Here is a 144179-nt window from a genome sequence, read left to right on the forward strand (position 1 = left end):
CTCAGTATCAACACAGGGTGGGATTGAGAGCAGCCCTGTGGAGAAGGATTTGGGGGTACTGGTGGGTGAAAAGCTGGGCATGAGACAGCAGCTGTGTGTGCTCACAGCCTGGAAGGACAACTGTATCCTGGGCTGTATGCAAAGCAGCTTTGCCAGCAGGTTGAGAGAGGAAATCCTACCCCTCTGCTCTGCTTTGGTGAGACTTCACCTTTAGTGCTGTGTCCAGTTCTGGGGTCCTCAGCCTAGGAAGACATGGACCTGTTGGAGCAGGTCTAGAGGAGGATGCAAAAGCAGTCAGAGGGCTGGGACCCCTCTGCTGTGAGGAGAGGCTGAGAGAGTTGGGGTCATGCAGCCTGGAGAAAAGCAGGCTCCAGGAAGACCTTATTGCAGCCTTTTATTACTTACAGGACCTGTAAGAAAGATGGGGACAGACTTTTTAGAAGAGCCTGTTGTGACAGGATGAGGGGTGATGGTTTGACTCTAAAATAAGGGAGATTTAAATTAGCTATAAGGAAGACATGTTTTATGCTGAAGGTGGAAAAACACTGGCACAGGTTGCCCAGAGAGGTGGAAGTTGCCCCATCCCTGACAACGCTCAGGTTTGGAGGAGGCTCTGAGCAGTCTGATCTGGTTGAACACATCCTAGCTCACTGCAGAAGGGTTGGACTAGATGACCTTTAAATGTCCCTTCCAATCTAACGCATTCTATGATTTTATGACTGAAAAGCCATATTTATGAGATGGCAAAAGCAAGAGTAAGGGCAATAAAGTGACTTGGGACCCCTGAGACACACCATGAAACACACAGGTAGGCACACGTCATGCCTCGAGTCAGTTGGGTTAGAAAGCAATCCACAGTTGGTAAAGATAACAACAGATCTTTTTGTTTATTTTTTTTTCTTCTTCTTCTTATTATGATTTATTTTTAAAAAATGAAAGTAGAAAAGTTTTGGCTGAAAATACCAACAACAAACAACAACAACAAATTAAAAAAAAAAGAAGTTTCTGTTCTGAAAATTTTGGCAACAGCTACAGCAATTTAAATCATAAAAACAATCATTGTATATATATATAAAAAAAAAACCAACCAAACACATTTAAATTAAATATTTTATGCAAACTCATATCTACACTCAATCAAAATGCATAGTCACACCAAAAAAAAAAAAAAAAAAGGAATGTATTAGCTTAAAAATCTGTGCAGTTGTTTTGGGGCTTTTTTGGGTGATTTTTTTTTTTTTTTAAAGTACTATTTGCAATTATTATTAATACATGTTGAGGACTGAAACCAGAAAAATCAGAGCCACGCTATGAACTAATCATTACCAAGTGCCATAGGGTAAACACTAAGATTAATCATGTCATATAACTGATTTAAAATAAAGCTTCATTTTTAGAAAAGGAAAGAGAACTCGAGCAATACAAGAGCTGAGGGGAGGGATAATGGAAGGAATAAATCAATGTACAGCTTTATTACAAGCGATAATAGGGCTGGAGTTAGAAGAGGCGTCGGGCACTGCGGCTCCAAACGTGAAGCCTTCGCCTTCAAAGGACGTTTGATTAAAAACTTCTCTGCTACATCATCACCTCTTGGTCAAAATGCTTATTCCAGGACCTGTTCCTAGCCTGGTGGGGAGGGCAGCTTCCATTTCAAACCTCCTCTACCCCCCAGTTTGGGACTGCTTCTGCAGGGAGGCCAAGAGGAAGCCGTGGTGGGGAGGGGTCAGGTGTGGATGCTGGCCAGATCCTGCCTTTCCAAGCCCTGGTTTTACCCTCCTTCAGAGCCAGGCCTGTCTGCCCCCCTGCAAACTCCACCCCACATCTCCAGTGGCATCCCTGGGGCCAGCCTGGCAGCATCTTTGGTGTCTGGTCCCCTCTGGAGGTGAAGCCCCTAATTTGTGGTGTGGGGGCAAGGGGACAAGGCAGGTTTAACTCCTGCTAGGGAGGTTAGTCAGGGCAGGGCAGGGCAGCTGCAGCAACACCAGTACTGGGAGATGAGAGCAGCTTACAGACCATGCACTCTTTTACCAAAATCTTCCCTTTTCCCCCATCCCTACTTTTTCCCCTTCCAGGGTTTTTTTTTTTTCCCTGTCAGGACTTCAGACCTGCTGTTTGTGGGATGCTGCCACCCTCTCAACTCCAAAGCAGAGCTGGAGGTACCCCAAAATGAAAGCAGCCTTTCCATCCTGCCAGGAGCACCTCTGCTTTGGAAGAGGGACTTGACCAGAGGGCTTTAGTGTTGGGAAATCCCTTCTCAGCTCCGTTCAGAGCAGGGCATCCGAGGCTTTGCACCAGCGGTGTGCCAACAGCTGAAGTCCTTTACCTATGACACCAAGGAGACTCCATGGCCCTCAAGGTTTGGACTTGGTCACCCTGAGGGGTGGTGAGTGATGTCCCAAGGGAGCGATGCCTCGTAATACTGTGTCTGGTCCTTCCTTGGCCGGTCCAGGCGGCCCCACAGAGGGTTCTAGGACACGCTGTAGTTATTGTAGTAGGTGGCTGTGGCATCGGCGAGGACAGAGATGAGGCTGGTCTCGGAGCTACCAGACACTGGGACATGTCCATTGACCAAGACACCACCATGGTGGTCACTGTGGCTGGGGTTATTGAGATACTGGTCAAACTCATTGCGGTCCATCTCCCCCAGGAGCTCAGCTTGGCTCAGCTGGTCCAAGGTGTCAAAGCTGTGATGGTCAGGTGGTGGGGAAAGCTGGCCCAGGTGGGCATGGAGGTTAGAGGGGTGCAGGGAGGGGAAGGCGGGCGTGTAGTAGCTGGGAGGAGGAGGAAGAGGAAGGGGAGCACAGCTGGAAGCTGGGGGTATCATGCAGCTGGCTGGCTGTGATATAGGGCTGAGAGGGTGGTGGTTGCACTGGAGAGAGCTGCCCGTGTACTCTGGGGAGTAGGTGGCTCCGGTGAGGTGGGAACAGTGATGCTCATCAGGGCAATGCGACGAGAAGAAGCTCTGCTCAGGGTCTATGGCATCCAGCGGAGACATCTCTGGAGGGGTGGGCAGCCCGTAGGGGTAGGTGTCCACACTTGTGCTGCTGCTGCCGCTGCCCAGGGCCTCCCGGTAGCCCCGGACGGATGGCAGCCCCGGGTGAGGGGAGTACTCACCCTGGCCCTCTTTCTCCCCCCCAGCCCGGCTGCAGGTCCGCTTCTCTGGCACAGCATTTTGGTCCCGTGCCAGGCTGCCCAGCAAAAACCCGGGGTCCACCCGCTTGCAGATGCGCTTGACCTGCTTCTTGCGCCGCGGCCGGTACTTGTAGTTGGGGTAATCTTGCATGTGCTTCACCCGCAGCCGCTCGGCCTCCTCCACGTAGGGACGCTTCTGAGAGAGGCTCAGAGCCTTCCAGGACTTGCCTGAAATGGAGAATGAAAATCCCCTTAGCACCTGCGGCAATTGCATCAAGGAGGGGAAAGGGCCCTGCCTCCCAAAGCTTGCAGGCTCACAACCCAAGGGCAAGGTAGGAGCTCTTGAAGTCTGTGCCAACATGTGAAGGCTGCAGCTCGGAAACCCCTCAGGAGGATGAGGGGCCAGCAGGAGGGTGAAGAAGTTGGGGTGAGAAGCTACTGTAGGTCCTATGACTGTCCCTATCCTAAGTCCCCAAATAGGGGAGGTCAGTTCTAGCTGAGCCCCACCACAAACAAATCAGGGCAAATAAGCTCCCCCAGTTCCACAGCCTGATCTTGCAATGCCTCTTTGGGATGGGGAGCCTGGCTGCTTAGCAGGGATGGTCAAGGCCATGCCTGGCTGAGCAGGGAGTCAGGACACAGCGTCCCTGGATGTGCCCCAGCCTGTGCTCTGGGAGTCACACCGAGGTGTATGGAGACCCAGGCACCATGACCTCACTGGTTTTGATATACACAAAACGTTCCCAAGACACCAGACAGAGGGCAGGGGGGTTGCATCCCATGGTGAGGTTACCCCGGGCTGTTGCTCAGGGCAGAGGAAGAAATGAGGATACAAATCAAAAGAGCTCAATGCCTTCCCATTGCCAAAGAGACAGCAGAAATAACACTAATAATCACTGCAAGGCAGCGCAGCAAAGACAAAAACCAAACCACCAAAGAAAACACCACAAACCCGTCCAGGGAAACACAAACTTTGGGTAAGAGGCTGGACAGCAAAGCAGTGTTGCAACTCAGGCAGCTCTTTTTCATGCTGTCTGGGCTGGTTACTTCTGTTTGCCCTCTTGGTTTCACATAAAAAACGAAGACTGGGAGAAGGGGGAAATTGTGGATGGGGAGTGGGAAATAAATGCATGTTCAAAACGGGTTGTGAGCCCTAAAGTGAAACAGCAGAAACACAAACACCGCCCCTAGCCGTGCAATATTGGGATGGGCTAGTGAGTTTGGGGCCAAAGTGAGACAGAAAAAGAGAGGTCAGAATAATTTAGCAGTTCCTTCCTTGCACAGCACCCGGTGATCTCTAGCGCTGGCAGCTTGTGGAGTTTGCACCCCTGCAGGGTTTGCCTCCGAGGGGTGGCAGGTTGTGCACCTGGGTACCTGTCCCCTGGGGTGCATCCCATCAGGCTTTGCACCCTGAGGGGTGGCCAGGTGGCCGCATGCACTGCTCGGGGTTGAATCCCACGGGGCGGTGGGGTAGGGTGCATAGCTGCCTGCTCCCTGCAACATCCTGCTTTGGACCTCACGATGTGGATGTTGCTCCAGGGCGTTGGAGCCGGGCAGGCTTTGCACCCCGAAGTGTGGCCATAAAGGTGCAAGGGTGGCCACCCACTGTCTGCCGGACCTCCCGGACGGGGAGGCCGGGAGGAGGCACTCACCCCAGGGTGTCTGTGCCAGACCTGGGCTGTGCTTGCACCCAAAGGAGGGGCAGAAAGGGTGCATGGGGACCCATCTGCACCCTGAGGGATGGTCGATGGCTGCCCGCCCCGGGGTACGGGATCTGGAATCGGTTTGTGTCCCCGGGGATGGTCGGGTGGGATGAACGGACGTGCACCCCCGAGTCGCCCCCCGCCCCAAACACCGCACCCCCCTCCACTCCTCACCGAGCATCTTGCTGAGCTCCGCGTTGTGCAGGTCGGGGTTCTGTACGGCCAGGCGCTTCCTCTCGTCCTTCGCCCACACCATGAAAGCGTTCATGGGCCGGCGGATGCGGCTCTCGGAGCTTTTCTCCCCCGGTGGACAACGAGGGGGTGGCCTCGGGGGCAGCCCCTCGGCCGTGTCGCCTTCCAGCCGCTCCGGCCAGGGGTAGGTGCCGAGCAGCGCAGCCATGGCCCGGCCCCTCCGCCCCCCCCCCCCCCAGCCCCACTGCGCTGCCCTCGGGGTCCCCGCGTAGTCCCAGCCTCCTGCCCGGCCTCCCCCGTATTTATGAGCTCCTTGAAAAAAAAAAGAACCCTCCTCCAATGACACCGAAGGTACTCGCTGCTCCTCCTTGTTTTGCAAACTCCTGAGCCCCGGCCAGGATGGCGCGGGGAGAAAAACTTCTCCCCACCCTCAACCCGACCCCCACAGTGCTTCCCGACGCCCCCTCCTCCCCTTCTGTTATTACTGTTAGTTCTTCTTTTGCCGACTGAAAGGCTGAAGGGGAGAGAGGGAGGAGCTGGAAATCGCCCTGCTACCCCTTCACAGCCCTTGCTGCTCTTCACCGCGCACTGCAGAGCCCCTAGAAGTTCAAGGCTGGGGGAAACGCGGAGAGAGGAGATGCAGGCACTGAAATCTTTTTGAGTGGCCTGGAAAGAACAGGAAAATGTTCCCAAAAAGAAAGCCCCCATAGGGGTGAAAATGCCCCCTTCCCAGCCTCCTCCCCAGGCTTTCGCGAGTGGCAGTGTGCCTGTTGCAAGGGGAAATCAGGGCACAGGGCCATCAGGCAGGTACCCATTTCCCACCACCCGCTGCTTTAACTTGTGCTTTGCCACCCCATGTGGCTTTTCACCCCAAATGTCCAGGTCCCCTCAAGTGGGAGGGAAATAAGGACACAGCGAACCTGCTAGCAGGTGCTTGTCCAGCCTGGTTGGACTCCTGAGTGAGGGTTGCAGGGCCTTCATGGGGCAAGGAACGGGGCTGGGACACAGCTCAGAGAAGCTGCAGCATGCCCTGTTGGTTCCTACTGCCCATCCTCGGGACACTGGGAGGCTGATCCAATGGGTTTGTGATCCTTTTCTTGCTGCTGCATATTATGGAGCACTTCTCCATCCTGCAAAGCCACTCCAGCCAGGCTGGGATGGAAGCACCACCATCACACAGTGGTATTTCCCATTAACTGCAGCCTGGTGCTCATGGGGGCTGGGAAGTCACCTCTGAGAGGCGTTTTCCCTGCTAGGACAAAGGCTCTTCAAGGAGGTGACAAGAGCAAAAATCCCCAGTCAGACATCTTTGCCCAGCTCATCCTACAACCTGCCCAGAGGAATATATTTAGTTGTTCAATTCCTTTATGATTCTGATCCCCTGACATGGGCTGCAGGGCTGCTGTGGCTTTGCTTTGACTGATTGTGGACTTCCTCTCTGCTCTGCCAGAAAAAAACAGCGGGCCTGGGGGCGAGCTGGGGAGGCTGGCTGCCGCTGCCCCATCTCACCCCAAAAACAGGGGGGAAAAAACCCAGCAGAGATCCCAGGCTGGGGTGTTTGTGCAGGGAGGCAGTGCTTGCCCACGTGCCTGGGTGTTCCTATTGACTCTTGTCAGATTCCAGGTGATGGAGAGAGCGGTATGTAAATCTGAGCTGTGCAGGCTCAGCATCCGCCTGGGGTTCCTGGTCTCTGTGCACAGGGCAGGCTCCCTGCGGTTCTGCTTTCTTGTGGGTAAGGGTGATCTGAGGGGGCCCGAGAGGTGGAAGCTGCCAACTTCACTAAAGCAGCAGGAGTAGCAAACTGCCCTTTTCTGAGCTTTTTCTTTTCTTTTTTTTTTTTTTTTCTCCCGGGGACCAAATTAAAACCCTGCGGAAGCAACAACATTTTCCAAAGGAACTGATTACATCTATTAAGCTATTTACAAGTGGGCTCGATCAGAGCTGTGTTATCTGGGAATACAACAGGAAGGCAACTTCTCTTAAATCTAAAAGGCACAGGAGATTTCCTGATCTGGGGACAGATTTATAAACCCTTTACACACACACACACACAGAGGCACGCAGGCCAGCACAGAGCAACTGCCTTTCATCTGTGTTTTGGAGCTGGGCACAGCCCGTGCCGTCCCAGGCGCTGCACAGCAGGCTCAGGTTCTCTCTCAGAGTCCTGTCTCATGCCTTGAGATGGGGCAGGGAGAGGATGACAGATCCTCTGCTCTGCTCTAAACAGGTCTCCTGGGTGCCTTCTGCAGGTGGGAGTTCATAGATTCATAGAATGGTTTTTGGGTTGGAAGGGACCTTAAAGATCATCCAGTTCCAACCTCCCTGCCATGAACACCTTCCACTAGACCAGATTGCTCAAGGCCTCATCCAGCCTGGCCCTGAACACCTCCAGGGAGGGGGCATCCTGTACAACCTGTTCCAGTGTCTCACCACCCTCACTGTAAAGAACTTGTTTCTAATACCCAATCCCTCCTCCAGCTTTAATCCATTCCCTTTCGTCCTATCACTACAAGCCCTTGTAAAAAAATCCTTTCCCAACTTTCTTTTGCTGCAGAGGTTGGCAGCAAGAGGTTGGGAAGAAAACCCATATTTGTTAAATTTTATTTTTAACTTTTATTTTTTTCATTTCCTTTTAGCAGGGGTTGAAGTGGACTGAAAAAGAAACTGCCTCAAGTTGAAAGTTTTGATTTGGAATATGGTGTTACCCCTGCTCAGTGTTTTTTTTTAACCCCTAGGATGCACAGGGGCTGAATAGCACCATTATGATAAAAAAAATGAATAAAAAGAGATAAAAAATATATTTAAAAAAATATATTTAAAAAAATATAAATATTTCTGGCCCCAGAGGGCACAGAAGTTTGGTAGCAGAATACATCCCTTCAAGGGAAAAGGAACAGATAATTCCACTCTTTTACACAACACCACGTTTCCAAGGTGCAGTTTGCAGGATGGGAGGAAAGGTCTGGGTGAGGATAAAGCAGGACTGTGTCCACCTCCTGCCTAAGATGCCTGGAGGCTCTCAGAGAAACCTCCTGGATTTTCCTGCTCTTCCCTCTGCACCATGGAGAAGACCTGATCTTCTCCAGGTAACACAGAATGCCAGCATGGTGGGGGGTTGGAAGGAACCTCCGGAGATGATCTAGTCCAGCTAAAGGATGGTAAACTCACTGTGGCTTTTCAGATCTCTCACCCTGAGAGGAGTGCTGGGACTCCTATGCTGTTGCAGGGAAAAAAAGAAGTACTGCAAAATATTTCTCATTTGGATTTCTCCCATGCTGGAAGCCAGCACCTTCTCCCATGCTAGAAGTCAGCACCTTCCTAGGCCCTCCCCCCTGCATTTTGAGTGCAAATAATAAAAATAATAACCCTTTGCACACACCCCCCCCCCTCCACCTTTCGTTTAGCACCTGGCATTCTGATTGCATTAGTAAGATGGGTTTCATTCTGCACCCTGCCTAGAATGCTGGTTAAACCTGTCCTGTAGGAAGCTCTGTGTTACATAAAGACAGCCAGGGCCATGTGAAAATGCCACCTTTTTTTAATTGCAACCATATCAGGGTAATTAGCAGCAGTCTGGAAAAGCTCATCTTTACTTTTTCTGCTTACCTTCCTGATTCTGCTACAAGGCTTACCTGTATCTGGGGCATGGGAAGAAGTGGAGCTCTCCTAGGGCTTTGAGAGCAGGGAAATTATGGCTAAAAGCTACAAGCTAAAATAGACTGAGCAGACAAAGGGTGGAAGAAAGCTTTGTTCTCCTCCTCTTCACAGATGGGGAACAGTGGCAGCAACTCCCATGGGTCAAGCAGAAAATCCGTGACTGAACTTTCGCGCCGTAGAGATGAGACCATCCCTGCTCTTTACAAACATCCCTTTTTTGGTGTGGGGCTGACATCTGGCATTTTAAATGGTGGCTGTGTTTTCACCAAGAACCCTCCCCCCCAACCCCCACCTCCCTGTTCAGAGACATTAAAAACGTGTGAGAAAGTGCAAATCCTAAATGAGCTGAATATTCACGTGTTCCTTAATTATTGATGAAACTCTCATCTCCCAAGGGCAGTTTGGGCAGACAGCTGAGGGGTTCCCAGCAGAAAAGCCAGCAGTGGGGCAGCTCCCAGCTGCTTTGCCACTGAGACAGGAGAACCAACCCTGCCCACCACCCATCCTCCCTGGCTCTACCAGGCTTTCCCCAGGGGTTGCCACTGGGACCAATTATTTGCTAGGAGAGAAAGATGGAGCTTTCCCATTATGCAGCCTGCTTCAAAAAATGTAGACCCTCCCCCCCCAAAAAAAAAAACAAACCCCAAACCCCAAATTTTCAGCACACACACTCCTAAATGCTGAATATTTCTGCTCCTACTAGGTTTAAAAGTTAGGAAAAAAAATATATAGGTCCCTTTAGGTAAAAAGGAACTAGAAGAATTTTCTTCTTACACTTAAAAATTTATAAAATTGTATTAAGGAAAAAAAAGACAAAAGCTTTGAGTGACTCAGAATTTAAGTTCTGACTTGCTGAGAAATTGAGCTTTAAGTTGGCTTTGGAACAATATTCCAACTTCTGCCACCACAGAAGTTTATATTTTCACCATGTTCACCCATCCAGCATCACCAGACATTTGCTTATACAAGAAGTTTGCTCATCCCTGCATGGGATAGGTACTGAGCTGTGGTTATAGTCCATGTATTCAGTGAGTTCAGATCACAGAATCAGAGAATGGTGAGGGTTGGAAGGGACCTCTAGAGATCATCTAGTCCAAGCAGGATCACCTACAGCAGGTTGCCCAAGATCATGTGTAAGCGGGTTTGGAATCTCTCCACAGAAGGAGACTCCAAACCTCTCTGGGCAGCCTGATCAGTGCTCTGGCACCCAGACAGGAAAGATGTTTTTCCTTATGTTCAGCTGGAACTTCCTGTGGTCCAATTTGTCCCCATTGCCCCTTGTTCTGTCATTGGGCACCACTGAAAAAAGTCTGACCTCTTGATAGCCACCCTTTAGGTACTGTTAAGCACTGAGAAGATTCCCTCTCTGTCTTCTCCAGGCTAAATATCCCCAGGTCTCTCAGCCTTTCCTTCTCACAGAGATGCTCCAGTCCTCTCAGCATCTTTGTTACCACTACTGGACACTCATCAGTAGTTCCCTGCCCTTTATGTGTCTAGAATTGGACACAATACTCCAGATGTGGCCTCACTAGGGCAGAGCAGAGAGAGAGGAGAACCTGCCTCTCACCCTTGGCCACTAGCACTGTGTGAACGAGATTTAGAATCCTTCATGGTCACAAACCTCCTGCTGCCCTGGAACAAGCTGGAATTAGGTAAAGGACTGCTTTTGCTGCTAGCAATGCCCACACGGTCTGAGCACCAAGGGATGATGTTCTGCAGTGTTTCCAATAGACCTTGTGTGGTTTTCCTCTCCTCTTGGAGCTTCCTTCCTCCCCTTAGTGCTGGCAGATTTGGAGGTTTCGTGACGTAAGTTGTTTCTTTTGAAGGCGGATGATTCAAGAACTTCAGTCTTGTGTATTTAAACAGGAGAAAATTGGTTAATTACATTGGTCAATTCAGCTAATTTTCTTTGCCTGGAGCTGATTATTTGAAAGAAGTGAGCACCAGAAGTGCCTTTTGCTTAAAGGAAAATTGCATTAATTGAACATGATGCTGAACTGTCCCCAGAGGCCTTTCACAGGATCCCAGAATGGTAGGGGTTGGAGATCATCTAGTTCAAGCTTCCTACTCAAGCAGGTTCATCCAGAGCAGTCTGCACAGGATGGAGCCCAGGCGGGTTTTGAATCTCTCCAGAGGAGACTCCACAGCCTCCCTGGGTAGCCTGTTCTAATGCTCTGTCACCCTCACAGTAAGGAAGTTTCTCCTCACGTTCAGATGGAACTTCCTTTGTTCCAGTTTGTGCCTGTTGCCCCTTGTTCTGTTGCTGGGCACCACTGAAAGGAGGCTGGCTCTCCTCTTTACACCCACCCTTTAGATATTTAGATAAGTACTGACAAGGTAAGAAAATACTTAAGCTGCATCTCAGCTAGCATCCAGTGGAGTAAAATTCACACAGATGTAAGGACAGGTGGCCCTGAAATCGTAATGGGTTGTCTTGAAACGTGTATTCAATAGCCTCATGCTTCTATACTTTCAATTAACCCTGCTTTTTACTACTTCAGCTTTACACTGGTTGTACGTAAAGCACTAGAGCTAGCATGTCTTGGAAAGAAACTCAAGGAACTCTGCCTGTTCCACACATTGGGGTTATAAAATCATAGAATCATTTAGGTTGGAAGAGGCCTTTAGTATCATCAAATCCAACTGTTAACTCAGCACTGCCAGGTGACCACTAAACCATGTCCCTCAGCACCACTTCTACACAGCTTTTAAACCTCTCCAGGGATGGTGACTTCATCACTTCCCTGGGCAACCTGCTCCAGGGCTTGATGATGCTTTTGTTGAAGATACTTTTCCTGCTGTCCAGCCTAAACCTCTCCCTGGCACAACTATCCTACAGTCTGTTACTTGTTACACAGTTTGCAGCAGTGCAATCTCCCATCCTTGGCTTGAAGGAAGGCTCTGCAGAGTCAGACACAAGCAAGATCAAACCAGTTGGTGCCCATAAAGCTCATGCACGCTCCGGGCCAGTGCTGGTAACAGCCTGGGTTTTCCATGGCCTCTACTCTGTGGAATACAGCAGGTATTTACAAGCAAGTATTTACAAGCACATAGCACATATATATATATTGCTGCTCACAGCACTGCAATTACAAATCACCTAGCTTGGCTCAGGGAAGCCTTTGCACCAACAGTTAATTTCAAGGCTCAAAGTGAAGAAGGGAAGTAACTCACAAGAAGCCACCATCTCCATAAGGCTCCCCCAATGTGAAGGGCAATGTTTTCTCTGTCACTGTTGACCTAGGATAGGTGGAACTGAAGGCATTACCACTGCCTGTGCTGTGCGTGCGTCGTTCTCGATTTGGAAGTGAAAGCAGAGTGGTGCCTCTCTTTTTGCTAGTTTCTAGGTACAGCATTTTGTGCTGCAAGACGTTGTGCACGATGCCAAGGTCTTTGCTGTTTAAAAATCCTCTTTTCAGAGGAATGAAACCAAGTCATTTCTTTGTCTTACACTCTGCTAATTTCATCAGTCGGGTAATGACGCAATGCCTTTTTTCTTATGCTTTCTAAAAAAGAACCTCCTTGCCAAACCAGAGTTTGGTTAGAACTGGACTCCCAACCCACTAAAAACAGCAACAAAAAAATTTGATTTATTACTTTGAAACATGTTCCTGCTGCTTCAATCATCCATTTCACTAGACAGGGTCTGGTCTGGTAAGGAGAGCTTTTTGTCAAGCAATGCAAAGTTGGCTGACCACTAACAGACACAGAGAGCAGCTTCATGAATTGATTGTTTCAAATGCTAGTCTATTTTTTCCCCCTCCTACAACCCATATTCTGCACATGCAATTTCTCTTTGAGCTTGAATCACATTAAAATCTCCCATTTCCTGGGATACAGTGGAATTCTCACCTCCTCTTGTACAATCTTCTCTTTGTAGCTGACATTTCAATCTGAGGCAGATTTAAATCTTAGCTCTACTGTATTTAACTGTAGTAACACCATCAACTTAGGGGAAAAAAAAAGATTCCTGCTTTTATTTTTTCTATAACTAACACTGGAATAAGGCCAAGAATTAGCACATAGAAACTCAAGGAAGATTAATGCACAGAACAAACAAACAAACCCAGCAGCACTTGGAGAAGGAAATCTTGTTCCTTAACTAGCACCTTTTTAAACTGAAATCCCAGAGAGGCTGTAAAGTTTAGCTGCTTAAAAGTTAAAAATCATTGGGAACAGTCAGGTTTTTGACTTCTAACAACAACAACAACAAAGCAGATTTATGGTGAGCAAGAAATCAGAAGGGCTGCTTTGCAAGGGACCCACAAAACTTAGGATGCTTCAATGCAATATGCAAAATTATTTTGCTGTCTTCATCCACTGAGAAGATTATATTTTTTTTCACCTCAAATACATAGCATGCTCACAACTCTCTAGGAACCTCATCACATTGAGGAGTATTTCATTCAAGGAAGCCAGGAAATAAGCCCAAAATATCACAGAATGGTAGGGCTTGGAAGGCACCTCTGGAAGTCATCTAGTCCAACCCCCCTGATAAAGCAGGGTCACCCAGAGCAGGCTGCACAGGATCACATCCAGGTGAGTTTGGAAGCTCTCCAAAGGAGGCTCCACAGACTCTCTGGGTAGCCTGTTCCAGGGCTCTGCCACCCTCACAAGAAAAATGTTTTTCCTCATGTTTAGATGGAATCTCCTGGGTTTCAGTTTGTGCTCATTGCCCCTTGTCCTGCCACTGGGCAACACTGAAAAGAGTCTGGCCAATATGTGTGTAGCAGTGAAACACAAATGCTACAAGGGTTAAAAACTACTGGCATGGCATCCTGAAAGGCAGGGAAAGGCATCTCATTTTCCCTTACAGTAAGGAAAACTATAGTAATTTTGCTGCAATGAATGAACATGTCCTGAGGGCAAGAAAGGTGCATTGCAAACCAAGTTGTCTTAGAAAGGAAGGCTTCAGCTGCAACTAAAACAGCTGAAGCCCTCCCTGTGGACTGTGTGCTGCAGACTGAAGTTCTTCCACTGGAGAATAAAAGAGCAGCTTAAGGGAATTTTTTCATATTAACATCTGCATCTTGACAATGTTTTTCAAACCATGTAAAGAAACTGAACTGAGCTAAGACAATAAGAATAAAAAAGCACCCATTTTATTCAGCAGAGCTGGCCAAAGGGATGGTTTAGATTTGTGCTGAAGAAACAGCCAGGCCCACAGTCAAACAAACAGCTAATGGATTTAATTCTGGTCAACTACTCTGGATTATGCCAGGATAGTTGGCTGGCTTTCAGGGCTGGGCTGTTCATTTGGTGTGGCCAAAGCAGTATCAGAACTAGACTCCAGGACAGTGAATGCTTCTTCCCATTCCATAGCTTTGCTTCCAAGTTCACTCATCCCTTCTGACAGTGCTTGGCTGAGTGAGATTAAGATGTCAGAATTCACACAGAATGCTGAAGATCTCATACAAACTGCTTACGGTAGTGCTGAGTCCCAGCATTACATATTGCCAGGTTTATAAACAAGCTCTGATTTAGTTATGAATCTAAACTGCAAGTTTTCCATGTGTGAGTGGCAATATTAACTCATCTGACCAGCTGTGCTTTTTAAAATCTCTTTGGTGTCCTAATTTTAGAAAAAAACCTTGCTCTATTCAAAATGTTGTCTTGGATGACAGATACATTAGTGAAGGTACTTGGAATGTTGCCAGGGAACCAAAGATTGAACGGGCACAAAGTAGAACACAAGAAGTTCCACCTGAACAGGAGGGAAAGCTTTCCTGTGAAGGTGCCAGAGCACTGGACCAGGCTGCCCAGAGATGGCGGAGTCTCCTTCTCTGGAGAGATTCCAAATCCACCTAGATGTATTCCTGGGCAAGCTGCTCTAGGTGACATTGCTTTAGCAGAAGGGTTGGACTTGACGATCTCCAGATGTTCCTTCTAAACCCTACAATTCATGTTTCACAACAACCCCATGCAATGCAATGGGCTTGGGCAAGACTTGTTGGACAGCTGCCTGGCAGAAAATGACCCAAGTGTGCTGGTTGACAGCCAGCTGAGTATGAGGCAGCAGTGTGCCCAGATGGCCAAGAAGGCCAATAGCGTCCTGGCCTGTATTTGAAACAGTGCAGGGAGAAGGACTAGGGAGGCGATCGCTCCCCTGTACTGGGCACTGGTGAGGTCACACCTTCAATACAGGGTTTGGCTTTGGGGCCCTCACTACAAGAAGGACACTGAGGTGATGGAGCAGGTCTAGAGAAGAGCAATGAAATTGGTGAAGGGTCTAGAGAACAAGTCTTGTGAGAAACAGCTGAGAGAACTGGGGTTGTTTAGCCTGGAGAACAGAAGGGTCAGTAGAGACCTTCTCATTCTCTACAACTGCCTGAGAGGAGTCTGTACTGAGGCAGGGATTGGTCTCTTCTCCCAAATAGTAAGTGACAGGACGAGAGGAAATGGCCTCAAGTTGTGCCAAGGAAGTTTCAGGTTGGCCCTCAGGAACAATTCTTTTCACAGAATGGGTTGTCAAGCACTGGAAAGCTCTGGCCAGGGTCCCCACCCCTGGAGGGCTTTAAAATAACATGTAGATGTGGTTCTTAGCAGCAGGGTTGGCAATGCTGGGTTAATGATTGGACTCGGTGATCTTAAAGGTCTTTACCAGCCTAAACGACTTCTGAATCTATGATTCTGTAATATGGTTAATACAGGCACAGATCCTTTAGTTGCAAAGTTACAATTGCTTGACAGTAGTTAACAAAAGGCTAGGAAACAAAGGAAGGCATTTTTATTTCATTCTTTAGTTACTCAGGTGCAAACCTGTAATGAGAACCAAGTATTTTGGGAAGAAACATTTATTTTATATGTAAAAGTTAGAGATCAGTGGAAAAATTAGACAGGACTTTGCAAAAAAAATCAGAGAAAAAATACACAGAGCTTTGCAAACCTCCTTATTTCCAGAAGCAGAGCTAGGCTCTCACAAGTAAAAACAGAGGCTTTAATAATAAAGGCAGCAGTAGGGTGACACTTTTTCTTTTTTTTTTTTTACCTGATTGAGAAAAACACAGACTGTACGAAGCAGCAGAAAGTAATTCATTGCCTTTCCCAGTCTCACCCACAGTGGTCAAAACCAGCCCTGATTTTGCTTGCTATTACCTAACTTGGGTGGAGTTGCACCAGGGTGAATCTGAGCTGAAGGCAGCACAGGCTCTGCCATATTAAAACACACTTCTGGCAAAGCCAGTAGGGTGAACTGCCTGCAATACTGGAAGAGTCAAAGCCTAACTCATTTTTATCAAGTCTTGCTTTATAGACATGCAAGCCTTGACCCTACCCTTTTAAAATTGAAGCTCATGTTGGCCTGCCCAATGTTCTTCCTTGAAAGAGGTCGATTTAAACACAGTCTGTGGCTTCAGTTGGAGGTAGAGCAGAATGCTCAAGACTGGATTAATAAGCAAAGTCTGGCTGATGTGTTGATACAGACTTCTCCTGGACCATATTACAGTTAGATCACCTCAGAGTCCCAGCTTGACTCTTAAATGGTTAAATGTGCTTGCACTGCTTCTTTTTCTTTCTCTGTGCTCCTTCCACATACTCATCTGTCTCCTCTTTTTGCCTTTTGTGTTTCTTCTTATGGTGTTTCTTCTGCTTTGCCTCAGAGTCTCTTTCGCTGCGATCCTCCCCATTGGACAATCCTGTATAAATTTCTTCACTGCCCATATTTTCGTCACAACTAACACCTTCCCCTTCCTGCTGCTCTTTATGTTTCCTTTTCTTCTTCCCTGGCTGACATTCATTTAAGGGACCATCCAGTTCTTTTTCATTCAAGCTACCTGTTTTAGCTTGTTTCACTTTTGGCTTCTTGCACTGCTCCGCAGTCTCTGCCTCATCTCTCTTCTGCTTCTTTTTCTTTTTGACTTTAGTTTTCAGTTCTTCTGAAGGCTCCAAAGCTTCGCCAGCTGCTGGGCAGGAATTGTCTACCTCTGTTTCTGTTTCATTCTGGGATCCCTTCAGTTTTTCCATGCGCTTGGCAAAATATTCCTGCACGGTAAGAACGCTCTTCACTGTATTGTAACCGTCTGCAGGCTCAGATACTGAGCGGTTCCTCTTCTCTTCCTGAGACTTGGGCTCGGGAACATCCTCCTGCAGGTGAGCAAAGAGAAGGAGGAATGAGAGCCAGAAATCACTGAATCATAGAATCACACAATGGGTTAGGTTGTAAGGGAACTTTAAAGGTCATCTAGTCCAAAACCCCTGTAGTGAACATGGGTATCTTCAACTAGAGCAGGCTGCTCAGAGCCCTGTCCAACCTGACCTGGAATGTTGTCAGGGATGGGGCAGCCCCCACCTCTCCGGGCAACTTGTGCCAGTGTCTCACCACCTCCACTGTAAGCAATTTCTTCCTTGTATTTAGCCTGCATCTCCTCTCTTTTAATTTCAAACCATCACCCCTTGTCCTGTCACAACAAGCCCTGCTAAAAAGATTGTCCTCATAATAGTGGCTTTAAACAAAATGTCTTTTCCTTTTTTTTTTGCACACCAATAATAATAGTAAAGAACAATACAGTGCTTTGAAAATTAATCATAAAAATATAGGCAGAAGTGAGAGGCTGCCCTTAATAGAATCACAGAATTGTCAGGGTTGGAAAGGACGTCAAGGATCATCTAATTCCAGGCCCCTAGATCAGGTTGCTCAGAGCCCCATCCAGCCTGGCCTTAAAAACTTCCAGGGATGGAGCTTCTACCACCTCCCTGGGCAACCTGTCCCAGTGTCTCACCACCCTCATGATGAAGAATTTCTTCCTAACATCCAATCTGAATCTACCCACTTCTAGTTTTGTTGGAGGCAACACATGTTTAGGTAGAAGTGAGAGGCAGCCCTTAATGCTAGAGGTAACATAGGTTTAGGGAGAAGAAGTGGCAGTATGGAAAGTAGAAGAGGATATCAGAACAGGACAATTCTCTGCTGCTTTGAAGTTCTTACTGTCTACCTGCTCCTGTGCAAAGTTATGCATAATGCTACCACAGTCAGTGTGTTGCACTCACTTTGCAAAGGCACAGGTCTCTAGAAGATATAAAACAACACCAAAAAAATAATACAGCACAATCTATTAGCCTGCAGCATAAAGGGAATCCTGTGCCTGGAATACTTCTAAAGCAAAGTGCAAGAAGTTGGGACACACGGGAGCAATGCAGCCTTGATGCATCTCTTCCATCTTATCTGATCTTTAGAAATGTTTGTTTCATAGCTGGTTCACTGTGTTTGTGTGCTAGATGTTGTTATTTAAACATGCTGCCATTTGATCATATGTTATCAGATGGTAAAAACAACATCACAAGTTAGATCTTACAAGGCTTCTGCATACTCAAAATAAATGGCTGCTGAACTGTGGCTGCAGGTGAGTATCTATAAAGAGTCTAGTAGCTAGAAAGTAAATTAAAACAGAAAACAAAGTATAGCTGTGGAGCTGGGTGCTATGTATGGCATGAAGAGAATTGACTCTGAAAAAGCAACAAATGCAATTATGAAAATACAGAACTTGGCAAATTATCTGTGACTTACAAAATAAACAAGCCCAAAAAGCAGATGAAAGCTGATTTGTTTACATGGATACTGAAGCACTCACAAGTAAGCCTTTGTGACAGATTTTTGCTTGGCAGAAGTCACAAATGCCTTGGAAATGGCCCAGATTTTACGTTTACAGCCCTTGTGTGAACTGCAGGTTACCAGGTACAGTCATCCTTGGTGGGAAAGGCAGAGCAGGTAGGAATTGTGTAGAATCATAGAATCATAGAATGGTCTGGATTGGAAGAGACCTTCAAAGGTTATCTAGTCCAACCCCCTCTGCAGTCAGCAGGGACATCCTCAACTAGATCAGGTTGTCCAGGGAATCAGGTTGCCCAGAGCCCTCTTGAGCCTTCACCTGGAGTATCTCCAAGGATGGGGCCCCAACCACCTCCCCGGGCAACGTCATACTCAACAGTATCCTAAATCCATCAGACTGCATGTATCAAAAGCATTGGAAGTAGAACCCTCACCAACATCTGGCCTACAACACTCTTCTTGAATAGGAACTAAGGAATTAATCCATAGCTTTTCCAGTCAAATGTGGTGAGTCTGACAGAGTTCTTCACTGTATTTCCATTCATTCATGCAGGGATAGCCAAGAGCATCCACTCTACCCATGCATCTTGCATGTAAACTGAAGTGACTATAAAATGCAACCAGACCAGAGCAGTACTATTTCACGCCCACTTTCACTGGCATAAAACAATACACAAGGTGGAAGCCAGTAGCAAACTGGGAGATATAAAACCACTTATCTTCAACACTTTATAGTTATTGCATGATGGTGTAGATAAGTGATCTGGCGGCTCTCTTCAGGGCATCGTTAAACTCGTTAGCTGAAGTGGGGTTTATGAGGAAGGTTTTGCAGCTCTGACTCCTCCTACATCTATAACCTTTACTCACATGAGCAAGAATGCAAAAATTTGTGTCATTAGTGATGCATTACAAGTAGTGGTTTCCTCATACATCTGCTTTCAAGAGAGCTATTCCAGTGGAACCAAAGTAATGCTACACTTGAGATTCCAGTAATGTTTGTGTGGGCACTTATAAAAAAATAGGTACTTTTTTTTTTTTTTTTTCAGGAATACCTTGTATTGTAACTTTTGGGAAGTTTATGAAGTAACTGAAACTATTTGACTTTAGTCTGCAAAGAGATGTTGAACCTGGGGAAAAAAAAAACCCAAACCTTCATGTATCTACACGCATCTATACATATAGGTTACATTTGAAAGGGAAGTCTCAGCAGAAGTTTGACAAGGCAGAACCCACAAAATCAATGGATTGAGCTACGTTTGTAGTCACTCTCTTTTTAATAAGATCTACCCAAGCAAGCAGCAGTAGTGCAGATCAGAAATAGATGCCCTGCTAAAGCAGAGTTAAACAGGTCACTTTCTTTTCCTTCTATCCACAGCAGGATTTTGACACCTTGAATTGCAAAATGACAAACAGTCTCCCAGGTTTTCAGCTGCAGATGCCTGCCAGAACAGAGAACAGTTTCCCTCCCCACCCCAATATGTAAAATGTACTTGTGACCAGAACACCAATTACCCCCTGGCCAACCAGGAAAGGATTTTCTCATTCCCTTGGTGACTCCAAGTCCTGACAACTTAATTACTGTAATTGAAGGCAAATATTACTTGAGCTCTACACATTTCTTTTATAAAATACATTAGGCATAAAGAAAAAAAAAAAGAAAGAAAAGGTTCTTTGGTAAAGTTGAGGAGTTCAGAAGGTATGCATGATCCCAGAAAATAAGAACCTTGCTTAGAAACTCCTTTACTGATAAGAATTTTAATAACCACAGGCCACTGAACACAGAACCAACAGGGCATGGAGACAAGCAACGAGATGCCAACCCTAGAAAATCTTTCAGTTCAGGAAAAGCTTATGTGTAACCATAAATCACCTGGAAGGGCTGTTAAATGCCAGAAGTGTTCCCCCTAGTGTGATGTACCTGTCCTAGTAGCCATGGGAACACCACTGGAACTCTAAACACGGGCTTTCTCTACCCTCTACACAGAAGACTCAGTTTATGCAATTCTTACTCTGCTTGCCCCAACATACGTATATAAAAGTGTCAAAGGAAAACAAGATATACATACTTATATGTGTACTGTGTTGCTGCAACTTCAGAAAAGCAATTTATTACACAAGACATAAAGAAACACTCCTGCTCTAAAGAACTGATGGTGATGTAAAAGGAAAAGAGCAAACCGTGTTGTAACTGGTGGGAGGCCTGAAGACTGGGCTTTGGATGTGTCAAGAGTTAGGGCTGAGTTGGCTGCAGATGCTCTCTATTAACCATTCTCCCTTCCCAAAGGAATGAGGAAAGAAATAAGGGAGAGAGACTTATGGGTTGCAAAAGAAAACTAGAACAGCTTTAATGAAAATCATGACAATAAACCAAAATAAATACAGAGATAAAAACCAATATTCCCCCCAGCCTCTCTGATGGCAGTTATGTCACCATCACCACTGATGCTGTGGGTAGGCACTAGGGAAGTCCCAGACTGGACTCAGCAGAAGATGGGAACCACATTCAGGAACTGGATTCTGGAACTGGGTTCAGGAACACATGGATTGGGATTGAAGGCAGAACAAGGGACAGAGTTCTCCTTGGATGTCAGCCACTGAAGAAGAGGCTTGGCCTTCATGATCCCTCAACTTTATACTGACTGTGATGTACATGGAACAGGATCTGTTGCTGGGCAGTTTAGGATCACCTGTCTTGCCCACTCCTCCTTGCAGGTGTCACCTCTTACTGCACCCCCAATGTGGCACAGAAATTTTAGCATTGACCTTGATCTTCATAGAAGCAAGTATAAGGAAGAACCTTTCTGCACACCATTCCTTGGTAGTAACTCATAACATAAAGTGTTATAATTTCTAGAAGAAGACACTGTCTGTGAAAATATGTTCTTAGCTTCAGAAAATGCTGTCCCTGAGAGAAGGTTGAACTGAGAAGCAGAATCACTGAACAGAATTAGTTCCATTCTAGCTTAAATCACAACAGGAGGAAATATGTTTGTCCACACCACGAAGTTCCAAAACTGCCAACTAGATTGGTCTGAGAAGATGAAGTTAAAAGGAGTTGGGAATGCTGGCCTCCTGGGAATTGGTCCCAAGCAAGGGAAAAAGGACTGCCTTGAAACATGGTGTTAAATGTGGAATGATTAAGAGGAAACAATAGGAAAATTCAAGGAGAGGCTGGGAAGTGCACAGGAAAAGATGAAGGTCAATTACAACCAGAAGTCCCCTGTAAATATCATCTGTTTATATAATTAGTTAAATGTATGGAAAATAATTTGAAGCACATAAAGCACTTGAAGTACCCCTGGTTTTTTTCTTCTTCCTTTCTTCACTCGAGACACATAATGCTTATTTCATTACCAAGCTGTACACTGAACATACAGAGTGAAATCCTGGGGTTGCCTTGCTTACTGCAGGATCAGGATTGCATCTCTAAGGCATCAGACTGTCAGAGCACCTTCAGCCAGAGTTATTTACTGAAGAAAAATATAGGGGATTATAGTCAATTATATAATTTGTATAGTTAAAAAAAAAAAGTCTGGCAACAGTAGAAGCCTAAAATGAAAAGCAGTTAGACACTTCATGATATCACATGAGTTTGAAACCAAAACATCTTTAGACATTTAAGGCCTTAGGTTGAAAAATTAAAATCCAAAATAGAGAATTGCATCTGCATGTTGCTCTGGGAGAAAAAGGGAGATATAACCAACCAGCAAAACCAAAGAGTGACAGTAAGTAAACAACACAAGCAGCTTGGATTAATTCAGTGAGGTTTTCCTGCTCTTCAGGCTGTAGGTGTTTCTTTCTTAGACTCCTACAATAGTTTTGTTATTTGTAAGAGACCTTTAAGGTCCAACTGCTAACTTGGCCCTGTCAAATTACCACTAAACCATGTCCCTCAGCACCACATCTACACACTTTTAAAATCCCTCCAATGATGGTGACTGTGGAGTCAGCAGTGGCTAAAACCACTTCTCCAGGGAGCCTGTTCCAGGGCTTGACAGGCCTTTTGGGAAGAAATTGTTCCTAATGTCCCCTAAACATTCCCTGGTGAACAATCTCCCCATAGTACTTACAGCTTCAAACAGGGGAACCAAAAATGTGCTGTACAGTTTCAGATCTGCCACACATGCCCTACAATTACTTCAGTAATTTCACACACCTTTGCTTCCCCATTTGCAAACGAGGGGGTACTAATTCACAAGCAAGCTCAGATTCACAAAAGGAGAAGTACAGAAGGGGTGAGCAGAAAGGCAGAACAAAACTCAGCTATAATCTCAGTAGATTCTCACTCCAATTACAGAAAACAGGCTGGATGAAGCAAGCAGAGGCTAAACCTCAAGCGTGAGGCAATCGAACAATCATTCATAGCTGTAAAATGCAACCACCACTTTCTGCAGCCTGGCTGAACCACAGTGATTAGCCACTTTCTTGTTGAGAAACCATATCAATACGATTAACACAATCCAGTTCTGTTTCTGCTGCTTCAGATCTTCACTGCGTTGGTATGACTGTCACACAGTGCACAAAACTTGACAGGCAAGAGCTGAGGGCATCCCTGTATCTTTCTAACTCAGGTCTGGCTGTAATGGAGAGAAGCACAGCAGATTAATCATGAAGAGTCACTCTGGAGCTTTGTAGACATTTAGGATGATAGTCTTGCTTTAAGGAGTTGAAAACTTAAGTATGAGCATAAACATTTGGATTGGGATCAAACAGGCAAGAGGGTGAACAAAGACTTGTAGCATGATGAGTTTAAGCAGGATTAAAATAAATACATGCATAAATAAGGCCAGGTACCATCAGTTCTGAAGTTAGTTCTGGCATAAGAACAGGTACCCAGGAGGCTCTAATGTCTTCAATTTGCCTGATTAAGATTGGTATAGTGCAGACAGCACCTTCAGTTCAGTTTTGGGCCCAAGAAGGAAACTCCAAGAAGGAAATGCATTGAGCAGCTGGAGCATGTCCAAAGAAGGACAACAAAGCTTGTGAGGGGTTTAGAGCACAAGTCTTACAAGGAGCAGCTGAGGGAACTGGGGTTGTTCAGCTTGGAAAAAAAAAAGAGGAGGTCAGGAGAGACCTTCTTGCTCTGTAGAACAACCTGAAAGGAAACTTTAGTGAGGTGCCTGTTGGCCTCTTCTCCCAAGCAACAAGCAATAGGACAAGAGGAAATGACCTCAAGTTGTGCCAGGGAAGATTCAGGTTGGTCATGAGGAACAATTTCTTCCCCAGAATGGTTGTCACATCCTGGAATGGGCTGCCCAAGGAAGTGGAGGAGTCACCATCCCCGGAGGGACTTAAAAGATGTGTCGATGTGGTGCTGAGGGACATGGTTTGGTGTTGAACTAGCATTGTTGGGTTAATGGTGTCACTTGATATTCTTAAAGGTCTCTTCCAACCAAAATGGTTCTATGATCTTATGAAGAGCTAAGGATAACAGACTTCCAATGCAGAACAGGCTGATGCAAAGAGAAAGGGGGAGCAATTTACCTGTGCTCATAAGGAAGAGGACAAGCAGCAAGAAGTGTGAAGTACCAACATGAAACTTTGTTAATGGAAGTCTCTCAGCACACATGAGAAGCCTCAACAACTGCTGGGAGCCTCAAGCATTGAAAACAACTCAGACAACAATCAGGGAAGCTGAGGTGGAGTTAATCCTTTCTTGGAATGGAAAATGGAAGATCCGAATTCTAGAAGCATACTCCAGCCTTGCAATGCTTTACAAACTTAAACAGGAATACAATTTAACCTCCTGGTAATAAAAGAGGGTTTAATGGAAGAGATGAAATGCAGGAACACTAAACCTGGTAAGAAATGGTAAAAATTCAGGTCACCTGTGATTTCTTTCTTTTATTAACCTGGTATTCTCATCACCAGGATATCTCACATAACCATAGCAAGGTTTAATTTTCCTGCACTTTATACTGAGTGCCAATATAGCACAGAATCTCCTTATGGGACATAGAGTGAAAATCCTGAATATTTGATACCTGCCTGGGCTGAATGACAGGAAGGCATGTCTTAAAAAGGACAAGTTCCAATTACTATTACAAATGGTTCTGTTTCACACTGTTAAACTAAATTCTGTGCTAGAAGAAAATCAGCTGGAAAATCAGCTACTGTCATGCAATTGGATCTTTACTACACTCAACATGAACTGTCAGTTCTGTCTGTTACCAAGAAAGGATAAGGAGAGGTTAGGAAATAACTAATGGAAAGAGGACAAGAAAAAAACCTTTTAAAAATAATCCAACAGTTTTCTGCACGGAATTATGAAGATCCATTTCTGCTACACTTGCTTCCATCTGCAACCACAAAGTGCAGTCAGACTGCTCCTCTTATAATTAAAAATACCAAGAAACATTGTTGTTTAGAATGATTTTGTTTGTTTGTGACCTCTGGAAAAAGGTTTTAGTCTAGCCTCTGGCCTGGAGCAGGACTACCACCAGCGCTAGGTGAGGTCACCTTTTTGTGGCAGTCATGGAAACTTCCAAGGATGTAGGTTCCCCAACTTTTCTGGATACTTGTTGTGATGTCGCACTATATTCTAGTGAGGAGGTTTTATTATCATCTGCATCTATCTATCTATCTATCTATCTATCTATCTATCTATCTATCTATCTACCTACCTATCTACCTATCTATCTACCTACCTACCTATAATTATTACTACACATATATATATAACAGAGAACCCATTTTATTCTACTGTATAGATCTACAGATGCTTGTTTTTTAAAGTACATTTACATTGTATCTGCTGACTTCATTTTTTTGTTATAGTTTTAAATTGAGTGATGGTGTGTTTCTATTAAAGCTGCACTCAAATCCTCCCAGGCCCTCTTGTAATTCTATTTCATATTTTTGCCAAAAGCTCACCTCTCAGCATGTGGTCAATTTTAGCAGTTTCATTTATTCTTATAGTTCACACACTCCTACTGCTAAAATAGGAAGCCAACATTTCTGCTGGAGGTTGCTGAACTGCTGCAGTGAGTCCAGAAGAGGGCCATGAAGATGATCAGAAGGCTGAACATCTCCCCTATGGGGAGAAGGGAAGCCTCCAGGGAAACCTTATAGTGGCCTTCCAGTACCTGAGGGGAGCCACAAGAAAGCTGGGAAGAGACTTTTTACAAGGGCTTGTTGGGACAGGATGAGAGGGAATGGATTTAAGTTTGAGGAGGGTAGATTTAGACTGAATATTAGAGATTCTTTACAGTGAGGCTGGTGAGATACTGAAAACAGGTTGCCCAGGGAGGTTGTGGATGCTCCCTGCCTGGAGGTATTCAAGGCCAGGTTGGATGAGGCCTGGAGCAACCTGGTCTAGTGCAAAGTGTCCCTGCCCTCAGTGGGTTGGAACTAGATGATCTTGAAGTTCCCTTCCAACCCAAACCATTCTATGATCTCTCTTGCTGAATATAATCTCTAGGTATCCCAATGCCATTTGCTTGCCATATAAACAGTAACTTTTTTACTGCTGTACTGGATCCCAGTCTGTTTCCATCAATGAGACAGGAGCTGTAATAATAAGCTGTAATACTCAGCCAGGTTTTGCCTTCAGCCTGAAAACAACAGTGGGACAGGAAACAACAGGGTTGCAAAAGTGCAACAGATTTACTTTTGGCCAGAAACTTGATTACAATGATAGTCGTGGGGATTCATTCCAGCTGTCATTACCAGATCCTCATCAGTCCTACGATACTAACACTTAAAATACTAACAGTTAAAATGCTAAGACTTACATCACCTGTATTTCTAATGTCAGCTTGGGAACCCTGATACCATGTCACACAGAGCACACTAATTTCCTCCTACTGTTCTTACACTTTCCAGGTAAAAAAGGCACTCATTTATGTTTCAGCAAACCACCCAGCGAGTAAGTCATGAGCAGAAGGCAACCTGTGCAAGGCTAGGGCAGAAAACACACAGGGAGGTAATGCACAAGAAAGGCAGAATCACGGAATGGTAGGGACTGGAAGTGACCTTTGGAATTGTAGTCTAACTGCCCCTGCTAAAGCAGGGTCACCCACAGCAAGTTGACCAGGATCACCTCCTGGCAGGTTTTGAATCTCTTCAGAGACTCCTCAGCCTCCCTGGGCAGCCTATACCAATGCTCTGTCACCCTCACTCAGAAGACTGAAGGCACACAGAGAAAGAGTTAAAAAACCAGCATGCTGCAGAGAAGAAATCCTTTTCATATCTTTAGAGAGACACTTACATATCCTTGTGACATCTCATTTCACTCTAGCAACACTGCTGAAGCCAGCAAAACCTCTTTTCCTTTGTATTTCCTTGCAAATTACATCTGTGGATTAGGCTGAATATAAACAAAACTGAAGGAAGAGATTTCCCCTAGGATCTCTTTATTGGCATGATACAGAGATGCAAACATCGTGACTTCATCTTCCCAGAAGCACCTAAATCAATTCTAACCATTCTGTTCTCACCTTGAATAACAGAGGAAGTATGGTCTGGCAAAACGAGCACAAGACTGGGAAGGTCATGTTTCCCAAGTTCACTTCCCAGCTGGTGGGAAACCCTGGAGAAGGAAGTTATTCCCTCCAGCTCCAGCTCAGGCTGTCAAAGCCTAGAGCGCATCTTACCAACTGTATGGCTTGTACAGGTGTTTGTAAAATACTCTGAGATCCTTCAAAAAGGTATTACAGAAGAGCAACCCACTGTGCAAGCACTGAAATAACCTCACTCAGGGTTCTGCTCACCTGACAGGGCTGTGTGGCTGTGGCAAGTAACAGCAAAGAGACACAGCACAATTTTTGTCTGTTCTGTGATGTACAGAGTCAGATCCTCACTGGGTTTTCAAATGCAGTGTTTTAAAGAAGCAAGCAGGACTATGATCAAATCAGTGCAGACTTTTTGTCCTGTACATATATTCTAAGGGTTAATGCCTTCAAGTGTCCACAACAGTCATGCCAGCAGTGTAGTTATTGCCCTCATGGCAGTAATACTGCAAAGGCATGCTCAGAAGCAACCCAAGTCTTCCTCACATAGTAGTTTACTACTGTCATGCCGTTCCTTGGGCAGGTTTCATTATCCCCTTGGAACAGGCAGCTGTAGTTAATCCTTTCTAAGCAGGATTCAGAGGACCAAAACTTTCCTGGTTCTTGAGTTCAGGATTTCTTCCTGTACACCACAGATAGGGAATCATGGAATTATAAAGAATCACAGAATCCTTTGGGTTGGAAAGGACCTTTAAAGGTCATCTAGTTCAATCCTACTGCACTGAGCAGGGACATCTTCAACCAGATCAGGTTGTTCAGAGCCCTGTCCAACCTGGCCTGGAATGTTTCCAGGGATGGGGCTTTCACCACCTCTCTGGGCAACCTAGGCCACTGTTTCACCACCCTGGTCGTAAAAGATTTCTTCCTTATATCTAGTCTAAATTTCCTTTCTTTTAGTTTAAAACCACTGTCCCTTGTCCTGTCACAACAGGCCCTGCTAAAAAGAGTGTTCCTGTCTGATAGGCCGTCTTTAATAATTGAAAGACTGCAATAAGGTCTCCTTAGAACCTTCTCCAGACTGAAGAATCGCAACTCTCTCAGCCTGTCCTCACAGCAGAGATGTTCCAGCCCTTGGATCATTTTTGTGATCCTCCTCCAAGGAGTTTCTCCTCCTCAAGAGAAACTGAAGAGACTATATGAGAAGCAGCAAGTGGGCTTTGCCAAATGGTGAGTACAAGCAGAAGTATTATCAAGGGTTCTGAAGATTTAAGATGCTGAGAGAAGCCATCGAGAGAAAGGATGCAATAAAGATCCTTGGAAGTACCCAGAAGAGAGAAAGAAGTTCTGGTAGTAATTCTGAGAGCAAGTACAGCCAGCCTCACAGCTTGGCTTCTGGCAGAGGAAACTACATGTACTTTGAAATCTGAAAATAACCCTGTGTAAAACTTCACTTCTACCTCTTTTACAGTAACAAGTGTAGAGAGGTTTATCTGTGTACCGCTACAATGCTCCAGGAGCATTCCAAGCAGAGAATGTAAACAGCCAACCTTCACTCCTTTCCCTTTCCTCTCAGAAAATGCTCCTCAAAAGGAAAATACACACATAAAGCTCTTCTGCAGCTCTGCTCTGTGAGGGTAATATGCTAGAGAGCCAATTTACGTATCAAAATCAAGTCAGGCCTCTGTGCAGGGTACAGACATTTCCTGTTTTTCAGCACAAGCAGCGGCCGAGAAGCTGCTGAGAAATACCTCACGTCATTTTTCAGCCCCTTATTTGTTAAGTGTGCCTTCATCATGACTTGGTTCCTTTTCCCCAGGCAGGTGTGAAGAAGTATTTGCAGCACAGGAAAATGAATCAGAACATTACAATTTAGAGCAGCACGCACCATAAATATTGGCAGAGCCCTCCTGCCTGAAGTGCACACGACTAAAAGACAAATGCAGACAAACAAGACAACAGCAAGAATGAGAACTGGAATCTGAAATACAACTGCACAGAGGTGTGAACATTGTTTTGCCTCTCTCCCGTCTGTAAGGGTCTGAAGAAAAGTTTGTCTGAGGAAAGAGGTTTATTTTTCAAGGAGTTATCACTTGTGCAGTGTACCAACCGATTGTATCCTAGGCTGCATTTGAAGCAGCATGGCCATCAGGTTGAGGGAGGGGATTCTACTGCTCTTCTCCACTCTGGTGAGACCCCACCTGCAGTGCTCTGTCCAGCTTTGGAGCCCTCAACACATAAAAGACATGAATCTGCTAGAGCAGGTCCAGAAGAGGCCACAAAAATGATCAGAGGGCTGGAACACCTCTGCTATGAGAACAGGTGGAGGGAGCTGGGGTTGTTCAGCCTGGAGAAGAGAAGGCTCTCAGGAGACCTTCTTGTGGCCTTTCGGTACTTAAAAGGGGCTTAAAAGAAAGATGGGGACAATTTTTTTCAGAGGGGACTCTTGCAACAGGACAAGAGGTGATGGTTTTAAACTAAAAAGATGGGAGATTTAGGCCAGATATAAGGAAAGGTTTTTCTACTGAGGGTGGAGAAACACTGCCACAAGTTACCAAGAGAGGTGGTAGATGCCTCATCCCTAGAGCCATTCCACCTCAGTTTGGACAGGGCTCTGAGCAACGTGATCAAGTTGAAGATGTCCTTGCTCAGTGCAGGGGGGGATGGACTAAATGACCTTTAAAAGTTCCTTCCAACCCAAACCATTCCATGATTCTATAGTTCATATGGATCTTATTCTTGTTTTCAGGGGTTCACAGGGTACAGCTCTGCAGCTACAACCATGCCTGCTACAATCTCCCTGAAGCCGCCTTTAATAAATGCCTGCATTTTTTCTCCATTGCTGCCTTTACTATTGGTGCTTCCTAGCACAACTCTTCTGACAAGTCAGCTCTTCTGAGCAATTCGAATCAACACTCATCCTCTCCCCTCCACAAATCAACCCAACTCTCCTATGCTATGCTTCACAATGCTCCTCTGTCTCTAAACACAGACGTGTTGAAGAATATTGCCCACGTCCTCCCTTACCCTTTTACTATCTGATATGTGTAACATCCTGCCCTTGTTCTGTCCATCATTTTATTGTAAGCTCTCTGGGGAAGCAATTAGCCCACATGTGAGCACTATATAACATAATTAACAAATAATAACCACCAAGAAATGTAGGCCAAAAAAGCAAAGTTATCAGAGCAGCATTTCTGCAGAGACTTGTATTGTTCTGTACTCACTTGCAACCTTAGCTTCTGAGTTCCTGGAGGCATCTATTATACTCCAAGCAGTGTAAAAGCAAAGGTGAACACTGTGCTTTAAAGAAGACATGAGATGTTCTGACTCTATTTGGATTTACAGGCTTTCCACAGTCATTAAGGTTACAGTAGTAAGTATTTACACAGAACACTGCAGTTAATAAATTGCTGAATTGGAGGTGAAAGGCTTCTAATTTGGTGCTAAGTTAACTTTGGCAGCAAGAACAGCAGAGGAAGGAAAGACAGGATGACTGTAACCATGAGCAAGATGCAACACAATCTTCTTGTGACATCATTGAGTATGGAAAAATTGCTTGAGGCGAGGACAAAAGCTCTGTTCTTGGGTATTCATCCCCACACTCCACCACAGCTAGTAGGGAATGGCAGGAATAGTCGTTGTCCTAACAGGGAAAGCCTAAAAGCTCCCTCTTATTTCAACAGGAAACAAAGTATTTCCCATTCTGGAGGCTTCCTATTGTGGGATGGGTATTGTGGCCTCTTGCAGACTTGCTAGGAACAGAGTAGGCCTGGGTGACCCTTCAATGCTATCTCTTATCCCCTTAATACTGAAAAAGTAAGTCTGGTTGCTAAGGTGCCAAAGCAATTGGCAGAAGGTTTCTAATAAGAGACTGAAAGAGACTTCTAGGAATACTAGGGAGTACTGTGTCCAGCTCTGGAGTCCTCAATACATAAAAGACATAGACCTATTGTAGTGGGTCCAGAGAAGGACACAAAAATGATTAGAGGGCTGGAACACCTCTGCTATGAGGACAGGCTGAGAGAGCAGAGGTTCATCAGCCTGGAGGAGAGAAGGTTCTGGGGAGAACTTATCACAGCCTTTCAGTACTTACAGGGGCCTACAATAAAGATGGGGTCAGATTTTTGAGCAGAACCTGTTGTGACAGAGCAAAAAGTCATAATTTTAAACTAAAAGAGGGGAGATTGAGACCGGATAGAAGTAAGAATTCTATTACACTAAGGATGGTGAAACACTCACCCATGATGCCATAGAGGCAGAAGAAGCCCCATCCATTGAAATATTCAAGTCAGTTTGGATGGGGTTCTGAGCAACCTGATCTAGATGAAGATGTCCTGGCTTAGTGCAGGGAGATTGGACTATATGAATTTTAAAGGTCCCTTCCAACCCAAACCATTGTATGGTTCTATGATTCCCACTTTATGGGGACCTAGGAAGTTAAGGAAGCATAAAAAAAGGATGAGAGAAGGAAAGAAAAGGAGAAAGGATCAGTTTGGAGTGGTTATTGGGATGAAGAACGATGATGGTACTTGGGATGTAGAAAAATGTCATTTGGGATGTACAGAAGAGGAACAACATTCAGGAAAGAAGGAGAAAGTAAAATGATAACATCTACACACTTCTCATCCTCAAGTACATGACCATACTCTGAAACACTGATTTTAGACATAGCAATACCTGATCTCATCTTGTAACACCAAATTAAGGTGGTTCCTACTGAGAACATGACAATGAACAGAGTGTTTCAGCCACAAAGCAGATGGAAAATTTGTCATGTATGGGTAATCTCCGGAAACTGCAAGCGCCAGCACGGCTTGGACATCCTTGGAGCCTGAGCAAGACAAAGCATGCATGCTGTGACCTGTGACAAAGATGCTGGCTTGTCATGGTCAGTTTGTGAAATCTGAACTCTTTGACAGAACTTTGGCTTTATCAAGAACCAAAACAACTATCTATACAAGCATGCCATTTGAGAAGAGAACGGATTAAATCTGGGCATACAGTATCTTCATTATCAAGGCCTGTTTCAACGCTAAAGAAAATCTTAACAATCCAAGTGAAGATGATAGGTCTTATGCTTCACAACTGATAGGCAGCCATACCACAGAATTATGGAATGCTAAGAGTTGGAAGGGACTTCCAGAAATCATAGAGTCCAATCCTCCTGCAAAGCAGTACCACTCAGGGCATGTCAGACAGGAACACATCCAGAAGATCTCTAGAAAAGGAGACTCCACAACCAGTCGGGGCAGCCTGCTCCAGTGTTCCATCACCCCTGCAGTAAAAAAATTCCTCATGTTGAGATGGAATTTCCTGTGATTGAGTTTATGTCTCCTGCCCCTCATCCTATCACTGGGTATCACTGAAGAGCCTTCATTTCACACCCTACTTTGCTGCTTCCTTTCTTCACCTTTTTCTTGGTTTTGGTGTTTTTCTTTTTCTTTTTTTTGAGGTGCTGGGGGAGGGGTGGGGTGTGGTGTGTGTGTGATGGCTGCTTCTACACTTGTGGCCTGGGTGAGTTACAGACACATGAGTCTTTCATTACACTGAGTATTAGCTTTATGGTACAGCATAAAGACTTAGAGGTAATGCATAAAACAACAATGAGAAAATCCCTGTGCCTGTAATTCCAAATAGATTTCCTAGGATTCTATTACTAACTTTTTATGTAATACCCTTAGGGGAGTGAAGTGGCTGTATGGTTGCCCAGTGAACCACACAAAATACAGAACCTGTGCCCCAAGGGCCTTGCAGGTTAAAGCTAGGAGTAGGTACAAAACAATACAAATAGTTGCCAGGTAGGCAAACCCGCAGGCAGCCTGCGTGTTCCAAGCTGGAACGTCTGCTGGCACAGGAGCTTTGCAGAAGTAAAGAGAATAGGATACTTACCACAGCTTAACAGCAAACTGCTCCAGCAATAAACAGCAAAATGAAGAGAAGACTCAAGAGGAAATGTCAGATTAAAGGAAAGACCAATTTGTTCTCAGCGTCTCATTTGTTCCTAATACTCTGCTGTCTACAGGTAAGTGAAGGCAAACAGCTTAAGCCTCAGCTGCTGTCTCCAGTCCCTCAGCTGTCTTGTGGGAAGCTCACTACAAGGAGGATGTTGAGATCCTGAAGTGTGGCCCGTGAAGAGCAATGAAGCTGCAGAAGGATCTAGAGCACAAGCGTTAGAAAGAGCGGACAAGAGACCTGGGGTTGTTTAGCCTGCTGAAAATGAGGCTCAGGGGAGAATTCACTCTCTATATAAATCCCTGGAAGGAGACTTGGAGCATGGTGGTGAACTGTCTCTCCTCCCAAGTAACAAGCAACAGGACAAGAGAGAGTGGCCTTAAGTCGTGCCTCAGGCTGGGCATTAGGAAAAACTTCTTGATGGAACAGGCTGCTCAAGGAAGTGTGGGACTCACCATCCCTGGAGGGGTTTAAAAGATGTGTAGGTGGGGTGCTGAGGGACATGGTTTAATGATGGACTTGGGTTAATGATTCTGATTCTAAGCTGTTCTGTTGAGAGAGAAGTGGTGCTGGCTGGGGTCTCAAATGCTTAGTGGAAGATGTGGAGTAGGCCACCTAGATGGTACAGAATGGTTGGAAGAGACCTCTGGAGATCCTCTACTTCAGCTGCCCTGCTAAAGCAGGGTCACCTAGAGCACAGGATTGTGCCCAGACAGGTTTTGAATCTCTCCACAACTTATCTGGGCAGCCTGTTCCTGTGCTCTGTCAGGAGCACAGGAAAGAACTTTTTTCTCATGTCTTAAGTGTACTGGAGCAGAAAGAAACCAGATGCCAGACAGCACAGAACTTCTTGCTTTGAGTTTTAAAATGGTATGGAGAACAGACAAAAATGACCCTTGTCTAACAGACCTGAGTGGACTAGCATTTAGCAAGAGCCAGAAGCTTTGAAAAACTTTATTTATCCCCAATTAGACTTTAACAATCCACCCTTAAAAGCTGCTTTCTCCTTTTGCTTTACCTCCTTTCAGTCAATCACTCTGCTCCCCTTTCCTCAGGTGAGCCCTCTGCTAATCCCTTCTGCTACCTGCAAAAGTGGGGTGGTCCCTCCATCTTGAGCAGAGCTCCCCCAACAAGTCAGCCTGTCTCAAATCTCAGCAGTGACTCAGCAATGCCAGCTCAGTTTTATTTCTTCATTACCCCACACTTAATGCCATAAGAGCAAGAGGGTGGAGCCACAGAGCTGTTAAAGAAGGCATTTCAAGCACAGAGGAAGGTCACAGATCCTGCAGGATCTCAGCTACACTTTGCACTTAAAAAAGGATAGTTGTAGTTAACTCTATGCAAAGCAAGCTGGCTTCTTGTGGCTTTGCATCTTGTGGCTGGGTGACTCTACCTAATGAAGTGCAGGTTCTGATAGAGGCTGTTCCTGTGGTTACAGCATTCATAACGGTTTTTCTCTCTGTGGATTCTCTGATGTCTAATAACACAGTTGAGCCAACTGGGAAAACAATTGCCTTTAATAGAACCACTTATTTTCACAAACCATAGGGGCTTGATATTTGTGAAGCTATTGTTTGCCTAAGCAATGTGACTGAAATCAGTGAGAGGATGGAATAGATAAACCAAATAATCATATATGCTTAATTGACCTAAAAAACCAGGCTAAAAATAAGGTAGCACTTTAAGTATAGATGTGGTGCTGAGGGTGACTTTACTGGTGACTTGGCAGTGCTGGGTTAACGGCTGGACTTGATCTTAGAGACCTCTTCCAACCTAAACAGTTCTATCATTGAAATGATAGCAGAAGCAATTCAGTGTTGATAAAGTAATGCACTTGGGTGAAAGACAACCTAGCATTAAGTAATATAAAAATTAGGAAGCCAGGATATGTTTCAGCAGTGCATCCAGCCTGCTACTGATAGTCTGTGCATCTCAGTGTGGCATACATTAGTAGCTGGATAACATTAAAAGCAGCATAGTGCACAGATAGAGGTTAAAAGGACAATCCATGGAATATTGATTAAAGAAGTCCAAAGTACCCAGCATTGAAATTCAGAGTGCCAGCACTGCTTACCAGTAAGGGCACATTCATACTACCTTTAAACTGGTTTCTCAGACACATCTCCTTCATGAGAACATAGAATCATAGAATTGATTTGGGTGGAAGAGACCTTTAAGATCACTGAGCCCAACCATTAAACCAATGCTACCAAATCCACCACTGCATATCCCTCAGCACCACACCCACATGTCTTCTAAATCCCTCCAGGGATCCTACCACCACTTTCCTGGGCAGCCTGTTCTATGGCTTAACAACCCTTTTGGGGAACAAATTATTCCTCATTTCCAACCTAGTTTGTGCTAAAAGGTAGGTGTTAATTTAAGATGGAAGTGAGACTCAGTGATAAGTAGAACAATAACGACAGCAGAAACTACCACTGCAGATGATTTAGAGTTACTGGTTGATTCTGTCTAATGCTGACAAGAAGCAGTCACAGAGTCTGTTCCACCACCTCTGTTGCAGAGGAAATCACTTCTGGAAAAGCAGCAATAACATAGAAATGGAAGTGGTGAGGGTAAGGTGAAGATGGCAACCATTAACATGACTATTTTTGCAGCAATCAACACCTCTTGAAGGAAAAAAAACCCAAACCAAATCCCTGCTAAGTCATAGGTGGTAAGAAGCCAACACATCACTGAAGAGGAGGAATTGTTCAATTACTCTTCTGGATATGAGCATTGCAAATGCAAGCACTAACATCCATGTTACAACCTGTTATCAACCACAGAGTGTTGAAGGGATTAAAAGCTAACAGTGCACCACCGTTCCTCTTAAAATCCTCTGTGATGCCAGGGGCTTCCAACCTCTCAGCTTAAATATCCACACAGAGTTGCAACATAAGCCCAACTTTGTTCCTAATGAAAGAGGTGATTCACTTCCTTTCAGGGAGCTATGCTGTAAAATGTTGATTAAAGTGCAAGCTGCCCCCAAAATTTAAAGCAGAGGGAAAAAGAATACAAAGTGAGGTGTAAAAGAAGATGGGAGTCAAGGGGAAAATCAAAGCAGAGCATTCACCCAGCGGTAGGGATTTTTATCAAAGAGATTGGTTCATTAGGCAGAAAATTTGACTGTGCATTAAGACAGTGCAGTGGTGTTTTTTTTGTTACTGAGTTCTTCAGGGCAGGCACCTTTGTCTTTATACTTGTAAAACACCAATTAGTGTCTTGGGCAGACTACAAACAAATCAACATTAAAACAAAGCAGTGAAACAGAACCATTTGTATATCCTGTTATGCCTGGAGTCACCAGGACAGATTCACCTCTATGGAGAGAGATCATACTCTTTTTTTCTCCAACAGACTTGCCTGTGTATGCAGCACATCTCTAGCAGTTAAAAAGCACAAACTTTGAGTTACCTCTCTGCTTTGTTTCAGGAGGAGTTCACCAAAAGAATTCTGGTTACACTTTTTGTGTCTGTGTATTCAGGTTACCTTTAAACCAGTAAAGGTGCAGGAGCAGAGCCTTCTGCAGGCTGCAAAGTGCATCCAGGACTCTGTTGCCCTTTGGCATCACTGATTTCCCTACATAAAACCCATAACACATTCTCTGAATGGGACATTTAAGAGTTTAAAGACTGATGGAACAGTACGGGAGGACTATATAGGATGGAAGAAACCAGATGTGCCTCAGCCCTGTCTATATGGTGGAAAGGGGAAGGATCCCTGTCACATACTATTTTCAGATAATACATAGAATGGTTTGAGCTGGAAGGGACCTTAAAGATCACCTAGATTCAACTAATTGAAGAGCTACCTTCAACTAGACCAGGTTGCTCAAAGCTTCATCCAGCCTTGGCTTGGAACACTTCCAGGCAGAGGGCATCCATAACTTCTATGGGCAGCCTATGCCAGTGCCTCACCACCTTCACAGTGAAGAAATTCTTCCTAATACAATCTACATCTACCCTCTTTCAGTTTGAAACTGTTACCTCTTGTACTATCACTACACTCCATGATAAACAGTTCCTCCCTATCTTTCCTGTAGGCCCCCATTAACTACTGAAAGGCCACAGTAAGACCTCCCTGAAGCCTTCTCTTCTCCAGGCCGAAGAACCCCAACTCTCCCAGCCTGTTCTCACAGCAGAGGCATTCAAACCCTTGGAACATTCTTGTGACCTTCTTTGGACCTGCTCCAATAGTTCCATGTCTCTCCTGTGCTGAGGACCCCACAGCTGGACACTCATTAGAGTGGAGCAGAGAGGCAGAATCTCTTCCCTTGACCTGCTGGCCATGCTGCTTTGGATATCGCTGAGGATATGGATGGCTTCTGGGCTGCAAGCATACATCGTTGGCTCATGTTCAGCTTTTCCTCCACCAGCATCCAAGGTCCTTCTCCTCAAGGTTGCTCTCAGTGCAAGGGGGGTTTGTCTTGGTGAGACTTTGAGAAAGAGTTTGGGAGGGAATTTATTTATGTGGATGAGTACTCACCAGGACCCATGAGGGAAAAGGATGATCAAGTTATATCAGCAAAGGCATACACAGTCACTCAAGACAACTCAGTCCAAAGCCACCACAAACTTTCTTTTCAACCTGCCCTACAAATTATAGCATCTTCCCCTACACCCCCCAACACTTTCTACACCAGAAAAAAAACATTTAATATTGTTTAACTCCCCCAAATATGTTCAGAGGAAAGGCCAGACACAGCAAGAATCTGTTGGGTTAGGATCACGGTTCCAGTTAAGATGCTACACTACAGATTCAGAGTTTGGGCTTTCCCCTGACTCACACTTATGTCTGGTCAAATTGTATTTGCTGTAAGTAGAAAAATAGGAATTTAGACTCAAGTTTGAAAAAACCCTGAAAATACACCAGCCAAATCTTTGTCTGGCATGCCAGAAACTATTAGAACTCCTACCAAGGCTACAAGCAGGAATGCATGAGTTAGAATTTACAATTCCTAGAGCAACATTAATGTCAAAGGTTGAAAGAGCAAAGGGTCTTATCTCCATGTTTTTCTCCCAATGGTAAAGAAATAATAATCTTGAAGAGCAGAGATGCCTTTTTTAAGAGCTGGAAAAGCCTCCCCATGTTTAGTCAAGCACACAACAGGCTATGCATAGCCTATGGAGTTCATGGAATCATTTTGGTTGGAAGAGATCTTTAAGATCATCAAGTCTAACCATTAATCCAGCATTGACAGTTCAGGTAAGAGAGGCACCCATTTATTTGTTTGTTTTAAACACATCTATCAAGAATGATGCAAACAGAGTTGATCCCTCCTAGAGAAAAAGTGATGTGATGAGCCCTTAAGGTCCTTTCCTAAATTTCCCTCCATAAAAAGCAACCTAGTGCATAGAAACACAGAATGCAGGAATTAATAACTGCATCCTGCAAGTGAAAAATGGTTCGAGATCACCTTGCATCTTGTCCTGAGAAGCTCTGATTGACAGCGGCTTGGTAACACAGAAGGGGCAAATTTAGAGAGATCATGAAAGAGTTAAATATTCAAACAGGTAATATCTGAATTTTGAAAGAATTTGGCCACCAGAGCTACTTCCCTGCAACAGTTCCAAGAAGCTGCTGCCAACGTTAACATCAGAAGGCAGATACTGACAGGTTTTTTTTGCCCCGTCAGATGCTGCTATTGACATTCATTGAGACAAGCCAGTACAAACATGCAGGAAAGGACATTTTCTATGGCAACGGCTTCTCAAGTAACTAAGGAATTTACCAACAGTCATGAAATCTGTGGAAGGTGGTGGGGTTAGCTTCCCACATGTCCCGAGGCACGGAAAAGCTGATGCGACTCACAGAACAACAGTTCCTACCACGCTGCAGAAGCCTGTGGAGGTTAAGAGATGAGTGACAGCCTCCCTGAGCTATGCCATGCGCAGCAGCAACCACTGAAAACTTGGTAATGTGCCTTTTCAGACCCTGGCCATGTGAGGTGGAGGACGGGTGACAAATCACAGCTGCAAGTCAGGCTCCTCAGGAGAGGACAGAAAATGTTGCAGAACCAAAACTGGGCTGCATCAAAAGCAGTGTGACCAACAGGATGAGGGATGCGATTCTCCTACTCTGCGCTGCTCTCCTGAGACCTGACCTGGACTACTGCAGCCAGTTCTGGCGTCTTCAGCATAAGAAGGACACAGAACTGTTGGAGCAGGTCCAGAGGAGGGTCCACAAGGATGATCAGAGGGCTGGAGCACCTCCCCGATGGGGAGAGGCTACAAGAGCTGGAGCTGTTCACCCTGGAGAAAAGGCTCAAAGACCACCTTATAGTGGCCTTTCAGTACCTGAAGGAGGTCTACAAGAAAGCTGGGAAGGGACTTTTTACAAGGGATTGCTGTTAATAGGATGAGAGGGAATGGACTGAAGCTTGAGGAGGGCAGATTTAAACTGGATATTTGGAAGAAATTCTTTAGAGTGAGGGTGGTGAGACACTGGAATGTATTTGTCCAGGGAGGTCATGGATGCCCCCTCCTTGGAGGTGCTCAAGGCCTTGAGCAACCTGGGCTAGTGGAAGGTGTCCCTGCCCATGGCAAGGGGGTTGGAATGAGATGATCTTTAAGGTCCCTCTCAACCCAAACCATTCTATGAATCTGTGAACCTCTACTTGATTTTTGCTTTAAACTCAAAAGCAAAAGGCAAGGTTCCTTACATGAGAGTTACTGACCAGGTGTTAAAACTCAAGCAATCAAGAATATCCCCTCTATAGGAAAGCTACAAAATGTTTTATAAGTGTTAGACCTAAACAGGACCAAACCACTGTAAAAAAGGGAATTTTGCAAAGAAATATAAGTAACAAAGGTAGGAATAGCAGAGAGTGGGTTGAATCACCATCCAAATTTCCAGCTGTGCATTTTACACCCTAGTTCATAGCACACCATCTTACCAGTCACAGTGCAACTTTGTGCTAGTGCAGAAGGTAAAACTGATTCAGAGAGAGGAAGCTGATCTAATTTTGCAAAGTCTAGGGGAAGGGTGAGCTGTGCACAAGCAGCAGTATGTTGCCAACCCCTGCTCAGACCAGTTTCCAGTTTCCCTGCCTTGAAGAAAAGGTAATGTGGGTGTAAGCTTGGTGCTGAACTCCCAACTGGAGCTGTCCTGCTTCTCAGAAGACCACCATCAGCATGCTGTAGTTGGACTTGAATCTGAACCTGTCAACATTTAAGCTTACAGTCCATCACTAGTTTGAAGGCAGATGAAAAACCTTAGTCTCAAACAAATTTAATCTGATATGGGATTCACAGCACTTGAAGAAAAGATTTTGCAACTTTCCCCACCAGTTGTGATTTTGCCTTTAAAGCAGAGCAGAAAATAATTTGACTCCTGGAGAGCTGAAAGCCATGTAAGAAAGAAAATGTGTAAGGTTCCAAGAAGATTTTTTTAAAATACCAGAGGTCTGGACAGGTAGCTGACTGTCTGCTACAGATGACAGATTGGTGATCTCTAGGGACACAATTTGCATCTGATTCATGGGGACTGTTAGAGATTGAGAAATCTGAGATTATAAAGAGATTAATCATACAACTCTAGGGATCCCATTCATTCCACTGCTGAAAGGTCCTGAGAGCTGCTTGGTACTATCTGAGCTGCATTTAGGAAGTTATTTGGGGTTTGCTGGGACAGAAACATATCTGATTGGAAGGGAAGAGATAAAGGTTTGCTGGTTTTCCAGTCAAAGCCAGCCTGTACCAAAGTTACGTGACCACAAACTGAGATTAAGGACTGCAGAAAACCTCAAATTCCAGACTAGAGCTGGAAAGCTTTGAGATTTAATGCTCATAATTCATACAGCTCTCACATTTACCAGAAGTGACTGTTAAATAAAACAAAACAAAACAAAACAAAACAAAAAAACAATCAATCTGGAGGAACCATTCTGCATCCTGAAACCAAGGGAAAGGATGAGATCATACCTATTTCTTTAGCCTCAGTGAGGTCTCAAAAGTTAACACATGAAAGAGATGAGGAGACTTGAATTAGCAAGGCATGCCAATGTGACAGCAAAAAAAAAAATCAATGTTTAAATAATAAGGCTACACCTTTAGCTGATGTGGCAACACACAATATTGCTACAACCATTCCTACCAAACTGCACTAGTCCCAGGATCCTTGGGTACCTGAAGATCTGGAGTCACAGTTACCTGAAGGTGGCCTTCAAGGCCACAGGGCACACTATATGAAGTGCTAGGTTGTCAGGCAGGTAGTTGATTTGAGGAGAAATAGTGTGTACTTCCCAAGTCTCTTTCCCACCATGATCTTCTGTGTTGACCTTGGCATTATCATGGAGTTCTTGGGTTGTTCTACCCACAGGGACACCAAGGCCCAGAGAGCAGTGAAGCAGTTTGCCCCAAACTATACAGCAACAATATTTGATGTGGGACTCCTGGTTTTGTTCCTGGATTTCTCTTCCTGGGCTTTGGACACTGAGATTTATTTCTGCATGTGACCAGAAGAAGAGATGAAAGCTTGGAGCTTCTTGTAGCTATCTTAATGGCAAAAATTAGGAATGAAATCTAATTATTAAGTGTCACAGAAATGAGTAGGTCTATTAAATTCATAACTGTGTTTATAGTTACTAACCTAGAGTCACAGCACAGACCCTGGCTAAGATCCTGAAGTCCAGTCACACCTAGGCTTAGGCAATCCTCATGGAAGGTTGTCTTTGCTCCAGTTCACTTTCCCTTTGGCTTAGATCCTTCATTTCTAGGTCACTTAAAGACAATGCATAAAAGAAAGCCTGTGATATTCGTCTCTAAAGGCACTTACTGGCCAAGTAACCCCTTCTGTGAGGACAATTTTGGTTTGACCTTTGTTCCAAATCTGACAGCACAGCGTTGATTTTTATAAAACTCTCTTTAGAAAAAAAGCAGTTAAATCTATTTTATTTTTTTAAAAAAACGTAATTCCCCTTTTACTAGAAGCCTAAACAAGCATTTCAGAGTCACGCTGAATTTATGCCCTTTGGGCTAAAAACCAAACAAACCCACAAAACACTACAATGTCTACAGAGGTGTCTATTGACCCAGCAGTTATCAGAAATGTGTTTTGGCTTTTATTTTTTTTTCTTGCTGGCACAAAACCAGCTTTCTAAACAGCCAGTGACCCACTTTCACCTAGCTGGCCTCTGAAGTTGAGAGAAGATTCATACCCTTTAGACGTTAGAGGCTCTGTTTGAAGTCACTGCTGTCAGGAGATGGTCAGTTTACGTCTCCTGTCCTAGGACAGGAAAAGGATGCACTCTCAGCTCCATGTGCTGCAGTGAGATAAGCACAAAGATTTCTGTCCTATGCCCTTATCAGCTTTTCCTGCTACTCTCCAGAACAGACACCACCAAGACTGGCAGTAAAAATTAAACTTGCTTAAGCAAAAGGACAAAAAAAAAAAAACAAACCCAACACCCAGAAAACCAACAAAAACCCCCCAACAAACCAAACCAAAACAAAAAAGGCTCAAGTATTTCTCATAACTGTAATTTGAAAGGCTAAAGTCTGGGGGAAAAAAATTCATGGTACAATTTTTGGCAGCACTGAAAACAACCTGAAGTTCTTCTGCATCATCACTATAAACTCATCTCCTCTGACACACCTAAGATGGCTTACATTTCAAAACACATCTCACTAGTTAAATATCAGTCTTTACTAGATGAAAGGCAGCAATATTCCCCATGCAAATGAAACCAATCACCTGGTAAAAGGACATGCCTTGCAAATGGAAATATGCTGATGTATTACAACTTTTTCCTTTGCTTTTCAGTGTCTCTGCTGCTCCCTCCTCTTTGTTACTTCTGTCCTTCCGCCTCCGTTTCTCCACGTGCTGAGGACAGAGCCTCCACGGACCTTGGTTTATCTCCTCTCTTTCCCTTGCCTTCCCACACGCGATTTAATTATGGGTGCTTCAGTCTGCACTCTCTAACAGCCTGGTGTAACTTCTAGCTAAAACATTGTCATCCACACATGAGATGGACTCAGCATCACAGCTGCACATTAAGCCAACAAAGAGTTATTGGGCAAGAGCTACAGGGTTCTTTCTAACCTTGTGGAAGATGTGGCTGTGCTTCTCAAATCCTCCTCAAATACTGTTCAGGTGGATAAGCAGCAGTGTCAGGATCATACATCCTATATATGTATGTTATGGTGTTGACATCTACTGACACAATCAGCTTCACCTTCCAGGGATCAGAGTGGAGATTCAGACCAGATATAAGGAAAAAATTGTTTACCCTGAGGGTGGTGAAATGTTGTCACAGACTGCCCAGAGAGGTGGTAGAAGTCCAAAACCTAGAAACATTCCAGGTCAGGTGGGAAAGGGCTCTGAGTAACCTGATGTAGTTGAAGATGCCCTTGTTCACTGCGGGGCAGGTGTGTGTGTGGACTAAATGGCATTGAAAGGTCCCTTCCAACCCAAAGCATTTTATGATTCTATAAAGTTATGACAGCTGACCATCTGTGATTGCCTGTCTGGAGCAACAAAACTCAATCCATTCTTGCCCACAGAAAGGAAACAAAGCAGCATGGTTGTTTTATACATTTAAACCATTTTAGAAAAGACACCACATTTAATTGCAGCAGCTATTACACATCATAGGAGTTAGAGGGTGCCATGGAAACGAGGGGAGAACTTTATTGATGGAAAAGGTATCACTGAAAAGCATTCCACAGGAAAGCCCTTGAGCAGTTCAAGACTACTCAATTCTAGACTCGCCTCTGCTGCTAATTTCTTCTAGGAAAAGGTATTTTGGGTAAAGTTTAAAAGAACAGCCCAATTTCATTTATAAAAGTCCGTAAGATCCTCAAGCATACAAGCTTTCCAGGTGACTTAAAGATCTACCCACATATCAACACAGAAGAACATCTAGAGAGCCAAAATGAACACAAGCCACTGAAGCTATAATCCATGTCTTGGTTCCTTACTATAAGCAGGGCTTAACTGCCAGGTAAATGAAGCAGCCTTCTTTACAAAATTAATGTGCTCCTCATACATTTTATCCTTAAATGTGACTCAGCGTCCTCAAAGTGAAAAAAAGAAAGCAAAAATACATGGAATAGCAGAATTTAATTTATTAATCTTACTGGTATTGAGTAGAGGAAGATGTATGAACACTTCTCTAAGTTACTCTGCCATTTCTCTTTAAGCTCTACTACAACGAAGAGAAATACTTAAATCCCCTGAAATAATATGAAAATATGGACAAGAATGAGGATGAAATAATCCAAGATGAGAACTACTGTGAATCAGATATTCCCTCAAAACCCTTCAAGACCCTAATCATATGAAAGCAACAACCCAGCAGCATGCATAGCACTCTGGATAAACCAGCCCGTGTGTGTATGTGCATGTGGCCGGGTGTGTTTATCCCTAGATATCAGACAGAACAGGAAAGGAAGAGCTGAAACACTTGTCCAGAATATGCTCAAAAAGAAAACACAGCCAGGACAAATTTAGAAGCTTTACTTAGCTGTAATATCAAAGGCAGTGTCGACTGTAAAAGCAACCACCTCTCAAGAATGGCAAAATAAACTTACACAAGCTTCAGGAGGAAAACACTGATCAGAGGCTGGATATTGTTAACTGCTGCTGCTTTGGTTACGTGAGGTCCTTTTTGACATTACTCAGATAGTCTTGTCAAAGAACAACAAAAATGAAAAGCAAAAAAAAAAAAAAATAAAAGAAGAACAGACAACCGCCATTTCAGGGGGAATCTGTTTCGCAAAGCCTGGCTTTGAGCTTGTGTCTGAAGAAACAAAACTTGGAATGAACTTCCTAAAACTTATTTTTTCATTTTTTTTTCCTGTCTCCTTTGAAAAAGCAGTGTAGGGCCTTTTGAAAATTTCAATAGTCTGATTGGCAACCTGTTTCTTGATCAAAGCAAGACTCTGAAACACATCTAAAAAAGATTTTCTGAGAAGAAGAAGAAGAAAAAAAAACCCAAACATTTCATGCTGGATTGAGAAGGAAGTTTCCCTAGCAGAAACTAGGCTGTTTCAAAGTTGTTTGTTGGTTTGTTTTGGCCTTTTTTTTTTTTTTTAAGAGATTTCCATCAAATAAAATGAGCCAAAAGTGACATATTTTAATAACCTCTGGCTTAAAGCCACGTAGTTTACATAGACCTATACCCATTCCCTGGGTATGATACTGGTGTACTGAAATCAGGGTTGGAAACTGTTTGCATTTCTATAAAGCACAGATTAATTTGATTATGTTGCAAAGAAGAGGATTTACCTCAGACTCTGAAAAACATCCAGACCTCTTCTTTTACACTAACCATAACCACAAACTTATGCTCAAAAACAGTGTGTATGAAGATTGGAGTGGAGCATCCACCTACCTCTGCCGAAAAAAAAAAGGAAGGAAAGAAAAAAAGAAAAATTCTGAACTTGCTTTGTATCATGCCTTGAAACTGCTGCTGCTTTACCTGGAGAAGTCTACCTTGAGGATTTAGCAAAAGCATGTGTGTCAACATGATCTATACCAGCCAATGGATAAAACTGCCTTCAGAATTCACCCTCAGAGTGCCAAATCCCCCCTGTCTAGATATTCAGAAATTTAAGTGATGTCAAGCAATTTCCCTTGGCTTAAAGTAATGCCAGCAGACAGACACTCTGACGCCAAGAGAGGATGATGGTGAGATAGGAGGTCCCTCTCATTTTCACAAGAACTCGAGGGAACTGCTCCCATATCTTTTGCAGAATTAATCAAGATAAGTTAATGTGTGATAACATGTATCTGAAACACTCTGAAGGGAAGAGCAGCTTCTGGCTCTCCAGGATTAACTTCAACAGCTCTCCAAGAAACACAAAGCTTTCCTTTTCTGCCCTGATCCACCCCCAAAAGAGAGATCAGACTGGAGAGGAAGGAAAGATGGGGATGAAAGCATAAGGAATGTGACCTGATGAGAAGTACCTTGTAATACAGAAGCCCCGACATACTACTGATACTTTCACAGTCTTCACCTGACCTGTAAGTACTCTTCTTACTGTTACTCTTTAAATACTCCACAGTAATAATATATAAATGATTTCTACATACACAACCATGGACATTTTGAGGTACTTCAGAGATGTCTAAACTGTGTTTTACTGCTAGATGACAAATGTGGCAGGTTTTACATTAAATGCAAAAGTCAGACTAATGGAACATTTGACTCATGGGGAAGAAAGTGGAGAAAGGTTTTGGTTGCAACCATGTAAACTGAAATATAAAGACACATCTGCACACATATCCACTTTCCTCTCTGTCACCCAAGTGTACCAAGCTGTTGCCTTCCTAACCATCTGATATTCCTCTTTCCATGAAAACAGAATGAAAAGATGAGCCTGGCTTCTTGTCTGTTCTGTAACCAAGATGTCACCACATGAGGCCCTAGAAGGTGGGCCATGAGACGATTGCAAACCCCTCCCCCCCCCAATGCAATCGGTTTACACCCAGCTGACACGGATGAGTCACTGCATGCAGGCAGACACAGGCAAGACCCAGTTCTCCCCAGCAGTCAGTACCTAATTAAAAAGCTAACTGAAACAGCAGAATGAGGGGTTTGTAAGATAATATGTTTTTGCTTACTTCAAAATAAACTACTTTGGTACCTCTCTCGCCCCCAGCTGCCAAACGCTTGGAGGTGAGAGAGTCTGCAGGATGTTTCTCTCCAAGGGGCTATGGTCCTTTGATGAAGAGCTCAGGAAGCTCTGCCTTCCCCAGTGTAACATAGCAATTAACACAGTTCTCAATCAGCTATTGGTGTCTAAAGACTCCAGGATCTCTATGGTTTTATTCAGCACAAATGAGGTAACTTTGCAGATTCAAGAAGTCTTCCAGCCACATGACAGTAACTATCACACCAGGAATCACATGCTAGCAAGCAAGTATCTGCACTGAGTGCTTTGAAGTGTTCACAGGGAATTCCCAATGAGTGCAATGAATTACATCTAATTAATAAACCATGCTTGCAAGATGTGGTCTATTTGTGCTGGCAATCATTCTAGGCACATACTGGCATAGAAGTGGTGGCAGGTAAGCACCAGGCGTGTGGCCATCACTTATAAAGAGTTAGCCAAAGGCATCTAAAAATATCAGCTGGTGTTTTAACAGAAAACACTCTTTGACTGGAAAGCTCTCATGCTCCATTTTCTTACCTGCACTGCTCACAAGGTGACATACATAAGGAGCATCCCTGATGGCATGGATTAATAGAGCAACTTCAGAGGATGAGTTTCTAGCCAGGTATTTATATCATCTCCCATTGTGAGTGAGCTGACTGTACTTAGATAAGAAACTGTAACCCAAAAAAAGGCAGGAGTGTCAATGCATCAAAAAGAAAAAAAAAAGAAATCAAACAGGAAAAGAAATTCCAAACGTGTCTGTTTTGTATGCAGACATGCTGGATATGGAATAGCCTCTTCTAAATGAAAGGTGATTGGACCAACCTATTTCCCTGAGGCATAATTTGCCTCTCTAATAAAACAATAACTTCCCACTGTGCAGTCACAAATAATATCACCTGAAATGGTGCATATTTCTTTAATCCAGGAATATATGGAGGGATGAAAGACACCCCAGTCCTATGTGTAACAAATGAACAACAAAGCAACAGGACTGACATCAAAAACTCTCATCTTTAGTACTTCAGAGTTATTCCTGCCAGGCTCTAATAGCAAAAACCTAAAATCTTTCAGCTCCAGGTGTGTGAACTTGACTTTCAAAAGCTGTATTACATAGAGGGATGATGTTCAGAGCTAAACACTAAACAGTCACAGAAGTCTATGGGTGCTGGAGGGAAGCTATAGCTCAGATCCAAGTGACTATTTAGGTGTCTGACTCTTCCAGCACCTTTGTTCTTTTGCATATTGCTATCAATTTAACTGTGTAGCTATGAGTGATATTTTGCATAGGAGCTCTCCTCATGTAGTGAGCAGGACAGACCTCTCCAGAGATCTGCCGTGAAGGAGGCAACACTCTGCAGCACCACACCTCAACCGCAGCAAAATGCAGACAAACAAGTCTTACTAAATTAGCTGAAGGCTGATCTGAGAAATCAATGCTGCTTTGGCCTTGGCCAAAGACCACACTGGCCTGTATCGAAATCAGTGTGTCCAGCAGGAGTAGAGAAACCAGTGTGCCTCTGTACCCAGCCCTGGTGAGGCCACAGCTTCACTAATGTGTTCAGTTCTGGGCACCACAGTGTAAGAAACACATTGAGGTTCTGGAGGGTATCCAGAGAAAAGCAATGAGGGCTGGTGAGGGGTTTGTAGGGCGTCACATGAGGAGCAGCTGAGGGAGCTGGGGTTGTTTAATCTGGAGAAGAGAAGGCTAAGGAGAAATCTTATTGCTCTCTATAAATACCTGAAAGGAGGTTGGAGTGAGGCTGGTGTTGGTCTCTTCTGCCAAGTAACTAGTGATAGGACAAGAGGAAATGGGCTTAAATTGTGCCAGGGAAGGTTTAGATTGGACATAAGGAAAAATTTCTTAACTGGAAGAGTGGTGAGGTGTTGGAACAGGCTGCCCAGTGAGGGGGTGGAGTTACCATCACGGAAGGTGTCCAAGAAGCTATAGATGTGGCACTTCAGGATACAATTTACGGGTCATGGAAGTTGTTACAGTTGGATTCGATGATCTTAGAGGTCTCCTTCAATCTTAATGATTTTATGACTCTAAGATAAGAAGTCATGTCCTTAATTTCTGCTTTTCTTTTTGTAAATATCTGTCAAAACCCTCAACCTGAAAAACACTTGGAGCTTTTCATAAGTCAGGAGCAGCAGTTCTGTGGATATAAGCAGCTGCATGGTTTGAAGCAATATGAACATTCTTGGCAGGGTTAGGTGAACAGTTGGACTTGGGAAAGACTTTTAAGACCATACCATCAAGTTAAACGATTCTATGATTAGCAACAAAAAGACAAAAAGAAGCTGAGGTCTCGGGCATCTCAAGCAGCAAACCTAAAATCATCTGTACTGCAGTGTACCAAATGGGGCAGCTGCACCCAAATGACTTCCAAAGAAGAAATTCTGCTACGTCCTATTTTCTTAAAACAGGTCATGACACTGTAAGCAACCATCAGCTGGCCAGGGGCTGTACTTTCAGTCTGATAGCATGCAGAACCGGAGATCAGTACACAGGCTGGTACCCTAGATTTTAAAGTTTAGTACTTAAAAAGTACCATTGTCTTGCCTGTTAAAAGGCTAGGATTGTATCCTCTACGTCTAATAGCAACATCGTGAGCACTGGGACAAGTGTGGGGGTAATTCTCCTTGCTCAACTCTCTCCTCCGTATTCAGACTTATAATACTTCAGGGTAAACTACTGGTATTTAGATACCAGTATCTAAAAGGCAATAGTCAAGAGGACAGAGACAGACTCTTTTTAGTGGTGCCCAGCACCAGGACAAGGGTGATGTGCACAAACTGCACAGGGAAGACGTGGATTTGTTGGAGTGGGTTCAGAGGAAGCCATAAAAAAAAAAAAAAATTGGAGGGCTGGAACACCTCTGCGTGAGGACAGGCTGAGAGAGTTGGGGTTGTTCAGCCTGGAGGAGAGAAGGCTCCACAATTAAATCACTGCCAGAGTTTGCTTAGAGGGGTGGTATATGTCCCATCTCTGGAAACATTCCAGGTCAGGTTGGACAGGGCTCTAAGTAACTTGATGCAGTTGAAGATGTCTCTGCTCATTGCAGGGCACTGGAGTAGGTGGTATTTAAAGGCCCCTTTCCAACCCAAACCATTCTATGATTCTTATGAATGGCTTTCTTTAGTCAAATGCTCCTTCAAGACTCTTCTGAAGACAACAACATTTTTAGTGTTACAGTTTCCACTTCAGAATTCCACTTCAGAATGGACAACCCCCAACTTTTGTTTCAAATAAGGCCAGCTATTCCTCCAGGCGATGACATTACCTCTGAACCATCCAGACAGGTGCTGAAATCAGTGTTGCAGGGCTTGAGAAACAGAAAGTCACTTCCCACCCAGACAGCTAAAACCTGTCTGCAGCTTGTTGGTCTCCTTCAAGCAACTGGATGCTCCAGTTGTTTTGGAAATACATATCCCCATTTTCCTGTTAGCCTGGACATGGTAATCCACACTTGTGTAACCTCAGGTACAAAGGCAGAAGTTTATCTTCATGTCTGATTGCAGTTAGTTCACTTTGCAAAATCACTTGCAGTGAAAAGAGTAGCACCATGAATAGATCTCCCAAGAACAGCAGCCCACTGAAGGAGGAGGCAAAGTTTATTAGCTTAGGTCAGAAGCAGCTTTCCTTAGCATCAAACATTTTACAGATGACTTCACAGAATCGTAGCACGGTTTAGATTGGAAAAGACCTTCAAAGGTCATTTAGCCCAATCCCCCTGCACTGAGCAGGGACATCTTCAACCACATCAGGTTGCTCAAAGCACCATCCAACCTGACCTGGAATGTTTCCAGGGATGGGGCTTCTACTGCTTCTCTGGGCAACCTGGACCAGTGTCTCACCACTGAAGTAAGAACTTCTTCCTTCTCTCTAGTCTGAATCTCTCCTTTTTTAGCTTAAAAACACCACCCCTTGTCCTTTCATAACAAGCCACAAGACTGTCCCCAACTCTCTGACAGCCCCCCCCCCTTTAAATACTGAATGGCCACAACAAGATCTCCCCAGACTCTTCTATTATCCAAGCTGAATAACTGCATGCTCTCAGCCTGACCTCACAGAAGAGGTGTTTCAGCCCTTGGATTATTTTTGTGCCCTCCTCTGGACCCACTCCAACAGATCCATGTCTTCCCTGTGCTGAGGAGCCAAGAGCTGGGCACAGAACTGCTGTTAGGGTCTCACCAGAGTGGAGCAGAGGGGCAGAATCCTCTCCCTCAGTTTGCTGGCCACACTGCTTTGGATGAAGCCTGGATACAGCTGGCTGGTGGGCTGTGAGCACACATTGCTGGCTCACATGTCCTTGCACACTGTCAAGCAGTTGCACCAAATCTGCTTGGAATGATTTCTACTATCAAGCTTTCATGGCAGTGCCTGCTGCAGCACAAAAACTTCCAGCTGCTAGATGGAAGCTTCTGTGAGACAAGGTCTTTATTACAGTAAGATCCTGATGATGGAATACATCCATCCAGGAAAATACAGCTCTCTGTGGCTGCAAGAAAACCACTTTGCACTTTCAAACAGCTCAGTGGCTTGTTTCCACATCACCAGGTGAAACTGGTAAAGTAGAAGAGAAAGTTATTCCTTTTCAGTTGATGAGAAAGAATGAAAACTGTATTGAAATGCTTTAGAAGTGGTCAAGATTGGTTTTAGGAAGAATTAGGAGAAGCCCTCCAATTTGGGGAAGTTGATCTCCCCTCCACACCAAGAACTGGAGAGGGTCCAGTGCAGGGCTACGAGGATGATTGGGGAACTTGAACATTTCTCCTAGGAAGAAAGACTCTGTTTAGTCTGGAGAAGAGAAGGCTGAGAGGCAAACTTACTAAGGTCTATAAACATTTGAGGTGTGGGTGCCAAGATGGAAGGTGCCAGTCTCTTTCCAGTGGCACCCAGTGACAGGACAAGGGACAACAGGTATGAGCTGGAACACAGGAGGTTCCAGCTCAACATGAGGAGAAACTTCTTTACTGTGGGGTTGATGGAGCCCCAGAACAGGCTGTCCAGAGAGGTTGTGGAATATCCTTCTCTGTTCCTGTACAGCCTGTCCTAGGTCATCCTGCTTTGGCAGGGGGTTGGACTCAATCTCTAGAGGTCCCTTCCAACCCCTAACATTCTATGATTCTATGAACAGATGCTTGGGAGGCATCAACTCTACCCTGAACAGAAAGTTAACCAATAGATTTAGAATAAGATCTACCAAACCCTGCTAATGCTTTTATATGTGCCTTTTTGCTTATGCATTTTGAAGTTGATTGAATAGCTTGAGTCCTTCCCAGCTATTTACAGGGTGGGAGGTACATTACACAGTTCTATTCAGCACAAACCTTGCTCTGTAGCGATTAAAAAGGTAGCATGGAAAAGATACTTTGGTTCCAAGTTAAAGTGAGATCTACCACCTTTCAAAACAATTCCTTTAGAGAGTCTTTTCTTGGTTTAGAAGCCACAGCCTTGTGTTATGAGCTCTGAATCAGTCTCACATGAATATTCTCTCAGACACTTGCTGTTCAGGACAGCCTTGGGAAGCCCAGGCAATTAAAACAGCACGCCTCAGTTTCCTTGAGTGGAGAGAACTAGCAGACATATTACAGGGATATTAAAGAGTTAATCAGGTAGTGCTTTGTGTATCACAGCTTCACTGTTTCAGCAAGTCTCACGTAGCACCTAATTAACAAATCTCTGATGAGCTGTTTCTTAGAGAGCTCAGCACTGGTCCTCCAAGTAAATCTTCTTCAACACACCAGCCATGCAGCCACAGTGCCCCTGCTGCCCCTCAGTGAGGGTACCTGGTGGCTCTTCTTGTTGGCTTTGAGCTGTCATTTATGCCTACCCCTCCCCAAGAAAAGTTTATTTACTAAACTTTGGAGCATTTGGTACAAAGCAAAAAACCATCAAGCTACATCAAAGCCTCCCTATTATCACTCCCTAGTGAACTGTGAAAATATAAATTCAAAGCTGACAAGCTAGTTAAGACTTTTAACTAAAATCTGAGTGCAATTAACTTGAACCATGCCACTCTGCTACTGTACTTCTGGCACCAGCTTTGAGAAGTGGCCCAAATTCTTCTGTGGAACAGAAAGACCATTTATCTACTATATTTATTCAGGGCAAACCTCCTCCTTCGTGTCAAACAGGGAATGTAGCGTTGCTGACTGTGACTGGCAGTGATAAAGGAGCTGGGTATGATTTTGAAATGAGCAGCATGTCCTGCTTTCCCAAATGTTAAAGTGAATAATATGCCCTCCTAAATAAGAACCAGGTACTGACTCAGAGATGCACACTGGGGAAAAGGTGCCTATAAATTACTGGACATATAAAGCTACTGCCTTAAGAATGCTTTGTGCTTGGATCTCTTACATAAAGGTATTTTTATTTGCAGAAGTTAAGGAAAGTGAATCAGAAAAAGGGGGAGAAGGATCATTTGTCTATAGCAAAGTTAGGAAATAGCATAAATTTATAAAATAATGGTATAGATGTGCTCCCTCCCAAGGTTCCTTAAGGTCCTCCTATCCATATTCTGTCTACTGAATCATTTTAGTAGTACCAAACCTGTAAGATAGAAATCATCACAAAGGTACTGCCTCACCTAGGCATCCATATGGAAAGGAAAATATAAAGCTTTTATGGATTTGCAATATGTATCTAGCTTAAACCATTCCAAATATTTATATTGAGAGGAAGCTTTAAATCTGGAGGCCAAAATCATCATATTCAATGGAGAGAGGTGACCCTCAAACACACAGGTCATACCTTAAGTGTGTTAAATGGCTCTTTGCTAGTGCTTTTCCCTTCCCCTGCTTCTTAGGTGTTACATCACTATATTTAACCTCTCAGCTAGGATTAATCTCCCTCTACTTTAGGCATCAAGCTTAACTGTGAAACAACTGGGAATACTGTCTTGAATCCATCATTATCAGCAAATGTCCACATCATTGAGATATCCTGAAGGGAAAAAAAAAAAAAAGAAGCAAACAAAAACAACCAAGAAAGCTAAGTGGGTACATACTGCATGACATCCAGAAGACTACTGTCTGTCAAGACCCTTAAGTGGCATCAAACCCCATGACTCTTCTCTTGAGAGCAATCTCATTTTCTTTCAAGGAATTCAGGCCCAGGAAGACAGAGAATTCTCCCATCACCTTGATGTGAAAGCTACAAAACTCTTTTGTCCTAATTAGTAACCAATTTTTCTGGAGCCAGTTCAAAGCTTTTAATGATAAAACTTCCTACTTACCAACCTTACAAGCTTCCTCTGAGAGCTCCCATCCCTTCAGCCATCTTTGCCATGTTCCCATGCTCTTTCTTTCACGAATATCACTTGTATTTTTCAGTTTGCCCCACAACAGCCTAGGCTCAATGCTAGTCCAAGAGCTTTGACAGGCAAACACTGGCAAACCTCGCAACTGAAGATGTCAGCAAAGCACAACTCTGCACAGCTATTTGCTGAAGGTTATCATCTCTACATAGCACAACCAGCACTGAAGAGTATCCCCCCAGTGCAAGGCCACCTTGCTGCTATGTTAAGCCAAGAAGCCACACTCTGTACTAGTGGCTGAGACATATAAATGCTGTTTTTCTCCAGCTGGGAAAAGAACCTGGGAAGAGAAACATCTTACATCCCCATAAATTTGCCTAAGCTCTTCTGTGCCCAGGTGAAGAACATTTTATTCCACTAACACAGGAAAAAACACTCAAACTTCAAGACTACATGAACTTTAATTCTGTGATTTGAACAGTCTGCAATAGCCTTGCAAGGCTTTAGATATAATCAAGCCTGTGGAGGTGCCAGGTACAGAAAAACATCTGGGACCAGACAGGCTCTACAATCTGCGCTGTGAGCTCTGCCATGAAGGGACAGCTGTGTGGGTTAAAGCAGAGGGGCAGCAGCATCACTATGGTGGAAGATTTCCAGAAAGAATGCACAAGCCAGGACTGGGCATGAAGCCCTTTATTGTAATCAATGTTTTTGTAAAGCCAGTTGCCAGGAGTGACAAACTTCTGTTTTCTAGTAGCAAGTGTTAAAACACCCAGACTTTATAGGTGAAGAGCAAGGGCTCTACTGATGGGTGTTCTCTTGGAGACATCCATTTCCCTATGACAATGGAGGAAAAAAGGAACAGGCCATATTCTGTGTCTTTGGAACTGATCCATTGCAGTTGCTACATACAGCATTCCTTTGCCATTTGGTAACTGAGGAACACTAGGTTTATTAGAAAGGAAAAAAAAAAAAAAACAACAACATCATAACCCTGCAGTGCTGTGGTTGGTATGAGCTGGTCAGAGGAGGTCTGCTGTAATGAATGGATGTCAGAGAACCAGCAGCCCAAATGATCCATTAAGTACTAGCTGTCAAAACAAGGGCTGCTACTTCACTTGACCAGAAGCAACAATTTATACAAACACTCCTGCAGGTAGATACTTGGTGCTTGACCTCAGCTTTCCATGATTCACAGATCTGCAGGGTCACACGCCCTGGACCTCAGCTGTGAAAGTTAAGCTGGGGCACTGGAGCACACACACTCCCCTCCCATTTGGATTCTATGTAAACAGCCTTGCTTCTGCAGGGAGCTCAGGAAAGCTGGAGACAGTCATGCTTCAGGAACCTCTCAGTTTCATGAAGTTACAACGTCCTAAAACCACAACATAGCTTTTATAGGCACCGTGGCTGTAAAGTTCAAGAGGTAAACAGGTAAGCACACACAGTGCACTTCAAAGGGCTTTTCCAGTGCTCCAGAAATAGTCAGAGAAGCTGAACATGCACTACATGCTTTGCATTTCAACATTCTCACCTATCATATCTCACTTATCCTCCCCCTCTACTCTGCTTTCATGAGGCCACATCTGGAGTACTGGGTACAGTTCTGGGCTCCCCAGCCCAAGAGAGACAAGGAGACTATTGGAGAGCAGGAGAGGCTATAAAGATGAGGGGACTGGAGCATCTCTCTGATGAGGAAAGGCTGAGAGGCCTGGGGCTGGGCTGTTTAGCCTGAAGAAAAGACTGAGAGAGGGCCTTACCAATGCTTGTATCTACAGGGCAGGTGTCAAGGGGATAGGGCCTGACTCTTACCAGCAGTGTCCTGTGACAAAACAAGAGGCAATGGGCACAAACTGGAATCCATGAGGAAAAACTTCTCTCCTGTGAAGGTGCCAGAGCACTGGAAAAGTCTGCCCAGAGAAGTTGTGGAGTCTTCTCTGCAGAAATTCAAAACCTACCTTGATGCAATTCTGGAGAAGCTGCTCTAGCAGAGGAGTTGGACTAGATAATCTCCAGAGGTCCCTTCCAAAGCTTACCATTCTGGGATCACCTAAATATTTCAATGCACTTCATAAAGAACCACACACTTAACACAGATTAGGTTATTATCACCTACACACAGGGTACGTGAATCATCCCAGACTTAGTGATTGTGAAATTGGGATGCAGAGAAGAAACCTGACCCAAAGCTGCACAGTGTGCAACTAGGACAGCAGTGAAAACAAACCAAAGAGCCCTGACTATAGGCTGGCTGTGCCTCACCTGAGCCACTTTCTGTGATCCACTGCAGGGTCATGTCCTCTACAGCAAATCACATGCTCAGATCCAAAGGAGGCAGGAGAGAAGAGTTTAAAAGCAATGATTAAAAGGAGGTTAAAATAGAGACATTTTGCACTCTGACTTCTTGGTGTGCAAGTTACAACAAAAAACTTCCAGTTGCTTGGTGACGTGTAGGATTACACAATTTTCTCTCATCACATCAAAGGTTGGCCCAGCTTTCTCATTGCTTTTAAGAAGAAATGTAAATGAATGCCAAAGCTTTCAGCATTAGTATAGTCACAGACATTAAGAGGCTGCAATTAGGTCCCTTTGGCCAGCACTGAATCGCTCCCCATAGAATGTGCATTCTTCAGCTCAGCAGAAGAAATGCTTCTACCTAGAAGCAAATTTGAGAACTGGAACCCAACAATCACCTCCTTCATTCTACCAATGCCCCAGGTACAAGCTGGGTAACATCAAAAGGCTTATGTAAGCAGAAGATTATAGTGGGCTTCATGAAACAATCTGAGTTTTGAACTGATGTCATTACTGGACAGAATGAGAATACAGAAAAGGAAGATATTTAGAATGCTTAACAGCCCACTGGGCTAAATGTGTTGTTTACTAATGACTAAGGAGCTGATACTGGGACAAGCTGAGACAGGCAAGTAAATAAAGATTTGAAGCATGAAGATAATTTGAGATTTATTGGAGGAAACAGCTTTGGTTTGACTGTGACAGCAGGGAGATATAGTTGGTAGCCTCCAGGATGTCATGCATCAAAGCAATGGGGCAAGTTCTCTTTGCTGCTTGCTATGACACTTTTCATGCTAAATTTCTCAGTGTCCTAATAAATTTCTGGTGAGACATCACCTGGAGTACTGTGTCCAGCTCTGGGGCTCATCAGCACAGGAAAGACATGGACCTGTTGGAGTGGGTCCATAATGATCAGAGGGCTGGAACCCTTCTACTATGAGGACAGGTTGAAAGAGTTGGGGTTGCTCAGCCCAGAGAAGCGAAGGCTCTAGGGAGACTTTATTACAGCATTTTAGTACTTAAAAGTGAGCCTGTAAGAAGGATAGGGACAATCTTTTTAGCAGGGTCTGTTGTAACAGGATAAGGGGTGATGGTTTTAAACTAAAGGAGGGTAAATTTAGACTAGATATAAGGAAGATGTGTTTTAACATGATGGTGGTTGGACATTGACAAAGCTTGCTCAAAGATGTGGTGCGGTTGAAGCCCCATCCCTGGAAACATTCCAGGTCAGGTTGGAGAGGAATCTAAGCAACATGACCTAGTGGAAGATGTTCCTGCTCACTGCAGGGGGCTTGGACTAGATAACCTTTAAAAGTCCCTTGTAACCCAAATCATTCTATGATTAGTAGTTGCAGAGAAATTCCACATCTACTGCTACTGTGTTTGGTCCAGATTAAAGTGGTTTTTGAATATAGTTAAAGAGTTAAAGGAACAGATGAAACATGGGGAGGATCAACAAAACACTACTGCTTAATTACTTACACTGTTCCCCTTTTTCTCCAAGAAACCTATGAACCACATTCATATTGATAAGACATCAAACCAATAAATAACCAAAGGGTTATATACAGTATACAAAGGGTTACGTAATATCCACAGAGAGGGACCTGAAAAAAACTAAAATCTGATGATTTTTTGAGTCATCTTTTTACTTCATTATGATATCCAGTGGCCTAATGAGTAATTATACTAAAGCACCTGCAAGCTTTCACTTGACCACAAGACTTCTGTGGGAATTCCTTCTTACCTGCAAATATTCATTGCAAAACACAGAGGTTGGCTACTTGAAAGTGCCTTTTTTTAAGACATTTTCCAGAGAAAATTTGCTGTATTTTCTGTCAAACAGAAAGCATTTCTTAATTAGCATTAGCTTTTGACTAACTCACTGTACTACAGGAACTTTCTTCTCCTCCCCAAGCTTACAGAAATTTCTTTGTAAGAAAGTATTGAGAATAAATAATTTTCTTTCAAGTATTGAAGCACGGAGTGACATGTAAATTCTTCAATATTCTGGAAAACAGGATTTTAGGGCAGACAACATTTTTGATCTTCTCTTCATTTGTTAAAAAAAAACAACCTGTAACACACAGGTGACACAGGATCTAGTTAAGCCTGAGCTGGGTTCAATTTTGCTGCTGTCAACAACGTGTCCCAGCATTCAGAAGAAATCAGCTCAATGTGAGAACAGAGCAGATTTAAAATAAACTCCCAACCCTCAGAAATAATTAGAAAGAAGCAAATTATCAGAACTCTTCAATTCTGTGGACAGCCACACTTCTCACTCTCAGTGTTCTCTATTATCCCTGGTCAAATCCATTCTGGTTTTGCCCTTTTCATAGGAGCTTAAAATCGTGCAAGGGCTGTGCAACAACATACTTGTGCATAACCTCAGCTGAGGGAAGTGCAAGCAAGTCACCAGAGCAGCCTTGGTGATTACAGATCCTGAGGGACACAGGCATTTTCTGCCAACAAGTTTAAACTCATCTAGGCAGAACCTCGTGGAAGTCCATTGCAGGCTATGCATCAAACTTCCATAGAAACTAATTACCACAAACAGCATCATCTTCTGCTTCAAAGCCAGAGCACACTTCAACTTGTCTTCACTTATACCCACTGGGTTCATATTACTGAGAGTCTGCCAAATCCAAACACTTGAATGCACAACCAATTTCCCCCAAGAAGGAAAAGCACAAACTATGCACAACAGACAGATGTCACATCCCTTAATCCAGTGCAGGGAAGAGTTCAGGCACTGTCACATGCATGGAAACTTCACAATCTGTACAGTACCTAAATGTTTTCCAGTTCAGCAGAACAGTTTCTTGGAGCACCCCTCCATTCCCTTTTCTGTTGCTTATGTAAGCTGTTAGAGTCTTGCTTCCTTGCTCTTTCAACAACACTCTGGCTTAGCAAGCAAAACTGGGCAGTATTTATCCCTAACACTAAATCTGCTGACCTTACCTCAAAGTATTCTGTGATGAGTAACAGTTAAGTCAACCATGATCAAGGTACTGGTAACTAACCTCTCACTTTAAAGATCACAGAATCATAGAATACCAGGTTGGACAGGACCTCAAGGATCATCTGGTCCAATCTTGGGGAAAGCATAGTGTGGATGAGATGGCTCAGCACTCTGTCCAGCTGAATCTGAAAAGTGTCTAGAGTTGAGGACTCCATCACTTCCAGTGGCTCATTGTTGTCTTTTCCTCTAATGTCTAACTGGAATCTCCTCAGCATTGTAGCCATTACCCCTCATCTTTTGCCTGTGACTTCTCCACGAGTCTCTATCTTCTTTGCAGACATCATTTAAATCATAGAATGGCAGGGGTTGGAAGGGACCAACTGCAGATATAGTTCAACCCCACTGCTAAATCAGGGTCACCCAGAGCAGATTGTCCAGTTTTGTGTCAAGGCGTGTTTGGAATCTCTCCAGATGAGACTCCACAACCTCTCTGGGCACCCTTTTCCACTGTTGTGTCAGCCTCAAAGGAAAAAAGATCAGAAAGAACTTCTGGGTTCCAGTTTCTGCCTATTGACCCTTGTCCTGTTGCCGGGCACTGCTGAAAAGAGTCTGGCTCCATCCTCTTGACCTCTGCCCTTTACATATTGATCAGCATTGAGAAGATCTCCTTTCAGTCTTCTGTTCTCCAGGCCAAAGAGTCCAGGTCTCTCAGCCTTTCCTCATAACAGAGCTGCTTCAGTCCCCTCATCCTCTTCATAGCCCTGTACAATGAGCTAAGGCAAACAGAGCATGGAAGGTATCTACTACAAAACTGCATGATCATACTCTTCCTCTTTTCTTAATAAGGGATCCATGCAGTTATTAGCAGATGATCAAGTTAATGACATAATGCAGCAGGTCACATTTGTCTGGCACCACCACAATTATTCCAAAGATGATGTAGTCTGCAGAGTGAGGCTGCAAATGTGGGGAAAAACAGAAAAAAGTTTTCTTGACCTTATTACTCTGAGAAAACTCAATTAGCCCAAATTTAACTTCAAATTCCCAATCTTTTTCAAACATAGCAGGCAGCTGAAGTGAGGTCAGAGAGAGGAGGCAAGCATCTCATCCAACTCTCAAGCTTATCCTGAAGGGGAACTTTACCATTAAGTCATGTTTCAACACTAGATGTTTCTCCAGATTGGAAAGAACAGAAGTGCTCACAGCTGAAGGAGGAACACTTCAGCAGAGAAGTCAAAATACTGGATTGCAATTGGAAAAGCTTGTTTCTTTAAGACCTTTCTCAGGCTAAATAATTTCTTTTGCTCCAACTTCTGGTCTGCTTAACCTATCTGAACTAAGTAGAAGTTTCATAAACAGTTTACTGTACCAAAATCAGAAGATTGAACAAGGGGTTAGATGCCCTTTAATAACAAGTCAGCAAAAATAAGAGTGCAGGCTATTTGAGTAGATCCAGAAGCTGCCTTAAAGGGTGGTACAACATATTCTATTCCCTGATTTCTGAGAGACTTGCTGCTCATTCACACAAGGTATCAATCACAAATGCCATCTCACATTACCCCTACTCCTCAAGCTCAGAGGACCAAGCTCCTTTGGGCTAAGGACCACCACCCTGGCTCTGAGCTATACCAGCAGAAGGAAAAAGCATGAAGCATACCCCTTGCACCAGGGCAGGTAGCAGCCTGCATGATCAACTTGCTGTCAAGAACTTGCCCACCTGGCTTTAGAATCAACAGGAAGCCACCTGCTCAGTTCACACTTCCATATACAAATCCTGTTATGATAGGATCAAAAAAATGTACTTTTTCCTTGTTTTGAACTACTGCACTTTTTTAAAAGGAGGCTCTTTGATCAGACAAATATTTTTAAAAGGAAAAAAACAAAACAAAGCTGTCCTATACAAGCTCAGCTTCATGATGAGGGCTGTTTGGGAGGAAGGGATTATGCATGACAAAAAAAAAAAAAAGGTTAACTTCATTCCCTAGTAGCCAAGCCTGAAGAAGAATAAGAATAAAAAAAGCACAATTAAGGTTTTTGTGTACCAGGTCAAGCTATGCCAAACTTTATTGTTTGATGGTTCTTTAATCCTATTTACATGCCCCATGTATAAGAATGGTTCTGGATCACGTTTTTATGCACTTTAATTTAGAGATTAATTCCCCCCTCTTTTTTTCTTTGTTGTCTTTTACTTAAAGTCTCAGTGAAGAATCCCACTGAGGAACCATCCTTTCAGGATGAGGTGTTATATAGCACACAGACAACAATATTCAGCATCCAGATGCCAAAAGCCAGTACTGACTCAGGTAAGATGAAGCCTTTTACCAACATGGACATGCACCTGGTTTCATATATTTACCCCAATTATTACATTAGACCCATTTATGGGTGTCAGCTTTGTTCATGCAGTGCCTGAGGACAGGATACAAGTCTCACTACATTTAAATGACAAAAAGCTATCAGCCATTCTGATTAGAGATCCACTCAATCTCAACGTTTTTTTTTTTCTTCTCTCCTCTTTCCTTTAATTCTGAGAAGGTCATTTTGTTGTGTTGGTTTTTATTTTTGTTTGATTCAGAAGACAGAAGAATTACAACAGTAACAAAGTCCTGTTTGGGCTTCTCCTCTTGAAAACATTCACAACCTATAAACTCCCACAATGCAAAAAGCAAGGGCAGCAAAAATACAGCTCCCAAAATGCAGTGCAGCTTTCATACAAAGGGTAGTTAAAAAATGACTAAGTTTTCTTGATATATGAATTTGTGGGTAAACCATTTATCAATGACCTGGTTACCTGTGCAGCAGAGTCCCTCAAGCCGAGGACCATGTCATTCCCCTTTGACTGATTAATTAGCCAATCAAGGGATATTTTTCACTGTGAGGCATGATGGTTTATTCCAGCTAATGCGTGGTCTCTAATGGTAACACATTAAAGCCAGCTCGGCTCTTTAAGCCTATCCAAGTGACCAAAAGGGAAGGAAAGAAGATAAATCAAAAGAGCTGCCCCCAGTTTTGTTTCTGCTGCTAACAAACCCCCCAAGGAGCAGATGCTAGAGGCAAGACTCTTCTCCAATGAAGACAGAAGAAAAAGCACCATTTCTTCCAGGTCAGGAGATGTCTCTTCTTCTCCCTTTCTCTGCTGATATCTCAACAGCAATAATTTATCCTCAGTTGATTAACAAGGTGCTTATAGAATAGGCAACAAAACATCAATACTTTGCTCTTTCTCCTTTTATCAGAAGCACTACTGGGACACCACGCTGGGTAAAGTAATTTTTACCACTGCTCCTGGAATAACCTTATCCACATGGGGAAGTGTTAAAAATATGGCCCACATTAACATCTTGAGCCTAATTCATTGGTTTTTTTCTGACTTGTTAAAATGTTACAAGTTGCCAGCTCAAAGCAACAGGGTTTTAGATCCACTTTATGCTAGTCTTTGCTGCCAGAAGACTTGCTCTGCATGTACCACTTGTGTACACTGAAGAAGCGTTTAGCCCTTATTGTCATAGCATCCTTCTTGTGACTTATTGTCACCAACTCATTCTGGTTGCTCCACAATCATGGGTAAAGGCCTTGCACTGCCAATCACAGAATCATAGAATTCTCAAGGATCATCTAGTTCCAACCCCCCTGCCAACACCTCACACTAGATCAGGTTGCTTAGAGCCACATCCAGCCTGGCCTTAAAAACTTCCAGGGATGAGGCTTCTACCACCTCCCTGGGCAACCTGTTCCAGTCTCTCACCACCCTCATGGTCAAGAACTTCTTCTTGACATCTAATCTGAACCGTGGTGGAATCTGGTTCTGGGTCTTTTCATCTCTTCTTTTGTTTTGGAAATGATCCCTACGAAGGGAGCCTGGAGACAATACCAATAAAGTCAGGTGGGATTAAATCCCATTTTTGTATCCTGTGTTTTCATTTGCCTTGATTCTTGGTAGCACTTTATACTCATGCCCATTTCAGCACAGGAGTGTGTAAAGTCATATAGAGGAATAATCCCTGTGCAGTTCTACATTTCAACCCCAAATCTGACCAACTCTGTAGTCAAAGGATAATTATAGTACCTAAGACACAAGATAGTCAGTGCCTCTAAAACAGCAGTTATTGTCTCTGACAACAAATGCATAATAAAAAGAAGGAACTATGCTAATGACACTAACTCAATGTTTTCTTACTGTCCTCCTCTGGAACACACTGCCAGCAATTACATTTTGACTCTGATTTCTTAAGGAAGCAAAGTTTCCATAATCATTCTGCTCATTTGTGTACATCATGCACTCCTTTCTCTCCAGCAGCTTTTTAATCCAGCCTAGCAGAAGGTGAGATATTTCAAAGATACTAAAACTCTAAATTATTTCATGGGGAAAAAAAAAAAGGGCAAAAAAAGCAGCTGAAAGGCAAGGCCAACAGGCAGTGTGCACATGAACAGAAATTTCAGCATGATCTCATCTCCTTCAGGCACACAGAATCCAAGCACAAAACCAAAGGGAACCAAGCTTCAGTACTGGAGTTGCTCAGAGAATGACTTGTTGGGAGATGTTTTACTTAATCAATTAATCTTTCTTTACTCTGATGGGTCTAAAAGTGCTAAATTATTTTTTTTTCTCGGTGTCAGTTACTGAGGAGTGAGGATTTCCCTTAGGAGACTCTTCCACTGCCCTGTTGACAGGTGAGGAAGCCTGCTGACGAGTAAGCTTGTGTCTTCCTTTTTATAATTGAAGTTCTCACACCCAGTAGCATTCTTGGCTTCTGTCTACCCTGATTACTCTCCCTCCCCTTCCTCTTTTCCTCCCTTCCCTCGACCCCCAGATATTTATAGGCAGAGAGGTCACCTTTTTCTGCCTCTTTTCCAAGATGAACGTATCCAGTTCCTACACTCTCTCCTTCTAGGACATGCCCTCTAACCCTGTCGCCCATTTTACTAAATCCTTTTGGACTCTCTCCAAGTTTTTGATGTCTTTTTTTCTGTTCTGCCTCTTAGTCTCAAATAGCTCATGCTAGCCGCAGTCTCCAAAGCAGAACAGTGAAAAACCTAAGTTAATTTTTAACTATTTTTTTTTTCCTTCTGCAGTTTTTTATGCCCTGACATTGCTGGGAAAAAAAAAAAAAAAAGAACAGCAAATAAATTTATATGCTACCTCCATAACAAAGACTTTTGTCACAGGTAAAAAAACTCAAAGACTAAATTTGCAACTTGTCTAAAAGTCACAGTTGTGAAACCCCACAAACACCCATACCACAAGTGGTATTTTGCAGAGAAAGTGAAGGTGTAGGGAATTCTATCAGTGAGCCCATGGCAGAGACGGACTTTAATGGATTTTCAGCTATGTTCCTTCGGATTAGCCAACATGCTTTTCTGATAAGTGCTGGGAAATCTAAGTCAGTTGAGGAAGTTCTGCAAAATGTGTCAGAAGACAATTTCCTGATTAAAAAAAAAACAAAACAACAACCAACAAAAAACAAGTGAAAAAGCACCAGGACAGACAGTTACTTTTCTAATGACTAACGTGGAAGAAATCACCACAAACCCAAAACTTTCGGGCTACTTGGATTTGGTAGCTTAAGGGAACTTACAGAGGTTTCCATCCAAGTTACAAAAACTTGGAGGAAGCAGATTAGTCATCAAATGACCTGAGACATGGAAGTGAGATGGACACAAAACATTCAGTTTGCTCTGCTTCTCTAAAGGAGTTATTACGAATGCGCCAGCAAATCACAACTACTCCCCCAGGCCCCAAAGTGAAATCAGTGCCAGAATCATGTTGTTCAGCAACCAAGTAGGGACTGTCTGCAACTCATTCCCAAATCCTCAGTCTCACTCAGGAGCATTTTCTCCAGTGATAAGGCTTCATCAGGAAACACAGCTGGATGGAGGAAGGAAATTCTGAGAAGCAAAAAAAAAAAAAATAGTGGGGGTTCCAGGAAGTTCAACCAGATAGGAACTAACAGAATTTGTTTTTCTGTCTCCCCAGCTCCCAGTGTTACTAAGCAAGTGAGAAAATCAGAGGGAAAGTGGGGGGCAAAACAAAAAAAAAAAAAAAAAAGTCTGGCAGATCTTACCCTGCAAAACAGGTCGTCACTGCAGGTCTCCAGAGAGCATCATGATTACAATTCAATATTTTCAATCACTTACTCTCCCTGGGAAAAACTGCAGACGTTTTCAATTTAGGTCCACTCTGAAGCCCAGTCATTGTTTTCTTCTCCCCCCCCCCCTTTTTTTTTCACTTGTATTATTTCTTTAAAAACAAAGGTCCTTATGTAGCTTATTAAGGAGGTTTTAGTTAGAGCCGTGATTTCTTAAAAATAATCATTTTTAAAGTACCATTATGTATAACATTCAGGAGAATTAAAGTTTGTGAGTGCCTGTGATTAGTAACACATATCCCAGAACCCTCAAAACAAAGGCATAAACTAGAGTCTCAGCCTCACTACTTCTAGAGAAACTCCTTTCAATTTGGGCCAAACAGAATTTCCTTCCATATCCTTTGCAATTCCGCTCTTTTGCAATCTTTACAATCCTCTAGCCAACTCCCTCTTCCTTTCATAAGGTAGATAACCCACATTTCAACATCCCAACTTACTGCAGTAGTGTCAGTGTGAAACAGGAGAAAAGATCCATCAACCAGATCTGTCCTAGGCTATGGAGACAGTTAACAAATGAGTCTTAGATGAGCTCTACAGTTAAGACAGGTCAGATTAAGCTACAACAAAACACCTCGTGCCTAAAACTATTCCACAGGTCAAGATCATAAAATGATTCCTAATGACCAACTAGAAAATACTGAACACAACTGATTGGAACAGTGTATCTGTGACATCTCTGATTTGTTGAGACATCATTTATCACAGCAGCAGTTCAGAGGTGACATATTTTTGACAAGCACTTCAGAAGAGCCAGGATTATCTTGCTGGTCCAGAGACCATGTCACTTAGCCTTCAGCTGACCCTGCTTTAAGCAACTAATCTAGAGACCTCCAGGTCTCCTGCAATCTCAGTAATTCTGTGATTCTATGAAAAGCAGTTCCTGCCTCTTGCCATGAAGTTATGCCCAAGATCTTTCTGATCCCGTACTGAAACAATTAGAAACAGGGGGAAAAGAACTATGCTGAGAATCTTTGTCAAAAGATCAAGAATGGAATGACAATTTGAGAATAGGTCATTCAGCCTACATCGAATCTGTTCTGAATGCTTTTCAAAATGCACTACTGAAAAAAGAGGAATCTGGTATCTTGGAAAGTGCTTTAAAGACCAAACTTCAAGCTACATGATCAAGGTGCTTCCAGGTATCATCTCAGCTGCAGTAATAGCTGTGAACCTGCAATCAGACCAATTGATAGTAGCAGTTTTGGCACCTATGCAAGTATGGAAGCTGTCCTCATCTACTTTGAGCAGGGACAGCAGCATACAACCATTACTAAGGGTTGCAGGAGCTTCAATTAGAAGGGATTGCAGCCTGCTACATCCTGAAGACATGCCCCAGGGCTCTGATGGACAGCAGCACTCTTCCTACATTATCTCTACACAGGAACAGATATGACTTCAGGACAATGACAGCACTTTCCTGCTCCTGTAGTGTGCTCTCTGCCACATCAGGGAGATGCCCAGAGCCTAGGGACTTCAAAACAGATGCAATCACACAGAGAGAACAGTACTGCAAAACCTTACAAGGCAGTCCCATTTGTGCCACCTTAAGGACCAGGCTCTGGAACATGATGGAAAGGGATCATGAGAGTTCATGGGTGCAATGAAATGAAATTGCTCAGAGCTGGAGGGCCTGAGCAATGCATTTTTGTTCTGTGCAAACTCCAAAGATCTCTGATCCATGAAGAAAGGAAGAAGGGGGAAAAAAAGGCAACAACAACAACAACAAAAAAAAGGCAATTGTGCTGCCTCTGATTTTCTCTCCCTGTGGCTCAGCAGCAGCAGCTAGCCAGAAGACAACAATGCAGCTCCAAATTACATTACCTCCTGCCTGTATTTGCATGTGTAAATCTGGGTGCTTAACAGGGAGCAGTCTGTGGCTTTTTACCAGAGCTTTGACCCATTAGCTCAGTGTTCAGTGTGGGGGAAAATTAAAATCTACACAGCAGTCACCTGCCAACCACTGGATTGATCAAAGAATCAGCAAAAGCATGCACAAACTTCTAAACCCTTCAACAAGCAGCCATAAATGCACATGATCTGTAGCGTCTACCAACAAAAGAACAAATATTCTGCAGGATGAAGTCCCAGAAGAAGCAACAGCATTTTCCACACTTCTCTCTGGTTTCTAAAGTTGCAGGATATACAGAGAAAACAAGCAACTATTCAAGAAAACCCACGAGTAGGCAAAATCTACTCCCTCAACCAAAGCACTGTTGATTTGCATTAAATCCTAGTCTGCCTTACTTCATATGGATCTAACAGCAAGGATGCTAAGCAGATCCATGGCATGTTTAGGTGATCGGAAGTGTTAATCAAAGGGGCTCTGATGCTTCAAGTTTACCTACAGAATATGAGATCTCTCTCATGGAGGTGGAGTCCCCATACACTTTTTCCAAGACTGTTAAAAGTTCAGATGGGTTCTGTTGTGGCTGATGGCCTCTTCCCAAGCTCCTACCTTCCAAGCCAAACCATGTGACTTCTAACAAAGGTTCATTCTGTTTTTCAGGATGGCAGACAAGACAGGACAGTTCTTAATTTGTCTAAATTTCTTCTAACCTCCCAGATTAATTGAGTGTAACTGCATTTTTATAGTCTAGAGAACAGACATTTTTCTCTGTCCTACCAATAATTTTAAAACGAGCAGCACATTCACTGAAATGATGACACTATATGGGATAAAAAAAAACAAGCCTAAATCCTTCCAACTGTTCAATTGAAGACACCCCACTAAAGAATTCTTTCTCTTATAGTAAGAGTGTTTTCTGGTGAAGATTGCTCTTCACAAGCTCCCTTGTTTGAAGCTAGGTGACCTTAGAATAACTGAATTGTTTAGTTGGAAAAGACCTTTAAGATCATCACTACTAGTCAGGATCTCATAGCAGATTCTTCCCCTTTTTCCTCTTTATCAAAGTGCAATGACCTACAGTGAACTTACAGAACCAGGTGTCAAACATAGACACAGCATTTCAGGCTTCCATTCCATTTCAGGCTCCACCTTTCCTTCTAGACTACAGATTTCAGTGATGTCTGAACCACGAGGGCAATTCTTGCAACATATTCATTTGTGTTTTTCCAGATGTTCTATTTTCCAAAGATTTTTTCTGGCTACATTAGCCCTGCCACAGTGTAAGTCTGTTATTTTATATATTGATATATGAGGCTTATTCTCTGCAAGATACTAATGAATACAAGAATAAAAACAGCACAGGAACATAGGAGGCTCCACGTGAACATAAGGAAAATTCTTTCTTCACTGTGAGGGTGACAAAACACTGGAATGGGCTGCACAGAGAGGCTGTGGAATCTCTTTCTCTGGAGACATTCAAAACCCACCTGCATGCATTCCTGATCTACTCTAGGTGATCCTGCTCTGGCAGGGAGGTTGGACTAGATGATCTTTCGAGGCCCCTTCCAATCCCTAACACTCTGTGATTCTGTGAAACTACATGCTAGTATAAATCTTGATCTCATGACACAAAGTTGAGGAAAGTCTTCTCAGTAATTATTTATCAGTGTTCAAGCCACCCTTGAAACCTGTGTTGGAGCCCCCATTCCTGGAGGTATTTAAATGACACATAGATGTGGTGCTGAGGGATTAACAGTTGGACTTGATAATCCCAGAGGTCTCTTTGAACCAAAACAATTCTCTGATTTCCTGACCCTAAGATGAGCAAGACTTGGCAGCTGCTCAGCCTTTCCCAGCTCTTGTGAAAATAGAATGTCCAGTTTTATTTTGGTTATTTATGGAATTTTCAGATCTACTTTGTGATGTACATTACTTAAGTCTAAAATTAAAATAATGAAGATCCCTAACTCCAAAGAAGCTGGGTTACACAACAATTACATAGAATCACAGAATATTAGGGGTTTAGAAGGGACCTCGAAAGATCATCTAGTCCAACCTCCCTGCCAGAGCAGGATCACCTAGAGTAGGTCGCACAGGAATGCATCCAAGCAGGTTTTGAATGTCTCCAGAAAAGGAGGCTCCACAACCTCTCTGGGCAGCCTGTTCCAGTGCTCTGTCACCCTTACAGTGAAAAAGGTTTTTCTTATGTTCACATGGAACCTCCTATGCTCCAGCTTGCACACACTGCCCCTTGTCCTATCATTGGACATCACTCCAAATACTCACCCTTCACATCTTTATAACCATGAATGAGGTCACCCCTCAGTCTCCTCCCCTCCAAGATAAACAGATCCAGCTCCTTCAGCCTTTCCTCAAAAGGGAGATGTTCCACACCCTTCATCACTTTTGTGGCTCACAAAAATATGTATTAGCTTCACTCTTTTTGCCCAGTGTTTCAGAGAACAGCCACCCACCTGCAGCCTTCACACACACACAACAGTGATTTCACACGCCCATTGCTTTCGATGGGCAAGTGGCAATATCATCAGCAGAAAAAAGACATTTAAAATATGGGTTTGTTATAAAGGAAAATATGCAATGGAAGAAGAACAAGATGAAGCCTCTTGTTTACCTGTGTCTTCACACTCTTGTGTCTCTTCCCAAATATGCAGGACAGATCATCTTCACTGCGTGAAGAGAGATCCTTGCCTGAAAGGGGAGAGGGGAAAAAATAATCCACAACTTTCACAGCTGTTTTTACAGGTGAACAAAAACCAGCAGGAGAATGCCAAAGACATTAAATGAAGGCTGACCATGACTTCCACAGACAGAAGGAAATGTGTGTGTGTCTGTGTAGGGAGGAAAGGCTGGTGAGGAGACAACCACAGCCTGCTGGTGTGTGCCCACAGGGAAGCATAGAACAGCAGCTTCTGTTGCCACAGTTGGTATAGGACGATGGGGGAAGACTTGTAAGCTCCTACATGCAGGAAAAGTTGAAGAAGAAAAAGCACATCTTTGGATTCTCCTAAGAATTTCCCATCTCTGACAGTTAGAGAGTCACAGCTCCTCCTTACAGTGAAAAAAATATCCATATTAAGTCAGTTGAGACTTTTCCTTGATTCTTGAAATTGCTTCTGAAAAGGAAAACCTCCACCTCTGCAACACACCAGATTATCCCAATTTAAAACAATGTCAGGGGTGAGGGAGAGATTACTCTAAGCTCCAGGAGGACCATTATTCCCATCTGACTGTTGGGTGGCTACCTGAATATCAGAGATGGAGAAAGGAGAGGGAAGTAATAGTGTGTGAAGTAATAAACCAGAATCAGCAGAAGTTTAGCCAATTCCACAGGCAGACACCTTCATACTGAGTTGTCCACAGTTTGTGTCAGAAAATTATCTTTAAAAAAGAGTCAGCAAAAGTTCAAGAAACAAAATTAGCACAGATAAATCTATTTATCAGGAGTCTGCTGGGGTCCTACTCCACTTCATTTTCTGATTCCAGAATCACTGACCTCCAAATTAATCTAAACACTTGCAGTAGACAAAAAAACTCCAAATAAATCTGACCACTCCACCTGTTTCTTCTTCTCGGGACCCTTAACTGCCCACAGAGGTTAAGCAGACACAGGAACCTAGAGGAGAAGACATCACCCAGCTTCCTAGTATCTCACTGGGCAGCCTCCAGATGTCTTTACCCAAGCAAGCTGGATGTGACTCGTGGCTGTTTTCAGCTTTATCTTGGCCAAGGCTTGGAACATGACAGTTGCAATCCTGCTGCCCCTCCTCTCACTCTACACTTTCTTTCCATGCCTTTTTTTTCTCCTCTCTCTGAAACTTATCCCCCACTTTGCCTGCATTCTCTGGTAGAAAATCAAATTACCTGACAGTCCAAATCCTCTGCAGCATCACAGTGGAACAGTTACTAGGAAAGGAATTGAAATCACTGCCTGAACCTCATATTGGTGTGTATTTCCCAGATGCAAGCCTGTGTGTGGTATCTATCTTCCTCCAGCAGTGAGGCTACAAAACAGCCCCAGAAACGGAAGCTGCCGTTTCTACTGCTGCTGCTCCCTTCTCCCGCTTTTGTGTGAGCTCCTCTTGTTTAGTCTAAAAGGAAGCAGGATTGGACTTGAACAACAAGGGCCACAACAACATCAGCCTTTTCTCAAATAACTTTTTCTCTTTCCCTGAAAAAGGACAATTTCCCTGGTTTTCAGATCACTGAGAGAACAATCAAACAGGGGCCTACCTTACAGAAACACTGCAGCCATACAAATAAGGGATATTGTTAATATAAAAGCTTTGCTTCACATTTTACATGCTCACAAGACACTTATTTTTCCTCTGTATTTAGTAAAAGGCTAAACACTCTTTTCTACCATCTACAACAGGCCCCTGCACTTGCAAGCTCTGAACCAATTTAATTGTTTAATGTCATAAAGTGGCAGAGTCATATTAACATATTTGACTTCAAGGCCAAATCAATCAATCAATCAATTAAAAATTACAACCCCAAATATCAGAATTTGGCCTCCATTCAGACCTCCATTTTAGCAGAGGCATTTGCTACCAGAAAACATTACACAGAGCTTTAAGCTTAATAAGTCAGCCATTAGTGGACACCTATCCCATCCATGCACTGGAACATGTATACACACACACACACATCATCTGCCCAGGGTGTGTGAAAGGGGAAAACACAGCAAGAGATGGAACAACTGGCAAGATGTAAAACAAGACATGGTTGACATAATGTCATCACTCTAAGAAGCAAAGAAATCACTAAGCTCCACGAGTTCTTGATAAGTTTTTCTGGCCACCAACCACTGTCCTCATTTATCCAATAAAGCACCTGGTAGATATAAGAGGGCTTTCCTCTTCCTGCATTCAGGTTTAATCTGATCTCATCCACGTGATCTCTTAGCAGGGGTTACTGGAGATTGCAGGGGATAGTGCCATGCAGATGCCCAAGAACTGTTATCACCTTTGCCTCCCCCTCCCATCCCCTGCCCACGCACAGAACACTCAAGATATTCACTGTTCTTCTATTCAGCTGATGGTTCCTCCAGACACAAATTGTTTTATTCAACAGTATTCAACCCAAAGCCAGACGAAATTGTCCAAAATACAGAGGAACAGCACATAGTAAGCTCTAAGTAAGTTGCTGCAGGGGGTATTTCTAAACCAAGGTTTTACTTGCCAAATTTAGACCCCAGAAGGTAACAGATCACCTTGTCACATGGGTTATTTCCTAATCTTGGTTAGAGCTTATGAAACAACAAAACTCCTCTTACCTTTTGCAAACTTCATATAATGGACACGTTTCTTGGAAGATTTGGATTTTTCTTCAAGACTGAATTTCTTCTTCTGATTGTTCACCGAGGACTCTAAAAAACAAAACACAAAACCCCCAAACAAACAGGTTCCAACCCTGTCCAAGGCACTCTAAGCACCAAATTCAAACATTAGTGTATTTAATTTTCTCTTTCAAAACCAAATCTCAACAACATATCTCAAGAAATGACTGAAGGAAACATGGTTAAGTTCTGATCCAGACATGCTTGATGTTTTTTGCCACATTTCCTTTCCCTTTCCACTTCCAATCTAATATAATTTGAAAAGGCAGATACAGGTATTCCAAGTCAAAAGTCTAATGTACCACCATTTGTACAGTGAGAGAAAAGAATACTAGGTCAGGGCTTAGTGTGCTGTTTGTTATAAAATATCTCCAGTGCCAGATGGAAAGATGTTAGAAACAGTGTAAAACAAACAGTGGTAGAAAGAAAAATGAGAAATATAAAATAATTTCTAAAAAAGCAATAACAAAGCACAGAAAAAATCATCCAGACAGGCTCTCCACTTCTATCATTACACTAAGTGCCTCTACCTGGGCACAGTCTGACACATTTGTGTAAGGAATTTAAACAGTGGCAGAGCTTCTCTGCCCCTGAGGCCAGCTACAATAAATTGCCACGTCCATGTTATTTAATTTTCCCTGCTTCCAGAATAGGGGTTTCCTCTGAACTGTCTGCTGGGAATGGTCTCTGAGGTTGGCTGAGTCCCAGATTCACTAAGGAGCTGTTTGGGAGAATGCTAGCTTGTGCAGGTTAAAACCATGTGAAGGATTAGTCTAAGCATTCCACCGTAGAGGTATCGAGTTCCTGAACTGTGACAGGTTACTTCACTGCTCCAGATGCACTCTTTGCTTTCACAGAGCCTGTTAAATTACAACAAATGCTCTGCCTTCTGGTTAATAACTACTTTATTAGTCCAGTCCTGAAAAGAAGCAGGTACCACAGGATTCTCTGCTCTGGAACTCTGGAAAGTGCTACTCTGATGTTTTTCCCTCTCGGTGGTAACTGGGATGGGTAAGGAAATCAACTCACACCCTGAGGGCCAAGTTGAGTCACTTTCAGATGATCCCACCCCTGAACAATCTGCAGACTAAGGTTTTCTGACACTGCAATTACAGCACCACTTTACTGTTCAATAGACAATGACAACTGATGATGGAGTCACTGACCTAATAATGAAATCTGCTGCCTAACTACCAGAAGGCAGCCTGAGACCTACTCTTTCATTTACACACTAAGCCCTAGTGAGAAGAACAACTAGCTGGCCTAGGGTCAGAGTTTGCAGTTGACTTGAAAATCCTAAAAAGAAAAGGCTAAAGTAAGCACCAAAACTAAAATATCCTGAGCAGAGACGAGGTGCTTGGAGTCTACTCCCTGATCTGCTTGTACAGAAGAGAACATTACACAGCAAAGGACACCCACAGGGCTTCCTCCTCCCCTTCCTTGTACAGTGAAAGGGGCAGCAGCACCGCCTTGTGCCTTCCAGGAGGAATTTCACCACCGAATGTGCAACAGGCAGGCAGATACATCCCTGTGACTTTGAGCAACAGGTAAACCCTCTGACAAACTGAGCGAGCTCTGCAGGAACATTAATGCACTTTCCCAAACAATTTAGTCACAGCAATAAACCCATGTGTCATTTCTGTAGCAAAGCTGATAAATTAAATACTCCAAAGCACATTACAGACACAGCCAACATGTTGTTCCCCACTGGGTTGGGTTAAATGACATTTAAGAGACATTTAAAAGCCCTTTCCAACCCAAAACATTCTGATAGGACAAGAGGAAATGGCCTCAAGTTGCACCAGGGGAGGTTTAGGTTGGATATTAGAAGAAACTTCTTCACTGAAAGGGTTATCAAACACTTGGAACAGGCTGTCCAGGGAGATAGGTGGTTGAATTACCATCCCTGGGGGTGTTGAAAAGACACACAGACATGGTGCTAAGAGACATGGTTTAGCATCAGATTTGGTAGAGTTAGAGAATGGTTGGGCTGTATAACCTTGAAGTTCTTTTCCAAACTAAAAGATTCTGTGATTTGTGTGATTTTACAAACAGGAAAGGAACAGAGTCACCATCACTCAGTATCCTCCAAAAGAGCCAGGAATCAGAACCCCTAACTAGGTGCTCAGATAGAAAAAAAACAGAAAAGAAAAAGCTAAACCAACATACATCAAGAGTATCTAAATGTTGGCATCCTAACCACCATGGGGCCCTTCCTTTCCGACCTCTAATTGCAATCCAACTCTGGCAACTGTTACTAAGAACAATGAAGTTTTTCAGCTGACTTTTAATGCAATTTGAAACTGGATAATGGCCAATAATGTAACATTTGATCCTGCAGCACAGCTGCAGGCAGAGTTATCTGGATGAATTTTGAAACAATTGCCAAAAAAACAAGCCTCAGAGCAATGGTTGGAGCCTGCAAATCACCCAAAGTGATTCTGACCAGCAGCGTTCAGCACGCACCCAACTTTGTCCTCAGCAATTGTAAATTCTTGTCTCAGCTCTTAAAAAGACTAAGGAAAAATAACTGAGTAAACCAGGGAGACATACAGTGTCTAGAGGCCACTTTGCATCAGTACTGATGACCCAGGGAATGCTGCCCAGGTTTAGGAACAAGATAGCCTTGCTCAATGAACCTGCCTCTGTGCTGACTCATTCTGTCCTCGGACAAGTCATTTCAGCTCTCTGCTCAGCAGTTTGCAGCTTTCCCACCAGCTACACCTAAGTGATCCTCCCATGGCTCAAGTTGGAACTTGGGCAGGATTTAGTTATAAAGGTAGAAAGGAACTTGTGGAATTTCCCTACGATATGCTATTCTACTTCTTGAGGACCTCAACTACAGCACCTAGCACCGTGTGGCCTCAGACCATGACTAGGGCTCCAATGCTCAAGCATTAACTTACATCTCAATTTAGAAGAGATGTTTTTAAAGCAGCAGGTTCAGAATTTTAATCCCAGTTCTTCAGGATTAAAAAAGTACCTGGTTTGCCTCCTTCTCTGTCTTTCCTCTCCTACAAAACCTTCTGTGCCCAAATGTTAGGCATGACTGAATGAACAGTTGGTAGATTCACTAAGCAGGCAATTCTGCAATAAGCAGCATGTAGAGAGGTTGCTGTGTCCAAGCAGAAGCCCTTGGTTTAATCACACTCCACAGAGTTGTTTAGATATATGATCAGAGGTTAAACTTGAATCTTAACTAAAGAAGAGATGATAAACCATCTGATGTGTACAATTCCTTCTCTAGGCTCACACTCAACCAGTTCTGCATAAATTCATTTTCACCAAATAAGGCCAAACTCTCCAAAGCTTTATAAATAGCTCCTCTGGGAAGGTTATGTACTCTAAAAAGCTTTGTAAATAGCCCTTTTGGGAAGGTTGTGTGGTTTCCCCACTTGTGTGCTCTACATCAGGGCTACAAAAATCACATTATATAGCACTCACAACAGAGATGCATAACTCCAAGTCAAAAACTAAGCAGCAGCTCTCTGAGGACAGGAAAAGTAGGTCCTTAAGAAACCAACAGAGGATGGAAGCCTGCTGTGACAGTTCATTAGTGAAGGGCAGTGTCCTGGTTTGAGACAGAACAGAACTAACTCTGGTGATTTTACTTAGAAGAAACTGAGTTGAAAAGTAACTGCATGTTCTGCAATTCATGGTATGTTTTTGCAGACACTGCCTGATTCTAGTTCTGGTAACACTGATGTTCAGAGATGCTACCAAGGACTGGTGTGCAGATCAAGGTCATTGCTAAATCTTGTCTACTGTATTGGGAGTGTGAAGTAAAAAGGCTGCACCTGTAGGGAGGAGCAGACAGGACAGGGGACCCTAAACTGATCAACAGTGGATTCCACCCTATTCAGTATAAAGCTAAGGGATCACAAGGGTGAAGGCTCTTCAATGGCCACCTCTGTTCTGCCTTCAGGCCCCATGCATTTTTCAGGCCCCATGCATTTTTCAGGCCCCATGCATTTGTTCCTGAATCCAATTCCCAACTGCTGCCGAGTTCACTCTGCGACTCTCCCACAGCATCAGTGGTGACAGTGAACAGCTGCCATCAGGGATATGGGTTGAATATTGATGTATATCTATTTCATTTTATTGTTATTATTTTAATTACATTTGTTTCAGTTTTCAAATTCATAAGTCTCCCTTATTCCCTTTCTCTTCCCTTTGGGAAGGGAGAGAAGCTAACAGGGAGGGTTTGTCGCTCATTTAGTGGCAGGCCCAGCCCTAACCCTTGACGGAAGGGCAAACCCATTGCAATGGTGAGTGACAGCGTTGTGAGCCTTCAGACTGGCTCTAGCTGCTTTAGAAAAACAAGTGCTGCTCTAGTACATCCCAGCAAAGTGGTCCTGGATAAATAAATAAGTTCAAAACTTAATGTTTGCTTACTCCAACAAAAAGCTTTTAACTGAGCCCCAATGGAGAGCCAAACCAATCCACTGAGATTAACATACCCAGGCACACAAACCTGAGTGTGGTCATGAACAGCAACACGTCTTTTGGCTCCCCTGATTTTGGGGGAGAAGGGGGAGTTATCTGCCTCAGCAGCCCTCAGCTAGCCTTTTTAGGCAAGGAATGGAACAGCATCTGGCTGAGCAATGCATGAACCTACCTGTTTCACCCTGTCCATGGCAATCATTCAGTTCAGCCAGAAGCTGGTTGAAGTCATCCTGGTGAGCAATCCAGTTGTCCTGTAAGTATCACTCAGATGAATACAAGGCCCATAGTAAGCCTCAGCACTCTAAGTAACTCAGCTTTATATACTCAGTCCTTGTTGCTGGGAGCAATCCTCAGAAACTCCACAGATGGCAACACTAACAACAGCTCATCAGATGCTCCAAAGTGCAAAAATTGTAACAGGTTGCATTTGCAGTCCTTAAATAATACTGAGCTGCTGCTGGCTGTGCCCATCCCACCTGCACAGAATGTTTTCAAATGTAAGTAGGAAATACTAGGGTCATTTCTAGCAACAATAAAGTTACTGAAGAGGTTGATAATGAGACAAGCACCTTTAGGACCATGTTCTGCTCTGCCTATGTACCTTAAGTTCAGTCAGAAAGGTAACTTATCAGGAACAGGGACAGAAGACAATGAAGTGGGGCAGGAGACACAGGGAAAAGGCAAGTATTTCAATGGTTTGCTTGGAAATACTAATCCCTGAATAAAATAATCTCTGAACAGCCAGCCCTCAGCACCACTGTAACCTTTCCAAGTAGACATTTACTCCTAAAACACCTAAAAAAGCAGAACTGCACTCCAGGACAAGAGTTTCTGCACAGACAGTCAAGCAGTTACATGCTGCCAGGTGATGTGATGAGATTTCACTTACATTCCATCATAAAGAGAGTACTTTAGCCAAAATTGGAGCCTTTTCCTTACCTGGCCCTAGTGCTCACCTCATGATTGATGGTAGCTCCTAGCCCCAGAGTGTTGTTTTTCACCCGAACCTTGATATGTTCTGTATTTCCTTGTTCCTGAGCCCCAAGACCCTAAGGAGGATTTAAGGGTAAAAAATGTAAGGATTTTACAGCAGTGATTGAAGAAAAAAAAAAATTAGAGTTTTGTACTGCCAGGCAGTTTGCAAAAAATACACCAAGAAATCACAATTTCACATTGATTTGCTTCCCTGTAACTGAATTTATTCAGGCATTAGCACATGAGATATTAAGTGTTGGGTTTTTTTTTTCCTTTTTTAATTTACTACTTAAGCCTCCAGCAAAGCATTATAAACACTAAAATAGCAACAACCTTAAGTACTTGGGTGATTAATCAGGAATCCACCTGACATTCCAAGGCTAGTCAAAAGTGTTTACAATTTTAAAACCAAGAGACTAGATAAAAAGAAGGTGTCTTTCACCAAAAATACCTGTCACTGGGAAGGCAGCTGTGTAATGGCTCTAAGACAGAAGCCACATAGAAAACACAACACACACTGAAGTTATATGTGGGGGAAGTGGGAAAAAGAATGGTCAGACTGGAGCTAGCAGAACATGAAGAACTTCTTCCATCTAATTCACACTGATAAGCTGATGAAGATACTGGAGTTAAACAAATATCACACCCAGAGAGAATGGTGGGGGTTCAGAGAAGATCTAGCCCAATACCCTTGCAAAACCAGGGTCACCTAGAGCAGGTTGCACAGGATGATGTCCAGGCAAATTTGAAATCTCTTCAGAGAAGGAGACTCCATAACATCTCCAGGCAGCCTGTTCCACAGCTCTGGCACTCTCACAGGAAAGTTCTTCCTCACAGATGGAATTTCCTGGGTTCCAGTTTGTGCCATTGCCCCTTGTCCTGTTGCTGGGAATCACTGAAGTAAGACTGTCCTCATCCTCTTTATTTTTACCCTTTGGATATTGATAAGCATTGAGAAGGTCCTTTCTCAGTCTTCTCCAGGTTATCAGCCCCAGATTTCTCAGCCTTTCCTTGTCAGAGAGACACTCAAGTCCCCTCATCATCTCTGTAGCTTCTGCTGGACTCTCTCCAGTAGTTCCTTGTCTCTCTTGCACTGGGGAGCCCAGAAGTGTGCACAGGACTCCAGATTATGGCCTCAGTAGGGCAGAATAGAGGTAGAGACTCAATTCTATGAATTAATTAAAACTTAGTAAAACAAGCCTAGCCTTGGATTTCTCTGTGTAGCCTGCCGTGGCCTCCCATTTCATGAGCCAGCAATCATATGTGGTTCAAAGAGTACTGAAGTCAAGGATCTGGCATTGGTTCCTGTAGGCTTTAGACCAGACAACATGTTAAGAGTCTGGAGCTTGAGCACTCTTTTTATATCAACTGCATGCATGGTTATTTACTGTGTGCAAGATTAACACAGATACCTGAATGAGAGTGGAAAAAAATTGTTCTGAAATGCTCTGATTGTATTTTAGGCAGCCAACTTCTCTGAGCATAGATAACTTTGCTGTCAGAACACTGTTGTTTTCAGAGTGTGAAGGAAAGGCCTCATGTTGCTTTCTGTCTTCCCCCTCTTCTCATCTTCTTCATGGCAGTAAGTTTCCTACTTGAGCTACCAGATCTTCCTTTACAACAGCTCTACAGGAAAGATTTATGTCCCCATTCCACTCCAAACCCAGAGAAATGGAACTTTAGCTTGATCAAATCAATGAGCTTTTGCCCATCTGTGCAGTAAAATTAAGCAGCTTACACTAGTCCTGTTATTAGTAGTATTGGAATTGGGTCAGGGCAGGATGTACAGCCAAGTGTCCTGCTTGCTTTCATACTTTTTTTGGTTAGCAGGAGGTAAACTTTTCATTCCACTGACCAAATAAACTGTACTGGATTTCTAACACCGACAGACTTCTTCAAATATGCCTCACTGCTTTGACAGCCATATATACCCAGGATCTCTCCACTACTCCACCACATAAATATGTTATTTATGATAGCCACACACTCAGCTGATGATTTGTTACTGCTGGCACATCTGGTAAAATTGGCCAGGTACAGAAAGTAAAGCTTTAAACCAACTGCTCTTTCCCCTGCCCCCCAGATTGTACAATTAGGAAAGATAATACTAAGCCTAAACATTACTTCCCAAATTTGAATGTTTGTGGGTTTTTTTTAGGATAGAAACCTGACAGGGAGTGTCTCTCTGTGATAGATACTGGGAGACCTGGGCCTGTTCAGCCCAGGGAAGAGCAGACTGAGAGGGGACCTTATCAATAGCCATCAATATTCAAAGGGCAGAAGTCAAGAGGATGGGGCCAGAATCTTTTTAGTGGTGTTCAGTGGTAGGAAAAGGGGCAGCAGGCACAAATTAGAACACAGTAGGTTCCTCCTGAACATAAGGAAAAATCTTCTTTCCTGTGAGGTTGCCAGAGCATTGGAACAGGCTGACCAGAGAGGTTGTGGAGTCTCCCTCTCTGGAGAGATTACAAATCCATCCATACCACAATCCTGGGCAACCTGCTCTAGGTGAACCAGATTTAGCAGAGGGATTGGACTAGATGATCTCCAGAGGTCCCTTCAACTTCCACGATTCCATGATTCTCTGAAAAGGATCCTAATTTTCTTTCTTAAAAAAAATTAAAAAGTTAGGAGAGGAAACCTAGGAGAAGAATTAAATAAATATGCAAGTTTTGGATGCATTCAGGTCATTAAAGTGCAAGCCCAAATCTCAGCTTTGCTGAGGCACCTCTGTGGAAACTAAACTGCTTTAAAGGGCTGGCTGAGAAGTCTGCAGATGTCTGCACTTATCTAGAGGTTATTCTTAGCACCAGACACCAGCTGCCTTACCCTACAGGTACAGGCTGAAGCTGGGAAGGAACACAGCCCACAAAGCTGCATTTTGGCCATTCAAGGAACAGATCAGAAATAACCTTTAAAAACAGGTAAGAGATTAAAGCAGGTCCTGGAGTTCCTTGAAACTCTACCATTTAGAAAGATCTGAGGGCATAATGGCAACTTAAAAACTTCAACTACCACCTGGTTTAAGGTGCCAACTCCTCCTCTTGGGGACATTACCTTGTCAAAGGAAGAAAAAACTGGAAAGCAGGACAGGTGCAAGTAACTACCTTAGTAAAAACTGTAGAGATCTAACATTGCCCAAATCTCCTGTGAGCTTAAGAGAATAAATCAATAGAAAGAATAAGGATGTTTTAAATACTGAGATCATGAGTCCCTCAGCAGAATTCCACCCTTCATCCAGACAAGTGTCCTTTAAATCATACCTTTCCCTTGGACCAGCCCATCTTCTCCAGCATCTTCTGACCAAATTTAGATTCATCTTTACTCCAAGCACTGTTTTGGGGGTCTACAGACCACTTTTGCCTTCTACGAGCTAGAGCAGGAAGGGGGAAAAAAAATAAAACAAAATCAAACAGGGTCTGTTGACATTTTCAGCGTTCTTGGTATTTCATCAATTCAAGGAAAGCTCTTCACTGAAAAGAAAAACATTGTGGGAGTTCAAGTCTACTAAACCTTATATTGCACACAAAAATAAGTCCAGTAAAAATTGCAATTATTAATTTGGAAAATGCCCAAATAAAATGGCAATAGAATCTGTCATCCCTAAGCATGGGCTGCATGGAAGGCTTCAAGGGTTACCACTTAGGTGTACAGGCTTAAATTCCACCTTTATTCCAACTTTGCTTTACTTGTGGCTTCAACACAAAATCTATAGGGGATTCAACCTCAGTGCAGGCTCTCCCAGTTCTGGACAGCATCCACTGGCCAGTCTTCTGGAAAGACACTGTTTACAAGGGCCTGTAGTGATAGGACAAGGGGCAATGATTTCAAACTAGAGAAGAGTAGACTTAGATTGGATGTTAGGAACAAGTTCTTTACCATGAGGGTGGTGGAACACTGGAACAGGTTGCACAGCTGAGGCTCTATCCCTGGAGATATTCAAGGTGAGGCTCAAAAGGGCTCTGGACAACCTGATCTAGTTGAGGATGTTCCTGCTTACTGCAGAGGGGGTTGGAATAGATGCCCTTTGGAGGTCCCTTCCAACCCAGACCATTCTATGATTCTTTTTACCACAACGCGGAAGTTTTAATGTTTACCTCCACAACAAAAGATAACTCAAAAATCAAATGTAAGTGACCAGAGAAATTGGTTTATAGAACAAACCAGTGAGATTTCAGCTTTTGGATTTGCTGGAAAATGGTTTACATGGAAAATAAAAAGTCACCAGAAATTACTTGTAGGTGTTAAGGGACCCAAATGAGAGTGGAGGCTCCTTTGTCCTAATCCCCTAGACCTCCATATGCGTGCTCGTCTCTATTGTCAGGAAGAGCTTCACTGAGATCAAGGGAGAAAAGCTAACACAGTTAAGCAGCCACTTGAAATATGCACCTACATACATGCAGGAAGACAACCTAAATAAACAAGACAAAGAATGGAAACAGGAAGATTACAAACTTTATTAAACGCTATGGGAAATGGTGGATCAAAACCGACCGATTAACCCAAGGCCACACAAAGCCAGTGAGAACCCAAATCCACTGAGACACGTTCAACATAATCAGGAAATCACCTTTCCCAAAAATGCCACACTTCAGATTTAGGTCAAAGGGACAGAATATTACAAGGATGTTTGGTTCATTATTTGTAGCAGCCTGTGCTGCTAACAACAGGTGGTGAAGTGCCACCGCGGGCTGTGACTTGAAAAGCACAAACAAATTAGGGTTTCCTGCTGCCCCACTGGGAACAAAAACTCTGGCTCCCTTCATTCATTTATTGCTGTGTTTGAAATACCAGCTAGGGATCTGGGACAACTAATGTTTTGCCATCTTTACTCATCCAAGATGCAAATATGAGGACCCAGTTTTCCAGTGGTCTGCCAAGGGAATCAACTAAAAAGCTGCCAGCAAAAGCTAAGTCCTATAAAAACAGGGAACATCTTGGCTGCTGCTTTCATGTGTAGCTCACAGAGAAACAAACAACATAACAAGAAAGACAATCAAAACAAACAAATGTATTCTGTTATGCTCTCTGCAACTTGTTCCCCAGGTGGTGACTTTGCAAATCCCAAGAAATTAAATTCAAGGCAACTCTTACAGCTGTAAAGCCACTGTATGTGCCTAAGGATTTGTGCATGCAGCAGAGGTAATCGATGTCAACTTCCAATTAACTTCCAAATTAACTTCCAAACAGAGTTGTTTGACGCAGTTCAACTAATCCACCCTAAAAGTTAATTTCTATTAATTTTCCTGGATATATCTCTGTAGAGAAGCCCTAAGATGTTTTACTCCCAGAAGGATGCTGGTAACAAAACACAAGGGCACCTAATACTGAGATTTCTCAAGCCTGAAATTTCCAGAGGCCTTCCCTTTCCCAGCCCTTGCAATACAACTATGTCAAACCTCTTAACTACTACTGTGGGATTAATCCTCACATTTCTCTCAGGTTAACACATTCTTACCCTCAAACATGTTAAGGTAGATGCAGGAAAACAAAGAAACTTGCTTCCATCTCTACAGAATTATTTAAGAATCACAGAATCATAGAATTGTCAGGGTTGGAAGGGACCTCAAGGATCATCTAGTTCCAATCCCCTACCAATGGCAGGGACACCTCACACTACATCAGGTTGCTCAGAGCCACATCCTGACCTTAAAATCCTCCAAGGATGAGGCTTCCACCATCTCCCTGGGCAACCTGTTCCAGTGTCTCACCGCCCTCACGGGGAAGAATTTCTTCCTAACATCCAATCTGAATCTACCCATTTCTAGTTTTGCTCCATTCCCCCTAGCCCTATCACTACCTGACACCCTAAATGTCCCTTCCCAGCTTTCTTGGAGGCCCCCTTAAATACTAGCAGGCAAAAATAAGGTCTCCTCAGAGCCTCCTCTTCTCTGAACAGCCCCAAATCTCTCTGTCTCCATAGAAGAAGTGCTCCAGCCCTCTGATAATCATCACGGCCCTTCTTTAGACAAGAACAACTTCACGCCACATACAGAAAATAAAAACACAGAATGGTTTTGGTTGGAAGGGACCTCCAAAGGTCATCTTGTCCAAACCCCCCCTGCAGGGACATCCACCACTAGATCAGGTTGCTCAGAACCTTGTTGAGCCTGATCTGGAGTACCTCTAGGTATGAGGCCTCAACTACCACCTTGGCCAACCTGTTCCAGTGTTCCACCACCCTCATGGTAAACAACTTGTTCCTAACATCCCAGTCTGAATCTACTCTTCCCTACAGATGTTATTTTGTGACTTAGCTGAAAGGTACAGTCAAAGTAGCAATAAACAATCAGACAATCTGGACTGTTCTCTAAATTTAGGTTTTAATCATTTTCTCTTCTCTAACTTCAAACCACTGCCCCTCATCCTATCACTACAGGCCTTTGTAAACAGTCACTCTCCAAATCTCCCTTTTCCATACAATACACACACACACATAAAACAATAAAAAAAGAAGACTGTTCAGTCAACAATTCATCAGAAATGTTTGTTCACTAGAGGAAACAGCACTCCAACGTGACCTGGACAGGCTGAAGAGCTGGGTGCAGGCAAACCTCATGAAGTTTAATAAGGACAAACGCAGGGTCCTACATATGGGGAGAAATAACAGCAGGCACCAGGACAGGTTAGGGGCTGCCCTGCTGGAAAGCAGCTCCACAGAGAAAGACCTTGGAGTGCTGGTGGACAGCAAGTTCTCCATGGAACAACAATGTGCTCTTGTGGCCAAGACAGCCAATGGCATCCTGGGATGGATCAAGAAAGCTGTGTCCAGCAGGTCTAGGGAAGTTCTTCTTCCTCTCTACTCTGCCCTGCTGAGACCACACCTGCAATACTGTGTCCAGTCTGGGGCTCCCCAGTTCAAGAGAGACAGAGACCTGCTGGAGAGAATCCAAGGGAGAGCCATGAGGATGCTTAGGGGACTTGAGCATCTCCCCTATGAAGAGAGACTGAGAGCCCTGGGGCTGTTCAGTCTTGAGGAGACTGAGAGGGGATCTGATCAATGTCTATCAATATCTGAGGGGTGGGTGTCAAGTGGAGGGGGCCAGGCTCTTTTGGGTGGTTCACAGTGATAAGACAAGGAACAATGGGTTCAAACTTGAACATAGAAGATTTCAGCTCAACATGAAGAGAAACTTCTTTACAGTGAGGGTGACGGACGCTGCTCAGGGGGGTTGTGGAGTCTCCTTTTCTGAAGAATTTCCAAACCCCTCTGGATGCATTCCTGTGCAGACTACCCTAAGTGATCCTGCTCTGACAGGGGGTTGGATCTGATGATCTCTTGAGGTCCCTTCCAACCTCTGATATACTGTGAGACTGTGATACTACCTTCTAGCTAATTCAGCTCAGAAGTGAATATGATCTTTCGGGCTGCTCATAAAATGATGCTACAGATAACAACACAACTCTGAGCAAGCAGCACCATCCAGTGGAGAAAAGTTTCATTTCTCCAGATAATTCACTCTGACACTCCTATCATTTGAAAAAGATAATTGCTAAACCTTTTCACCAACTCTGTGCCTGCAGCATGTGTTTTAACATGAAACATTTAACATTTCTGAAAGTTCTCTATCAGTTCTAACCTAAACCCCTGCTGCATGCTCCATACAACACAGAAAAATAATAAACAGGTTAAATTTCTCCAACAAACAGAAAAATCATACTGCCAACAACGAGATTTCATTTTTAACTGAAGCTATGAAACCCATAATTAACTTTTTTTTTTTTTCCAATAAGATAGACAAAGTTTCTTAAAAGTTATGAAGAGTTAAAGAGAAAAAATACAAACTAACTTCTTTGGACATTTCTGCGACTGATAGTTTTGTTTTTTTTTTTTTAATTCAAACCAAATAAGCATAGATCAAGTTTGTCCCTTCTCAGTTTAGTTCACAGCATCACATAAGCTGAAAGGACCTCAAGATCATTAACTTCAATCCCTCACTTAAGCAGGTTGCATTTCTTGTGTTTCAGTTTGCACTTGTTGCTTCTTGTCCTGTCATTGGGTACTGTTGAGAAGTTGCTATAAGTAGCTTCTCAGCTCACTACAGGGCAGGCATTGAGGTGATGGAGCAGGTTCAGAGAATGGCAACAAAGCTGGTGAAGGGTGTGGAGCACAAGTCTCCTGAGGAATGGCTGAGGGAACTGGGGTTGTTTAGCCTGGAGAAAAGGAAGTTCAGGACAGATCTTTTCTCTCTAACTACCTGAAAGGAGGTTATAGCAAGGTGGAGATTGGTCTATTCTCATGAGCAGCAACTGCAGGAGAGGAAACAGCCTCAAGTTGTGCAGGGAAAGGTTTAGGTTGGACATTAGGAAGAATTTCTTCACTGAAAGGGTTGTCAAGCCCTGAAACAGGCTGCCCAGGGAAGGGCTGGAGCCTTCATCCCTGGAGGGACGTAAAAGGCATGTAGATGTGGTGCTGTGGGATGTGGTTTAGCAGCAGTCTTGGAGGTGCTGGGTTAACAGCTGGACTCTATAACCTTAAGGGGTTTTCCAACCTAAATGATCTTGTGTTCTATGGTAAGTGCCTGAAATCCATCTGCTTTCACAGCTATAGCAAAACCAAGTAACTGGCCTCAACTTTTTTCTAATCTACTAATAAGAGCATCAGAACTAGATCCAGAACTACAAACAAAAAGGTAAGTGTAACATAACTTCACAGTTGTAACTGCAGCTGAAGGGGAGGAACTAAGACATCGACACTCCAAGGGTGGCTCATAGCAATGAAGTTTTGTCTTTAAGGTGTCTGATTTTAGAATTCACAAAACAGAGAAGCTCTCTTATTAATACACTGGCACAGTGTATTCTACCAGTGAGGTGGTAGAAGCCCTATCCGTGAAAATATTCCAGGTCAGGTTGGATGGGGCTCACTCTTTTAGTTTTAAAGCCATCCCCCCCTTGTCCTGTTCACAGTCTCACAGTATATCAGAGGTTGGAAGGGAACTCTAGAGATCATCAGGTCCAACCCCCCCTGCCAGAGCAGGATCACTTAGGGTAGTCTGCACAGGAATGCATCCAGGTGGGGTTGGAAAGTCTCCAGAGAAGGAGACTCCACAACCCCCCTGAGCAGCCTGTTCCAGTGCTCTGTCACCCTCACTAGAAAGAAGTTTCTCTTCATGCTGAGGTGAAATCTTCTATGTTCTAGTTTGAACCCATTGTTCCTTGTCTTATCACTGTGAACCACCCAAAAGAGCCTAGCCCCCTCCACTTGACACCCACCCCTCAGATATTTATACACTTTTATGAGTATAAATCAATCTTCTCAAGACTAAATAGCCCCAGAGCTCTCAGTCCCTCTTCACAGGGGAGATGGTTGAGTCCCCTAATCATCCTCATGGCTCTCCATTGGATTCTCTCCAGCAGGTCTCTGTCTCTCTGGGGAGCTCAAAACTGGACACAGGATTCCAGGTGTGGTCTCAGCAGGGCAGAGTAGAGAGGTAGAAGAACTTCCCTAGCCCTGCTGGACACACCTTTCTTGATGCATCCCAGCAGTCTGTTGCAGCAGACTGCTAAAAAGACTGTCCACATCTTTCTTATAAACCTCTTTTCAGTATTGAAAGGGCGTGTACAGACAAGAAGGTGAGACAAGTCCAAATGCCAACCCTAGACGCGCTCAAAAGACCAATGCCTACACACACAGAGCTCCGCTGCGTCCTGCCTGGCTGACACACTGACCCAGCCCCAAGCATTGAGGGCAGCTCTCCTTTAATACATTGTCACATCGTGGCGCTGAAATGGAATGCCGGCTCTAAAGGCGTCTGAGGGACATTCCCGCAGACTTTATACACGTTCCCCCTAAGCCAGGAAGCGACACAGCCCCACAAACCCGTCCCCAGCCAACGCGAGGACTCCGGGGACCCGCCAGCATCCAGCCGGCCACGCTCGGGACGGACAGCGTGGCCCCTGCCACAACAGCGAGAGAGGTGCGAAAGGGCTTGGAGCCGCCTCCCAGGATAACAGCTCTTGGCTGGACCACAGCCCGCTCTCAGGGGTATCGCCCGAGCCCCACCGGCGCGGTCTCTCCCCGCGGGGATCGGCACTCACGCTCCGCCAGCATCGCCATCTTGGGGACCTGCCTGTCCCCGCGGCGCAGGCAAAGAAACACTGCCAGGCGCCTGCCCGGCGAGGGGACCTTTGTGATCCCGGGCGCACAGAGAGGCATCGAAGAAATGCCTGATTGAAAAGTCCCGAAACAGGCGAGCGCAGCGTGCACCCCCGCGGAAGCGGAGCGTGGATGTCTCCTAAAATTCTACTAAAGATACAGAAATTCTACTAAAGAGATCAAAAGACGTGTTGCTTTGTGTATTGGCTACTCTCCTGCGTTTCTCTGTGGCTACTGGATAGGCACTTTGAGAAGCACTCTTTTGCCGCAGCCTCCGCCTCCTCAGAGAGGGCAGAACCCCGCCGGGATCTGCGGTGCCGCCTTCCTCGACCTGCTGGCGCTCTGCTTCGGGTGCAGACCAAGTTACAGTTGGCCTTCGCTGTCCGATATTCAGATTTTCATCCACCGCAGGGATGTGTGGTTAAAATTAACCGCAGAGCACTCAGAATCCTCAGGGAGATGAATGTCCCTGAACTGGCCCAGTTCCGTACCCGCGTTAGGGGGCAGAGCGATGGGTGGCGGGTGGACCCCTCATACCTTGTGCGCCGTCCTCTTGCCTGTCGTCTTGTAATAAAGCTGAACTCGTCATGGCTGTGTCTTGGCATGCTGCCCCAAGGTGTCTTAACAGCACCAGCCTGAAGCCCCGGGGAAGTTGCATCTTGATTCCCATTTCCCAAGTTACAAAGATTCTGTACCAAACCCAGAGCTTCCTTCCTATCACATCAGCCAAGTGCTTCTTGTCTTGCTCACTTCAGATGGGGGGGGGGAAGAGGTTTTTTGTTGTGGTGTTTTGTTTTGTTTTTTGTTTGTTTGTTTGTTTTTTTCTGCAACAAGATTTGGGGCAGTTTGATCTGAGCCAGGCATAGAACAGCTGCTTTGGAATCGGTCAGGCCAGAAGCAGAGAGAGAGACCTTGGTATGCAGGAGGCTTCCTGCAGTTTTCTTTGTTTTGGGGCAATTTGATCCAGAGTGCTTTGATTGTATTGAGGTTAATGATGGTGATGATAGGATTGAGTATTTACAGGTAAGAATCAGGGGGAAGGCAAGGAAGTCTGTTGGAAGTCTGTTATAGACCACCTAACCAGGATGAAGAGACAAAATAGTCCTTAGGCACCTGGGAGAAGTCTTGTGATCACTAGCTCTTGTTCTTCTGAGGGACTTCCCTGACCTCTGCTGGAGAGGTCACAGCAGAAAGGGAGCAGTCCTGGAGGTTCCTAGAGTGTGAGGAGGATAACTTCCTGACACAGCTGGTGGTGGAGCTGACTAGGGAACGTTCCCTGCTGGATCTGCTGTTTGTGCTCAGAGAAGAGCTTGTGGGTGCTGTAACACCTGGAGACCGTCTTGGGCAGAGCAATCACAAAGTGCTACGTGGAGGTTTTGTATTGTGTGCATCCTGTCTTTTGCCCATACTGACTCAACTTACTTTTGTCTTTCCATTTCATTCTGGGGTTCTGAAATGCAGACCCCTGGTGTCTTTGCTGTCTCATCCCCAGCTTCAAGTGTTCTAAGGGTCTCTGCACCTTGGCTCAGGTCATTGACAGAAGTCCTAACAGGATAAGAACAGATGGCCCACCACTCTTTCTAGATCCATCCTCCCATTTGGATAACAATTGGATTAGAGCTCCCCCAGATCAGCTTTTCAAACTGCTTTGCTTCCTTGCTTTTAAATTTAGATTACATTTCCCTATTTGCATTTAGATTACATTTCCCCGGATTCTAAAGGCTGTATAGATAAAGAAAGCAGAAATTAAAACCGTGTCTTTCCCTCTGTAAGGTTCATTCTGTCAGTCAGCAAAGTTAGATTGGTACAATGGAGCTTGTTCTTGGCAAATCTATAAACTTACAAATAGCCTGTTGATTTTTTTTAATTAGTTTTTTTATTCAGTTCCTACTAAACCAGCTGCTCTGACTGCCCCCGTTCCTCTTTTAAAGAAGGATATCAAACTAGTCCTTTCATAGTATTCTAAGCCACATCTACCCACATGAGAACTTCTCAGTGTGTGTTCTCACCAGAATTTTTTTGCTAGTTCTCTGTGTGCTTTCAAGTCACATTCATCAGGCTTGACTGACATGAAAACAAATAAATCATGGCCAAGTGCAAGGTCCTGCACCTGGGTAGGGGCAATTCTCACTATCAATACAGACTGGGGGGTGATGTGGTTGAAAGTAGCCATGGGGTACTGGTAGATGAAAAGCTGGACATGAGCCAGCAGTGTGCACTTGTAGCCCAGAGGCCAACTGTGTCCAGGGATGCATCCGAAGCAGCATGGCCAGCAGGTCAATGAAGGGGATTCTGCCCCTCTGCTCCTCTCTGGTGAGACCTCACCTGGAGTACTGAATCCAGCTCTGGAGTCCTCAGCGCAGGAAAAACATGGACCTGTTGGAGTGGGCCCAGAGTAAGTCACAAAAATGATCCAAGGGCTGGAACTCCTCCTCTGTGAGGACAGGCTGAGAGAGTTAGTGTTGTTCAGCTTGGAGAAGAGAAGGCTTTGGGGAGACCTCATTGAAGCCTTTTAGTACTTGAGAGCCTGTAAGAAAGATGGGGACAGACATTTTAGCAGGGCCTGTTGTGACAGGACAAAGGGTGATGGTTTTAAATTAAAAGGAAGAAATGCTTTACACCATGTGTAGTGAAACACTGGCACAGCTTGCCCAGAGAGGTAGTAGATGCCCCATCCCTAGAAACAGTCCAGGTCAGGTCAGGCAATTCTCTGAGCAACCTGATCTGATTGAAGATGTCCTTGATGACTGCAGGGGAGTTGGACTAGATGACCTTTAGAGATCCCTTCCAACCCAACCCACTCTATGATTCTACCAGGTTGTGAGATCTTTCAAACTTTCACTTAACGTTTCCCTCCAGGAGGGAAACTCTTGAGATGTGATCGACCTTAGAAGGGCTTTCTTTCTGTTTTCTTGTTTTCCTTTTATTAAATTCATACACAGCAGAGACCTACATGGACAGTCTTGGACAGGGTCTGCCTTAACTGCATAGAAAGGGTACCTGCAACCTGAATTCCTGGTGCCCATCTTTCTGCTGACCCCAAGGGAGTTGAGATAACCAGCTGATGCCCTGGATATCTCTAGTAGAATCCAATAAGCCCTGCTCCCTTTCTGAGGGAGGACAGCTCAGATGAACTCTCATGTCACCACCAGCTTCATGATTCTGGTAGTTCTAAGTCACTTCATCTGCTTTATGGTGTTTGCAGGTCACCCACCAGGATCCTTCTTCCTTTACATCTCCACCCAGGGACTATCAGCAGTGGCTACTCTTTGCTGTGGTCTGGATCTGAAATGTAAGGTGATGTATGCTCCCCTCCGACATCACTCTGCCTGTGTATCTTGAGCAAAATACTCCTCCTGGTAGTAATGGCCATTTCCATGAACTACCCCTCTAAGGCTCTAAAGACCTTCTCACTTGCTGCAACTACCTTAAGGGAGGCTGCAGCAAGGTAGAGGTTGATCTTTTCTCCCAAGGAACATGCCATACCACAAGAGGAAATGACCTCAGGAAAGATTTAGGTTGAACAATAGGAACCATTTCTTCCCTGAAAGGGTTGTCAAGCCCTGCAACAGGCTGCCCAGGACAGCAGTGGAGTCCCCATCCCTAAAGGGCTTTAAAAGATGTTTAGATGAGGTGCTGAGGGACATGGTTTAGTGCTGGGTTAATGGCTGGACTTAATGACCTTAAAAGTCTTTTCCAATCCAAACGAGTCTATGATCCTACGAGGTCTGTGTTACATCAGCTACCGTGCTGTGCATGCATTCAGTGTTCAAACAGTCACTTACTTGCCTGAGCTGTTTCACACCAGCCAAATACTGCTTCCTTTTTTCGGTTCTGGAGGGGTGGAAATCTCTCTGAGACCTGAGTGCAGTTTTTGATGACTCCAGTAGGTAGCACCATGACACACGCCTTTGACTCAGCTTTGCTGTGCTCCCACGACACCACCCGAGGTGGCAGACTGGAAGTCATTTCTGTTAAATGATGCCTCGAGGATGAGGTTTGCTTCCTGTTTGCTTTTCAAACTTAATATTCGACTACATCAGAGCACTTCTATTTCCAAAGCTGCCTTACTCCCCTGCTTGCAAAGAACCACAGCTCGACACACAGGTGAGATACACCTGCTTTAATTATTGCTGACTGTGTTTGCTGAACAGTAGTCTTGAGGTCACAGTCCAAATTACTCTACAGAGAGGCAGACAAAGTTCTTGCAAATTAATAGTTTAAAGTGCTGACCCTAAAACCCCCATTTAATTACATGAATATGTGCAGGGGCAGTGTAATGAGGCATTAGGCACAAAAGGGGAAGGTTCCATCCAGGGGTAATTACTGTATTTCACAATTACATACCTGAATGAAAGCTGATGTCACAGGAAAGAAAAATATGTCTGCCTAGATATGTGTGTTTGTCTTTCTGTTTTCTTCCAAGAGGAAGAACAGCTGATAGGAGTGATTAGAACCTTCTAAGAACAGAGCCTGAAATCCTATTCCCAGAGTGCTTGGAGTAGTTGAAATGTAGCTCTTCTCTGAAAAATAAAGTGATAAAGATGCCTGCTGGGCATTATATTTAGAGTTCTCCAGTGATTCCTCCCAAGGGTCTTACTTGAAACGAGGTGTTTCCTGACAGCCAGCACTGCAGAGATCAGTTAAGGCTCAGAGATTTGATCAGGGTGTTTTCCTCCTGGCACATCGTTATTGATCACACAGTGGCTGCAGCTTGTGCTGTGCTGTCAGTGTCAGCTCCAGAGTCCCCACAGGCTTTGGGGAATTCCTTTGATGCCACTTGCAGGTTGAAGTGTCTGGGTCTTAGGGAGAGATCCAGCTGGAATCAGCAAAGCCAACGATACAGAGACACTGAATCAGCAGATGAATGGAGGAGGGTTGCAAGCAAGTCTGAGCCCGATTCCCACTTTTTCTGAGGCCATTTCATCCAGGGAAGACTTGGGGAAGGTTCTCTGACCTAATGAGTAGCTCCTATGCCCTGCAAAAGGACAGCCCCAAACATAAGCAATGAGCTGATGTCACAGTATCTACACCAGTCTCCTCTACCTGAGGACACTGGGGTGGGAGACCAGTGTGTGATCACTGGAGTGGTCAACATGCCATCCAGAGTGGCCTTGACAGGCTTGAGAGGCTCATCATGTAAACCTTATGAAGTTCAGCAAGGACAAGTGCAAGATCCTGAACAGGGGTTGAGGCAATCCCAAGCACAAATACATGCTAGGCAGAGAATGGATTGAGAAAAACCCTGTGGAGAAGAACTTGGGGATATTGAGAAGCTCAATGTGAGCCAGCAATGTGCACTTGCAGCCTAGAAGCAAGCTGTATCCTGGGCTGCATCCAGAGCAGCATGACCAGCAGGTTGAGGGAAGTGATTCTGCCCCTCTGCTCCACTCTGATGAGACCCCACCTGCAGACTCCCATCTGCAGTCTGGAGTCCTCAGTAGAGGAAAGACATGGACCTGTTGGAGTGGGTCCAGAGGAGGGCCACAAAAGTGATCTAAGGGCTAAAAAACCTCTCCTACAAGGACAGGCTGAGAGAGTTGGGGTTTTCAGCCTGAAGAAGTGAAGGCTCTGAGGAGACTTTATTGTGGCCTTTCAGCACTTCAGCAGCTGGAGAGGGGCTTTTTACAAAGGCATTCAGTGACAAGACAAGTAGTAATGGATTTAAACTAAGAGAGGGTAGATTTAGATTAGATGTAAGAAAGCCATTCCTGTGAGGGCAGTGAGCACTGACACAGGCTGCCAAGAGATGTTGTGGATGCTGTGAACAGGTTCTATATCAAGCTGGATGTGGTTCTGAGCAACCTGATCTAGTTCCAGCCCCTCCATGGCAGGGGGGCTGGAACTACATGACCTTTAAGGTTCCTTCCAACCCAAGCTATTCTATGATCCTATGATTTATTGATCCATGAAGATGTTATAAACTCTTTGAGGCTGATGGGGAGACACTCATGAGGTGGGATTGAGGTCACCTAACACAAGATGCTGGCAAGAGATATCTGGATCTGAATACATCTTCACCAGTTCAAATGGAGAAGAAACAGCAGCAGTCAGAACACTCCTTTCTCTCCCTCTGTCCTGCTGAAATGCCTCGTCAACAAGCATAGATTTAGTGTAGGTAGAAGACATCTTTTACACTGAGTGTGGTGAGACACTAACCCAGGTTGCCCAGAGAGGTGGTAGATGCCCTATTTATGGAATCATTCCAGGTCAGGTTGGGTGGGACGCTGATCAGCCTGATCTATTTGAAGTTGTCCCTTCTCACTCTGGGGAGGTTGGATGAGATGACCTTTAAAGGTTCCCTCCAACCCCAAATGTTCTATGATTTTATGATTAGAGGAGATATGAGAAAGGAGAGGAGAGGCAGCCAGGAAAAGAGAGGTGGGGAGGAAAAAGGAGAAAAGCAAGGAAAGGAATAGGATGTGAGTCCTGGCTGTGCAACAGGTCATTTGTGAGGCAAATCAGCCTCTGTTGTGTGATAAATGGCCTGAGGCCAGACTAGAAATGCTTATTGAAGGAGTCCTGGGAAAGGTGTGATGGAAACACTAGGGACAACGACTGCCTGGAGACCTTAAAATGAAAAGACAGGTTTGATTTAGGACAGTGATTCGAGGGAACATGTGGATTAGAGGTGAGCTCTGCTCCAAAGCTGTATTAGCTGAGCAGAGAAGCCTCCCATCAAGCACCAGGCAGGGAGCAAGAGATTAACAACGTCTGACCCATGGAGCAAAAGATGTCAGAACGAGTGCCTGCAGCCAGGATATGAGCAGTTCAAAGGACAGCTACTGGGGCAGACAAGGAGGAGAAACAGGCTCAAGGCAAGGGGTTGATGTTCCTAGAAACGCCAGCAGCGAACAGCTCAGCAGCAGTGTGCAGTGCCTGGCAGGGAACGCTGGAGGGAGCATGGGCAAAAAGAGGCAGCAGGCAGAAATCCTGATAGTTTGCCTTTATTCCACGAGCACAGTGCATTTTATTATTCTTATTGCTATTATTGTTGTTGTTTCATCGGCTTGGGCTCTAAGGGGAATGAGATCCATGTCCTGTTGTAAGAAGTTTGTTATCCAGAGAAAGGAGGAAGGGAGCAGGTGAAAGAGTAGTAATGGTTAGAGAGTGTACGTGATGTGAAAGTCCTGACAGTAACAGTTTACATTGCTTGTGGAGGTGTCACAGAATTACACAGAGTGGTAGGGGCTGGAAGGGAGCTCTGGGGATCATCTAGTCCAGCCCCCCTTGCTGGAGCAGGTTCATCTACAGCAGGTTGCCCAGGGTCGCATCCAGGTGGGTTTTGAATCTCTCTAGAGAAGAAGACTCCACAACCTGTTCCAGGGCTCTGGTACCCTCACAGGAAAGAAGTTGCTGGGCACCACTGAGAAGAGTCTGATCCCATCTTCCTGACTTCTAGGCTTTAGATATTGATGAGCATAAAGAAGATCCCCTCTCAGCCTTCTCCTTTCCAAACTAAACAACCCCAGCTCTCAGCATTTCCTCATAAGAGAGATGCTTCAGTCCCCTCACCATCTTTGTAGTCCTCTGTTGGACTCTCTCCTGGGCATGCTGATTTAAAGGAGAGAGGAAGACACAGGGTAGGGTTTTTTTTAATCAGCAATAGTGTGGCCAGCAGGATTAGGGCAGTGATTGTGGCCCTATGCTTGGCACTGATGAGGCCACAGCCTCAAATATTCAGTTCAGTTTTGGGCCCCTCCCTCACTCCAAGAAGGACATTGAGGTGCTGGAGTGTGTCCAAATAAGAGCAAGAAAGCTGGTTAAAGATCTGGAGCACAGGTCATAAGTGGAGCAACTGGGGGAACTGGGGTTGTTTATCTTGGAGCAAAGGAGGCTTAGAGAAGACCTTCTGGCTCTCTACATCTCCCTGAAGGAGGTTGTAGTGAGGTGAAGGTTGGTCTCGTCTCCCAAATAACAAGCAATAGGACAAGAAGAAACAGCCTCAAGTTGTGCCATGGGAGGTCTAGGTTGGACATTAGGAAAAATTTCTTCCCCAAAAGAGTTCTCAAGGCCTGGACCATGCTGCCCAGGGAAGTAGTGGAGTTCCCTTCCCTGGAGGGATTTAAGTCGTGTAGCTGTGGTGCTGAGGATCATGGTGGTGACCTGGCATTGCTGGGTTAACAGTTGGACTCAATGATCTTAAAGATGTCTTCTATCCTGAAGTATTCTGTGATTCTAGAATCATATTCCCCCCCATGGGCAGGATGCTGTAGACCAAGACACAGTATAAGATCTATAGAGTGGCCAAAAGTCTTTTCACAGATGTGCTCTCAGAAACCACTAGCTACAAACAAAATCAGCAGGCCAGAAGTGTAATTGTCAGCAAATAAAGGCTTTATAAATACATTGCAGGAGTGACAAGAGGCTGCTGTGGGCTGGTTCTTAGTGTAGATGAGACAGTAACAAGATGCATTGTCAGGAGGCTGAAGGATTTGCGTGTTTCTTGTTTTAGTCTTCCCCTATGGGCTGACATGTCTGCTTGGAGGTTTGTAACTTGGGTACAGCTCAGCCTGGAGATGCTGAGAAATGTCAGGGAACAGGCTCTGAATCACTGCTCGTTATTGTGGGAGAAGGCAGACAGTGCTGGAGTGAGGTAACCATGGACGAGCTCCTTTTACTCCAGTCCCTGGGAAAACACTGCAGAAGGTCTTACATAATTGGTTCAATATTTGGCCACTGGAGGACAACAGAGTGATGAAAAGCCACCTAAATGACTCACTGGGAACAATTCTCAACAAACCAACCTCAGTGCTGAGGGAGAAATGGGGAAATTTGGGAGTCATCCACATGCAGCACAGGACTGGAGTTCCTTATGGTTCCCTGAGCCAGTGGTGGGGTGGGTCCAGGCTGAGGCCCCAGATGTGTGATGGGGTCCCAGGGTGTCATGGAGGTGTCAGATCCTAGCAACTGATATCTTCCCACAGCCAAGGACCTGGGCAACCCTAAGTCCTCTGCAGCAGCCTCAGCTTGCTGCCAATCATGCAACAAAGCTGCCATATGGGATTTGCTCTCGGCCTTTCCACAGACTATCTGCAACTCAAAGAGCCCCATGTTGAGCATCCCTAGGGGTAAAAAGACTTTAAAAGGACTTTCACCACCATCCTACATGCAGACTTGCATTCCAGACAACTTTCTCATAGCATGGGTGTGCTATGTGTCTAGGTGGTACTCTGTGAACAGCCTGGTATGGAGCAAACCATCTCTTGATGTGCAGAAGAGCTGCAAGCAGTGTGAAAGGCAGGATCAAAACTCAATCAATCGCTTTGGAGTGGGAAAATAACCTGAAACAGATGGGATAGCAAGCTTCAGGATAAGACCTAGACCTGGGAAATATCACATGTAGGGAATCTAGGAATAACCAGGAGGCACCAACACTAGGAGGAAGTAAAAAAGGTGGAAGGACTGGAGCTAAAAACTAACTAATGAAATAAGAACCTCTAGTAAAAAGCTGGTTCAGAAGGACCAGTTTTGTTCTGTACCACATTTACTGTGATGAAAGAGGGTAAGTGCTCCCTGTCTCAGAGATGGACAAGCCATAGCCATATCTGTCAAATGCACTTAGGGAAATCAGGGATCAACCAGTCTGAGGAAGAGCTTGGACTTGTTTGGTCCAGAAATTAAAAGCATCTAGGAACTCCAGTGCTGGCTGTTAGGGATGAGGGCAAGTAATTGGTTTTCTTGTCCACTGCCACCTGGAAAAGCAGAAATCAACATAACTTAGCATGTTGGAGAATATGCAAAATACCAGGACTTCTGGGACTGGCTAAGGATGGTGGGGTTGTCTTTTCTGATGGTCAAATTTATCACACAATCACAGAATCACAGAGTACTAAAGATTGAAAGGGACCTCTGGGGATCATCTAATCCAATCCCCCTGCTAAGACAGCTTTACCTAGATCAGATTGCCCAAGGTTGCATCCAGGTGCATTTGGAATCTCTCCAGAGAAGGGAACTCCACAACCTCACTGGTCACCACTGACAAGAGGATGGACTGTTTGACCTGACCACAGAATGGGGAAAAGGAGCTAGACTGCTTCCCAAAGGCTCCTGCATTTCATCCAGTTCTCCATATCTATCCCTTTGTTAATCAGTTTAGGAAGCCCACTCAGAATGCTTCTTTCCTCAGGGCTTGAGGCAATGGCTTAACCACAAAACTAATCCTGTGCTATTTACTCTTCTGTAAAGTGCAGTTTACTCTTCTGCAAATTAACATGTCCCATTTAATTCTATGAAAGACTCACTTGCTTGGTTCAGGCTGAGATGGGAAAGGGAAAAAAAAAAAAAAAAGGATTTCCCACTGATGTTTGCTCAGATTTCAGAATTAGTTCTCTTCCACCATCGTTGTGTTCATTTCCTAAGAAGCAGCTAGGCAGCAAATTTAATTTGCACAAGACATTTGTTGCCAGCCAGGTTCAAGTGTTATTTACCACACACATGAGATAAGAAGCAAATGATATTTTTGTAGATATGGGAATCACTCCTCTGGTCAGGAAGCAAGAAAAGGAGATGTTGAGCACATGCCCTGTGAGGAGAGGCTTAGAGCCCTGGGGCTTTTTAATCTGGAGAAGACTGAGAGGGGATTTAATGAATGTTTATAAATATCTCAGGGCTGGGGGACAAGAAGGAGGGGACAGGCTCTGCTCTGTTGCACCCTGTGATAGGACAAGGGGCAATGAATATAAACTACAGCACAGGAGGTTTCTACCTCAACATGAGGAGGAACTTCTTCACTGTGTGGGTCACAGAGCACTGGAACAGGCTTCCTAGAGAGGTTGTGGAGTCTCCTCTCTGGAGACTTTCAATCCCCATCTGGATGTGTTCCTGTGTGACCTGTCCTGGGTTCTCTGGTCCTGCTCTGGCAGGGAGGTTGGACTCAATGATCTCCTGAGCTCCCTTCCAACCCCTAACATCCTGTGAGCCTGTGAGAAGCACATAAGCAATGCCAAAGGCTCAGTTCAACAGGAACCACCAAAAATACTCATGATGTAATTGCTGAAATAAAGAAACATCCTTTGCCCCAGATATCAAATACTTGTAGATTTTCAAATGGTTGCAAGGCAAGTTCATTTCCTACCATGAAGGAAGGAAATGCCAGGTCCAGTAGAGCATGTTTGAATTATTAGTCATAAGAAATTATATGCTGAGGACAAGTCAAAATCCAACAACAACAAACCAGGATCAATAGTGGGGGAAAAAAAATAGAACTGCAACAGTTTTGTAACATTTTATAACTCATTTTATTCATTCACATGTGGTGTTTGGGAAGATTTTGTGACAGGATCGAGGCTACTTCTGAAGACTTCAGAACCAGCATTGCTCATTCTCAGCAGGATCCAGCTCTGTAAACACAGCAAATTAGACTTGGGGCTTTTGAACAGAAATGAAGAGGGAAATCTACAAGGCCATTGCTCACTTTTCAAAGTGTAGCTACACTTTCAAAGCTGACCCAGTCTTGTCATTTCAGGGATGTTTGAGCAGCCACTGGAAAATAAAAGCACTAAAAATAGCCAGCACAGGCTCATTAGCTCTTTAATTACACATTGTTTTTTTCCTTTCTCTCATCTACACTTGCAACTTTGTCCTGTGATCTCACCACTGACATTGACTGGGGACTGCCAGGAGCTGTCTTGGTCTGATGGATGATTCACTGTTGGTACATCTTCCCATCCTTCCCTTTTCCACAGATGGGAAGAATGGGAATCCCCTATGAAGCTTGTGATAAGTACCCAGGAATAGGAAATGCAGGGAGAACAGGGTGAGAATTGAGAGTAACAGCCCCTGAAGTGCTCAGGGCCTGTCCCAGTACATGAAATCCAAGTGTATCTTCAATAGGAGTGTGTGTGTTAGATGAGTAACCATGAATCCAGCTAAAGACAGGTCCATGAAGCTTAGGTTACAGCAGTGCCCACATTACAGGGGACAACTCCAGTTTTAAACCCAGTTCAGCAAGCATGGCTGAATAACATGCCCATAACCTATTCCATAATCCTGGACCACAGGATTGTCTACCCAAAGGTGATCCTCTAAACTGGGCAAAGCAAAGGATGTGTGCAGGATGTGTCCTGCCACTTCAGTTAGACTTAATAACTACACCAGTGCTACAACAGTAACCTTGACTTGGGTTCTGGGAAGATTTTGTCCCCACTGGTCAGTTCTCATCACGGACCTTGGCCTGGTTTTGACCCAGAGCAACCAGCACTGGTCACGGAATCACAGAATCAGAGAATGGTGGGGTTTGAAGGGGACATCTGGAGATCATCTAGTCCAATCCCTCTGCTAAAGCAGGGTCAGCCAGAGCAGATTGCACAGGATCATGTCTAGGCAGGTTTGGAATCTCTCCAGAGAAGGAGATGCCACAACCTCTCTGAGCAGCCTGTGCCAGTGCTCTGTCACCCTGACAGGAAAGAAGTTTTTCCTCATGCTCAGCTGGAACCTCCTGTGTCCACTGCTCCAGTTTTCCCAGGTACAGTTCAGGGCTCAGCAAAGGCCAGGACTTATTTACAAGAGCAGTGTAGGTGCAACCATCTTGGTTGGAACACTGTCTGATAGGGATGGTGGCTCACTGAAATCTGCTGATCTTGCTGCAGGCCTTGCCTCTGCTCCTGGTGGACTGTATCATGAGCAAGCTGAGCACCATGGCAGCCACGGGGTTCATGAGCTGCCTATGGAGCAGCAAGAGGGACAGGCAACTCCATACCACTATTTGTCAGTGTCACAACGACTGTCCCCAAGATTTGTAGCCTGGGTTGGGCAGGTCAGAGGGAAGAGGACAAGCAACTCCATACCACTATTTGTCAGTGTCACAACGACTGTCCCCAAGATTTGTAGCCTGGGTTGGGCAGGTCAGAGGGAAGAGGACAAGTGTGAGTTATGCCCTTTAGCCAAAGCAAAGTGACAGTGCCTTGGTCTGCAGAGGGAGTTCTTCTCCTTAAAGGGTAGGAATGCACCTCCAGGCTTAGCTACCCTTGGTAAAGTAAGTCTGAATAAACCAAGAGCTTCCCTGAATGGGGAGGTGACACCCAGCTTCTTCATTCCTATGCTGGGCTATCACTGGAGTTGCCTGAATCAAGTTGACCCCTGTCAACCTACTGGCTGTTCTGTTTGCAGAACCAACAGAGGAGGCTCCTGTTTTTCTTCTCTGCCACAGGTGCCTTTGCAGCTGGGCTCAATCTTTTCCAATCTAAATGATTCTATGAAATAACGCTGTGCTCCCCTGTGGTGTTCATTGCTTCAGGATGCTGTGGAAGGATACAGGTGTTGAAAAGGATTCAGGTACACTGCTGAATTCAGGGTGCCATTAAATACTATGGTCCAGCTGCTACTTCCATCTTAGGAAGCCCTTAAAGAAAGAAAGATGGGAACAATCTTTTTTAGCAGGAACAGTTGTGAAAGGACAAGGGGTGATGGTTTTAAAATAGAAGAAGGGAGATTTAGACTGGGTAGAAAAAAGAAATTTTTTATAATGAGAGTAGTGAAACACTGGAGCAAGCTGCCCATGGAGATGGTAGATGCCCCATCCCTGGAACCATTCCAGGTCAGGCTAGACAGGGCTCTGAGCTACCTGCTCTAACTGAAGATGTCCCAGTTCAGTGAAGGGAGGGTTGGACTAGATGATCTTTAAAGTCCCTTCCAACCCAAACCACTCTATGATTTTATGATTGTAGTAGAAAAAGAGTTGTGCAAAACATAAAGATAACTCTAGACTAACCATGAATCTTACAGTTTTCCTTGCATATCAGCTTTTGACCACTGCCTCAGACCATGTGCTGGACTACCTAGATCTTCAATTTGGTTTAATGTGATCATTCTTCCTTCCAGATGAGTGTGGATTAACAATGCTTTTTGTGGAGCCTAAAGCCAACAGGCCAGTTGGTTTTCACAGGATATTTGGCTACTTGGATCCATGAACTCTGCTCACTCCACCCACAGATGCTGAGCCTCTGGAGCATGTGTCCACCCTCCCTTTTTGTTTGTGTGCTCTGCAGTCCAACAAATTGGCATGAAGATCCTCACTGACTAGATCTCTACCAGCAAATTAAACAGGGAGAGATTTATGTGCACACTCCTGAGTACACTTTTAGACAAGGTCAACTGGAATCATCTCAAATAATCCTTGGACTTGGCTCAGGAGTTAGACTAGACTATTTGCAACTGGTATTTTGGAGGTGACCACCCTACTCTGAAGGCTGAAGGAGTTTGGTAGCGTGGACCTGACCAGAGAGTGCCTTAAAGCCAAGGATGGAGTCAGCATTTACTACATGGTCACAAGCAGATCTGCCTTGCACACAATGCCAACCTCCAACACCAATACAGAGGCCTCACAAGCCTGTGAGTCTTGCCTCATAGTTGGCATATTCTTGGTGCTCATAGGCAAGAGCTGCCAGTGCATGACAGACCTGTGTCTGAAGGACAGCTTGCACAGACAGCTCCATCCTGGTACTTTCTCTGTGAAGTAATGGATCAAGGGAGCAATTTTCCTTGGCTGGGCTAAAGATGTTTAGGTTTGGCAAGGGTTTGAGGGAGGAACTCGACAGAAAGCACCAACAGAAGCTGGAAGGCTGGAGCAGAGAAGCCAAAGCACATCTCCTCATCAGCAGTAGAGATGTGTGATGGGTTTGTGCACCATCCTGGAAAGGGGTGTGGGGGAGCAGGGAAGTGGCAAAGGTGGCAAATGAAGAAAATTAGGAATAGGAGTTGAATTCTGGAGGTTGCTGAAGGAGATAATCAGTCCTGACTTATGGACTGAATGGGAATTAGGGGAGATGGGATAGGTGTCAGGCGCTCAATGTCTGTGAGTAGGCTCATTTGGGAGTCTCAGTACAGGGACCACACCACTGCCAGAGGATGCAAACTGCTTTCCTTGCAGCAGTGCACATGGGACGTACAGTGTGATTGTGCCTTGTCTGGGGACTCCACAGGGAGGTCATGTCTGCTAGAACCAGCAGCAGACAATTAGGTTTCTGGCTGTGTGGCAGTTTAGTCTATCCCTGGCTCATCCTTACCTCAGGTCTTAAGCTCTTAAGATAACATGCATTAAATACTGAGTTCAGTTTGGGGCCCTTCACTACAAGGAGGACTTTGAGGTGCTGAAGTGTGCCCAAAGAAGGGCAACAAATCTGGTGAAGGGTCTGGAGCATGTCTTCTGAGGAGTGGCTGAGGGACCTGGGTTTGTTTATCTTGGAGAAAAGGAGGCTCAGGGGAGACTTTCTTGTTTTCTACAAGTCCCTGGACAGAGGTTTTAGTTAGGTAGAGGATGGTCTCTTCTCCCAAGTAACAAGTGATAGGACAAGAGTAAATGGCCTGAAGTTGCATCATGAGAGGTTCAGGTTGGACATTATGAAAAATTCCTTCATAATAAAGGTTGTCAAGCCCTGCAACAGGCTTCCCAGGGAAGTGCTGGAGTCCCCATCCCTGGAGCAATTTAAAAGCCATGTAGATGTGGTACTGAGGGACATGGTTTAATGGTGACCTGACAGTGCTGCACTTGATGATCTTAAAGGTCTCTTCCAACCAAAGTGATTCTTTGGTTCTGTGGTTTGACCCACTGGCCACTGGGATTTCTGGAGCATCCTGCTAAAGACACTCAGGATCACCAGGATCTGCAATGATGCAGATCTGCTTTTGGTATCAGAGGGTCTGTGTCCAACGTGGAGTAGAAAGAATAAAGAATAAAAAGACACAGCACACTGCAAACGTGTTATTAAAATGAACTGTTTATATTATCTCAGTTGAGTCAATACATTATAATGTATTAAAATGGAAAGGTACAAAATTGAAATAAATACTTTCTGATTCATGTATAAATCTTTTGTCAAGATGACATTTTTGTTTGCGTTTTTTTTTCCTTTTTTGATTTTTTTTTGTTTTTTTTTTTCATCAGTACATGTTTCAATAAAACATTTAAAATGACCAAAGTATCATTTAAAACATGGTTCATGGAAGAAAAGGGTGAACTCAAACAACTTTTGGCTCGTTTTGGCATGAGATTTTGACACAATCTGGGTTCCCCAAAACCACGTAAATGGTGGTAAAATATAAATGCTCAAACTTATTTAAAAAAATAAACAGGCTTTACAAAACCCTCTGATCCTTGACTTAGCCACTTGGTCTGTATAGTCTGCACTTAACGATATATACATTCATTATTGTCCAAGGGAAGACAGCCACTGACGTTCATGTAAAGAGCTTGGTGGGGAGGCCTAACAAACATGGTGCAGCTGACTGCAATTCACACGGCTTACAAAAACCTGCAAAGCAAACCCAGCTCAGGAACCAAAGCCTACAAATGGAAACAGGGAAGAGAAGAGGCAAGTGCACAAGCCCACACCTGATGAAAAGCTTGAGGGTGGTTCGGCCAGGTCTTAACAAACCAAGTTTTTGCCAGGATGAAGCCAATTGCTCATCTTCTCCTGCAAAGCTCTACCAGCACACACACACCTAACGCAGACTTGAAGGTCAGCCCATCTGCTGACACAGGTCGTTTCAGGCTCCCAGGGTTATTCTTGCTCCCAAGAAAATCACCCTTTGGCCCATGAGGATCTTCTGCAGAGGCTTCTTTGTCGTTTGTGGTGAAGATGAGAGCCGTGCTAAGCAGAATGTGTTGGTGTAAGCCTGGCCTGGGAAAGGGAGGTGATGTCCGGAGGAGAAATTGCAGAGTGGGAAGGGAGGAGGGGAGAGCGTGAATGTGGGTTTGAGACCTTAGAGAAGAGGCAGTGGGGAATTCACTCCTAGGCAGTGAGTTTTATCAGGATCATGGAGCAGGCATGTTTGTGTGCTTTAGTCTCACCAGTGTGCTTATTTCTTTGTCACCATAGCCATGGGCTGTTGTGGTCCCTCTAACCTCTACCATGTGCTTATCGTTCCGGGGCAATGGACTGGGTGCTGCTTGGGGCAGGAGGTGAGAACTTGTATTTCCATGTTGGATAATGGTGACCTTTTCCAAATTTCAGTATTCCAGGAACTTGTCAACATGTCACCCAAAAGGGAAAAAGAAACACAGTTACATTAAAAGTAGAATTAATTAAAGAGGATCTTCCTGACAACCTCTAGATAAATCTTCTCAATGCCTGGTACAGGTCCGTGGGTTTTATTGCTGCCAGCAAGTTGAACTGCATAAACCAATGTGTGGATTTCCTTTGTTTGGTTGTTTTTAAGGCAGAAGAAGATTTTATCACCTCAGAAAGGAAGTAGAGTCCCATTCCAGCTTGGTTGAAAGGCAGGCAGAACTGGAGGCAGTGTTGCCTGTGCTGTGTTTCTTGGATGCTGTGCAGGTTGATGGGGATTGATGGAGTTTCCTTCTCTGGAAGGATTCAAAATCCACCTGGGTGTGATCCTGTGCAATCTGCTTTGAGTGACCCTGCCTTAGCAGGAAGGTTGGATTAGATGATCTCCAGAGGTCCCTTCCAACCCTCACTGTTCTGTGATTCTGTGACTAACTCCTCTTGGGTACCTGGGTGTTGCCATCCTGTGAGGGAGCATCTTGTGGCACAAGCTGTTTGTAAAGATCTGAACAGTGCTGCAAGTGCAGGGCTCCCATACCAAAGGCAATCCTATTGCAAAGAGCCTTGTACAGTCTGGGACATGTGGGTTAGAGGCTCAAGAAACGTGAAGGATGTTGCTTGGAAAAATTGTGTTCTCTTTTCCCTAAAAAAACCCCAAACAACCAAACAAAAACAAAAAAAAAAAACCCAAACCACAACCCAGTGTATCACAGTTAAAACAGCATGGAAAATGCCAGCTTGAAGCCTTTTCCTGTTGAAAAATAACACAACTATGGGGAAAGGAAGGATGTGATTTGAGGTGGTTCTCTCTGACATTTTCATTCAGGCTTTTTTTTTCTTTTCACAACAGCTTTTCATTTCAAAATACATGGTAATTATATATATATATATATATATATGCACACATACACACATATATATAAATGAGGATGCAAACAGGGAAAGATCAAAACAATCTCCCTCCAAGATACCAGAACTGTTTTTGCTGGCACATGCACTGTTTTGCATATTTTTGTTTCATGTTTGCTGTTAGCCTTGAAGTTTCCATGTGGATTGAAAAAAGAAATTCACCAAAAATCCTTAAGGGATGGAACAGCTCTTTCCTCTATAACTCCCACGTGCAGAAAACTTGTTTCACCTTAGCTAAAGCTCTCTCCTTCTGTACTTTTGAGCTCATGACTCAGTTTTAAATGGCAAACAAAGCAGCATGAAGCTGCTCCAAGAAGATCCATGTATCAGTGTGAGTGAATGGAGATAATTCATTCTACTGGTTTCCCTTCACCAAATTGATGTGGTGCACAAAAAGGGTGTTTGGTGGGCTCCTTTTTCACCTCTGGGAGGATTACTTGCACTTTTTAATTTGTTTTTGGGTTTGTTTGCTTGATTTTTTCACTTGTTCATTTTCGATTTTGTTTGAGTTTGTTTGGTTTGGTTGTTTTAAGTAATTTTGTATCTTCTCTTATAGCTGTCAAGGCTCACCTCAATGGAGGTCCTTAGATTACTGATTTTCTTCAGGGAAGTAGCGGAAATTCCTGCATATATACAGAACAGGTTTTCATCCTGTTAACCATTCACTTTGGTTAAGATAAAGCTTGGGATAAAAAAGCCTCCTTGGCTGGCAAGGGGGTAGGCTGCAAGTGGGACATGGTTTTCTCCTCCTCCAGTTGCTGGGGTTCATGGCACAAAGCCTGTCTGCTAAAGCCTGAGTCTGTTCACTGAAACTGGTCAAGGAGGCCAGTAACATGGTTAAGGAGAGCCTGTCTTTGTGCTTCAAGGTTTTAAACTCTGGCAAAGCAGAAAAATTGTATAAAGATTACTTTTCTCTGCTCTCCCTTTCTCAAAGCAACCAGCAAACACTTCCCTGGATGTTCCTGGGGTGCTGTAGAAAGCATTGGCATCTCATATGCAGCCAAAATGTGCCCTTGAATGATTCTTCAGTGAGATCTTGAAATCTTCTGAAGACTGAGCATACTTGGTGCTAGAGAGATTAATTAGTTGGGGCAGTAGGGAAAAAAATCCCTTTGTCCACTGCTGTGTTGGTAATTTCAGCTATCTCAGGAACAAGAGCAGAACTTTCCATATCTGATCTCCTCCACATGTCATACTCAGTCTTGCTTGCAGGGAGTCTGTGTAAATGCTTCAAACCCTGACGTGGGATGAAAACCGTGGATAAAACTGCCAACAGTGTTGACTCCTGCCAACACTGTTGTCTCAAGAAATAGTTTGTAGAGAGAACATCAATGAGCTAATCTATGAATGGTGGGCACTTCTACCCCACCTTCCAGACAAGGGTCTCATATCAGAGCCTCACAACACCCCTGTGAGGTAGATATTATTATACCTGGGTGGGTAAACTGAGGCACACATAGAGAAAGTAGAGAGCAAATGCACGGAAAAGCTATGACAAGGATCCAGAGATCCTTGATGCCAGTCTGTTGCTCTGAGCAGAGTTTCCTCTCTGAAGAAGAAGACACGTGGCTGTCTGCTGGAAGATGGGAAAGACAAAACCAATATGCTCCTGGGACAATGTATCAGCATTCATTTCCCTAGTCAAAGTCCAGGGTTCATCTTGTTAAAGGTCAATAAAGGACTCTGGGCATAACAACAATGAAAGAGAGAAACCAGTAGTGTAAGAAACCAAGAGGGGGACATGAACAGAAGCGCAACCAAAAGGTAGCTCCAAAGGAAGGTCTCTGGGCTCTTCACAAGGATACCCTCAACTAAACACCCTCACAGACTGAGTGACTTCCACTGAACCTACTACCTTCTCATCTCACAACAAATAAATGGGGAAGGAAGGAAAGAAGGAAAGGGGAAAAGACAATGAAAGAGAATGAGAGAGAGAGGAGAGAAAGAAAGAGATAAAAACAAATAAGGAAAGAAAGAGAAAGAAAACAGAAAGAAAGAGAAGGAAAAAAGAGAAAGCAAGTGAGAAATAAAGCAAACAAGCAAGGAAAGAAGAGAAAGCAAGCAAGAAAGCAAGAATGCAAGAAAGAAAGAAAAAAGGGAGGAAGGGAGAAGGGAAGGGAGGGAGGAAATCGGAGGCAAGGAATTCAGAAGGAAGGAATTAAGAAGGAATTAGGAATTTGTAAGGAAGGAAGGACACACATAAAGCCAGAGTTTCCTCATTTGCAATCTGTCCCTGCTGGGACAGAGGCAAAGTGGGTGTTTTCCCTTCCAACACTCTGCAAAGTTCTGCTAGGCTGAGAAAATACAGGGCAGACTGTCCCATGCAGAAGATTTTGGGAGCTAGCACCTGGTACAAGGTTTGCTACAGTAAGTTGGTTATTCTTTATTGCGTTGGAAATACAACAGTCATGTAAAGTCCTGCATAAATCCACAGCTCTGGCCTGCAGATTCTCAGCCTCCTCTTGACTTTGCTGCATGTTGGAAGGGTTTAGGGCTTGGGAGTTTTTTATTTCACTGGGTTTCAAGGATGGAAATTAAAGCTGATCATGAGGTTTGTTCTTAGGGGTGGGAAAGGGAAGGTCAGTCTATACAGAGAGGTTCTTCAAATGGGTTGCTGCTGAGGGTGAGGTTAGAGGGTTTGGTAGGGAAGAAGTGTGTCCATATTGTAAACCAGTGTAATATTTTTTAACAGAACTTTTATCAAATCCCAGACTATGCTCCCATTGAGGAAATCAAAGCTTAGTAGGCAAGTAGAAGATCAACATCTTTCTGGCAGCTGGTAGAGAGCTCTGCCATGCCCTTGGCTGATGTGTGTTAGAAAAGCTCCAGCTATTTCTGTGGGACTATGATAATTTACATCAGATATATGGTTAATTGCTTCATTCTTCATGAAAATGAATACTTTTTCATGCTGGCCTTGAGATAGGGGAGGAGGTCTGACCATTGGAGTCTGACTCTGCAGGATGCTGCTCTAAAAGCCAGCTTCCTCTTGATGTATGTGAGACCACAAAGAGGCAGACAGACCAAGGGCAAGGGGACAACACCATGAGCATACTTCCAGACTGCATCTGTCAAGGAATAGGCTCTTTTCTAACAGAACACAGCTACTTCTCCCAGATGTGATGAAGATACAGAAGGCCAGCTTTGCAGAAGCAAAGCTTGGCTATTAGGCAAGAGTCTTGGAAAGGATTGAATACTGATGTCCTCCATCTAAGAATGCTCCTCATACAACCTTGAGAGGTCCAAAGGAGCTGTTCTCACAGCCTCTGAAAACAAAATGTGATTTCAGCAGGAGCTTTTCCATCTAAAGAGTTGGAACTCATGACTGACCAAATCCCTCTTCAAGAGCACCCTCAATGCTTTCAAGAGAAAGACCCACTGAGCATCACGCCACGAAACATCAACCCGGTGATCTCCTCCTCTTGCCAGAGAGCCAGTGTTTGGGCATTTCCACAGTCTGACTGGGAAAACTCTGGATGTGGAACAAAGTAAGAATGAAGCTTACCAAGCTTGGGGAGACGATGGCCTCAGGCAGCTTTTCAGAGATGCAGCCAATCCTGCAACAAATCACAGGATTTGCAGTCAGCATCAAGGCCACAAGCCGGCATCCAGCGAGCTGTATGATTTGGCCCTGGACAGTGCATATATCTGCAAGCCAAGCAAGGATTCCTGCCAGTGCCTAATACCAGGCTGTTGCTTTCTGTCCAGATTAAAACCAGTTAGAACATCGAGCAGCAAAATCAGAGTGTAACTGCGGTTTGAAAGAAGTGGTGGAGATCACAGAAGACTGAAAGTTAATTGGCCAATAGCTTTGTATAGAGATGGGAGGCAAGGAAAGAGAGAGATGGAGTTGTTTTCTTTCTGGAGATTTTTTTCCCCCCTCCTATTCTCCTGTGTGGAAAGAATATTTGAAAGGCTTTTGGAAAGGAAAAATCTGATGAAAGCAAACTGGAAAAGTTTAGGTTATTTGGGCAGCTCAAGCCCCAGCATTGTGTGATGATGGGGAAAAAAAGAGAGGAAGGGCCCAGGAAAGTAAAATTAAATGAGTCAACCTGTCCATTGCAGTCTTAGTGTGAATTTAGCTGGGATTTGTGCATGTTACACTTTTGCTAAGCGTCCCCAAAGGTGCAATCCACATCTCTTGCACTAGACTTGCATAGATTTGCTGTGACTTGGCAGATATCAGGCAGGTTCACCTCAGGGGTGGCTGCAGGTTAGTAACAGTGCTCTGCCACTTTACAGGCTGCACGAGTAAGATCATGTTACTCTGTAAAAGCCCTTTGAGACCCTCTAGGATGAAGAATATGAAGAAATTGGATAGGTCTATGGATCTAAGTCTAGCTCTGTCTTATTTTTGGGAAAAGCCACTGGAGATTTTTCAGGCATAAAGAGACAAGAAGATGTTCACGTTGACCAGCGCAGAGAGGTCCATCCCAGGAGCCACAAGGGGGTGACTTTTGATGGTGTTGATGAAGTTCCTTCTGGAGGCTTGGAAATGTCCCCATTCTGGTGCTTCAGCAGAGGCAAAGCTTGGAGAAAACAAGTAAGAAGCGTGGTAGGGAAAGGAGATCTGAAAATGAACCGTGACCATTGTCTGTGAGGTCCCCACTTGGATGTTTGGTCCTAGCTCTCATCGAGTCCATCAGCCAGGCTCAGCTCTGCAGAGCCCAGAGCCAGCTCCCCTTGAACATGGCAGGTTTGTGCTTCTGGAAGGCAGCATGGAGCTTACTGTGAATGCTGAAGGTTCATGGTGTTTCTCATGGTGGCAAGGGCTGGTCATCCACACTCCACTGCTGGTTCCTTGTTATTTCAGCAGTGCTGGAAGGCTGCCACTAAAAGCCAAATTCATCTGTTAGAGAGCTGGGAGAAACCCCAGGAGATGCCTGCTGTGATCCTGATAAAACACATGCTGCTGAGAGCAAAAACCCAGCCTTTGGTCAGTAAGGAAGGGACCAAATCCTGCCCTCAGACCCCTCCGTTGTCAGAGACTGCCAGGCCTGCCGCTGATGTCCTGGTGTCCAATTGGAGCAAGCCACTGGGGTCCTCCCTGTGCCAGCAGCACTCGTAGCCTGGCCTCTAGCATCTTCCCATCAGCAAGTAAGATCCCAAAGGAAAATCAAACCTGGACTTCACAGCAAAATTAAATGGAACGCAACTGAACTGCAACCGAGATGCAAAAAACATATTTTTTTTTCTTTTTTTTTCTTTTTTTTTTTTTCAGACGAAATGCAGTTTCCACAACCTGGTTTTAAGGAACAGTATTACATAGAGATAGATACACTATGCTAGATCTTGAGGAAAAAAAAAAAAAGAAAAGAAAGAAGAGATTAAAAAAAAAGATAAAGAAAGAAATATGCTAAAGAAACTAAGACATACCAATATAGGGGATATTCTGATCAACAAACCAATCACCATTAGAATCAAAAAGTAAACCAGCCTTTCACTTAGGACCCTAACAACATTTCTCAATGCACTAAGTACATTTTAAACCATGCAAATTTACACAAACATCTTAACTAGGTTGTTTTTTTTTTTTGTATTTTTTTGTATATTTTTTTTTTTACTTTTTAAAACACCAACATTATGCATTTCTTTGTTAATTATATTGGTTAAAGTTGCAGCCGTTCACTGCCAAATATCAGATACATCATATACATATTTTTATACAGAATCTGGACAACACAACATTACACAGCCTAAAGAGAGAGAAAAAAAGATTATTTGTTCCTTTTGTTTGTTTGGTTTTTTTCTGTTTTTCAGTTTTGTAAAAAACGTGAAATGGTGATAGGAAGGAAGGCGAAGGCGTGGGAAATCTTCTACCAAATGAAAGGATCGTATCAAAATAATTCCCAAATCACAGTACAGCAAGGAAGAAAAAAAAAATAAAAATGATTCAAACTCAGCTCCACATTGAAGATTCTCTTAGCTAACAAACAAGACTTTACACACAGAATGTATCAGTATTTAAAAACAGAAAGAACTGCAACACCATGCTGTCTGATTCCAAACACATCTCAGTTCAAAAACCAAACCAAACTGAAAGAAAAACTTCAAAAGGGGAAGGAAAAATCAATCAATCAATAAAACAATAAACAGAGTGATTGCAGAGTTATCCTGTTGGTTGGTTTGGATTTCCTACCTACTGACAATGCATTGCTGTGTGTGATGGAGCTGGACAGCCAACGTGGCCAGAACAATGCCAGGATAAAGAGATGGCTCGGGAGCCGCGCGCTGGTTCTGTGAGCAGGGCAGCTGAACTCGGAACAGGGGTTGGGGGAGAGAATCTGAAACCATCCAAAAGGTTTGAGGGGAAGGAGGGTGAGGGGGGTGTCTTTACTTTTCCTTCTACTCAGCTTGTTCAGGTGCACCTCTCTGAACATGAGCAGGGGTGGGGGTGACCTGCTCGGTTCCCATGGCCATAACCTGCCCATCGACATGTAGCAATGCATGTGTTGGGTCAGATGGAGAGGGAACAGAACCTGGAAATTAAGCGTGGAGGATGCCATTGTTGACATGGTTAAGTATACAAAAATGCTAAAATTTCAGATATAATCAAAGATACAAAATCAGTTCTGACAAGAGGTGTTTCTTTTTTTTTTAACTTTTTTTTCTTTTTTTTTAATAGCAACCATTACAGTGCAAGGTTTTTTAAAGTTATTATTACAGTAAAAGGTGTGTATCTGGTTTTACAGTAGCTGTATCACTGATATTTTTATTTTTTATAGTTTTTTTTTGTGTCCTGTATAGTAGGTCCCTGATGTAAAGTGTGTATGCACCAGTTTGAGAGAGAGAAAACCCCGCACAATAACGGCTCTTTAGCTTTTAAACACATTGAGCTTTGCTTCGTTTGCCTTTTAAACACATACAAAATGACACAGCAGTTTCACAAGTTCACAAGCAACAGACTTTTTTTGCCTCAATAAAAAGCATGAAAACCTTGTTGAAAGCATGAAAACCTTGTTGAAAGCATGAAAACCTTGTCGAAAGCCCCGGCGTCCAAAGAAACGCCGAAACTGTTCAATGAGGGAAACTGTTCAGTGCGTGTTTGAGTCGCAGCATTCCCCTGCTCCACTGAGCTCCTGGAGCTGGCAGGTGTAAGTTTGTGCTGTCAAACTGCTCCCTGCTTCTCACCACTCTTCTGGCCAGGGCAAAACTGGTGTTTGGCTTCCCGCAGCTGGGGTTTGAGTTTGTGCATTTAACCTTATAAACAATCGGCTTTTACTGTGTGGATGAGTTCCCCTAAAGAAGGATCATCCATACCAGCCCTGTGACCCAAGCCACAGATGTGTTTGGAAGGGGCTTTGTTGTTTGTTTTGTTTTGTTTTGTTTTGTTTTGTTTTGTTTCGTTTTGTTTTGTTTTGCTTTGTTGGTTTTTTTTTTGAGACTCTCAAGACGAGTGCAGCCCTACTGCCCTACTGGAAATAAGATGCTCAGCTCCTGCCCTAAAAAAAAAGCCAACTTCACAGCTAAGCAAGCAGGCTTGTAGAACATTCCACCAATGTGGAGGCATTCAGGGAAGTGGCAAAAAAAAAAAAAAAAAATCCTGGAAATCAGCAAAAATTCCTGGAAATTAGAAAAGGTGGGAAAACCTAAATTCAACTCCTTGATTCAACTGAGTTAAGCCAGAATTAGCTTCGTGCAGCTGACTGTCCTGTGGACAGGATGAAAGCAGTTGAGATCCCACCAATTTCTACTTGTGTCTACTCTTACAGTACAACAAAACATCCCAGCACTCAGAGAGGAACCTTCACCATGCTGCTTGTCTGTCACTCCTGGTACACTGCTAACACACACCTGCCTTTGTACAACTCTTTATCCAGCCTATCACATGCCCTGGGCACACACACAAATGACTTAGTGTCTTACTGCAACCAGCTTTGACTTTTCTGAGTTAAACAAGCTTTCAAATAGTAGAAGCACAATGGCAACTTGCTAATTTAGTCAAACACATCAGTTTTACTTTATAACCAACTAGCAAGAAAACACAGTAATCAGAAAATACTCAGGAAGATCCAAGGCTGCAGGTTAAATCACAGCTCCAAGAAGAGGTATCCAGCTGACTTCATAACCAACCTAAAATACAGGCTTACAGCAGAAATGTCCTAGTCCCCTGGAAGGTATTTCAGGAATTTATTTAGTGCTTGATTCTGCAATTGCTACCTCCTTGAGGTGCCTTTACTCAAGTCAGTAGGATGAGTTTCATCTGAGCTGAAATTATTGGAAGTTAGACCCAAAAAAGTAGTGCCAGATGAATTCCTCTCCAAAGGTGTCCATCTCCTCTCACTGGTGATAGAGGAAGAAGATGCAAAGAGGTTAGACCAGACACTTTAACTTTTGGACAATGGAATTACTCCCTTTTTCAACTTCTCTTCCCCCTCCAAATGGGGCTAAGTAAATCTATGGCACTCAGGAGGGAATGGGTGCAGGATTATTTAGGAAGAATATTTTATGCTGAAAGAAAAAAAATCCTCTCATTTCAAAACCTGCATATGCAATCCTCAGCTAAATGAGCTCCCATCCAAAGGCTGGAGGAGGTTGGAGCTCAAGAGAGAGAAAGAAAAATGTGTTTTAAAGCTCTCCCATTTCTGCATCCCTTTAGATTTCTATTCTGAAGCCCTGTGAGAGTGAGTCCAGCACAGAGCAGGGTGGTCTTGATTCTATCAGCCACCAGACATTATTTTTGTCAGGCACTACATCCTCCCATCAGGCTTGACTCCTGCAGTCAGCTGCACCATTGCTCTTCAACTCCTCATTGCAAATCCCCTCCACCTCTCTCACAGCACACCTTGATCATGGCTTGGGGAGCTGCTCCACATGGTAAATCTGCCACTGCACTTTGTTTAGCTTAGTTCTTTTAAGTCATCTTTTTGAGAAGACCCTGCCTTGAGAAGGCAGGGGGAGCTGATACCAACCTGCCTCATAGAAAAGTAAAAAAAAAACTGACAGAATGCTTGTCTAGGAAGAAAATAGTTCTCCTTTTAAAGAGGGAAGGCTCAAGGATTAGACTCATTCTCATCGCAGTGCTCCTGTACCCTGGGCTTTCATTAAATGAGAGATTCCACTCAAAGCTTGCTGAGCCAATGGGAAAGCAGTCAAAGTATGCAGGCATGTGCTAGGTGCAGTCATTTAGCTATGCTCATCATGCTAAAGCAGGAAGCAAAAGACAAAGATAAATTCAACAACCACAATGCAAATCCTTCTAGGAGGAAAAACACTGCTCCTCTCAAACTTTAAGCAACAAGACAGTGAACCATAAGCCTAACACAAAGAAGCTGAAAAGTCAGCATGTCCATGAAGATTTCTGTACTGCCTACCCAGAAAACACTCAGATACTTAAAGCATGAGCACCCAAGCTAGAAAAGAAGAGGTCACAATCTGCTAAGCCAAGTTGTTTGAAGTTAACACTGCATAAAGCTTTGGGATGTGAGACTGTGAGGCCAGTTGAGAGGGGTAGGTTTCATTTTTCCAGGAGACCTTGAAAACTTCTACTTTCTGTGGTGATTTTGCCCCTTAGACACTAATGTGTGAACTTTTCTAATGAATCCTGGGTGGAAGAAGAAAATCAAGAATGTTGTCTCGTTCTTATACAAAAGAATTTGCTGCCTGGCTATTGAAAATGGGCTGTGATCTCCATGCTGCATTAGAAACTCACCCTTGGCTCCTCTTTGTAGTTGGTAGAAGGAAATAGGCATTTCCAGAGACTGATTCATCTCTCCTACTTTAGGTTATCTCTGCTAGGAGAGGTGGGTATTATTCTCCAAGAATCAAAGAGAAAGTTGAGCAGCACTAGCTTGAATTTGGAGAGTTAACTTTTAGTTATCTAAGTCAGACAAAGTGAATCTTACCAGCAATACTCATTCTGTCCAAGCTCTTCAAAATTGGTGGAGCTTTGGATTTTCTGAAGTACTGAGCTGTCAATGCTGGCTTATTTCATACTGAACCTATCAATCTGTCTCCCTTTATTTCCTTCATTGTGTTCCTTCCTCCTTGTGGTCCTTCATTTCATGCCAAGGTGTCACAGCTTCTTTTCCACAGCAGTTACCACAATGGGTCCTCTCATCATTGCTTATGGTTTGTATTTTCAGCTGGGTCACTTCTGTGCAGCCTTTGACTGTGGTCTTAGCCAGTGGCTTTGGGAACTGAGTGTGTCTCCTTCACTGGGTCATCCAAGGACACTGATTGCTGGAGAAGCTCATGGCATCCAGATTCCAGCAGGATGTTCACAAAGAAATCTGCAAGATCTGTGCTTTATGGAATCCAGGGAATGCCTGAGCACTGCATCCTTGACATTAGCCCACGAAAACCTCTTTGGAAGATGAGAACAACTGATGGCATTTGTTGTGCCAGGAAAAGATGTCTGCTTTGTGCAAGAGAGATGGGTACACTGAAAGATTTCCTCTCCAACTGTAAGGTAGTAAAGAATGCAGCTCAAGCCTTTGCATTGTTTAGTACGTTGCAGCAAAAGTCTGGGAGAGGTGATGAAGGACCATACAGTGCCCCTTTGGAGGAGCTTGGCAAGCTCCTTGTAGTTGTGCTGCTGTGTGCTGCAAGCTTGCCAGAATTCACAAGATAAGCAAAACTGACCATGACCAAGTCTGGATAGAGGACCATGACTGAAGGTGACTCTTGATTTTCATCACATGACACTTCTCTGTTGTAATCCTGAAGTGGGGAAGAAGATGAAAGCTTGATTATTTGGAAGTGCCACTGTATAAAAAAGGTGAAAACTGGCTGTTAAGGTTGCAATGAGATGCTTTGTGGTGTCATTAACTTGACTCATGATGCTGAACAGGAGAAGTTCTTCCACACACGCAAAGAGTGGAAGAAATGGAAGATCTTGGTGGGTGAGCAGCCTGCAGAGTACACTTTAAAAACTGATTTTGATCTTGAGACACTGGAAGCCTCATTATCTGAACAAACAGAGATTGATGCTTGCATTTGAGCTAGTGTTTTGGATTTCTTCTGAAGCCAAGATATTTCTGGGACATGATTGATCTGACAAAGTGCAGGCATCTGCTTTATGGTGACAGGAATTGCAGCCCAGAAGAGCATACTCCATTCTACAGGCTGTAAAAGTGGCCTCCAGTCATTAATTTACTCATGTGGGGCATCCACACTGCAGATGCCTAAAGTCAGGTGAGATTAATCTCACCTTGGATTGCAGCATTATTCATTTTTGCCCCCTTTTTTTTTTCCTTCCAGAGCATCCAGGATGTTATGGAGCAAACAGAAAGAATCACTACCTGTTTCTAGTAGAGACTCAGTAAAAATATCTTTAGAGATTCCTCCTGGAGTTCTGTTGGATACCTTTTCAGTTCTTGCTGAAGAGCAAGGGGAAGAAATAAAGTTGTCCTGGGAAAATGACAGAGTACCAATATCTTGCCTCACATGTGGCCATCTAAGGTATGGAGTGGTGACTAATGGCCATGGTGGTGAAAGGTATCATAGTAAAGAACAGTAAATAAGCCATGTTCCAAAATCTTACACCCTTGTTGCTAAAACAAATTTTCAAAGAACTCAAATGACAAAGTGTTGGCATGGTGTTCTTAGTGCCTACAAAAGCAACCACAGTAAGATCCTACCAGGTTAACACAGCCTGGCCACACCTAGGGGAAGAACATCTGAGCACACACAGGGCTGAGAAAGCTTGCAAGCTTAAAGGACGTGTCTCCTGGAACTCCTCTAGTAGCTAAACAAATATAGCCATGAGACATGAGACTAGACCTTAATCATTGCTTAAACAGTTTTTCAGACTAGAGAAGTGAGCACAGAACAGTTTCTTCAGCTAGCTGCTACATGAAATGCATCTCAAAGCAAATAGGCTGGAAATGGCAGTGCCAATGGATGGAACAGCAGAGATAAGGAGTTTTCATCCAATATCTCAGTATCCCATAACCAAGACTGAAGCATCAGTGTTCTCCAAGAACATCTCCACTGATAATTTCAGACCAAATTATTCAATGCAGGGGAAGTCATGACTGAAAGTTGTGTCAGAGTAGCAATGCTGTACAGCAGTAATGCAGAGGTAACTACTGGTGTTACCTACTTTCATCCATATTCCTCACTGATATCAACCTCTCTTGCCTGCCCTGGCTAGAAATTCTCCATTTAGAAAAATTGTATCATTTGATGTAATTTTTTTGGTGCCAGATTCATTTCAACTGCCCTTTTGCTTCACATAAACCAGACACTTCTTTTCCTGAGAAATGAACTGCACTGCTCCAATGAAGTGATCCCTGTTGTTTGAACTACCTATACTTGCCTGAGAGGGGTCAAAGTTGCTTGTGTCATGATGTAACAAGAGGCAAATGCATTTGTTATCTGCAGTAAAAATGTTCCATATTTACAGAAAAAAGTACTAGCCCCAAAGGATGTGATGCACTGAATACAGGATCTGCTTTAACCAAATCTGTAAACTCTTAACCCAGTCTCAAGTTGCCATTCCAAGCACCTCCACAGGGCTCACTTGATGGAAATTCTTTCAGTGCTCTTGGCTGTGAGTTTGGAGAAACCCTGAGGCTGACTTCCTAGTAAGCATTGGACCTGAGGAAGTATTTGGGGAAGAAAGTAAAGAATTATATTTTAGATCAGTCTTGGACTGGGGGAAAGTCTATTCTCCTACTGTCCCAGTGGAGCTAGAACAGAACCTGTTCTGCTAAGTGATTTTACTTCTCAGTTCAGTCTCCTCCCAGTGATGGCACGTTCTGAAGCTAAGGGCATGTTTGCACAGGCAGTGGCTGCTGCTAGCAGTGATAATGCTGATGTGTAGAGTTGCTGCCAAGGACTGGAGTGCAGATAGGCTCTTGATTATGCTTGCTCCTGTGAAGACCAAGGGCACTGCTAAATGTTGTGTACCACACTGGTGCAGTAAGTCAGAGGTGGCACCTGCAGGGAGGAGCAGACAGGACAGATGACACTAAACTAACCCTCAAGGGATTCTGTTCTATGTCATAGTCAGTATAAAGATGAGGGGTCTAGACGGCCAAGCTGCTTCTTCAGTGCCTGTCATCCAAGGAGGACTCTCTCTGTCCATTCTGCCTTCAATCCCAATCCACTTGTTCCTGAATCCAGTTCCAGAATGCAGATGCTGAATCCATTTCCCATCTTCTGCTGATTCCAGTCTGGGACTTCCCTAGTTCCCGCCCACAGCATCAGTGATGACAGTGACACAATTGCTGTCAAGGGGTTGGGCTTCATATTGGTTTTGTTTGTATTTGCATACATTTCATTACTTTTTTTTACCTGTTAAAGTGGTTTCAATTTTCTTCTCCAACCCCTAAATCTCTCTCCCTTATTCCCTTTCTCTTCCCCTTTGCAAAGGGAGAGGGGTTCATGGAGTGTGTTTGACACTCATTTAGTGGCCAGCCCTGCCCTAACCCTTGACACCAAGCCTGATAAATAAGGAATTATTGCAGGAAAATGCAGCCAGCCCTGATGTGGCTGAATTCTGCAGAAATACCTTGCTTGTTGAAGGGAAATGCACATAAGCACAGCATATTCTGCAGCATTAGAACTCATGCAGCACCATGGAGTCTTTATTTTGATTAAAAAAATAGCAAGTGTAAGAAGGGCCATATGCTGTCCTTGAGGCTCTGTTGGCAGCATAACAAAGGGAAGGCATGAAGCAAACAAATTCTGGGCTCTTCCTGGAACATACTGATCCCCTCAGCTCCCATGGAATGTAGGGAGGTTATTTTTGGACTTGATAAGAAACCTTTAGCACCTTGCAAACTTGAAGTCTCTTGTTTTGGAGCACACCCTGGGCTAAGAATGGGGTCCTGACCATAAGAATTCAAGGGGCCACAGAAGCTGAAACAAAATCCATTGTAAGACATTTCTAAACACTTCTCAGTCATGCTTGGGTAGCTGGCATAGGCGAAGGTAATATGAAAGGCATGGTTTAAAGGGGGAGATATTTTAATAACAAAATATATATTTCTAGTAAAAGATATGATCTCTCCCTCAAACCTTGCCTCTCTTATTAAGTGGAGACTTGGTTGCAGGTCGGGTCTAGTATTACCTCCTCGTGACTATCACACCGTAGCTTGGCATGACATCTAACCAGCAGCTGGCAAGGTTCATGTTCACTGTAATCAACACATACAGCCAGAGTCTGTTCTTTCCCCCTGTGACAGTCTCCTTTAGTCTCCAAGACAGGGTACCCACAACCAAAGTGCCTGTTGTCTCCAGATGCCCTGCTAAATCCTCAAGTAGGGGATTGTTTGGGCCAGTGCCAGCTGTCCCCAGCCAAAACTGTGCCAAGGACGTGGCTTACAACTGAAAAGCATTGACAACTGCATGCCAGTGCCTGTGGCCAGGTTATGCTCTGTTTAATTTATTAGTGGGGATATAGACAAGGTACCAAACAGGAATGGGATAATAATCTGTGGCTCTTATAAATCCAAGAACATTTACATCTTCAAAGCACATCCAAATGTTGTCCAACCCCTCAGCCTGCATCTCTGCAGTATCTAAAGATCATGAGATGAGATCCCAGGATGGTCCACCAGCAAGGTTGGTTGTTACTTCATCTTGAAGACTAAAATTGGCTGGCTGGACAGTACAAAGCTCATCTGGTGCCCAGACAGATCTGTAAGAAATTCACTGCCAAGTGATGTCATCGGTGTTGAGCTAATGATCCAAAGAGGGCCTGGCACCAACAAGAGCTGAGTGTCCTCACAGCTAATACCACTATCACTTTAGAAAATTAATTCAAGGTGCATCTCAGCCTTAGAGATGGGGCAGACCCATTGAGTAGGAGGAAGATTATCTTTTCAGCACCTGTCAGACTTGTATACCTAGTCAAGGTGATGCTGTGGGCTGGATGACATGACCACTTTGACGATTCCAGGCTGATTCTGCACAGCTTTAAGATGATCCATCCCTTGTTTGAACAACCACATTTTCCCAACAGTGGAATGGCCAGAGCAAATAAATCTTCACAGTTGCTGTGTCAGGAATTATGTCCTTAGTCTTCTTTGCTAAGTGGGTCTATATTTAAGAGAAGAATTTCAACAGGCTAAAAGTGCAGCACTTTTTCTGTATGATTTAAGCTCTAGGATCTTCTGATGGTGCAGTGGTCTTCCATTCAACATATGAGCCTGGAAATGTTTTCAACCATACAGCCCTTAGGGGACCGAGAAGCTCTCCAACCATGGTTTCACCATAACACTTTAGACACAAGTCAGCTTCTTAACATCATGGACAACTCTCTAACTCATTGCCATCCATCTTGACTTGACCTGAGCAACTCTGGCTCTGTGCAAGACTTTGTACCTCCAAACCTCAAGGTATAACCAAGAAAAGATAAAACAGTCCCAGAGGTGAATGTGTCTGGCAGTGTTCTGCTGACCAAAGGATCTCAGAAGACTTTTGATTTCAGTCAAATGAGTCTTGGTATCTGTAAAGGCTCCCTTGGCAGAACCTTTATCCAAATCTTCTGTTTAGTAAGTGAGACAGCAGAAGACATTCCCAATGTTACTGTAGCCACTTGTTGCAACCCATCTGTCATGCAAGTCAACAGAAAGGCAACACCTGTGTAAATAGCACACCCAACACATGCTGCTGCTCTGTGCTAGATTATATATTGAGTCTGCCACACTAGACCTGGCAAAGCTCTCCTACACTTACAGAGCTAGTGTAAGAGGGAAAATTTGCCAACTGCCAAAATAAGTGGGACCTTTATAGAAAAGAACAATCTTACAACCTGGACAAGAGCAGATAGCACAGCAGTGAGCATGAAGCTAGAAGAAGCACTCTTTCCTCCACAGAGACATTGCACATGACACACCCCTCAAAGGCAGCATTAGCAAATCGTCATGAAACGGTCGCAGTAGCAAAGCAACAAGATGTGACAAGAAAATGCTTCCCTGACCAAAACCAAAAGCATCCCACTAGCATCAGGGGAGAGACTTGGGAGAGTAAGGAAAGACAACCTAGGCTCCTCTCAGGCAAAGAGGTGAAGAAAAAGAAATGCTTAAGTTCATCAAACAATCCACCAGCACCCTGAACATCTGAGGACACTGTTAATGCTACTTCAGACATTGACTTCATACAGCACCTGTGCCTGCAGCTGCAGAGTGCAACAGGGAGAAACCTGGCCCCTCATTAGCATTTATCAGCATGACCAAACCAGACCCAAAGCTATTTATAAATCACAGAAATCACAGAAACATTCAGGTGGGAAGAGACCCTCAGGATCATCAAGTCCAACTGAGAACCCTACTCTACAAGGTTCACCCCTAAACCATATCCCCAAGCACCACATCCAGACGACCTTTAAACACATCCAGGGTTGGTGACTCAACCACCTCCCTGGGCAGCACATTCCAAGGCCTGACCTCTCTTGCTGTGAAAATCTTTTTCCTAATGTCCAGTCTAAACCTACCCAGTCATAGCTTGAGGCCATTCCCTCTTGTTCTATCACTAATTACCTGTGAGAAGAGACCAGCACCAGCCTCTCTACACTGTCCTTTCAGGTAGTTGTAGAGAGCAATGAGGTCTCAATTTGCATGACCTACTCCTTCACAGACCACACTTTACTGCAGGTGTGATAAAACCCAGGCTGCTTCTTCCATTTGCTGGACAGACTCTTTGTCACATTAAGAGGAGACATTTTTGACTTCACAGCAGGCATCTAAAAGAAGAACCGCTCAGCACAAAACCCATTCTCATTTTTTAAAGCAAATAAAGAGCAAATAAATCCAGGAATTCTACATGATTTCTGAGCAGAAGTGAAACAGCTGCACCTCTTCCTTTTGCCTAATACAAGGTGATTAATCAATGATAGAAAGGATTGTATAACTCAAGTCAAAATTTGGGGGATTAGAAATGTTTAGAGAGGAAAAGAATGAAATAGCATAATGGAACCTCAGCTAAATTATAACAGTTTAACAATAGTTGTGCTTTTTGGTATCTCAAAGCCCTCAACCTTCATGAAGCCTCATTGTTTAAAAAAACCCAAAAACCACAAAAGAAAACACCAAAAAACCTTTCCAAAAGCTCAGTGGAATGATAAAATGCTCAAATTCAAACACACACTTTGGAAGCATACTTTCCATATAGATATTTTTGTCATTGTTAGGTTATTATCCTTTCTTTTTCTTTTTCTTTTCTTTTTTTTTTTTTTCCCAGATCAACTCCAATTCCATCTGCCATACAACTTCAAGAACACATCTGTATTTCATTCCATGTAGACAAAATACTACACCATAAAAATAGAAATAGCTGGGAACAGGCAGCAACAACCAAAAAATAAAGTAAATAAATAAGAAGAAACGATCAAAAACCAAGCCAGATTTGTACAGACACCAGATCAGAATGAGGAAAAAAAAATGCTGTTAGTACTGAGCAGTTGTGCCAATTTCAGAGAGAAGATGACGTAGAAGGGGTCTCATGAAATCCCTTCTCAATGTGTGCTTTGCAGTCCTGTCTTGTGCTTTAAGATGAAACCCAACAGCATTTTCTCCACTGAGATTTATTCATGTCCAGGTTTCATTTCCTGCATCTTCTTGTTTGTTTATTTGTTTGTTTCTCCTGATGGAATGGATGGATTGAAGTTCAGTAGTATGTTTTTTCTCCTTCTTTAAAAACCTGTGATACTCTATTCCTCCATTTGTATCCAGTTCTTTCTGGTCACTAATTTTTCACTTGCTTTGACAACGCAATGGGGGGAAAATATTCTTTTCCCCACAGCCTGGTGGAAAGCAACTTGAGAGGGTTGCTGGATTCCCCTCGTTCTGCTCCCAGTAAAGTCAATGCGTGAGATCCATGGAGTCCCAGTATTTGGGCTCCAGCCTCTGGGAATAGTGTGAAGGTTGAAGGATTGTATTGGGCAGATGTGGGCTTTGTCCTTTCACATTTCTGGCAGCAGGATCAAGCTGCAAGGCTCTCAGAAAGGCTTTACTGGGAACAAACAAAGGAGAGGTTCTAGTGTGAGGTGTCCCTGCCCATGGCCCGGGAGTTGGAACTAGATGATCCTTGTGGTCCCTTCCAACTCTGACTGATTCTATGATTCTATGAGAGCTTCCTCCTACGTCAACCTCAGTCCTCCCTGAGGCTCCTCCCCACCCTGCAGGACTCAGCCAGCATTTCTTGGTTATTACAGTATTGCTGGCTAGTCACTGGGCCCAAGGACATTTCCCACCACATAAGCATAGAAGCAGTAGGCAAAGTCCTGCTCACTTTACCAGGAGCTCCTGTCTTCCTCACCCCTTCCACTGACAGAGCACAAGGTACCATGTGGTTCATAAGAATGGGCATGACCAATACAGAACACTTTCACTTGCCAGGATGATATCTGTGCACTGAGTCCTTGAACTTAGTTTTAAGCCACAAAGCTGAGGCATCCAACATGAGCTCATCTACTCAGCTCCATTCAGAGATGGGAAGAAAAAAGACATCCTGAAGGAGGCACATCCCATAAGCCTTAGACAAGTGTCTTAGCATGGGGTGAACTGTCCTAAGGAAATTTTTTCCCTTCCTCCATCCCCACAGAAAGGACCCAGGATTTGTGGCTCTGGGCCACTGACTACCAGTACACAGCCAACTTTTCAATGGCTGGGGTTAATTATGCTGAGCATGGCCCCCATGCTCAGGGAAGTGCCACATTTCAGTGATTTCCAAGAATTAATCCCCTCTTCACCCACATGGAAACAGATGAACATATTTTTAACTTCATCAGTCCTAATAGCCTCTGTCTGCTCCTTCTCTGCCTGCTCTCTGTCTCCTCTCTGCCTCCTACCAAATTCAGTGTTCAGATCAGACAACCTACAATTGAAAGATCAGGACTGCAAATCATTTTCTTTCAATTTCACTGTTTGAGTTGAGTTTCAAACAGGCTGTATTTGTGGGGAGAAAAAAACACAAGTCAACCAATTAATGCCTGACAGTTCTGGTGTCTATCTCACATCTCAAAAACACTACTTAGATGGGAAAAAAAATAGCAAGAAATAAAATCCATTCACTCATGAACACAATATCAACTCTAGAGTACAGGAAATAGGATCCAGACAGGATTTTACAACTAAGAAGGGAACATTACAATAAAGATTATGACATATTCTTTTTTATGAATATTCATGTTATAGCTTTGAGCTTTATTGCAAAGCAAAAAATATATATTTGTGTATATATATATATATATTTATCTACATATCACCTCTGACATTGTATACAACACTAAATCAGCAGAAATCAAAGAAATCATAGTGAGGTAGATACAAAACAAAGGGATGGTGAAGAATCCAGTGGCTAAATTTGGCTTAACACAACTGTCATTTAACATATGGTATATCCAACACAGCAGTGAGCTTTGATTCACAGCTTGATCTATGGATCCTACTAACACTGATATTGAGATTAGAGCCCATTTAGAAATAATGCCATTTGGAAAGGGATAGGAGATGAAGGGGTGTGCAGGGAAGGGAACAGTAAATCAGAACTGTTTCCTACAGACTAGTCATCTCCAAGGGAAAGTTTTCCATTGACTTTTCATTGCTTCCTTTTGTTTAATTTTTTTTTTTTTGGGGTGGGGATGTGTGTGTTGATAAACTAGCTCTGAGAAATAGCCTGTGTTCTAGGGGTACTGGTAGTGCATGAGGGCAGACAAAGAGGGGGGGCTCTACTCTGGGGAAATCCACTAGGGTTGAAACACGAGGAAAAAAGAAAGACAGGCTGTTTCCCCTTCCTTGGTGAGAGCCAAGAGGAAGCAGCACACCCTGGGAGTGCTTCTCCTGTTTGTGAGCATCAGTTTGGACTTGCTGATGATGGCCAATGAAACAAGGCTTCGGCACAAGGGCAGCCCCTTGATGGATTCTGTTGCTCTTTTCAGGCAGCTGCAGATACGTGGCAAGAAAGATGGTACCACTGAAGTGACCTGGGTGTTGCTATGGTACTTAGTGGGACCTGGCTGCTTGTTAAGGCACCTGGATGACTGGGGCTCTTCACTTAATTCTCATCACAATAGCTTCAGGGGGGATTTGCAATAGCCTTGGGTTTCCTGGCTTTTGGTTTTATTCTATCAATGGAGGACAATAGGAGAAAAGACACAAAGATGAGAAGCAATGGGCTTAGCTACAGCAAAGGGCAACTAGGCTGGGTATCTGAAAATGTTTCCAGCAAGGCTGAGAAAAGCTCTTTGGGCCATTGGACTATCCTCATCCACGAGGTGACATGCACAACAAAGGGAAGTCATGGTACCCTCATATAGCAGGATAAAGGAGCCATGTATTTTCAGGGAGCTCTGTGAGGTGCCTTATGTTAAACAGACAAAACCAGGTTTGAAGCTGTGGACTAGGTCCCTTTGCTGTTCAAACATCCCCTAATCTTCTTGCAAAGGGAAGAAGCAGTGCACTGGAAGGAGTATGATTCCTCAGCTGTTCTACAAATGGTGGCAATCTGAGCTTTATTCTCATGTCATTTACAATGGCATGGTTGAATTAAACAAAATTAGTAGAATTGGCATGAACAGGTTACTAATGAGCAGGAAAAGAAGCCAATGCAATTCTTAGCAGCTTGAATCTACTGAAAAAGTCACTGCTGTAGCTCTGGTTTTACTTTTTGCTTTTCACCTAGCCAAAAAAAAAAAAAAAAAAGATATTATGCTTCAGGAAAACATACAGAAGGTTATTGCTTGTGCATTCATTGCCAGGGGTTTCTTGTGAACCCCTAGAATCACCAGAAGACTGTCACAGAAGCTGTGTGTCACTTGAGAAAATCCAATTCCTTCCTCCCTTGAGTGAATCCCACTCTGAACTGCAACCTGACAGCCTTAGTCCTGGGAGGGGAATGCCTGATGTGTATGTGCCACCAGCAGGGACTGCTGAGCAAGCATGGACCTGTGGTGAAGGAAGCAACCTTGACAGTTCATTGGCAGAGTGGAAAGAGGACAAGTCTCATGGTAAGCTGTGGTGGGAGGTGTTTTGGAAGTGTGGTAAATCCTGTCCACTTTTGGTGGGGTTCAGCTCATCTAAATGTAACCTAAAGGGCGCACAACAGATCAAAACTGGAAACCAACTGGAGTGAGTCCCTACCTAGAGCTATTTTACTGTCTCTCTTCTGTATGGAAGGGACCTTCATAACTCACTGGATACTCAACTTTTCTGGCTAAATCAGAGGATTGGATCTCATGCTCAAAGTACTTTGGAGAAAGAAATGCACTCTCTCTTAGGGTCTGAAAGCTTTGAGTGGCTTAGTGTTTGTCCACAAAGTGAAACTTTCTTGCTGTTTGCCAAATTTGGTCTCTTGTGTCACACACACAAATAGCTATATTGAACTGAAGCACATGTCTGCTTTTATTTTAACTCTGATGGGTGCATTGCTTTGCTTTGAAGGGGAGGGGGTAACCTCCAGAGGAAAAATATATTCCCAAGTATCTTCTATCTATCTATCTATCTATCTATCTATCTATCTATCTATCTATCTATCTATCTATCTATCTATTTCTTCCCCTGAATAGATTTTCTTTGTGAGTCACAGAAGGAAGAAGCTTTTGCTAGTTACTGCCTTTAATAAACTGGATTGCATGAATTAAAAAGAGTTTAGCTGTAAAATTAGGGATTGAATCAAATTTGCCTTCTAGGTTCTTCCTATCTCTGACTCCTGCAATTAGAAAAGTATCTTAATTTCTTTCCTTAAGGCTTTAGTAGAAACTGCTAACTGGGGCAGAAGATGACTCCACCTGGGACTCCTTACCACAGTGGGCACTTACCACTACCTTTTCAGGGAAGAAAATTAGGTGTTCTTTCTTAAAGTATGCAGGGGCTAAAATATTTGGTTTGTGTGTGGGCTTAACAATTAACACAGCCCACTGAGATCCTAGTGGCAGATCCAAGGGACAACTGTAGCTCCTTGCAAACATCAGCCACAACCAAAGCCTAAAACCTATCAATGAAGGTAGATCACAGAATCATTTTGATTGGAAGAGACCTCTAAGGTCATCAAGTCTAATCCTAACCTAGCACTGCAGTACACCACTAAACCATGTCCCCTAGTGCCACATCTACACATCTTTCACATCCTTCCAGGGATGGTGACTCCACCACTTGCCTGGGCAGCCCCTTGCAGAGCTGGAAGAGCCCATGTTTATGCAGGAAGAGTAGATAAGTAGACACTTGAGGCAATACAGACTGTGTTACATAATATACCAATAAATAGTCAATGTATAACATGTAAGGCAGGGTGAGGTGTCCTGCATTAAATTATGTACGTATGAACACTGCCTTCTAGAGAACTGAGTTACCTGAAGCATTCACACAAGGTTTGGGAGACCATCTGGATTTCCAGCTCAACCAGCTGACTGCCCTCAGCTTTTCCACTACAGTTGTTTCCAGGTAAATGTGGCTTTATCTTCACTAGGAAGGCTGACACTGAGTTATTGTTAAGGATTCAAGAGCAAAAGACTGGCAGAAAGAAGCACTCGTTCTTCCATAGACTAATGTGAACACATGGTAGTGGTGCCACAAATCCATTCTCCTCATCCTTCCCACTTTTACTGACTTCATTAAAGGTCCTTTCTGTATCCACACCTGTATATGATACCCAGCCCAGCTGCCCCTTGATCACTTGGAAGAATTTTACTAAATCAGGTGTCCAGTGAGACAGAAGTGGAGTTCATTCTGCCCTGCTCCAAGAAACTTGAGATCTGCAGAATCATAGAATAGCTCAAGTTAGAAGGGATCCATAAGGATTGAGACCATCAAAGCTGCATGTAGAATGTAGGGCTAGAGGGGGCTAAGATCAGCAACCCAGGGGTTTGCCCTTTGAAAGGTTACAAAACTAAGCTGAGGACAGTCCAATAAAGGGATTTGAAGATCATCAGCACGGTGAGCCACGGCTCTCAAGGATGGGGAAGGATGGATGGGAAGAAAGGAGAAGCACAATGGTGCTCATTTAAAATGTACTGGTGAGAAGATGAAGGTCAAAGCATGGTCCAACAAGGCAGCAGTGGGCTTCCTGAACAGAAGAGAAACGAAGGACAAAGGGTAGGTTGGTGAAGATCTCACTGTAAACTGGTCCGAATCACCTCCCACTGCTCTGGAGAGGAACCCTGCGGTATTTGCAGAGAGGGACCATGAGTGCAAAGTGCTTAAAGGCTTGGTAAGCATTAGTAACCCCAGCTGGACAGGCACAGAGAGGTGGGAGTGCTACGCTCTACGTTGCATGGCGAGGCGGTGGTTGGGCGGGGGACATGGCAGCCACATCTTGTGGTCTCCTGGTTTCCTGAGCTCAGCACTGCATGACCCTGTTTCCTCACCAACACTCTCTCCTCGGCACCCATTGGTAAACTGGGGTGGGGAAAGAAAGGTTATAAAGGCTAAATCCTCCCAGGACTATGGACTGGGACTAAGGGGGGGGGGGGGGGTATAATGTTCCACCTTTTATCTAAGGACAGGGAAAGAGACTACCCAGTAGAGTCAGCCTATTTGATACAGCTTAAAGAAATACAAACCCTCAGCTTTAGTGGTACTGGTGGGCATGATCATGTGCTTGGTTGTGTGTATATGTAATACACACCCTGCCTGGGACAGAACCTATTATATATTTCTATAATATATAATATAATATAGTATAGAACACACACACACACACATACACACATACAGTCGTAGGAGATAACTCAACCATCTGAACCCCTCCTAATCCAAATGCTCCTCCTCTGAAGGTCAGATAACACTCCCTACATTTTCTACACAGACAGCTTTGTACATACGAGTCGTAAAGTGCCGTTAGAAAGCGCCTCAAATTTCCTATGTAGAAAACTATATACATATAGCACACACATGTACTGAAAACACTGGAAGTTAAGCCAAATTTCACCTTCATCTTCACATCCCCAATACCTACGGTACAAAACCAGAATAAAAAAAAAAAAAAAAAGAAAGAAATTAAAAAAAAATATATATCCTAAAACTAAAAAAAAAAAAAAGAGAGAAGAACAAATTGAGAAATGAAAACCAAAGCCAAAAAAAAAAAAAAAAAAAAAAGTCAACAGAAGCCTGGCACATGTAGAAAACATCAATTCACTTAGAGAACATAAAGAGGATCATGTCTGAACCTCCTTTTTTGTTGGTTGTTTGTTTTTTTTTCCTTAAAAACAAAACCAAACCCCTTCTGTTTATCTGTTTGTTAGCTCTTATTGTTTGAGAAAAGTCACAGTAGCACTCTCACCTTGAACCAGAGTTTGGAACTTGGTTTTTGTTTTTTGGTTTTTTTTTTTTTTTATGTGTGTGTGTGTTTCTTTGTACAAAAGGAAAAACGGTTTAGGCTGTGGGAAATTTGAGGTTGGAAAGAGGAGATCTAGAGAGAGAAACTGGAAGATTGCATAGTTGTGAACAGTGGCTTCTCATCAAGGTGAAAAAGTGCATCATCTGATAAAATAGCATTTGATTCTTATTCTTATCATTATTTTTGTTCGGTTCCATATGTGATTTTTTTTTTGTTTGTTTGTTTTTTCCTCAGTCAACTGTACATGTCACACATGAGAAGGTATATACAGCACACACACATGCTAACATTAAACGTCTGACATTGAAACAGCCATTCTTTAAATGTTCCATCAGAGTTTTGTTTGTTTTTTTGTTTTTTTCCATGCAAAGTTGTATTCTTTTTAAATACAGTTTTTGCTACATCCTAAGACCACGAACTCGTCTAAAGCCCATCTCATGTAATTGTGATCGTTAGCAACACAAAAAGGGGGAAAAGCACCAGAATGGCTCGGTTTGATCACCAATTCTCTGCTTTGACTTCTTTCTTTTTTTAAATTTCCATTCCTTCTTTCACTGCTGGTTGTTTTCTTTTGCTTTTTTTCTTAATTTTTTTTTTGTTGTTGCTGTTGTCATTTGTTTGCTTTAATTTTCCAGAGATGGGGAAAAAACAATTGACTTTTTGTTTCATTGTGGGTTTTTTTGTTGTTGTTGTTGTAAGCGTTCTTGAGGTAAGAGTTATGCTCAGCACCTGGGGCAGGCAACAAAGCTTTCAAAAGCATTTGAGAAATGAAGCCCGAGTCCAAACCCTGTCACCAATGTCATAAACAAACAACAAAAGAAAACCAAATTGAGATGAATATTCCACGTTTCCATGCTAGCTAAACCTCCCACCCTCTTCCCATCCTTCTTTCCTTTCCCTCCCCCAAATCACAAACCGAAATAAAGGGAAATAAAACCAGCTTGGCACATTCCCTCTTGCACCAGCCAAATGAAAAAGGACAGGTGTTGAGCACTAAAAAGGATACTTCAAATGCTTTTCATGCTTGCTGCCTGCCTCAAGTGCATTTTAATATATGTCTGATCATTTACATTTATATAGGAAAGTCATATTTGTTACACATTATACAGGATCGCTTCATTTTTGTCCTATTTTAACCTTTCCACTTTTTTTTTTCTTATTATTGTTTGGTTTTTCTTTTGTTGGTTGTTTTTTCTTCTGTTGGTTGTTTTTTCTTTTTTTTTTTTCTAGTTTTTTTTTCTTTTTCTTTTTCTGTTTTTTATTTTTGGATAAAGAGTTGATTATAACAATCTACAGTAAGGCTGCACAGGAAGAATTCTGTGGGTTTTGTGTTTATTTATTTATTAATTTTTTTCTTTAAGAACCAAAGTATAGAAAATGAGGTTTGATTCTAGCACCTTTTAGAGTATTATTGGTGTTGATCCTATTAGGACAAAAAATGCCTTCACTCAACATCTATGCTAGCATCTCTCTATAGTTTCAGCAATACTTCAAGGGTAACGACAAGGTGACCATAGACCCAACACAGCAGTCCCCTGACAAAAAAATAGAAGTCCCCCCTCTGAAGTCAGTCAGAACTATTAGTGTGAGCAAAGCAAACCACCTTCACCAGCCTCCCTCCTCCCTGCCAGTGAGGGATGCTGTGCTCACCTCACTCAGAGCAGTGTGGGAAACTGAGCATCCCAAGAGGAAAAAAGGAATACACCAAGTTGCTGTCTTGCTGGGGAAGCTGAGATGGAGAGACTTGCTAGCAGATGGTTTCACTAGCTAGGGAATAAAGCTGCTTGCCATCTGGCAGGTTGCATTGCCTCAGTGCAAAGAAAAAGCAAGGATACTGCCATGGGATACCATCCCGGGATGGCATCCCGGGATGGCATCCCGGGATGCTGTCTTGGGATGCTGCCCCACCAACCCCACAGTCCTCCTTCTGTGGCAAGGGGAGACTTTCCCATACCATGACCAGAGGAGAGATGGCATCTTGCAGCACACACTGGCAGGAGAAACATCTATGGTGTGAAACAGCAGCTTTCAGGGAGTGCAATTCTGGGATTGGGGAGGAGAGGGGCAGGAGGGGAGAAGGGAGCTGGAAAATGAAGCAGGAAAGAGAAGCTCCTTGCCAAGGTCGTAACACTTTACAGGACGTTGAGTTTCATTTGAGCAGTGTATAATCCTGCAGAGGAATGGTCCATTCCCCTGACAGTGGCATCAGAACCTCAATAATAAATATATATATATATAATTATAACTATATCAATCTATCTATCTATCTATATTTATATAGGTATACATTAAAGTCTGTTACTGCACTGGCACGTAATACAGAGGAGAAGTATTGGCATCGTTGTTTGATGCAAGTGGTTGCCTTGACTGAAGTCCTGTGAAGGGTAAGCACCACAAGAAAAGGCACCACAAGGTTTTGGGAATTGAAATGTCACTGTCCTAACAGAGCTGTCATCAACAAACATCAAGGACTTTTGGGAGTTAATGTGGGCAGGTAGGGCCAGGCTGAACTGACAGCAGAAAAATCAGGGTATGCCCAGGAAAACTGTTGGGGTTCATGTAGAGTGGCTGTGGCCTTGGTGAAATAGAGACAAGAATTCGGTCTTTTTAAGGGGCACATTTTGTGAGCTCTGATCTAGCACTTTGGACACTTTTTAATAGCCTTCCTAAATGCAAATGACCACATCTTGTCATGTTCAACATGCTTGCACCAGAGTAAGGAAAGCAGAATTGAATTTTGAATGCTCAAAGCACAATCTAACATAAACAGGGCACAACCTCACGTGGGATGGCCTGGATGCCTTCAGCTTCCACTAAACCAAGGGAAGCCAAAAGTGCTCAGTGAGTCTGATCTCATCCCTCTGTGGAGCCTTGCCCTGAATATCTCAATCTGTCACTCCACAGGAGTCCAGAGAAGAAATTGTCCTGGACGAAGACAACGATCTTGATGGATTTACAGAAGTCTCACTAGACTGAAATGAAGGTCAAAACCTGCAAATCTGATTTTCCAAGGTCTTAGCCCATTCTTCTTTATTGGTCAAAACCTCCACTGCACTAAATATTTGGGTTGGTCCTTGCTCTGTATCTTTTGTAAATTCACACTCAAGCAGACAGACAGACACATGCATACCTTGCCCTCCAAGACACAGAAATAAGAGGAAGAGCCAGGGAATAAGACAAAGTACATCTTCAGAGCTCTCCTGTGAGAAGTCACTGCAGACACTGTCTATAAACAACTGGCTTCCCATGCATAAAGTAATTGCTTGGTGATGAAAAAAGAAAAAGAAGAGACTCACAGGCACTCTATGCCAAGTGAATAGCACCGGTTTTGCATCATGTTGACACCTGTCAGCTCACCCCAGCTACACCACCTTAGCTCTTCAGACAGCTGCTGACAAGCTGCCTGCCCCTGCTTTCATAGGCACTGCACCAAATCCAGGGCAATGCCACAAAGGTAGGTAGAAATGCATTCACTGGACATAGAGGAGGGTCGGGTCTGCCCTCAGCCGCTTCTCTTGGCTAGCATAGAGCAGAGATTTTTGGCAGACCTTGTATCTCCCAAGCACCACATGTGCTGGCAGAAGCCAGAAATGTTGTTGAAATACCTCTGTGGAAGAGGAAAAGAGTTCCCTGTGGTTCTCCTTGTTCCCTTAGATCTACTTTGGGTTTTAATTTGGATCCCAGTCTCTTTAGACACTCAGTAAGAAAGGCTCAAGTGCAGAAGTAAAGTAGGAAGGAGCCAACCTCCCCCAGTCAAACTAACAGATCCTTGATCCTAACTTGGATGGATGGCTGTCTTCACTTGCAAGTCACAATGGGCCAGAACAGCCCTGGAAGGACAACTTCTTATGAATGACCTGGGGCCAGACTGTGCTGAATGCAGGTAATAAGGCAAGATTCAAAGCATGGTCCTGACTGAATTGTAAGCTCAGTTAACAAAAAGTGTACTTCTTACTAGGAAAGCCTAGACTGTGATTTCTGTCTGATGAGCCTGACTGAGAGGATCTGGGATGAGCAGCTGCCTTCTTTAGAAGATTTCCAATGAAAGGGAATTTAAAGTGGGAGAGTAAGATACAGGGATGCCTGTGGCATGAACTCTTGGGAACGCACTTGATGACCCACGTGCTAAATCCCTGGATTTTCAGCTGACTTCCCTGAATGCTTTGCAAAGGAGAATGGAGCATTTCAGAAGACAGAGAAATGCACTCCCCAAAAGCTTAGTGTGGCATCTTGAATGGGTTGTGCTTGAGAAACCTGATTTCAGACCAGCCTGCGTCTTTGCCTCTGCTGGGCTGCATAAGGGAAAGTGAAATGTCCTGATGTTAAGGTCATGAAGCACTTCATCAACACTCACCAAATGATCCTCACATCATCCTTGTGAGGTAAGCTTTGCCCCTCCTGTTTTACAGATGAGGAAAGTGAGGCACAGAGCAGTTACATGACTTGCCCAAGGTCACCCAAACAACCGCAGTGACACTGAAGGCTGTTTTGGGGCAGGTCTCTCTGTGTTTTGGTAGAGTGCTTAACATGAGGGGATCCTAAGCCTGGCCACAGTCCTAATGTGCCTACAGCAAGGCAAATGGACAACATTCAGCAGATATAATTTATTGCATGGCAAAAACATTAGAAGAACCCAGGTGTCCTGCTTTAATTGCCTTTTTCCAGTGATTGGGGAATTTATTCTCCTTGAACAAGGTCTATCCAAAAAATCAAGTGCAGGAGTATTTTTCCGTGTCTTGGATGTTAACAACGAGTTCCAGCAGTGATTAGTCAGATCTCAGTGTTTGTGGGAAAAGTGGCACTTCTGAAACAGAAGCATTTGAATTGTGCTATTCTCTATGGCTGTGCCAATTTTCCAGCACTATCAAAATTCGCAAATCAAAAATACTCCTCGGATGAAAGCTAATTTGAGAAGATACTGTGAGCTTTCAGAATTCCTCTAAACTGGAAGGTACTCAAGAGCCTTGCAAGAAGCATGTACCCAGTCTGTCTTCCCAGCACTATCTCTGAACCCATGTTGCAACACCCAAAGCAAGTATGGCAGGGATCCAGGGCTGGAAGAGGGACTGGTGAACAGGAGCCAGACAACAGCCTGACCATTCCCATATGACATGACCTGGAACACAGGCCAAGGGTACCAGGGAACATATTACATCTGCCGGCAGAGACAATCCTAAAATCCTCTTGACTTTGTCAACCAGCAGCCCATGGCAGAGATGAAGAGAGAACGTGACAGGCACCATGATTTTACCTTCTGTATACAATGGTGCACTCAAAAATACCCACACCAAAGGGATGAGATTTCATTGCAATCAAAAAGTCATTCAAACACTCCAAAATGTATTTAGTCTTTCTCTGAAAATCCTGGCTTTAGGGGAAGAGCTCCATGATGGGATATTCTATGCCAGGTTCCTCAGCACATCACTATGAGTCTGTGACTGGGAACACACAGAAGACTCTGCAAAGACCTCATTTCAGCTATTATCCCATACTGGTTTCATACTGGGGGTAATCACATTGCCTTTAGTGGAATGGTCTGAACATGGCCTGAGAACATGAGCAGAAGTCACCAGAACTGGATGTGAAATAGTCCTTCCCTGAGTAATTTAAACACCTTTGAAACTACATCCTATTCCTCACTAGAGCAAAAGGCTGAAATGGTAAAACATCTTACAGAATGGAAACCTTAGCCCCTTCCTCCTCCCCCCCCCCCAAAAAAAAAAAAAAAAAGTTGTAGATCCATTTTGGGAGGGATATGTTTGGTAGACCAAGGGCAAACTTTGACACTCAATGTAAAATCTCTTCCCTCTCACTCTCCCTGCACGGAGATAAGGGCCAAGGGCTGTGACACTTGCTGGGACACTTCTTTAGAAGATATGCACCACAGCTTTCCTCCAAACAGCTGCAATTACACCCAGGTTAAGGCTTGTTTAACTGCTCAAGTAGGAGGTCTATGGAGAAGTGAAAACCAGTCCACTCCCCCTACTACTCATCTGCTGTAAGTGTGTTGAGTGATACTTGGGCTTCAGGAATTGTAGAAAAAAAATCCCAAACAGGTTATGTGGGAATGGTGCAGAACTGTACTGATTTAAAGGGGTTGCCTGGGGACCACTTGGGATATGGTTCCTCTTAACAGCAGTGTCAGCTCAGAGCAATTCCATTGAAGTCATGCAGCTCCAACTCCAGGCTACCGGAATTTGTGTGGGTGCATGTCCCTGCATGTACTCAGCTGACCTCAAAAACCAAAATAAAAACCTGAAACAGATTGCAGGTGTAATCATCTGGCATTTGTCCTGGATTCTCACTACATGGGAAAGAGCAGTGTTTGCTTTGAAGGGGAAGGGGAAGGGAAGGGAAGGGAAGGGAAGGGAAGGGAAGGGAAGGGAAGGGAAGGGAAGGGAAGGGAAGGGAAGGGAAGGGAAGGGAAGGGAAGGGAAGGGAAGGGAAGGGAAGGGAAGGGAAGGGAAGGGAAGGGAAGGGAAGGGAAGGGAAGGGAAGGGAAGGGAAGGGAAGGGAAGGGAAGGGAAGGGAAGAGAAGGGAAGATGGGGGTGGCATGCAGGTGGTGTTCAGCTGGGGCTGAGGGAAGGAGGTTCTGGTGCTGGCAGCACATTTTATTGGTAAATACCGCTAGAAAGGAAAAAGTTATTTGTCCTTGTGACTGATGAACGGGAATGACATCTGGAGTGAAAACAAGAATCGTTCCCTTTGAGTGGCATTTGAATTCCAAGGGCTTGGTATCAGATTGGAGGGGTTTCATCTTTGCAAAGGAAGGCTCTGTATGCTATGTATGTGAACAGGGCTGTTCTCTTTGCAGTGGTGGAAAGGGAATCCAGCTCTTCCTCAGCTAAAGCCAGAGACAACAAAGCCCCCAGGCAGGTCAGGCATTTGCTACACTCAGATGGCTCTGCTTCAAAAGAAACTCCTGATTTTGTCCACATTTTGCCTGGGTTTTGACAAAATATACAAGCTCAAACAGGAAATTCATGATCAGAGGTTAAGAAAGGAAAAACCAATAGGGCCCAGTTTGGGCTTAACTGGCACCAGTAGAAATGACTGCTTTTAGCACAGGGAGTGAAAGGAGGCACTTGGACATAAATGGAGCTTTACTGGTTTATATTGACACAACATTTGGCCCTCATTTTTGGTCTGATTTTGGCTTCTAAATCTCTTAAGAAGCAGAAGATCAGGTGGTACATCCTTTCCTCAGAAGGACCTTAACCTTCTGCCAATCTTTTTACTTTAAAAACAAAACAAAACAAAAACAAACAAAAACCCATACAAGGAATATTTCTTTCAACCCTTCTTGCAAATCCCAAATTGCTAGCACCTCACACCAGGAACTACCTTCCTCATCTCAAAAAGCCCTTTGCAGTTCCCAAAGTATTGATATATAATATTAAAAGATAGAACCTGTTGCAGTAACGTGGCATGTATGCTCTGCTATATTGCCACAGGATTGTGCATATAGACACAGACATACATGTTGATTAGTCCCTTTAATCCTGAAAAAAATCATAGTTACCTACTTCACACCAGGCCTAATGTCTAGCAGGAGGAGTTCTCCCTCTCTCTCTTTCTCTCTCTCTTTCTCTCTCTCTCTCCTGCTTTTTTACCTTTGCAGTTAAAGCAGCCATAGCTGCTGAGCTGTGTCAAAACAAAACAACTGGGTGCAAGCACAGCCAGGTGTATTTACTCTTGGACAGTACATTTTCAGGGAAATTAAAGGGTGATTTATTGAAAAGGTGAACTTTTTGTCTCTTTATTTATTTAAAAAAAATATATATAGATGTAATGCCCTCAACACCTTATAGGCTATATCCTATTTACTTCCACAAGGTGGGCAACAACTAGCTTTGAAAGCAGATTGCATTTACATAGTTTTTTTTTGTTGTTGTTCTACTAGATAGACATGAGACTTTAATTGCTTTCAAAACCTTGCTTGCCCTCTGTCACTCCTCTCAGTCCATCCCTGTTCAAGACACAGATGTGTGGTGCTTCTTAGGACAAAGAGGGAAAATCTAGATGTTGGCCAGCATTTGGTTGGGTGGAACAAAGCAGTTAGAATAGCACCAAAGGAGTTACATTGCTGTGTTTTTTTCCCAATCTTTTGGAACAGAAGCAGTAAAAAAACCCCAGAAGCACTGAGCTGAGTGCTTAAAACAGGGTAAATAAATGTCTGGAGAGAAGAACCAAGAAGGAGTAGACCCAAAGCTGATGCAGATGAGCAGTGGCCCATCTGCAAGAATAGGGCTTCTGAATTTGCTCTGCCCTGGTGGAAAGATATGCAGCTGCCTGGTTAGTCATGTGGAAGAGCCTGGCCTGTGTAGCCAGAAAACTTTGAACTACCACCCTGTGGTGGATACAGAAAAAGGACAGGGAAGGTACGTGGCAGACCAAGACAGAGCTGGAGAAGAAGGACTTCCTAGCATCATTCCTAGCAAGTCTTGGGTTAGAGAAGACAATGGCTGCCTGAAACACCACCCAGTTATCCAGAACAGGCAAAATTCCACAGTCCTTACTCAGGACATAAAACAAGACCCAAACCCGAAACCTAGGAGTTTTGCCTGAGTAAGGAGTGCATGAGTATAACCAAAAAGCTTTTCTAAAAGACTCAGATTGCATTTCCAAAGGAGACATCATATAATGGTCTGGACACTTAGACAACAAAACCATTTGGTTCAAAAACACAACTCCCTCCTCCCCCCCCCACCCGACCCCAGGCTTTCTATCACATTTTTTTTATCCCTTCTGAATTATCTGACCAGCAGTGATAATTGGAGCAACAAAGTGAATCCCTTCCCTTCTTCTAAAGAAAGTCATCCTAGGTTTCACCCAAGTGTCTTGGGCTTCAAACAGGGATGAGTTCACCTCAATGGACACATCATCACCAATCAAAACTCCTGTGGACAGCCAGAGAAGTTTTGCCTGCGGGAGGACAGTGGAGGCAGGTCTGCTCTAGTTTCTCTGGATGTGGCATAGAATTTTCTCCAGGGAATTGGGTCACACAAGAGTCTAGCTTATCCTTTGGTAACCCACCTTCATCCCTCAAGTAAGGAAGCAGTTCAAAAAAAAAAAAAAAAAGAAGAAAAAAAAAGCTACTGTACAACCAACTAAACTGCAGTTATTGGGCTGTCTGAGGCAGTCAAGAGACTTCAAAGGCAAAAAGGAGGAAAAAAAAGAAAGAAAGAAAAAGGAAAGGAAGAAAAAAATTAAAAAGGAAAAGATTTTTTCATTGTTTTTCACTTGAGACTCTAGTTTTCCCATGCCTACAAGAGGCCTCAGCAAACACTACACCAGCCTCCCAAACAAGGTCCAGGCTATTCCAAAACAGCGTGAGCAAATTTTTCACTGTATTCAGCTGGAAGCTGATGACTGAGAGATTAGTGCACATTAACCATGCTGATGGAGCAACTCTTAAAGAAATTCAAGTATTCATCAGTAATCTGTTGGGTTCAGAAATACTTTTGTTGATAGTTTTGTTTTAGTTTTCAAGTTTCCAGAAACAGAAAGGAAAAGGGAAAGGTCACCTGCTGTGTAAGGAAATAATATTGCAAACAGTGCTGTTACATTTGACCAGGAAAGCAAGGCTATTCAGCTGGCACACCACCATTTTCTCCATTCCTTGCTTTTGGGGAGAGAAAAGACTTCAGATCACGCCCTCCACACATGCATGCAGCAGCAGAGTTTCCTTCTGCATGCTGTACACAAACCCCTTTAGAGCTCATCCCCGACAACAGCACAAACCCAGCAAGAATGAAATGTTTGCGGTGCATCGCCAGCACCGCTCACATGCGTTGAAGCCTCACAACACCCCTGTGAGGTAGGTAAATATTATTATACCCATGTGTACAGATGGGTAAAACTGTAGGCACAGAAAGGTTAAATTCACTTTGCCCAAGGTTACACAGCAACTTTGTGGCAGGGCTGGGGTTGAAACCCAGGAGTACTGTCACCCAGAAATCTGCAATGAGTTTTAGACCACAGCTGCATTCTATGCTGGCTGGAAAAGGACCATCTGACAACCACAGCATTGCACAAACCCAAACGGCTCTCAGTGTCACAAAGTGCCTGGTTTTCAAACAGTTGCCTTGCTGCATGTGTCCCAAAGGTGGGGAAGGGAAGCAAAGTTCATGCTCTCAATTAATTTCTTTGGTCTGCCTGCAATCCTTCATTTTGTTGTGGGTTTTGATTTGGTTTTGGTTTTGTTTTGGTTTTGATTTGGTTTGGTTTTGTTCTTTAGGTTTTAAATGTACAGGTGGCAATTACAGTCCACATTATTTTATCAATGCTAGTCCACATTATTTTATCAACAACATCACTTTCCAGTTGGGTTGTGTGTACGTCTGAATATGCGTCAAGGGCCAGATGGTTTATGCAGATTTATTCTAATTGCCACCAATTGCCTCCCTCCTCATCAGTGAAAAGCCAATGGAACATATGCAGCTATCTGTCATCTCATTTTCTTGTTTTTCTCATTATCCTACTGTCTGAGCTTCAAGTAAGGAACAAGCTTTGAGCACAGGCAATATCTGGCACAGCAGGAAGGTTCCTACCACCTTTCTTCACATCACACCTCAACAGAGAAGAGTCACGGCACTGTTATCCCCAAGTTCAACAGAACAGACCAAGTTATTCCCAAGTTCAAACACAACAGAACAATGAAGCAATTCTGAACGTGCTCATGGAGAAATAAGTGGATTGCAACAGTCAGACCTGAAGGTCTTGGAAATGCATTCTGCACACAGTGAAAGGTTTGCCCACGTCTATTTGGGATAGCCTCACTTCTTCTCGTTCAAACCAGGCTGAGATTCTCTCTGCACCAGAACACACCAGAGCTCCAAGGAAAAACTAAAACCAGCAATCATGACCCTGGGAAACTACCATCCCTAAAGCCCCAGGGCTTTAGGCAACTGCCAAAATAACCACATGCAAACTTCAGCAAGCAAAGGGTACACAGTGGGGTTCACATCATCCCTACCATTGAACATCAACTACCGCAGCTTCTGTGGGGATTGGCATAGATCTTATTTTGTTGTGGTTATTTCAAGGTTTGTTTTCTGCATGTTTGGTTGTTTGTTTTTTTCACATGACCACATTTGATCTGAAGAGAATCCAGAGAAAAGCTAACCCAGTAAAAGAAGAGAATACCTCAGAAAAGCCTGTCTCCAGAATTTTCCGCTGACTCTGGCAGCTTCCAAATTGTCTTTTGCCCAAGCTGCCCAGCAAGCAGGCACTAAAAGGTTTTGCAAATGCACAGTAGTAAGTTTCCCTTTTCAAAGCACCTCTGAGCTTCCATGAAATCATACTGGACGGACCTCAGACCACATTTTCTTTAGGAGGTTCAGTCATGTTGTGGTTATGTGGGTGACAAGGGCATGTCATGCGTTGCTGTGAGGGACAAGTTGTGAAGTGGATAAGTTGTGGGAGGGAGGGATAAGTTGTGAAGTGGATCTCAGTGCACAAAAAATATATCTGAAGAGCAGAGGATGACTGCTCTGAAAGGCAATACCAATGCTCTCCTCGTGAGCAGCGTCAGGCAGGTTTTAGCAGACCACTGCATAAAGCTTGACATTAATTTTGTCCTGTTTCATCTAGTCAGCTTTAAATAAAAATATATGCAAATAACTACTGACTTTTGGCAGACGCAGGTAAGGACAGGATGAAGCAGACAATTAGCTCCAATCCAAAATCACTAAAATTATATGTATTTACACCTGAAATCTGTGTCTCACTTGCACTTTCCACTGGTAATTATACAATGCTAAGTCCTCTTCTGCAGTTCACCTCAGATGTGCTGCAGATGAAAAAATGCCTTGTATGGATGGCAAAGAATTACAAGGGCATGGGCATGGACCTTGTCATTCCTCTATTTCCGTGGTTGATTTGGTATGGTCTGAGTCATTCCTGTCCCCAGATGAGCTGCCTACAGATGCATAATGCTATAACACTAAACATAGCAGCCATCTGACATGGATGGATGGATGGATGGATGGATGGATGGATGGATGGATGGGTGGATGGATGGATGGATGGATGGGTAGATTGGCATAAGCACGATAAAAACTATGCTATTTGCAGAAAAACCTAAGCAAAAAGAACAAAGTGACCTGAAAAATATCTTGTCCACTGAATCAGGCAGGAAGCTGAACAATTCCAGATTGGAGCTGATGTACTCCACCAATCCTGGTCTGTGGCACCTGTTTACACCTTTAATAGGAAATTTAGCACTGGCAGGATCCATTGTGGCCACAAAGCCAACCGACAAGCGCTGGTCACATCCACATTACTGAACAGAGCAGCTGCATCCAAACTGCTGATTGGGGATGGTCTCTTCCCAGAGTCAGTGGTATCTGTGCAAGCTGTGCCTGAGCCCAGGGCTCATTGAAGTGGGTTAAAATCATTGCCAAGGAAGGTTTGAACACTACAGTACTGGTGATGATGGAGCCCTCGTGCCCCAGCTTTGCTCTGACATGGCATAGTTGGCTGGTTTAGATAATCCTAGGTGAATTGAGCAACACAAACATGCCAGAGAAGTTGCCCACTGATCTTCTGAAGGTAATAAATGTGGACTCAAACTTCTCCTATGACAGTATGAAAAAACCCTTATGCAGTATCTTCTGGCAGGAAGGTAGGACATGGTATAGCTAACTTGCCAGCGAGAAGGTGAAAAGTTAAACATAAAGTGAAATCAAAGTCACTGACTGTCCTGACAAAGTGTACACCAAAAATTAAAGGTACCCTGGGCAAAAAAACCAAACCAAACCCAGGAGGCAAGGACTAGACTCTTAGCACAGAGATTAGTACCAGTAAAGAGCGGGAGTAATGGTGTTCCCCATGCTTTTGACTTGTCAAAAGGCGCTGTTTGGCAACAAGATCACAGATAATCCCTAGAGGAAATGGTCACCACACCAAGCTGTTCACCATGAACTTGTTTGGTGTCGTGGTAGAGCACATGTTTTACATTAAGGCTGTAATGAAGTCCTTCAAAGAGACATAGCTCTTCAGGGTTGACACAGGCTCTCACTGGAAATCTTTTGCTAGATCAAATTGCCAGCGGATATCATCCAAAGAAAGGACTAATAGCTGAGGCAGAAAGTTTATGCAACTAAGTGTAATGAAACAGTCTTAACACAGTGGAGGAGGCACCTGCCTTCATTGTTATCCATACTACAAACCAAGAAGGAGGACTTTGGACCAGGAGTGTGTCAAGCCCTTAGTCAAGCTGGTTTGGCTGTGAGAAATTAGCACTGTATTGAGAGGTAAGGTCACTTCTAGAGTGTTTTGCCTCTCCGCTCCCATAACGGGATGGAGAGGACGGCTGTTGGTGTTGTGGTCTGGAGCAGAGGTTCCGTTCCTGAGGGAAGGCAGGCTGCAGATGCTGATGAGAGGCAACACTGAAAAGTTTCCTCCTTGACTCTTGATAAGCATGACTCAGATCATTGACTCATTTCACTGTCGTGGTGTGAAGCGGCAGGGTCCAACTGTTCGGTGGGGCCAGAGGCTGGGATCCCGTCTGTGAACCAAACCTCAAGGTTGAGAAGTTCTGAGAGGGGGATCTTCTCATGGTGTTTTGAAAATGAGGATGCTGTCTCCTAGAGGAAAGGTCCTCAAGGAACAGCAGAGTTATAATCCAGTGGGGTTTTTTCATGCTTATGCCAATGAAATGCAGATGTGAGAGCTCTTCACCGAAAGATCAAGGAGATCATTCATACATGTGCATGAGTCTCAGGGCACTGGATAAGAATGAAAACACACTAGTATTAAAAGTAAGTCAAAGAAAATCCTGGGAAGAGAAATGTAGGCTTGTTGCTGGAAGATGGGCACCTCTGAGGACAGGAAGTCCACTTCACAAATTACCTCTTTATTTGGAGACTGCATACTGATGAAGGAAGAAACAGGGTGAAATGTTAGTAAGATGCTTGAGAAGCGACTGGTTATGGGACTCAGATAATGGAGGAGGGAAATGAAAGCTATTCACAATTATGTATAAGTGTACGTATATACATGTGCACAGTAAACCAGGGACCAGGAATTTAGATGGGGGATGACAAGACAAAATCCCTCCTTTTGCATGAAAATGTGACCACCAGATCACATCACATTGTGATGTAAAATCAGAGCCCAGAAACATTTGCCTGAAATGGAGTTTGACTGGGAATTACAGTACCAGTGACAATTTGGCTTCTTATAAACTTTGCCATGTGTCTATAGTTTGGCATGAGTGAGTCCTGCCCTCTTTAACAGGGACAGACACCAGTTAAAAGTTTCCATTACAAAAGAAAATGAAACAACTGAACAAACCCCAGTTTTTTTTTCTCAGAACACTGCAAAGGATCACTGATTGAAACAAACAAACAAAAAAAAAAACCCCAACAATGTTTCTCTTCAGGTATATTCAGGCAAGAAAAGCATTCAGC

At 43.9% G+C, this 144179-nt stretch overlaps 2 protein-coding genes across 2 annotated transcripts; both read right to left on the reverse strand.

Moving 5' to 3' along the window:
* Nucleotides 1-1188: 1188 nt before the first annotated feature.
* Nucleotides 1189-5235, reverse strand: SOX7 (SRY-box transcription factor 7). Its single transcript, XM_054383483.1, has 2 exons — nucleotides 5010-5235; nucleotides 1189-3360 (listed from the first exon to the last, which is right to left on the reverse strand). Exons 1-2 carry the CDS (start codon nucleotides 5233-5235, stop codon nucleotides 2468-2470), a joined length of 1119 nt encoding a protein of 372 aa, XP_054239458.1. The 3' UTR covers nucleotides 1189-2467.
* A 10931-nt stretch (nucleotides 5236-16166) lies between these two features.
* PINX1 (PIN2 (TERF1) interacting telomerase inhibitor 1) lies at nucleotides 16167-87585 on the reverse strand. The gene is made up of 7 exons (XM_054383695.1): nucleotides 87567-87585; nucleotides 80792-80901; nucleotides 77510-77602; nucleotides 76726-76804; nucleotides 72045-72137; nucleotides 69381-69457; nucleotides 16167-16766 (listed from the first exon to the last, which is right to left on the reverse strand). The coding sequence occupies exons 1-7, from the start codon at nucleotides 87583-87585 to the stop codon at nucleotides 16167-16169; spliced, it is 1071 nt and encodes a 356-aa protein (XP_054239670.1).
* Between the last annotated feature and the right edge of the window lie 56594 nt (nucleotides 87586-144179).

This window comes from Indicator indicator, chromosome 9 (assembly GCF_027791375.1).
Source record: "Indicator indicator isolate 239-I01 chromosome 9, UM_Iind_1.1, whole genome shotgun sequence".
In the NCBI taxonomy this organism is placed as follows: Eukaryota; Metazoa; Chordata; class Aves; order Piciformes; family Indicatoridae; genus Indicator; species Indicator indicator.

Excerpts from the sequence above, each read along its gene's own strand:
- PINX1 (XM_054383695.1), bottom strand. Across the intron at positions 76,805-77,509 it reads GAGCTACCATCAATCATGAG|GACAACTGGATTGCTCACCA; the intron begins GTGAGCACTAGG and ends TGATACTTACAG. Across the intron at positions 16,767-69,380 it reads ACAAGAGTGTGAAGACACAG|GAGGATGTTCCCGAGCCCAA; the intron begins GTAAACAAGAGG and ends GCTCACCTGCAG.
- SOX7 (XM_054383483.1), bottom strand. The coding sequence starts at position 5,235 with ATGGCTGCGCTGCTCGGCACCTACCCCTGGCCGGAGCGGCTGGAAGGC. Across the intron at positions 3,361-5,009 it reads GGAGCTCAGCAAGATGCTCG|GCAAGTCCTGGAAGGCTCTG; the intron begins GTGAGGAGTGGA and ends TCTCCATTTCAG.